Source organism: Cyprinodon tularosa, unplaced genomic scaffold (genome assembly GCF_016077235.1).
Source record: "Cyprinodon tularosa strain WSP-4 unplaced genomic scaffold, ASM1607723v1 ctg100, whole genome shotgun sequence".
In the NCBI taxonomy this organism is placed as follows: domain Eukaryota; kingdom Metazoa; phylum Chordata; class Actinopteri; order Cyprinodontiformes; family Cyprinodontidae; genus Cyprinodon; species Cyprinodon tularosa.
The window spans coordinates 579,580-681,828 of record NW_024037783.1 but is presented as its reverse complement, the minus strand read 5'-3'; the positions used below and the strand labels follow the sequence as shown (position 1 = coordinate 681,828).

At 38.1% G+C, this 102,249-nt stretch overlaps 5 protein-coding genes and 1 long non-coding RNA gene across 9 annotated transcripts; 5 read left to right on the top strand and 1 right to left on the bottom strand.

The window, feature by feature from the left end:
* Positions 1–2,171: 2,171 nt before the first annotated feature.
* On the top strand, positions 2,172–11,441 carry ero1a (endoplasmic reticulum oxidoreductase 1 alpha). The gene is made up of 15 exons (XM_038268837.1): positions 2,172–2,425; positions 3,961–4,080; positions 4,162–4,245; positions 4,707–4,748; positions 4,916–4,995; positions 5,175–5,248; positions 5,442–5,562; positions 6,653–6,714; positions 6,792–6,818; positions 6,895–6,987; positions 7,067–7,313; positions 8,914–8,983; positions 9,319–9,405; positions 10,524–10,660; positions 10,780–11,441. The coding sequence occupies exons 1-15, from the start codon at positions 2,351–2,353 to the stop codon at positions 10,841–10,843; spliced, it is 1,383 nt and encodes a 460-aa protein (XP_038124765.1). The 5' UTR covers positions 2,172–2,350; the 3' UTR covers positions 10,844–11,441.
* Positions 11,442–12,904: 1,463 nt separating this feature from the next.
* On the top strand, positions 12,905–49,686 carry pacsin3 (protein kinase C and casein kinase substrate in neurons 3). Of its 3 annotated transcripts, none has more exons than XM_038268712.1 (11): positions 12,905–13,303; positions 19,163–19,219; positions 30,815–30,915; positions 31,553–31,709; positions 31,897–32,132; positions 32,531–32,686; positions 36,540–36,715; positions 37,373–37,493; positions 39,528–39,670; positions 43,683–43,858; positions 47,672–49,686. In XM_038268712.1, exons 3-11 carry the CDS (start codon positions 30,862–30,864, stop codon positions 47,785–47,787), a joined length of 1,335 nt encoding a protein of 444 aa, XP_038124640.1. In that variant the 5' UTR covers positions 12,905–13,303; positions 19,163–19,219; positions 30,815–30,861; the 3' UTR covers positions 47,788–49,686. The 3 variants fall into 3 exon arrangements, with proteins under 3 accessions (XP_038124640.1, XP_038124569.1, XP_038124499.1); XM_038268641.1 differs by having other exon boundaries at positions 19,114–19,219; XM_038268571.1 differs by lacking the exon at positions 19,163–19,219 and having other exon boundaries at positions 12,906–13,303.
* Positions 49,687–53,016: 3,330 nt separating this feature from the next.
* On the bottom strand, positions 53,017–77,788 carry LOC119772068 (Golgi apparatus protein 1-like). 2 transcript variants are annotated; one of them, XM_038268389.1, is made up of 27 exons: positions 77,429–77,788; positions 71,063–71,092; positions 68,598–68,684; positions 68,298–68,513; positions 67,860–68,063; positions 67,657–67,728; positions 67,396–67,582; positions 66,332–66,549; positions 66,122–66,243; positions 65,416–65,517; positions 65,027–65,180; positions 64,883–64,900; positions 62,746–62,883; positions 62,442–62,528; positions 62,296–62,358; positions 62,105–62,218; positions 61,783–61,871; positions 61,331–61,448; positions 59,837–59,929; positions 59,615–59,752; positions 58,314–58,437; positions 57,812–57,954; positions 57,606–57,707; positions 55,612–55,719; positions 55,400–55,520; positions 55,182–55,288; positions 53,017–54,286 (listed from the first exon to the last, which is right to left on the bottom strand). In XM_038268389.1, exons 1-27 carry the CDS (start codon positions 77,744–77,746, stop codon positions 54,119–54,121), a joined length of 3,441 nt encoding a protein of 1,146 aa, XP_038124317.1. In that variant the 5' UTR covers positions 77,747–77,788; the 3' UTR covers positions 53,017–54,118. The 2 variants fall into 2 exon arrangements, with proteins under 2 accessions (XP_038124317.1, XP_038124392.1); XM_038268464.1 differs by lacking the exon at positions 64,883–64,900 and having other exon boundaries at positions 54,119–54,286; positions 77,429–77,746.
* Positions 77,789–84,476: 6,688 nt separating this feature from the next.
* On the top strand, positions 84,477–87,990 carry LOC119771992 (troponin I, fast skeletal muscle-like). Its single transcript, XM_038268268.1, has 6 exons — positions 84,477–84,598; positions 84,692–84,728; positions 86,208–86,336; positions 87,271–87,360; positions 87,521–87,697; positions 87,793–87,990. The coding sequence occupies exons 1-6, from the start codon at positions 84,591–84,593 to the stop codon at positions 87,877–87,879; spliced, it is 528 nt and encodes a 175-aa protein (XP_038124196.1). The 5' UTR covers positions 84,477–84,590; the 3' UTR covers positions 87,880–87,990.
* Positions 87,991–89,230: 1,240 nt separating this feature from the next.
* On the top strand, positions 89,231–95,662 carry aph1b (APH1B gamma secretase subunit). Its single transcript, XM_038268166.1, has 6 exons — positions 89,231–89,522; positions 92,818–92,988; positions 93,232–93,305; positions 93,454–93,576; positions 93,917–94,044; positions 94,612–95,662. The coding sequence occupies exons 1-6, from the start codon at positions 89,410–89,412 to the stop codon at positions 94,777–94,779; spliced, it is 777 nt and encodes a 258-aa protein (XP_038124094.1). The 5' UTR covers positions 89,231–89,409; the 3' UTR covers positions 94,780–95,662.
* A 3,012-nt stretch (positions 95,663–98,674) lies between these two features.
* LOC119798761 lies at positions 98,675–99,715 on the top strand. The gene is made up of 3 exons (XR_005282765.1): positions 98,675–98,856; positions 99,026–99,083; positions 99,576–99,715. It is a non-coding gene; the product is annotated as an uncharacterized LOC119798761 (long non-coding RNA).
* The last annotated feature ends 2,534 nt before the right edge of the window (positions 99,716–102,249 follow it).

The following is a 102,249-nucleotide window of genomic DNA, read 5'->3' as shown; positions in this document are numbered from 1 at the left end:
TTCTCTCCCGATTACATCAGTCAGTGCATCTGTGCCTCTTGACACAGGTTAATTTAGGTCAAGACGCATCCTATCTATAACATACTATCTTTGTGAAGCGGGATTTTTTGTGGTTACAGCGACCAAAACAAAGCTACAGAGAAGTTTCAGAGAAACAAGCTCAGGGCTCCCACTAATTCAACATAATGGTAAGTTTTATTTTCATGCTGTTTGTATTTGATTTTATGCCAGTCGTATCATTTTACTTGATCGTATTTACCCCTCCACACTTTAAAGGCTGGTCATTGAAAATATTGTCTAACATATAAGAAAGTACAACAACTTCGACAGGCTTTGAAAAGCCTCACTACCCAGTCAAGATGTGGGAGTTTGTAGGAGAGTCGCCGTCAGTTGGATAGAGTTTGGATAGATTCTAAGAATAGATTTGTTAGAAAAACAACCAATCTAGTTGGTTAAAACTATTTTGGTTAGATTAAACAATGTACTCATCAAAATCTGTGTTAAAATCAATGTTAGTGGCGTCATCTGTAAAACACCGTCCACAATTCCTGAGGTTGATGGTTAAAGACCCACTGTTCACCTCTGAAAGTTGTGATTATACTTAAGTATTGTGGCTGATGAGACTAATTTGTATTGGTCTGCCCTAGTAAAAGTATATATAGGATAAAAACACTACCAAATTAGACATGTCAGTTTTGCCAAAAGATTGGTTGAACACATAACTTCCAACCCAATTTAAACTAAAAACTGTAGAAAAACTATTATGTTTGAATAAAAATGACTAACACCTTTCATTGTTCTCATCATTGCCCAATTTTCACAAACTGTTTCACTGTGTGCTTGAGTTTATTTTCCTAAAATTTTAGAAAAAAAGTGCACCTTAACTGATTAATCTCTTCCAAGACATTTTACACTTCAAAAACTAATTACAAAATATTCATTATACACCAATCATAACAATTGCAAAAAAAATCACAAATTATATTAGAAACTGTAGTTCTGAACTACACCAGTAGGTGGTGACATGTTCACATGAGTGTTCATGAACTGTCAATGTCTCATGAGGCCTTATCTCACCATTACTAGTGCATTGCATCAGCTGCAAGAGTTATTCTATAACTTGGGCTGCATTGCCACCTTCAAATAAATTAATAGATAAAGAGTAGTTTGTTTTTTAGATTTTCTCCAATTTTACTGGATTTTATCTAGGTTTACAGTCAGAGGCGTAGCCAGAAAATTTTATAAGGGTGGCCAGGCAATAGCAAATTTACACTGAGGGGTGGCCGAAAGTAGATGGAACCTCAGGGTCAATCTACACTGTTCCAACAGGAAAATTAACAAACAAAACATCCATATTTTCTAAATAAAGACAAACTATGCTTTCTCACAGGCTTTGCTAACAAATAGGTGAATATATTCAAACATACGTGCTTTCTAGAAAAAAAGGTATAGTGGATAAAATACTTTCAGGTTTGAGTTCTGCGGCATCTTTTCCATTGTCATTACTTGCTTACTTTTATCAGTAATCATTCTGCATATAATTGATATTTACAGGTACTAATATCTACAAAAAAAAAATAATTTAGTAAGTTAAGACTCCTAGATGACATGCAGGGACGCATCATTTTCTCTTTACCCCATAAAACACTAAATCTATTTCTGCTTTTTATTCTGTACTTATTATCTTTAATGTTATTATATAGATGTGCGAACATGTGTGTTAACCACACTGTTTTTGTTGTCAAATAACTGTTAATATATGGAAAATTAAAAAGTTTTGATTATTCCACTTGAGATATTACTGTTGCCACCATCTATATTAGAGAGAAATAAAGGGTAGGGGTGGCCAATGATTTTCTAAGGGTGGCCGCTGGCGCCCCATCTAGCTCCGCCCCTGTTTACAGTGTATATAAAAAAATATATATAATAAAATAAATTAAATAAATAAAACTAAGGACGTTAGGCCTACATGAATGCTCCACCGCCCCGTTGTGGTTGATTTGAGGTACTACATTATGGAGATTAACTCAAATTGCCAAGACGCTTTAAATCACAAAATATGTCTTGTTTGAGGCAGGCAGACTGCGGATAGAGCAACAAATGTTATTTTTCTGAACAGTCGCAGAATAAAACACGTGGGAGTTTATGAGCCCGGCAGCCTGCCGTCACGTAGAGCACGTAGCGGATTGGAAATGAGGAAATATGAGGAAATGACAGCGCGTGAGATCATCGCCTCCCCACAGCTGCTGCTGCTGAACAACTCAAGCGTTTTCCTCATTTCCAACAAAACACACGAACCGAGAGGAGGCTTTAATTTAACTGCTCTAATAATAAAGTGAGAGAAGTCGTGATGGGGCGGGTGGTCTTCCTCCTCCTCCTCTTCCTCCAGGTTTTGGGATCTGCGCACAGCAGGTGTTTCTGTCAGGTAAGAGACCTATGCTTCAGTGTTGATCCTGTTTTTAACAGGTATGGGAAGATGCTTTCATCCTCCGACCGTTGTTGATGAATCTCTTTGGCCAACTGTGCGTAAAAACTTTATGAAAAGCTGTAAATAGAAAGCACGGAGCGGAGAGCTGTAGATAGCTGTCTAAATTAAACGTCAAAGCGGCGGAAATGAAATTAAGCTTAAAAAATAACCAAACAAACTTGAAAGTTAAATGAAGATAATACCCTGAATATTTATTATACATATCTTGTCTGAGCAGTTTCAGTCATTTAAAGCTAAGTGTTACTGATTTCCTTGTGTCCTTTTGGGTAATTATTAATTAAATTAATTAATTAATGAATGTCCTTTGTGTTTGCACTGTATAGTGCTACTTTCTGATACAATCATCCATTTTCTGTCAGGCTTATCCATGCTGGGGTCACGAAGGTTGCTGGTGTCTTTGCCTTACACCTCTGTTTATAGATGTTGGAGATCAGGCTGTTTTTCCAGTGTAGTCCTGTTTCTCTGACTGTGACTGGCTGGATGTGCTCTCTTCATCCTCTGATATGGAAGGTGGCTCAGAGCTCGTCTCCCTGGCTGTGTGTTTCCTGGACGGGCCGCTTTTTACAGCTGCTTTTTGTATCTCTGCTTCTGTCTCCTTGAACCCCAGCCGGCCTCAGCAGATGGGCGCTCACACTGAGCCTGGTTCTGCTGGAGGTTTCTTCCTGTTAAAAGGGAGTTTTTCCTCTCCACTGTCGCTACAAGCATGCTTAGGGTAAGGGATTGCATTTGAGTCAATGAGTCGATGCAATCAACTGGTTTTACTTAGATATAAAACTTTGAATAAATTTGACTGTATGATCTGTTGAACTGTAAAGTGCCTTCAGATGACGTGTTGTGAATTGTTGCTATATGAATAAACTGAATTGAATTGAAATTGCCTATCTCCAGCTGTCTATGGCCGATAGCCGTGAGTCAGGGTCGACCTTAGACAAGTCATCAGTCCATTGCAGGGCACCACAGAGACAAAAGGGACAAACAACCATTCAGGCACACACTCACAGATAAGGAGAATTTAGAGAAGCCAATTAACCTAACAGTCATGTTTTTGGACTGTGGGAGGAAGCCAGAATACCCGGCAAGAACCAACGCATGCTCAGAGAGAACATGCAAACTCCATGCAGATGGACCCCGGGCTGGGAATCAAACCCTTCTTGCTGCAATGCAGCAATGCCACCCACTTCCACTGTGCAGCCCCTGATAAAAACTTTACATTATTTTTATACAGAGATTGAAGTACATGATGGAAACAGAACAGCATTGTGCTGGCTTCATTTTTTATCCAAATCTACTTCTCAAATTAGACCTGTTTCTGGAGAACCTCAGGGTTTGGTGCCTGGGCCACTAGTAACAAAAGTGAAACAATTCAGAATAGTTTTCCTCTACATTCATCAGCGAAGGATGGTATAATTAAACCTCACTTTACTGCAAGTCTACAGATCATTCAGTAATCAAGCTCCCCTCCTCTTTCTCAGGTCACAGGTGAACTGGATGACTGTGCCTGCGACGTAGAGTCCATCGACAGTTTCAACAACGAGCAGCTTTTTCCCAAACTTCAAACTCTTCTGGAGTCTGACTACTTCAGGTTCTACAAAGTAATGCAAACAGTCGTGTCACACACAGATGCTTGGATTAATCAATCTTCATCTTAGAGTTCCTGGTGATTTGTCTTACAGGTGAACCTGAACAAGCCGTGTCCTTTCTGGGCGGCTGACAGTCACTGTGGTCTGAGAAACTGTGCTGTGAAGCCCTGCTCCCCTGTAAGTTTCCATCTCATCCCTCTCAACTGAGATCTCTAAATGATATGCAGTATTTCATGTTTTGCCTTTTCGTACAGATGTTGGAGTCATTTTATATCAGAATGATTCAAAACTGGATTTTGAATGATACGTAATTTTATTTAAGTATTTCAAACATCTGAACTGTCGGTCGCTCCTTTCATGTTAAAGGGAGCTCTGAATGAGTGGGATCTAAAAGCAAACTAATGTCAGTGATCTATTTTTGCATCAACTTTGTCCAGAAACGGTAGAGCAGAAAGACAAGCGTCTCGAACACACAACAGACAGAAACATGAAAGAAACAAACCATGATCCAATGGGTCTGAGTTTGAAAAAAGTATCAGTTCTATATTATAGATTATAGACCCACAGACCCAAACCCCATAGAAAGGTTAGAAGGGGGGAAAATAATTGAAGCTAATTAAATCTGTATCTGCTCCTAGAACGAGGTTCCTGAGGGACTCCGATCGTCTCCGCACAGCAAGGTGAGTCCGTCCAGAACACAGCTGGCTTCTGCAAACTTACTGACAACAATGCTTCGCTTCAGATTTTCAGTTGTTTTTGAAGTTATTTGCTTTTTTATATGATCATAAAAAATCATATATGTTCTTTCCCCCCCCCTTTCTATACGTCATTTTCCATGTGTTTTCAGTATTCTGCAGAGGCAAAAAAGGAGCAGCTGGATGAATGTGAGAAGGAGAAACATCTTGGAGCTGTAGATGTCTCTCTAAGGTGAACCTCTCAATATAGGCTTATTATGTTGTTGTTCTTGACATGTATTGAATAAAATAGCGATAGAAATCTGTCTTTTGTTAAAAGCTGTTTTTTTAACAACCTCTGTCAGCAACATATGGTACCTTTGTCTGGTTTGATGCTGCTGTGTGGAGCTAAACCTGTGCCTTTGCTTTTAGTGAGGAGACCCAAGAGGCTTTATTGGATTGGAGGAAACATGATGATGAGGCAGAGCGGTTCTGCGTGATTGATGGTATAAATCAATCTGTAAAACCTTCTATATAAATAAAATAACAGTTTTGTTTTTATTTTAAAGTATATCACATTACATCGTTCAAACAAATGTAAAAATTTGCTTATGTGACTCCCCTTATTTCTGTAAAAATGTTGCTAAAATGCCCAGACACATGCATTACCTATTGTGGCTAACGTGTTGCTGTTTGCAGATGAGGAGTCACCGGACTCCCAGTATGTGGATCTGCTGCTGAACCCGGAGCGCTACACGGGCTACAATGGCCCGGAGGCGTGGCAGATCTGGACTAGCATCTATGAGGAGAACTGCTTTAAGTAAGCCTCAACACAGATCACACACCTTCATACATACTTTGCTTTTATGTTTGATGTGATTAACTGTTTTTTATTATTATCAATATTTGGTCTTGACCTGAAATTGAAGGTCAATATACAGCATAAGATAAGCTCCAGCAAGTTCTAAACAGTAGAAAACCCTTTTTGGATCTATCAGCTCTATAGTGTGATTGATTATTCACGAGTGCAAAACATTTCGAATAGTTGCAGAATGTCAATATCGGTCAGTGTAGTGCTTAGAGCAATAATCTAAGAGCTCCATCTAAGCCTTTAGCATGTCAAATGTTAACGCTTGTTATATGACTGTTATTCAAATAATTACAAGTGTTGCTTGTATCTGAAGGCTAGGAGTAAAAAAACTATATGTCCGTACAAGTGGTTTTAGATTCCAGTATAATGTTTATTGGATCTGTTTTACCAAAGTAAAAATGCTTGGTGATAAAACACAATTTAATGTGCGCAGAAACCAAAACAGAAAATGCGTGGCTGAATTTTAAAGCATGGTAGTGGAGGTATGATAATCTGAACATTTGTCATTAAATCAACCATTAACTCCTTTGTAGACTAGAGTCAAATGTAAGGCCGTTTGTCCAACTGCTTTAGAGTATTCCAAACTGGATCGTGCAGAACAAAGGTCCCAGTGATCGAAGGATGCATTCAAAGTCCAGACCAGAAGCAATGATGCGAAGAGGAGTTGACCAGAATATCGCCATGGCGATTATAGACTGCTAGAAATTGGAGGGGAGATGCATTATTATTGCTGCAGAAGGTGGTTATTATGAGTTTCACCAGTTACTTCTCCATTTCGACCTGTTTTGTGCACCTCATGTTTATTTTTTTTGAACGCTCATTTAATTCTGATGCCTCATAGGATATATTGTGATGAGGTTTAATTCTGTTAAATTAAGCCTTCCATTTCAAAGATGTCCTGTGGTAAAATCTACATTTGGGGATTTTAACTGTGTGCAGCAGGAAAAAAAATGCTGTTTGTTTTTTCTGCTAAAAAATCAAGCAGAGTGGGATTAAATGGATATGATTTTACATCATTCTCTTTATGTCCTTGACACAGACCTTTTACCATTAAGCGGCCGCTAAATCCCAGCTCCTTTCAGAGCAGTTCAGGAATTGAAGGTAGGCTGTGCTTAATGCTCCATCCAGCCATCTTATTCTGCAGGGATGCATCTCTAACAATCTGATCTTGTTCACAGCTAGAACCTTCTACAGCTGGCTGGAAGGTAAATTAGCGGTTGATCTGCAGACATTTATGATGTTTTCCATTTTTCATGTTTCGTTGTTTGTTTCCTTTCTCAGGGCAGTGTGTGGAGAAGAGAGCTTTTTACCGTCTCATCTCTGGTCTGCACGCCAGCATCAGTGTGCATCTGAGTGCCCGCTACCTCCTGAATGGTGAGGCACTTTGAGTGTGGGATTAGACTTTTATGTTTGGGATGTTTTTAAGTTGCCCTCTGATCCTTTTTCCTTTCAGACAGCTGGTATGAGAGTAAGTGGGGACACAATGTGTCAGAGTTCAGGCAGCGCTTCGACTCTGATCTGACCGCTGGTGAGGGCCCCAAGAGGCTCCGCAACCTCTACTTCCTGTATCTGATAGAACTTCGAGCTTTGGCCAAAGTTCTCCCCTTCTTTAAGCAGCCGTCCTTCCGGCTGTATACGGGCCGACTAGGGGAAGACCAGAAACACAAAGAGCTGCTTCTTGACATCCTGCAGCTGGCCAGGTCAGTCTACAAACCCAATGAAAACTAACAACATGCTATTAGAGTTGGGTACTTTGATATTAAACTCTACTTTCTGGCTTTTTCACAATGTTTTTTCTTGTATAGAGAGAAAGATTTCTTCTCAGTTATGCCCTTAAATGTATTTGTTTTAAACTCCTGGTTTGTATATCTTCAGTATGTTCCTTTGTCACACATTCATAAACCCTCATTACTGGTCTATACTACGGGTCTTTAATTCTAGTCCTGGAGATTTGGTGTCCTGCACTTCTTAGACACCCGAATCAAATGAGTGAATTATCTCCTCATTATGCAGTTAAGTTCTCCAGCGTCCTGTTAATGACCTGAGCCTTCCTTCCCTGAGTAGAAACTCATAACTCTGAGTGGTCTTACTCTTCTCTCTGCACTATGTACAGTTTTCAGCTTCAGAACAGGTGAATACAATCAGATTAATAAGCTCTAATCTAGTTAACCCTAAGTTAAGAACAAGCATACAAGAAGTCCTCATCAATGGACAGAAGCCTGGAAGTGTGCATTTCACATTCATCCATTGAAACACTTTCACTATCAGAATTACAGACCAGGACTGAATGCAGGTCTAAGTGCAACACAGCAGACACCAAAACAACATGGCAATAAGAGGAGATGGAGTTAAAAAACATGTAAATTCCAGCTGTAAGCTATTATGTGTGACTTTAACCATCTGAAGTATCTAATAATTCTATTCAACATATGTAAATAATGTGTTTCTCAAAACAATTTAATGTTTGAGGCCATCTTCAAACTGCCAAAATTTCCTTCTCTACATATGATTGTAACATGAAAGTGCTTCAATATGTTTCTTTTTCAGTGCTTGCTAAAAATGTTAAAATTCTGCATCTTTATTTAAGCTAATTTTGGGAATATGTATTCCTCTGGATAAGTAACTGATCACAGTCTGATGATCCTCTCCAGACTGAGACGGCGTTGGAAAATTTGTGCTGTGATCTCAACAGGTTCTTGCAGAGATCACACCATTTCCTACACCTGCTTGTTCATATCTGTGCTAAAAATGAGGGAAAAACCAGTTAGTCCAAACAAACCTGCTACTTCTAAGTGCTACATTTAGTGAGGATTTTTGAAAAGACCAGTACTCTCCATTTAAAAAAATAAAAAAATAAAAATACTCATGCACAGCGCTCCTGAGAAGGAATGCCTATTGAATGCGTGTGAGAGCATGCAGGAGCCTACTGTATCTCTCCCTGTGCAAGCTCTGTTTGAAAGTTACTTTTTGCATCACTTATACAAGCTTACTTTCCAAAAGAAGATTTTCAATTTTCCACTACGTCAGACTCACCACCAGTAAGTGAAAATGGGCAGGTAAGGACAGCCTTACGTAAACATATCACCAGAATGATTGACAATTAGGAGGACCACTTATTTTGATGATCCACTTGGAAAAAAAACAAACATCCTCCACTATACCTTTAAGATTTGAGAGTCAAGCCATCTGAGGGTTTTAGTCCTCTCTGTTGACTGGGTAGAACATGTTTTCTATGCGTCCTTTTTGCAGTAATTATGTTGCTGTCTGAAACTGATTTTGCTCATCTCTGCTGTCTTCCAGATCTTTTCCGCTGCACTTTGATGAAACTTCCCTGTTTGCTGGAGATGAAAAAGAAGCTGCTAAACTGAAGGTTGTTATAAAGATTACAAAAAAATCACTTCTATATAAAATCTTTATTTCTTTAACTTATTTAAATTTTTTTTTTATACTTGGAAAATATCTGAACTTTAATTGGGGAAAGCTGTTGGAAGCCTGCAAACCTGAACAGCTAAAAAAATGACACGGTCTTGTTTTCTTCTTTTGCCCAGTAGAGGGCGCTCCTTTACAGCTTATTGTCATGTGTGGATAAAATACAGCAAACGTAATGCAATTGGCTTCAGTTAGTGCTGACTAGGTTTATTATTTCTTCTTTAAATGTTGGTGGAAATGTAATTATGTAACGTTTTTTTTCTCCTTTTTCATCAGGAGGATGTAAGACTGGCCTTTCGCAACATCTCAAAAATCATGGACTGTGTTGGCTGCTTTAAATGTCGGCTGTGGGGAAAACTACAGGTGTGCTTTATCCTGCTTTAACTGATCCGATCCTTAAGTTAATAATTATAAATACTAATAACATCATTCCATTCATTTCTAACATTGTCACTGTAACAATGAGTCACTTTTACATTTATCCTTTATACAGATAATTTTTGTGTTTGTGAAAACATAGATGTACGGCACATTGGATAATGATACAGCCACTGTGTTTTGTTTTTAATGGCTTGATGAGTGTTTGGGTGTGTCTTATAACTGGTTGGAAGGCTTCAACTGTACAAATGTTCAAAAGTGAATTACTGTTAACTTTAACTTGTTTGCCCTTCAATAGATGTTTGTTTTAACTTTAGAAACATAACGCAAACAGCCTTCAGGAAAGAAAATGTGCAATGTAAATGAATACTTTTGCTATTTTTTCCCCTCCCACTCTGGGTGTGCACACAGTAGACGGGTCACATGTCAGGGACTTGCACACAATTAATTTGTTCTTGGACGGTACACCAACAGGAAATTGGATAAGAGGTTGTTTTATTAAGATGGTTTCCTTATCGCTTCACTTAGGATTAATTACTGGGATAATATTTTCTGTTTGTATCAGTTTTTCGAACAGGTTACCTTTATGATTTATATGACTGTACTGATCTCTTTATCAATAGAGAGTCAATAGCATTGCCTAAATAAATCTTGTAGTAAGAGAGCGGTGTTCCCTGTGGCTAGATGAAAATTAATTCAAATATTAAGAAATCTTTGTCGAAGCAATAGGAATTAGATTTAACTACAACTTGTTAAATTTATGAGAAACCAGAGTGTGTTTTACTCAGTTTTTTTTTAAATCCCATCCACCCATGTAGCCCCTTTTATTTCCTTAAAGCTACAGTTGTGCTCAAGGATTTCCTTCTTTTCTTTTTTTCTTAAGCTTTATTTTTGTGTAATGTGGCATTTTATCACCTTCAATACAAGTTGGTTGAATTTTTGCTTTTTTACCATCAGTGCACAGTGATTTTATTTACAAACTGTTTTTAAATTATAATTTGTTTTTTCTTATGTGTGGGGGGGGGAAAAATCCCCTTTTAGCACGTTAAGCGATTTAGTATTATGTGCTTTTTAAATTGATTTTTTTCCCTTGTCCTGGCCAGACTCAGGGATTAGGAACAGCGCTGAAGATTCTGTTTTCAGAGCGACAGATTGAAGCGCTGCCCCATTCCAGAGGGCAACGACCCAGTTTCCAGCTCAGCCGGCAGGAGGTCATCTCCCTCCTCAACGCCTTTGGAAGGTGGGAATATGTAGCCTTCGTGATAAAATAACTCTCACTGCATTTATTAAGCATTCTGTGGTTTCTTAAACCAAAATAAACAGATTCCTTTCTTCTTTTCTTAATGTTTTTGTATTCAGAATTTCAACAAGCATTAAAGAGCTGAACACCTTCAGATCACTGACTGGCGAGGAGATGACATAGAGGCCTTTTTAGGGTTTGATCCACCAACTGCAAACTGGATGATCACTTTAAAACTGCTGTAATGAGACTGTTAGGAAAACTCATCTGTGATTGGCGGACATGTTTTTTTTCTTTATTTATGTTGGCTTTAAATTAAATAGATTTATATGACCTTTAAATGTCCATCATGTTGCTTAATGTGTGTGGGTAGTATAAAATTACTGTATTTGGATGACTTTTATGAATCTGAAAGGTGTAAATTATTTCTATAAAATGTAAGATTAAAATGTCTTCATATGAAGTCTGCAGTGGACTTCTGTCTAGTACTGCCTCTGTCCTGTGGATGGCGCTGTTTGTTTAAAAACTTGTCCTACCCAGTTCAAACCAAAGTCAATTTCATAATAGAAAAAATTCTTCTCTCTTTCTTCAAGTTGCTCTACATTTATGGCTTAAAGATGAGTTCAGCTCTTAATATTATTTCACATTTCTGGCAGGTTGCATTGTCCTTTGTTAACTTGTATGAGATTTTTTTTGTTAAACTGTTTACAAACAATAATGGGCTTCATGATAATTATGTTACTTTGGTTTTTTCCTGTTAATAAAGACAGATTTAAGTAGGGCTGCAACTAACTATTATTTTGCTAAATGATTTATTTGTTAATTTTTTTGTATGACTCTATTAAAAATCCAAGAATATTTTTTTTACAGAAATTAATCAGGTAAAACCAAAACTTTTCCATCTGAGGAGTTCTGGATGGAGCGTATCGAAGAACAAAATAGTTTTCTATAAGAAATGCAAAATATTGACATATCTTTTTACAATTTGGATTAATCCCTGCTCAAAATGCTCTAAATGTTTAGTTTCTATCCTCCAGTTAACAATTAATAAATTACTAAATTATTTGACGATTATTCCTAAAATTTATTAATTGTGATTAATCGGATTATTTGTTTTAGCTCTAATTTATTGTATTTTATCCCCATTATGAGATGGTTCATAACAATTTAAATATCAAAATGCAAACCTAGTGTGTATCTGCATGTCTACTCAGATTCTGGCTTTAACCCAGAGCAATAAAAGGCCTTAAGCAGAGTTTTATCGGGGGTCCCACTTCCAGCCAAGTAGGCTCCTAGGACACTTTAGGGGAATGATTGTCATCTTATGGAGCCCTAAGCAGCTTTAGGCAGGCTCTGTGCAATGTATCTGAGATATTAGGGGTTTAAGAGAAATTTTATATAAATTTAACTATGAAGAAAAAGATCACTGAAAGAAATGAGACTGAATGTTGGATTTTGCAAATGTAGAACTTATTTACAGAAATAAGTTCTACAGCAGCAAGACACTTGAGCTGGGATGCTCCCCCCCCCCCCCCCCCCCCCCCCCCCCCCCCCCCCTATTTTCTCCAAATACTGATTTCTCTCAATCCTTGATATGGCTCTATTTATGACACTTAAGTGGTATGTGCTATGAGTTTGTTATTTAGAGATGACTTGGAGATAAATAAATTGTATTAAGATCTGACGTGTAGGCTTCTCCAAATACATCTTTCTACCAAATTTCAATTCGTGTCTGTATAATTTGTCTTTGAAGGTGCACTGAAATAATATTTTTACAAAGTGTATTTATCAATATGGTACAGAAGAGGATTAGGGCAACTGAAAAAGTAAAAAAAGTACATTTTATTTTTAGTTTAATATGGGAAAAAACAGAATTCTAACGTTAATCTCAGAATTCTGACTTCTTCTTTTCTCAGAATTCTGACTTTTTCTCAGAAATCTGACGTTATCTCAGAATTCTGATTTTTTTTTCCTATATTAAGTTGAAATAAAAAATCAGTTAACTTTTTTATTTTTTCAGTGGCCCTAATCCTCTTCCATAATACAATGCTAAATAGAACATGGGATATATAACTAAATATCTGATTCGAGTAGACGTCAGATTATTTTACCCCCGATTAAAAGTTTATGAAAAAAATTTAAGTTTGGAGAAGCGATTTTTTTTCCTACGGTCGTTGAATGCAACACTAAGCCCTGCAGCCGACAGTGAGGGGTTAAGCCCTGTAATAGGATGAATGGATATTGTGGTGAGCAGCATCTGATTACAGACACGCCAGCAGGCTGCGGAGGGAGAAGACGCTTATCACTAAAGGGTGAAACATTTAATTCCCCTGTGCAGAAAAACAAACTTGTTCAGCTCGTTTATCTCCGCCTCCTGCGCAGGAAAACATTTTTGGCTTTTTTTTTCGACCGGAGCGAATAGGACGAGATAGTTCTTCGCTGTCAGAGGCTTTGAGTTCAGTATAAATGGCTGAAGGGGCCCACTTTCCTCTGAATAAAACCTGCAGGATGTCGCAGTTGGTGGAGGTGTGAGTAGAAAGACCAGCTGTTTGCTTTAGGAGGAATATCGTTTTTATTCAGCCGAACAAAAAGGATATTAAGGATTGAGAGTTTGGTTTGTTCCGTCTGCGCGGAGTTAAACAGGTAAGGCTGTTCACCTGGCTGCTGCTGCTGCTGTCTATAAAAACACTCACCTCCTCTATGCATCACATTCCTTACTCAGGGTCACCTTCTTATTTGTTTGTTTTTCTTTTCTTTTTTGTGGTAAAACAATGAATGCATCTATATTTACCAAAACCTTCAATGCAAACACATCCGAGGCTATGGAGGACCAATCCTGGAGGATAATTAAAAGAGATATATGTATATATTTACGTCTTACTGTATAATTTAAGTTCTACTTACATTTATTTGTTTTTTGTATTTTTGGGGGACGATTAATTTTATGCTTATTTATTTTTGGAGCATTTATTTATTTCTGTATTTAGTTTTAATTATGGCAGAATTGGTCCTCCATACAAGGTGACATTACATAAGACTAATGATCACAGCTCTTTTAAAGTTAGTGTTTTTTTTTTAATTGTTTTCTTTTCCTCCCCTGTAATTGACATGTTTTAATCACGTTATACTTTAGGTTGAATACATTTGTGCATCATCAACTAAGTTTTAAACCTGATTTTTTTTTTCTTTTATCAAAAAATACCCAACTCAAAATGTACAATATTTATATTTCGTAGGTTTCTCTATGAAGTATTGGTAATATAAGATATTACACAAAAATATATAGTGGGCTTAATACTTTTTAATACCTAAGTTTTTAAATTAGACGGATTGGGGGGGATGCACCCAAACTCCAATAGTAAAAAAAACACTCATTTATATAAATATTTCTATTTGGAGTACAGTTTCTGTATTTTCAGTATGTTCTCCATGAAGAATGCTTGGCATCTGCCAGAGAACACAAGGATTGGCAAATTCATCCTGGCACCCTGTGCTCTTCACAGATGAAAGAAGGTTCACACTGAGCACATGTGACTGAGGCTGGAGACAGTGGAGAGCAATATGCTGCCTGCAACATCCTTGAGTGTGACTAGTTTGGCAGTGGGTCAGTAATGGTCTGGGGTGGCATTTCTTTAGAGGGCCGCACAGCCCTCCATGTGCTTGGCAGAGGTAGCATGATGGCCATTAAGTACCAAGATTAGGTTCTCAGACCCCTTGTGAGAACATATGCTGTTGTGGGTGGCCCTGGGTTCCTCCTAATGCAGGACAATGCTCGACCTCATGTGGGTGGAGCAGTTTCTGCAAGAAGCTATGGACTGGCCCAACCATTTCCCAGACCTGAATCCAGCATGCCTAGGCATTGTAGGGAGATCATTCAGGCACATGGAGGCCACACACCATACTGAGCCTAATTTTTACCTGTTTTAAGGGCATTACATACAAGTTGGACCAACCTAGTGTTGTGACTCCAAATCCAGACCTGATCCATAAATTTGATTTCCGTTGATGATTTATTTGATTTTGTTGTCAGCACATTTTACTTTATACAGAAAACATTTCATTCATTCATTCCAGGATGTGTTTTTGAGAAGTGTATATAAACACTGCCATATTAATACCGTTGACAGTCTGTAGTTTTTGAAACGATGTAGTTTTTGAAATGATGCAAAATAATAAGAAATATGCAAGTTATGCGAAACAAATCTTGGGGTTGGCTATAAAAGAAATTTCCTGGAAACCATTTTTTTTTTGTCTGGTATCTCTCAGGTTTGTTTATTTCCCAAAAAAGTTTAGTTCCCTTTACCCTTACATTTAACAACCACCCTGTGATAACGCTACACAGCCTTTTTCAGCTTTGAACAGATGGAAAGATTTTTTTTTCTTTTTCCTGTAAAAATTCATTAAGATATATCATTTTTTGAGAACATATTCACTTTAATTGCTGCTGGTAGAAGAACATTTTTAGTAATCTCTTATCATAGCACCTAATTTTTGTTTTTTACATTACAGTTCAGGGATCGATGGTCGTCCCTGCAGCAGCGGCAGAAGTTGCCAAATCAGCTTTAGTGTGACAAGAAAAAAATCAATAATGTGATGTGTCTGTCGATGCACCAACGCTGCAAGTTGTGATTGATGCAATGCTCTGCTGACTGAAGGACACAGAGTTCTGCATATCTTGTATATTTTTAGACACAATAGCTTGGCTTAGCACAAGTTACCAAACAGACACCTAAACCCTTGTTTGCCAATAGATATCGATAGAACTTTCTTTATTAGAGCTCTCTATTCCTTGTTTTTCAGTTAGCAATTGAGACCTACAAGTATGTTACCAAGTGAAAGACAAGAATCTCCAACTGTGTGATTTCAAGTTTTATTTTAGGGTTGTTAATAGGAGCAAAGAGTCTCAGCTGACTGTCTAAAGATAAAAAGAATAGTCTCAAAATGACTGGAAGGCTTTTTTAAGCTGCAGATTTTTGTTTTATTTTTTAAAATCTCACAGTGGGATTTATTTATTAATGGTTGCCATTATTGTTCTTTCTCTTGCTTTGTGGAGTCCAACAGTTTCATTACTTTTTATGGTCAATGATGCAAAAAATCAAGCTAAATTTGAATTTAAACTGGACTTGGTGAAAGGCATAGTTTAGGGTCCTCAGTGTTTAGAAATACTTTGACTTTTAGGAAAACAGTTTTCCAGTGAAATCATGTTTTTATCTGGTTAATGCCTGAGTAAACAAAGCTGTAAACAAAGTTAATTCAGTTTTACCAAACTTGCATGAAGACTAGTTAACTTCTAATAGGAGGTTATTTGAAACTTGGGGCTTGTAGCCATAACACATGTAGGTTGATATCAAAGCTAAATGATATCCATTTCTGTCATGCTTTATCCCTGCAGGGGTCACGAGGGCTTCTGGTGTCCATCTCAAGCTGATATCACTGGGGGAAAAAAACCTTATAAGCATGTGTGTTGATGGGAGTGAATTAAAAGGAATCAATCTGCTTTAGTCGAAAACATCATGGAAATGAGCTAATCTTTATATATAGCTATATAAATATTCACTGTAAGAACAGTAGATGTTTATCTTCATGTGGCAAATTGCATTCTATGTAATCCTATAAAAAGTTTATTTTTTGTTTTTATCTTTTTGTTCTATTGGTTATAAAATTGAGATGTCGCTTGAAACATGGGGGGGGGAAATAAAAATAATATATACATGAATATGGTTGTGTACGTCTAACTCTATGCACTCCATTAAAAGTTGAGATCCCTTTATATATGAAAATAGATGCATGAGAACCTCCAACTATAAAGCAAAGATGTGTCCTGACTGACAGTGTAGGTTTTAGACCCTTTTTAGCAGTCAGAAGGAAAGGCGGGATCTATTTTGATTTCTGGCAGCGTCGACTCTGGTCAGCAGCATGTTGAGTTTATCTGAGCTGGCAGTTCTGCAGCCGGTGGGCAGCTGACAGTGAGGCGGTACTGGCCTACAGTGGTTGCATTGATGTGGTTCTGGTTGGAGATGAGCTATAGGACGACCCGCATGTGGAAAAACAAAACTGAGGGATGTTTTTTTTTTTTTTTTTTTTTTTTTTTTTTTTTTTAAGGACGCCACTGTTTTTCTTCATTTAGAGGATTTTCATTGGATTCACTGTTGGATCAACAGCTGCAGGCAGAGCAACCGACCTCAGCTGAGCCTCACTGATAAAAGTTAAACCTTATAAAAAGAGTTGTCCCTTAAAAAAAACTAATAATATGTGTGTATTTTTATGTTATTAAGGGAAGGAACATTTTATGTTTTTCCCATGGAAATGAAATTCCTTTTTAATTGTTGTTTTTTTGGTTGTATTTTCCCTGTTCTGTTTTTAATCCATTTATTAAGATGAACTTTGCAAGACAAATAGATCTTGTTAAAATCTACTTATGTATAATCTTATAACCAGTGGTCGAGTTTAAAAAAAAAAAGAGAGAAAGAAAGAAAGAAGGGGGATGGTGTTTTTTTGTTTTTTGTTGTAAGCATACATAGCCTAATTAATATAGTTCGTTAACCTAAAGCACTATGCATGGTATGGTTGCTACATGTCATGATAGGACACTTCTTTGAATTTACTTTGGAAGTTAATCTATTAAGGTTTGGAACAAAACCTCACAAAACATTGCAATTGAACGTGAATGCAGTATTTTTTTTTATTCAATTGATTAAATTGAAACAGCTGAAATAATTTTCAAAATCTGAAAAAAATCCGCTTACAAATTCAAATACATTCAAATTAGCCTGAATATGAAGTAAGCCTATATAAAATCTCATAATTTTACTCGCCTTTCAAATATTTAGTTAGCGTATTTATTTTATAAAATATTGTTTATCAGAAATCAGTATGGCTTCTATTGGCAAATTAAAGTAAATTGCTTAATTAAGATGCATTTTTCAAACCTTCGATTCTCTCCTCCGGGTTTCCTCCAATGCTCTTGGCCGCAGCTCCACTTGTCTCACCAGCATCGTCTAGATTCTGGCTTTCACCTAGCAAAACAGCAGTGGTTTACAGATTAATTTTTTGTTTGATTCACAACCAAAATGCTCATTTTGAATGTTCAGCAATGCCTATATACTCTAGACTAATTCTCGTGTATCATGACAACTTTAAAGACAGAAAAATGTTTATGCTTCAAACTAGTTTACCTAGTTTTGCATGGTATCGCTGTGTCCAGAGATTAGGACTTCTACAAAGCTTATAAATGTTCTGACTCTTGACTTCCATGAAGTGTTAGTTTTTGCCTTCTTAAAAATGAAGTCCCTCGTATCGTGTTTTCCTTGCCGCTTGGCCGTGATGCTGTTCAGAACACCTTAACCTGCAGTAACCTGCTCTGCTGGTTGCACCACTGAGGTCGAAAATGAAATGGCATGTGCCCTCTGGGCCGCTGTAATTTGGTCAGGCTACTCGTAAGCGCACAGCCTGATTATTGCCATTACTGTTAATATGTAATAGAAGTTTACACATTGAGTGATAAAATGTTACAGGGTATGATATGGGGTAATGGTCATTTAAGAAGGGGGATGTTTTTTAAGATAGTTTTATAAGAAGGGGAATGCCATCCCCTCTCATCCCCCCTCAAGTCGAGTACTGCTTTTAACTATTGACCTAATTCACTCTAATTCTAGTTTAATTATAAAGATACATTTCATTCTCTATTATAAAATGATTCCGGTAGACAAAGGAATCTCACCTGGAAAACTATCGATGAGAGGATGAACAAACTGTCCACAGTTTTAATAGCAGAGCTCCATTGATGGCTTATTTTGTGGAAGAGATACCTAAATAAAGAAGTGCTGAGCCAGAGATAGTTTTGAGATGGAAAAAAGGAAGAGAACAGTTAATGAAAGCAATAACAGAAAATGTTAAGATACATGGTAAGAATAGTTAGGTGAAAATCAGACTGAGGAAAGCTATTTGTCATGTCCTCCTGCTGCCCATTCTGTAGCAGCAGAACTACAGAGGTGGGTCTTCATCAAAAAGGACAGTTTAAGGCCTAGTCTAAGAGTTTTAAATCTAACAATATATAATCTATTGATTAATATTTCCATCAAGAATCTGCGGGAGTGTTTGTTTTTTCTTAAGTGTATTGATGGTGAATGCTGTAATAAAAACAGCTGATACTTTCTTTTTAAGACCTTCCTTGCTCCCTCTTCAGGTTTTTCTGTGATGGGCTGTAACAGAGGTGTGAGCTAACCGCTCTGACCACTACTGCAAAAGCTCTGCTGCTGTCTGGCTGCGTATTAAGCTTTCACTCCATGCTCCATGTGTGGTATTTGACTGGGACTCCCAGAATGTGCCACCCTCCAGCCAGCACCGACCCATAAAGCAGCAGCTCGTTGTGAGGGAGCCAGGGTGGTCTAATCTAACTGCTTGCTGCTGCTTTTGTCTAACAAACCTCTCCGTGTTTTCCTTCTGCTGTTGAGGACTCCTCCTCTCTCTGTCTGGACTGTTCTGCCTCTCAGGCCGCTGAAGAAACAAAGCTGTCTTCTGTCTGGACATCTGTCCATCTGTCTTCTTTTCTCTAAAAAGGTAAGTCCTTCTTCCCTTTGACCACTTGGCAAGATTGGATTAACTTTTGTATTCATGCTCTTCTTAAATTTTACAGGCGCATTCTTACTTACTTTCTTGGGACTGTGATTAGTAATTGACTTATGCATCATCCAGCTGATATTTCTCCATATATTAGCATTTATTTTCCCCTTGTATCGGTAAAAGCTGATGCGTGCACGTGATTTGTTAATGCTTCTTTTTTATTTAGTATGACACTTGTTTAACATTTGTTTTCATTTTGTATTTTATCATTTAATTAGAGGAAGAGAAACAAACATCAACTGGAGGCATCTGGTTGCTTTTCATAGGAACTGTAGTTAGGGTTATTGTCTTTGTGATGTACTGTATTCTGTTGGCAGCTCTTTAAAATATGCACAGAAGAATTTACCTCTGGTATCAGGCTGACAGCTGCACTGATAGGTTTCAAACAACTATCCTGCCTGTTCTCTGACTAACCTCTGCAGCAACATAATTAAAACCTGTTCTGGTGGTAATAGACGGGTATTTTCGGTTTAAAGCTATTTTACCTCTGATGTGACTCACCTGTTGAATTGCCAAGACACTGTTTAACAAACTGTGATGTTCCTGGCAGTAAGGTGTGTATCAGCTTAGTGTTGTTCAAAATCTAAGTTTTTTAAGTTATTTTCCCCTTGGATTGAAGGTGATCTGCCCAGTACCCAAGTGGGATGTCCATGTTTATGATAAATACAATTGCATTAATTGAGAGTTTATAATCACAAATTGAATTGAATTAATTTAAACCTCTAGTTGCTCTCTACAGGATGCTATGAGATTCTTTTGGTGCTGTAACTTGGAGTCAAAATACCATATTTTAATAGCGTAAGTTAAAAAGAAAAGTGGAAGATGTGCTCTTATTCCTTTTATCATAAATGAGAAGCAACTATTATCCCAGCTGATTGGCATATATATGTTAACCGATATGCCACAATGAATCACGCATACTTTTATTAATCATTTTGTAGTAGCAGAATATCAGGAAGATTGGACCAAATCGCCAAAGGACTATGGAGAGACGCTTTTTGAATCAAACCCAAAATGCTTCACTTAAGTTCTGCAATAAATGTTACAATCTTGCATGTTAAAGATTTTCTTAAAATCTGAGATAATATTTGACCTGTTGATGACAAAACGAATTCTTATAATTACTAAATGACAACAAAATGTGGTTATCCTAGCTGAACTGCAAAAGGATAGGTTTAGCTCTGATTTTACTTTTTAAAAAATAGTCTTATACTGTTTGTAAATAGGTGGACCTAAGAACTAGAATGATGAGCTCCTGCATTTCTTTATTTATTTATATATATATATATATATATATATATATATATATATATATATATATATATATATATATATATATATATATATATATATATATATATATATATATATATAATTTCCTTTGATTATTTTAAACACTTAGTCAGGCTATCTGCTCAAGTAGGAGACCAGGAATGATTTTGAAGCTATATCAGTTTGAGTGATCAGTGTTTCCTCAATATGCATGATGGTTTGAACTACTTTAGTGGGCATCATTTATGTTTTACAACCTCAAATATCTCTAAACTACAAAATTTGTTGTTTTTTTCCACTGTAAGACTTTCTTTCAGTGAGTGGCTTGCTATGAGCAGCAGCATGTGAGGGAGCCCAAGTCCTCTTAATGAATCAACTTTGTCAAAAAAACTAGGACTTTAAATTTATCTAGACTAGATGGTAAAGAGCTATTCTAGCCTGATTTATTTTGGGAGGAAAGAGTGATGACCTTCTTTTGAGTGTTTGACTTTAATCTTTCTTTAGTTAACCTTAGACATGACAGACTGAGGCAAAGCCTGACATTAGGTTTCAGTCTAACCATGATTTCTTTTTTCTTCATTCTTTGAACATTAAGCCTCTCATTTCACAAGCTCAACAGCTGGCTGGCAGTAACAATCTCCATCTGCTGTTTGCATTTCTAGATATTTTAAGCCTTCTGGCTATGCTGTATGTAAATACTGAACCTTTGCTGGAATGTGGTGCAGCTTAAAGTGAGGGGGTCTTGTGGTCCTTCACATGCTCCATGCGACGCAGAAAATGGCTCCGCCCATCTACAGGGAAACCATTCGTTTACTTTAATCAGATTAATGGTTGTGAGTTTACCATCTGAGCTTACAGTATAAGGTCTAGTCCAGCCTTTCTCTGTCACTTCCACCTCCTCCTCCTGCTCTTCACTGGCATGACCCAGTTTTCAATGAAGTAACAACAAAAATCTCCTACTGTAACAGATTTCTCTATCGCTCCCATCACCCACCTCTTTAGCCAGTTAGACTCAAGCCTGTCCAGATTGTGAGTGAGAATTATTTCTGATCCTCTTTGTTTTTCGGACTAGTGGTGGTTAGGTTTCACTTTAAGCAAACTGTTATTGTTCCATGCAATTGACATGGAAAGTACAGAATTATATTTCATTGCCATAGTTTCAGCCAATATTACCATATTTTTTCTGTGGAAGTATTTCATTTTGTTTTAGCCAGTATTGTACATCAGTTTGTGCAAAATCAAGTTGAAAAATATGCTATGCCTTAAATCCTGCTTTAAAGCTTTACCACCCGCACCTATTTTATTTGGTTTAAATGTGAGGATCACTCCTCTCCTTGTTCCTTTCATCTTTTAGTCTTTCATATCTTTGGCATTTCCATCCTGTTGTTATGCTTTTGGTTTTGGAACACAGACTGACCTGCAGATTTTAAACACATGCACAATAACAAGCCTAAAGGCAGACATATTGAGGAAACGGGAACACTAGATTGTGACAAAACAATCCAACAACCTGCATAACAGAAAAAAAGATTTATTAGTTTTATATTTAAAATTTATTCGCACCACTAAACAAACGGTTACTTCCTCTAATCAGCTATTAGTGATTTGAGGCATAGCGAGTATCATTACTTCTAAAAGTTGATACAAAAGGGCTCTTTTTGCAGCTAATCTGCATAGTAGGGCTGGGCGATAATTCAATAACGACATATATCGATCGATAGACGTGTGGCGCAATAGAAAAAAAGAGGGTCGATAAAAGTTTGATAAAAAAACGCAGTTTTCCTTCGTTCTCATTGTAGCCTATCATGTAGGTTTATGCTAGTCACTACTTCCTTCCAACCAATCGCAATCGCGGACCCAGGCCCGCCGTTACAAAGCGCCGCCCTCTCAAACCACAACACAGAGCACATGAAGATGTCGCAGCAAGGAGAGGTGGAGGAAATTGTTCCAAAGAAGGGTTTTTGTAATTTGGCAGTATTTCGGTTATGGCAAGTCGGACACAAAACAAACCACAATCATCTGTAAAATTTGTAGGGAACCAGTGAAAACGACGTCTAATAACACAACCAACTTGTTTTATCACCTCAGCCGCTCACACCCGCCGCAGTACGAGCTGTGTAGACCCCGGCGCGGCTCTGCATAATCCCCCGAGGAATATTCGGGAATTTCTGCCAAATCAAAGCAGGCGTCGCAGGCTAAATTGGGCTTCCTGGTTTGTGATAAATACAACAAAGCGTCCAAGCGGCACAAGGACATTACTCATGCTGTAACATGCTTCATAGCAAAGAATACGCTGCCGTCGTCTGCTGTTGAAAAACCTGGGTTCAAACAGCGGCTCGCCACTCTGGATCCACGATACGAAGTTCCGGACCGAAAGTTTTTCTCAAACACAGCGCTGTCAATATTTAATAACATAACTCAGGTCTCTTAAGTTATTTTTCTTTAAAACAATTCTGTTATGGCTAAAAAAGTTGGTTAAATAAATATTTAATTGGAAGTCTGTGTTTGTGTTCTTTATTAAAATTAAATCATTTAGCAATATAAAATGTCCAGGCAGAGCTGCACATAAAATATGGTTTCAGATCTTTTCAATAATTATCGATATCGATCAATATGTATTTTTTTTTATCGATAAGCTTTTTTTCTATATCGCCCAGCCCTACTGCACAGTTAGCAGGTATGGGGAAAAATTTGATTTGGCAATTATATAGGCTATATCGTGATTTTTGGCTGCTCGATATAATATCGACCTTTCAGTTCCTAATATCGATATTAAAAATACAAAACATTTTTATCTAAAACAGTGAGGGGAAATTGAGTTTTATGGCAATATATAGTGATATCAGAATACTGTGATAATATCGTATTGTGACCCAAGTATCATATTGTATCGCAACACCCAGCGGCGTAGGAAGCGGGGTCTCCCTAAAAAATAACCAGAATATATGTTTAGAGTAAAGATTGACTAGTGTTTACACAAGCACACAATTTCAAATCTGCTGAGCTTGCTGTGCAAGAAAATGTAAAATATACGTATAAAGAAATATAACAGGAAGTACTGCTAAAACAAACTAAATGTTAAATAATGTAGATATTGGTTTAAAAAAATTCTTCAGATTTGGAAATCTGGAAGGAATACATAATTCTGAAATTAATCAACAAATCTGGTAAAAAAAAAAAAATAAATAAAAAATAAAAGTTGCACTTTTTTACTTGAGGAATTTGTTGAATAACTTCATAATTATGAGTTTAACTAGTTGGAGGTAATGCTACATTTCTCTGCTTCCTGTCCTGCTCATAAAAGGTAAACATTATAAACCCACCATTAATTTTCTACACTATTTGGAAAACACAACACAAATGTAATATAACAAAAGTATGTTTAACAACAAACATGTTAGCATCAAGCCATAGCCATGTCTGTTTTAGAGACTAGCTCTCTTCTGCTCCTCCATTAATGAGGTGGACCCCACGGGCACGTAAAAAGTTGCCTAATTCTGTCATTTTCCACCAATGTGTCACTGGCTCTCTCAAACAACTCACATCTTTGTCAGTGAAGCTGAGTGCTCCACATCTCTGCCTTCATGGTGCCCATCTACATTAAGATCCAAAATTCTGAGAAAAAAAGTCAGAATTCTGAGAAAAAAAAGTCTTAATTCTGAAAATAAAAGCCAGGATTCTGACTTTTTTCCCGTATTAAACTGAAACAAAATGTAAAAATCACTTAACTTTTTTTTTTTTCCAGTGGCCCTAATCCTCTTCCGTAGTCTTGGGCTGATCACTCATCCAATATTTAACTGCTAACTTTCTCTAGACGTTTGCCACGCTAGCCAAAATGTTTTTTTTTATATATTTTTTTTATATCTCATTTCAGTACAATGCCACCACCAACTAAAAGGCTGAAACAGCAGTAGGACTTACTCAGATTTTTTTAAAAGAGAAACGTCAGTGTGAGTAACAGTCACCTAACACAACTTGTGTTGAAATTAGCCCGGTCTGGGCGTGCGTTTTACGAGGATTTTTTATTTTTTGCATGGTTTTGATTCGCCGAAATGGACAGATGTTATACCTGCCGCGCTCCTGATCGTTAGTTAACCACAGGGAGAATTAATTCTAATTCTTAGCAGCGGCGGCCGCATTGGTCGTGCAGCGGACTGCTGCACAACCACTAATTAACCAACTAATTAACTTCTGCACCTTTATTTCCTCAAACTGCTGGCTCCTCTTTTTACACTATAAACAGATTAACACAACATTGACAACTCTGTAGTTTTCTCTGTTCTGTACTGCAAATTGGAATTAAAGGCGCCATTTCTACCAAAGGTCTGGACAGACTGGCCACCTGTCTAGGGTGGACCCCGCACCAGCACCTCCCGACCCCACTAAGGGACAGGGTGTACAGAAAATGGAAGGATGGATGGATTTCTACCAAAGGTTGATAATGCGTTTTTGAACCAGATGCTTCAAAGCGCCCTGTCCATAATTCTTCAACACACTGTCAGCTCCCTCTGTCAGTCAACCTATATAAATTCATTTTTGACCATTATTGCAAGTTTGACAAAATAAAACATATCAAACTTTGCACTTGTGTGGCCTACTGAATTGTTTTGATTTTCTAGTGCGTATGCGGACACTAAATATGCCAAGGGCTGAAGCCCTTGAAAGACATCTCCCTTTGCTTAATAAAAGACTCCAGTCATTTTGTTTGGTGATATGCTCACATCTTATGAACAAATGCATTATGTTAATTTTAAATGCATTATTTTTACAAACACATTTATAAAGGAATAAAGTAAAAGATTAAATAGCCTTTTTTTTAAGTAGCGTACTTAAGATATGTTTCTGTTGAATATTTACGAATCTCAGATTTCCGACATGTGTCCCCCCCCAATTGTAAACATATTCCTACGCCCTTGGCAACACCCATTCAAATACTCACCCCTAGTGCCTGGTATGTCTATACTTTAAAGCTACAGTGTGTCATTTTCAGTAACAGCAGATTAGGAACAGACCAATGTTTTACTGAAGGATGCTTTGGAGATGAGCTTTTTGTTCAATCAAAATGAAAAATTGAGAAAATATTATTAAATGATAAAAGAGGTTTGTTGGTGCCTTTAAAAAAAATTGCCCTTTAGGACTGTTTCATAGACCTACCTCCAGCGCAGACACCCACCGACTGCTGCCTTCCCTCCCCTTTGCTCCTCTGATCCTTAGCGGACCTCCGTCCATCACCACCAGTTAGACTCTAGGGACTAGCCTCGGCCTGCCGCCATCTTTTCTTGTTCTGTCTTGCTGGCGGGCTTCTCTGATGCCCTCCTGTGTACCTTAAGATAAGCCACAGCCCCTCTCTTTTGCCTTCAGCGTTCTGTCTGCGCTGCTGACTTATCCAGTCTTCTGCCGTCTTGCTTCTATCCTACGTAGTTAGCCTCTATAACTAAAGCCCAGGTCAGCTGTAACCTCTCCCGGGTCTTCAGGACTCTGTTTACCAAGACGACTTCTCTGATCTACTGCTATGCTCCTGAACTCTCCTTTGCTAGTGCTAGCAAGCTACCGCCTCTATCGCTATGGTTCTTTGGCTAAAAATAATAACAAATAATAAATAATAATAATCATAATAAACATTTAAGGCAGAGTTTCATATAAGGATAAATAGAAGTAAAAGAAAGCACAAAGTAAAGGAACAACACTCCTTTACTTTCTCATAATTAACCTCATCAAGCTTATCAACTTTAAGGTGGGTAAGATTACTTTTAATTAATATCACATGGTCTGCATTTATGTTGAGATGTTTCTCCCATCTAACTTACCAGTTAGATCCTTAAGGCGGATGTTGTTTTTTCCCTGACAGCAGCAATCTGGCTATCAGAATCGGTGCAGGACAGGGGAAATATGCAGTTCCAACATGTCTTGACTTATGTGTTGTCTCAAAAGCGCATTGCTTCAAAAATAAATATGAGACCACACCTAAAGCTATAGTCTAAAATGAATTCCCTCATGCTTATTTGCTTTCCACACAGAGCGTTAGTTGAAGAGCGAGGCCACTGTTAGCCTGTTTATTTTTTGTTTTGATGAAATATGTTGATAAAACCTATTGGGGACATTCCTATTGCCCTGTTTCCTAAATGTTATGCTTTGCATTTGAATGTCTAAATTTTGACACTTTCTTTTTTTACTCATCTTGATCTTGACTTTTCAAGATATTTTAAGACAGCTGCTGTTAATAGACTTCACTTTTGGTTCCGATGGTACAAAAATGTTGGTCCAAACATCAGACCAGGGGAAGGGGAAATCTAAACTGATCACGGTGTCTATGTCACGGTCTGAAGTCTTGTATCTGTTGTTTGTTTGCTGTGGGTGATAGAAACAAGGTGGTTGAACCCAAGGACAGGATCAGTCAACGTCTGCTGGGTAAATATTTATTCCACAGGGATCCAACATCCAACCATCTGTTTAATAATGTGTAGCTGCTCCAGGGTGCACCATGCAATTGATAGAAAAATAAGCATATAGAGGTGCTTTAAATCAGATCTTGTTTTGGTGTGATTAGTTTTTCAAAGGCGTACAGAAGAAACAGTTTACTTAATGATCAAGTCTGCTTTGTCTCAATCAATACCTTCTGTAGTTGAGAAAGCTTTAGATAGAAGTGAGTGTCTTATCAATGTCTTCTAAGGTCATGTGGGCCCCAATAGAGGCTTTAGTTACGACAGAAGCTTTACATAAGAACTTTGTGTTTGTTTAAAGAAAAAAACAACTTTAAAGTAAAATTAGAATGCAAACAAATGTATTTTATAACTTTTTAAAAATATTTTTAAATGGAAAAAAAACATCTGTAAGATTTGCTAAACTTGCACATGGTGCAGCAGGCAGACATGTGGTTCACTACATGTCACTGTCGTTTTGATTGGCTTAAAGGATCCTATAGAACATGGACTTTGATTTCATGGCAATTGTGCACTGATGTGCAGAAACACTATTTTCTGCTTGTGGATATCCGACTAATGAGGTTCGTCTGTATGTTTTGGACCAAAGTGTATAATCCTTTTCTGCTGGCTGAAACTGGACAGTAACCGCTGAATGTGCACAAGCTCTCATCTTTTCTTGTCACTTTTATTTCAAACATGGTATTTATTTATAAAATAAACTGTGTTGTTAAACCAACTTATGAGGTAAAGATATATTTTATTTCCCAGAGATTATTATAAAAAGTTTTTTGGACCAAATTATTAGACCTACGAGCCTCTGCAATCTGGATGTTCAGCTTTGGTCTGTGTTGACTAAGCAGATAAGTTGTTCTCGTGGAAAAAAGATGGCATGCAAGACATACAAGTACATCTAAGAATTTGTTTTGTTGTTTAATTTATTTGCTAATTCTTAGAAAGTAAACTTCTGTGTTTTATACAGTAGTGGAATAAGTCCCACCATCTTTCATGACAAACAGATTGATAAAGGTGCTATTAACATTTACTTTTCACCACGTTTTGTTACAACCAAAGCAAAGTAATCCTTGGATAGAAGGCAAAATCTGTTAAATTTAGTTTGGAAGGCTATTTACACAGAAAGCATTCATTATTTGCTCAGGTAATGTAAATAGGTGGCAGTGTGTCATCAGTAATCTTGTCTGAGATGCAGATTTGGCATGAAACTAGAGTTATTACTACAATTCATAAACAACTTTTGCCTGAGTCCTTTCATAGAAAAGTATATTTTTTCTTTGAGATAAATCTACTGCAAGAAAGGCTTTACCTGTTCGTAAACCTCTAAGCAAAACTCACTTCTGCAAAAAGATCAATGGGAATAAATAAATGAAAAAACAGCCAAAGTATTAAAAAGCTCTTCTAGAAACCCGAAGAATTGGTGATAGATCGCTTGCAAAGATTAGAGTAGTTCTGATTTTTTTCGGTCCTGTCTTTCTTTTTTACTTTGATTTATTTTCAACATATAGAGAGATACCCTATGTTTGTAAAATAATGATTTGTAATGGCCTTCAGTGTCTGTGAATGAGTTTTAACCTCTGCAGCAGTAATTGGTGATCTATGGTGGATTCAGAATCTCATGTTCCAGCATGTCGAAGGGAGAGGTCTCTGCAGCTGATGGTATATTTGCCACCCTTCTGTGGAAAAACACCCATTTGGCTGTTAATTTGTTGCCTCCACAGTCTGTGAGAACGACTTCACATATCTGGGGCATTATGTTTGTCGCTTAAGCCCTTAGGATAACATATACGTCCCAGGTCTTTGCAGATACAGACACACATATGATTAAACTGTTAGACTTGATCCTTTTTGGTCACAGGTTCTTGCTTGCGCAGCTTCACTCTTTCTACCGCAGGCTGCTTTGTCTTGGCAAAGTGAAGGAAGAGCAACCTCGTTTATTTACACCCACTGGCACATTGTTCCCTGCAGATCCTCACCAAGGTTACCGTTCTACGCTGGGTCTAATTTAGCTGCTGGGGGAAAGGCAGCTATTGACAGTAAAAAAGGAAAAACTGTGAAACATCCAAGAACTTTTCTCAGCCTTGTCAAGTTGAGCCTTGCCAAACACCGTCATACCAAACATATTCACCTCAGACATGTAGCTTTAAGAGAAAAGCACCTAGGAACAGAAATATGGGCAGTTTGGTAGTTTTGGGATTAAGGAAACTGCTGCAGTTTTTTTTCTCTGTGCCAATGAAAACCAGCCAATTTACATGCTCAGAGAGGATTAAAGAAGGGACAGATGAAGATTTCATCTGTCAGCCTTGATAGTTGAACTTCTTCCTCCAAAAATAAAGGGACTTACTGAGGATTAAAATGAAATGAAAATGAACAAAAACACAAAAGGATAAGAATTTGACTTTTGAAGAATTTGAAGGGTTGTGTTTTCAGGAGGAGTTAAATTAGGATAAGTGTCAGTTTAAAGCACCATATCAGTTGTGTCATCGTATGATTATAGAAATGAGAGAGATTAGAAAGCATAAAAGCCCATTTCTGGTTGGATGTCTGCATAAAATCGGACACAACAAAAATGGTTCCCTGACTGTGTACGCAATATTACCTGCTGCTGGAAGCTCCCTGGTCTTTTATCTGATTTTTGATCAGTTCCTTACAAAGTATTTACACCCCTTGTCACATTACAAAATAAAAATGTCACTGGATTGTGTTTATTTTGTGTAACCAACCTTCTCAAAGTGGATGTTGTTTGCAAAATACAAGAATAAAAGATAAAATCTTAATCCATGGCATGCATTTAATTGACTTGATTACCCCTAAATTAAAAACCCTGCAAACAGCTTTGTTCCATATTATTGTAACTAGTGAAAGACTAGTAATTACAAATACAGATCAGGAATACATTTTTAAATAGGTTTTAACCAGGATTAAGCTATAAAACAATATCTCAAGCTCTAACCATCCAACAGAGCTCTGCTTGGTCCGTCATCGCAACATGGAAAGAGGACAGGTGGACTTCAGATATACCAAGATATGTAGACCCATCTGAATATACAGGTTTAGTAAGGAGAGCATTGATTGGTTGAGTATTTTTTAGATAAAAGATATTGAGAGCTGCTGTCGATGATCCAAAGAATTAATTGTGACTCCAGAGCTGCAGGCTGGAGACCCCTGGTGATGATTAAAATGCATCCATATGTTAAAATGGTCCTATGACATTTGAAAACTAAGTCATAGTAAAGAAAATAAAAAAGCTATATCTGAATTTAGAAAAGAAAACATGATATAAGATTCTGAGGTTTGAAGAGCTGCTGAGACTTGCCCTGTAGGAATCCAGCTGTTATGGTAGCTGATCGATTATTGAATGGGGGGAGGGGGTTGTATAGCAGCGCATGCAAGTTTTCCAGATTTTTTTTTTCCGTCACAAAAGATGTGATTTAGATTTTAATATTTCTTCACCTTTTTGTTTCTGGCTTTCATATAAATTCCCATAAAACACATAGAGTTTGGTGTATCAGAACAAGAGGAAACGGTCAGTTGCAAGGCGCTGTTTGGGGATGTTGGATCAGAACAGTTAGACAGAGAGAAGGCATTTGTAGTTGAACCTGATGTATGTTCACCTCTGAGTCTCTTGAGGACTTGAAGTTGTATTTTTTATGCAGCCCATTCCTTGGAACATGCTTTGTATAGATAAACTGTTTTTTTTCTTTTTTTTCTTGTACAGTTCAGTAATGACAGCTAGTCTCAGTGTGAATGTCTTTAATTTTTTTATATTTTAGTTAATCAGGTTTAACCTTTTAAGTCTAACTCTTTTTGTCCTTTCCTTGTGCAGTCTCGTGTGCAGCCGCCATCATTCTGTGCTGCAGGGCCGACCCCAACATGTCTTCCAATGGAGACGTTAGCATCCTTGACAGCTCTGACAGCTTCTGGGAGGTACAAATAAAGCTTTGCACAATATAATATTGCTTTGCTTAAATTTAGGGCTAAAGTCATGGAGTTTTATTGTATTTTTTCTTTTGTATCAGTTTTTGGGATGTTATAGAGATGACCTATTAAGGGATATTTCTAAGTACAGAATAGGGTGGAAACCATTCATCGTGATTAATCTATTATTGAAATAATCGTCATCTAATTTAGTAATCCATTAATCTTTCACTGGAGTATAGAGATTCTAAAGCATGCCATTAGCTGACAGTGAACCACGCAGTAATTATACCAAGATTGTAAAATAATGTATATTCATTTTGCATGTAAGATAAAAAAAAAACATTTTCATCTCTCAATATGCTCTATCCAGAACTCGAGTGTAAAAGGTTTAGTTTCACTGGTCCAGTTTCGTAAAAAATCTTCTTTAAGGAACCTTTTGCTATCCGATTCATAATCAATTCATCGAAGAAGAAAAAAATCGACAAATTAATCGATTTGCAAAATAATCGTTAGTCTCAGCCCTAGTCCAGAACCCTCGCAAATCCAGGGCTTTTAATACTGAGCTAAAGCCGGGATTTTTCCCTGTTTTTAAATCTGTGCTGTGCCACTTCCAAAAGCTCAACCCCAGTTTCTGTTCCTGCAGCCAGGTAACTATAAAAGGACTGTGAAGCGGATTGACGATGGCCACCGGCTGTGCAACGAGCTCGTCACCTGCTTCCACGAGAGGGCCAAGATCGAGAAGAGCTACGCTCTGCAGTTGAATGACTGGGCCAAGAGGTGGAGAGGAATTGTTGAAAAAGGTCAGTTATTTCAGTTGCAATTATGTATTATTTTTATATTGAAAGTCCAAACTAAGATCATAGGGTGATGCCACAACAATGATGCAACGAGATGTCAAAAAAAACTGGGGAACCTATTAAAAATGCCAGCAAGTTTTTAGGCTCAAAAAAGGTCAACTGTAAGTATTAACAGTTTTCCATCCAACAGGCCCTCAATATGGGACCCTGGAGAAGGCATGGCATGGCTTCATGCAGGCGGCCGACCGTCTCAGCGAACTGCACATGGAGCTCCGGGAGCGGCTGCAAGGGGAGGACAGTGAGAAGGTCCGCAACTGGCAGAAGGGTGCATTTCACAAGCAAATGATAGGAGGCTTCAGGGAGACAAAGGACGCAGATGACGGATTCAGGAAAGCTCAGAAACCCTGGGTCCGCAAGTTAAAAGAGGTGTGGAGATAGTCTAGTCATCCTTCGACGCTCTGTCTGTTCCATCTTTTTGTGTGTTCATCCCTCCAACAGTCCTCCTGTCTTTCTCCGTTTGACCTGACTTCCATCCGACTCTCCATTTATCAAATTTTTCCAAAGCCTATATTTAAGTTTAAAATAGAAACGATACATACTGTTTGTTTGTCCATTTCGTACTTAACCTCTAATACTTTCAACATTTACAAAAACAAAATCTATGGAAATTAGAGGCTAAAAAACACTTTGTGGAAAACATCCGGTCTCTGAAAAAATATAAAATACACAATCTTGGTTCTGCATCACTTTGAATAAGATTTGCATGAATCACGGTAGTTAATTTAAAACCTGTGTTTTTTTATTTTATATCTCCGTGCATAAAGGTTGAGTCCAGCAAGAAAAGCTACCATCAGGCCAAGAAGGAGGAGTGGACAGCCGTTACCAGGGAAACGCACGCTAAGGCTGACCCGTCCAAATCACAAGAGGAGGTGCGCAAATTCACGGTCCGAGTGGAGCGCTGCAGCCAGGAGGCTGAGAAGGTATGAAGCTAAAAAACATGCAGAAAGAGCTCATCTTGCTGCAGTCAGGGTGTGTCAGTTAGTCCAGTAAAACACACTGGCATGCGCCTCTGCCTTTAAAACATGACCGGGCTTGCATCTCTTCTGTTTCTGCGTGGGACAAAACCTCCTGCAGGGACCAAAAAGTAACAAAATCATGGAAATCTCAGTCTGAGTAAGATGACAGATCTGAAACGGGTTCTTTTATTCAGGGAGTGAGTTTTTAAACCTAGCAGTAAGAAGTGGTGCACAAACACAAGCATGTGGAGTTTCAGGCTACAGTTGTGAGCCGCCACACCTACAGGCAGGTAAATGAAACTTTAAAAACCACCCTGGTTGTTTGCATAACAACGGTTGCGGTTACTGACAGCATGAGGGGAATTGTCGATCCTTAACTGTTCCTTCTGAACCTGTAAAGACCTGAGGAATGTCTTTAAAGAAGCGCTTTAAAACCTGAGCTGTGGTGAAAACCAAGTCTCACTGAAGCAGGTGGATGTAACCAGTAACAGCTCCCTGATTGAACCACACTGTGGCTTTATTTGACAACCTTTATAAAGTGATACTAATGCAGTTAGTCTGGGAATAACAGGACAGTCAGACCACAAAGTGAGATGATGCATATTAGCGGTTGTATCTACTGTATATTTAATAAAATCACGAAAGGTATTATAACTTGTATTATATGCATTTTTTCAAATCTTATTTCATTTGAGAGTAACCATGATGATGTTTTAAACTAAAAAAGATCAAATGGAGCCTCTTAAATGGTGAAATGTTAGCCAGCCTCAGTCAGAAATACTATGTTTTTGTGGGTCAGATACTATTCAAATGTCATAGTTACAAGTTTAACTCCTTCCGGAACCCTCTCTATATGGGGCCAAAATGGTAGCTTTAATATTTGCAAATGTGTGTGGAGAGTTGTGTGTCTGTATCTCGATTTGTGTGTGTGCAGTGGGATTTGAAAATGTGTAAATAAATCTGTAAATGTGTGAGGAGATTTGTGTGTCTGTACAACAATCTGCAAATGTGTAAAACTACTTGTGTGTAATCCGTTTTGCAAATGTGTAAAGAATCCACAAATCACAGACACAAGACACAAGTGTCTCTGTGTGTGCTTACAGATTGATCTACACATTTGCAAGTCTCAGTACACATTTGCAGATCTGAATACAGATTTGTGGATTTTTTACACATTTGCAAGTCTCAGTACACATTTGCAGATCTGAATACAGATTTGTGGATTTTTTACACATTTGCAAATCTCAGTACACATTTGCAGATCTGAATACAGATTTGTGGATTTTTTACACATTTGCAAATCTCAGTACACATTTGCAGATCTGAATACAGATTTGTGGATTTTTTACACATTTGCAAAACGGATTACACACAAGTAGTTTTACACATTTGCAGATTGTTGTACAGACACACAAATCTCCTCACACATTTACAGATTTATTTACACATTTTCAAATCCCACTGCACACACACAAATCGAGATACAGACACACAACTCTCCACACACATTTGCAAATATTAAAGCTACCATTTTGGCCCCATATCTCTACTTCCATACTGTTTGCTAGCTGGCTGCCAAGTCTGCTAATTCAATTCATTTTATTCATATAGTGCCAACACATGTCATCTCAAGGCACTTTACAGTTCCTTAGATCATACAGTCAAATTGATTTAGAGTTTTCTATCTAAGGAAAACCACTTGATTGCATCCACTCATTCCCTCACTCTTAAGCATGCTTGTAGTTGGTTAGGATCCTATCTAGGATCTGGCAACACCAGAGCACTGTCTCATATGAATTCATCCTGCTATTCACATTGGTGTATATTCCTTTCTTGTCCATGTTTCCATGGAAACTAGAATTACAATATTTTAAGATTTTGGACCCATCAAAACTTGTAAAAGAATTGTCCTTAAGCTATATTATTTTAGTAAAATTATAGGGACATTACAGAGTTTGTGCAGTAGAGTTTTTAATGATACTGCCACCTGTGGCAAAAACACAGAACTGCAGCACCGTTCAGCTCACACTCATACCTGACAAGAATCTTTTTTTTTTGTTCCTTTTTTCCACCTTAACGTGGAGTTTTCATTGGTCTCTGAGCTGAGCTGAATGCCAGTTGCTTTAGTATCTACAAAATCCATCTTGAATATACCGTTTTGATTGTTTGCTAGGTTTGACGTATTTAAAGGAAAATTCCGGCTTTTAACACTTTTAGCCCATTTTCTGTAGTGTCCAGGATGAAATCGAATGATCGACACCAAAATGTTGACAATTGGTCCTGTCTCTGCTATTTGGCTGCTTCAGAATGGCTTCCATTGTGCATGTCCGATAATGTCCTTAAAACAACCTTAAACGTTCTTTTTTTAAAATATGCTACTCACCGGGTCGTCGGCGCTGTTCAATGACGTTCCAAAAAAAGTTTCGTGTAGAAAAACCGTTCCTGTCTTGTTTTATTTAGCATTTTGTAAATCCCAGAACTATTTTTTCCGATACATCACAACCGCTTATAAACTTCCGCTTCCCGTTCGAATCTGAAGCGTTGCACACTCCATACCACTAGTTGGCGACGGTATCCTCTACCGTCAAACTCAAAGTCCAATATGTCCTCCTCAAGAATCCACCTTTCAGATTCCATTTTCAGAGTTTTTTAAAGTGTTTAACAGAGATGTTAGCACCTCGACGTCGGAGTACACAGAGTGAAGCAGAAACACTTGGGCCTTGCGAAAAGACTACAACTAAGTGTAAACAGGCCCCATTTCCGTTTCCGGTGGCGGAGGGATATTGACTATTCCAACAGAACTCAATGGGATTTACAAAATGCTAAATAAAACACTACAGGAACGTTTTTTCTTTACGAAACTTTTTTTGGAATGTCATTGAACAGCGCTGACGACCCGGTGAGTAGCATATTTAAAAAAAAGAACGTTTAAGGTTGTTTTAAGGACATTATCGGACATGCACAATGGAAGCCATTCTGAAGCAGCCAGGGGGGGATTCTGCATGAGTCAAATAGCAGAGACTGGACCAATTGTCAACATTTTGGTGTCGATCATTCGATTTCATCCTGGACACTACAGAAAATGGGCAAAAAGTGTTAAAAACCGGAATTTTCCTTTAATATGGACACACTTGTGTGTTTCCTGGACTTTTACAGCTGCTTTTTGTATCTCTGCCTCTGTCTCATTGAACCCCAGTCAGCTTCTGCAGATGGCTGCTCACACTGAGCCTGGTTCTGCTGGAGGTTTCTTCCTGTTAAAAGGGAGTTTTTCCTCTCCACTGTCGCTACAAGGATGCTTAGTGTGAAGGATGGCATTCGAGTCAATGAGTCGGTAAAATCAACTGGTTTTCCTTAGATAGAAATTTTTAATCAGTTTGACCGTATGATCTGGTGAACTGTAAAGTGCCTTGAGATGACATGTTTTGTGAATTGTCGCTTTATAGATAAACTGAATAGAATTGAATTGAACTTGATGTCACAACTGCTGAACGTGCTGGAACTACTGACAAGATGTAAAATCAGGAAAATAGGCTTATAGATGCATCAGCGCTGAACTACCAAGGTGTCAGTCTGCTCATCAAATGATGTTTTAGTTGTAAAGAGTCGAATAAAAAAGCTATTTTGAATTTATTTTTCAGTAAAAACCAACACAGTGTCTCTTTAATACTTTTTTTCCCTACACCACTCTGTGCATTTATTCTTTCTGAAAGAATAACAGTTTTAATGGAAAGTAGTAGATGGCACCTTTACATTTTGATTGAATCAAACTTTGAATATGCAGAGATTAACTGCTTAGGTGTTTTTGCATGTTTGGTAGGCAAAGGAGCGCTACACCAAGGCCCTGGAGGAGCTGGACCGTTGCAACCCACGCTACATGGAGGACATGGAGCAGGTGTTTGACCTCACGCAGGAGGCAGAGCGCAAGAGGCTGTGCTTCTTTAAAGACGTCCTGCTGGACATCCACACACACCTAGACCTGTCCGCCAAAGAGAGGTAGAGCAGTTGTATGGAACCGATAAATGTATCTGCAGAGGAAAATGCTATGATATTAATATATGCATTGTCCCTGATGGAGTGAAGGCATCCAGAGTCTGATGCATGTGGAAACGTGTGTATGTACAGAGGGGTTAATGGAAAACCTGAGCTGTTGTCCATTAACTGTTGACCTCTGGGTTTATTTAAACAGGCTGATGTTACCATGGTAAAGTCCAAATCAACATATTGAACAAAATAACTTTAAAGTTGCCTCAATAATTTTTTTAACAAACAGTCTGATTGTGGTGCACTGAATTAAAACTGGTTTACAGGTCAACAATACCCATTTCCTTTTTATTTATTTTTTGATCATTTTAAATGTCTTAATTTCCCCTACAGGACAGATGTAGAGCTAATGAAGGGGATGAAATAACTTCACCTCAAAACAAAATCTTGTTTTTAATGTTTTTACACACCAACAACATGAGAACTCTCATATTTCATGCATGTAACTAATAAATCCCTTTTTGTAGAGCAATATTTGACTAATAATCACTTCGAGCTGTTCAGAGTGCGTCAGTTTGTTTGGTGCATCACCATGATGAAGCTAAAGGTTGCAAATGCTGTTCTATTTTTGATCAATTTACCAAGAGAAACTTTTTCATTAATTCACAGTTTTGTGAACCTGTACCGGGATCTGGGTGAGACCATCCGAGCAGCCAATGATGCTGAAGACCTACGATGGTGGAAGAATACCCACGGACCGGGGATGAGCATGAACTGGCCCCAGTTTGAGGTATGTAAACACTTGCACGCTCAGGACGTTGGGGAAATGTTTTATTCTCTGAAACGCTTCACAACCTCTGAACATTAACTCTCAGTTTGCAAACTGGTTGTAAAAGAAGAGACGGCTCTGGGTGGACTCCATCCAGAGTCTCCTGCTTGTATTTGTGCAACATGCTGAATATTAAACAGGTTTGCAGTGAATGCCTTGTTTTATAGCTGAGAGCAGTGAGTGGGGTCAGGAATGTCAAACACACAGACACACACTTTCTAGTCTTGCTATATGTAGTGAGGACCATGTTCTGATTCCCATTGTCTTTTAGTCTTTTTTAACCCTTTCTATCCCAACCCTGATAATAAACCTAACCACCATCATTGCATACGTAAATCTAACCAGGTCTCTTCAGCTCTGCAGACTGCTTCACAGATGATCAGGAAGATTATAGCATCAGGGTCTTAAATGGTTGACTCTCATTTACTTTGTATAAGATCACCTTGCTTGCAGAGTTTAAAGAGAACAGAAAAAGTCCTGTATGCTGGAGATTTCAGGTGGTAGTACCTTTAGGTGCCTAAATATAGTCTTTAGAAAAGCGAGATATCTCTATGTATGTGAGAATAATTTATTTTCCTCCTTCAGTGTTTGTTCCTGACTTGTAGGCAATGAAAGATAATTCCTTTCCCTTTTGGTTTAAGATGATTTGCAGATCTGGTTTTTGAAGCATAAGAGAGATGTAGTGACTTGGATTCCTGCCTTTCAGCCTCCGCACACCTCTGACTGTGGGCGTTTGGATAACATTGGTGTTTCATTTTGTAAAGCAAAAAGAAAAGCTAAAATGTTCGACTCCAAAACCCAGAAAAAACAAAAAACAAAACTAGGGTTATATTCTCTAAAATTTTTTGATTGTGTGGGGGCATCTTTAGAGTGAAAAGGTGGGAGCTACTCTGAGATCACTGTTAGTTAATAGGTTTAGTTTCTTTCCCCCTTACTGCCCTGCCAGAAATCAGAACGTTTCGAGCTACACCTCATACTTCTTGCATATTAACTGCAATCATAAAAAACTACAACCACATACTACCAGAATTTAAATGGAAAGAAGGCTTGGATTGCTAGTTTGCTCATTTAATTGTTGGTATTAAGTATAGAGTAGCTATATTTGGCAGCATTTTCATAGCTAACCACTAGGTGGCGTCAAAGTACCTTCAGTATGACTCTTTTAGGAGTTGAATTAGCATTGACAAACATTAATGGTACCTTGAGTACTTTCTGTTTGGAGCATTTAATGAAGGGTTTATCTTGTGTAAAGCCTGACCTCTGAGGCTTCTTTATTTCCCCTTTTTTCGTGTTTTTAGATATGCGAGTACCTTTGTCATTGTAGTGTTTTTGCTTGTTTCTTTTAACCATCCTCACGTTTTGTTCCACGGTTACAGTCAGTAGGAAAGTTGGCAGGGAGAGACCTGTCTCTGTCCTCAGAGGAATCTCCCAGCGTTCCCACAGTGCTGCTGACACGCAAACAAGAGGCCCTTTGTTAGCAACACACACACACTCGCTCTCTCCCACAGACTCGCTTACAGCCTTCCTATTAGATCCCTGTACGTCTTAAAGCTTTCTGTCAACTTTCTGTATCCCTCCTTTCAACATCACCTCGTCATCTGCTGATGATCGGGTTTTTATTGCCAAATGAGCTCTGCTGACTTTACATGTTTAGTCCATTATTCCTGTACCTGTGTGGACATTTAGTTCACAGCAAACGCCTCCTTTAGTTCCTTAGAGACAATAAAACCACCAGTAACTTCATCCAGAGCTGCCCTCCTTCTGTTGGTTGCACCCTGTTGTTGTTATAGTGGGCGTGCATGTTTGTTGTCTGGATGTTATCTGAGACCGAGATCTCTATTAAAATAGGACAAATGTACAAATGTAAAGTAGAATACCTTTAAAGAGAAATATTTAATTTTATAGCTTTTTATTATTCAGCATTTCTCTTAAGTTCTGGATTGACTGATGGAAAAAAAAAGTCATATTTTTTTTCTTTGTCGTGTTTGCATGCAGGAGTGGTCTCCTGATTCAAGCCGCACCATCAGCCGTAAGGAGCGAGGAGGAAACTCTGAGGAGAATGTGGTCACCCTCACCAACATAGTCTCATCGGGTGGAGGAGACGTCCCGCCCAGTCCCATCACCATGGATACGAGCAGGTAAATAATTACGCAACTAATAACCACAATTTACAAGGGGTGTTACATAATAACGGCATTAGTAACAGAGTTCTGTTTTCAGTTACTGAGTAATCTAATTCTTTTTCCTATATTGGTAACAGCGTTGTCTTAATTCCAATCTAATGTAGCACATTGCTGCACCTTGATGAGTCAAGTTGACTTTTCTGAAGCACCGCCTCCTACAATGAGGAAAGAAGGCGTTCTTCTTTCCTCATACACCGTGTCATTTTGTATACATGGTGTATACTAAACAAAATTTTATTTTGAACAGCATTCATGACATTTTCATTTCTTAAAGTGCAGCAGTGGTCATATGTAAACAGTGTGGGAGAAAAAAAACATGGTGTACAAAACGCATTGATTTGGAAGTTCAGAGCATTAAATATATATGATGCAATTATGCAGAGTTTTGGTTTGGTGTTGCATTGTGATGCAGAGTCTGTGATTTTGAGTTTTTAAAACAGTTTAGCAGTCTGATGGCTGTGCGGAAGAAGCTGTTTTGGAATCTGTGGATCTACATCAAAATGCTGCAAAGCCTCTTCACAGAGGGCAGTAAGGAGAAAAGTCCATAGTGGGGGTGTGAGGGGTCATTGGTAATGTTATGGGACAAGCAGCGCTTGGATGAAATGTCTTTTATGGATGAATAAGTAGCCCCAATGATCCCATATTCTGTTCTTACCACTCTTCTCACCTTCTTCCAGTCTGAGGCGCTATAGCCTCCACACCACACTGTGAGACAGCTGGTCAGAACGCTCTCTATGGTGCTTCCTTAGATGGTTGTGAGGATAGGTGGGCTCTCCTCATCCTCCCCAGGAAGTACATGCGCTTCTGTGCCCTTTTGACCAGTGAGGTGGTGTTTACATTCCAGGTGAGGTTGTCTGTGATGTGCACCCCTAGAAATTTGGTGCTGTTGACCACCTCTACAGCTGAGCTGTTGATGACCAGTGGAGCGTGGTTTGGCCGTTCTCCCTGAAGTCCAAGATGATCTCCTTCTTCTTCTCCACATTCAGGATCAGGCTGTTATCTTTGCACCAGTCCACCAGCTGCTTCACCTCCTCTCTGTAGTCCTGGTCATTGTCGTCTCTGATGAGGCCTACCACTATGGTGTCGTCTGCAAAATTCACAATGTGATTGGTGGTGAACCTGGGGACGCGGTCATGTGTCGTCATAGAGAAAAGCAGGTGGCTCAGGACGCAGACCTGAGGGAAGCCTGTGCTCAGGATGATGACATCAGAGGTGTTCTGTCCAACCCAGACTGACTGAGGTCTGTTGATGAGGAAGTCTAGCAGCCAGATTCAGAGGGCTGTATTGAAGACCAGCTTTTTCAGTTTGCCCATCAGATGATGGTGTTGAAAGCTGAACTGAAGTCCAGGAACAGCATCCACACGTGAGTGTTCTTCTCCACCAAGTGTGCCAGGCTCAGGTGGAGAGCAGCAGAGATGGCGTCCTCAGTGGAGCGGGTCGAATGTTGGCGGCAGACTGGAGACGTTCTTTAACCAGCCTTTCGAAGCACTTCATCATGATGGGAGTCAGTGTGACAGGCTGGTAATCATTGAGTGAGGTGACCTGAGGCTTTTTTGGGACCGGAATAACGGTGGCAGACTTGAAGCATGCTGGCACTATGGATTGGTCCAGCGAGGGGTTAAAAATGTCTGTGAATGACACCAGCCAGCTGACCCGAACACTCCTTAAAAACCCGCCCAGGTATGTTATCGAAGCCTATTCGAGGCACAGTGAGGTGATTGGCTGAGGGGACATAATGTAGGTGGGTGTTCAGCACGTGATGTTTGCTCACACTGAGGGGAGATGCGAGGCAATGGGGGAGAGATCTGCAGATTCAATGGCAGCGTTTCCAAAGGAAAGGCATTCTCTGAAGGCAAAGGTTAATCTTTCTATTTCAGGGAACAAAGGTTTTATATCCACATCTGTTGCAACCTTCTCTGATCTAATGCAGCACTGACGGACGGCTGGCTGCCTTTGTTTATCAATATATGGACTTCTGTTATTTATTTATTTTCCACAGATATACTGGAAGACGTTCCTGTTTTTTCTGTATTTTTTTTTCTGGAACTGTTTAACTTCACACAATTTTAATTCAGTTTAGTTAAGTTGCTTGAATATAATTAAACATAATTTGATCGTTGATATGAATATATTGCAGTTCAGTTTCTTGGTTGACCTTCCCTCCAGACTCACCTAAATGGTAGATTAGTAGAGACTGTTTTCAGACATGTATTCCCTTTTCATTAGTGATTTAACTTATTAATTAATATGAAACCATCTTTTTGATTATTAAACTCACGGTTGTATGAAAGTAACATAAAGTCATCTGAATAACTCAGTAACTTTTTCAGAGAAATAACTAGTTGCTTTTTTAGGTAATGTTGCCAACACTGTTTATTGTTTCCAGCCAGTATGGAATTTCTGTCTTTCGGGTTAATTCCATTTCAAGTTTCTGGTTTTGTCCAAGTTTGAAAATCTGTTTATCAAGTTGAAGAATTTGGAGATGACCAAAAACTTATATAAGCCTCAGATAGGAATTGCATCAATGCTTGGGTCACAGCCTAGCATCATCAGGGATAGAGGGCTAATGAGAGAAATGTATGTCTGGAGGATTGCTCATGTGGGGTCTATGACGACAAACGAAACAGCTTTACTCGTCATTAAAGATGAACTATTTATGTTGCACATCTGAAAAATACAATAAAATATTTCAGTTTTATAATTTGGATTATTGGGTGAGTTGGACGGCGCCCTTGCGCCCTCTACTAGCCAGCTGTCACTGGTACTAGCTCTGGATCCCACAAACTCTTGACTAAAAGCCTTTGAACATTGAATGAGATCAAAGGAGTTCCCTTTGATTTTTCCATCAGAATGTTCAGGAGGGTTATTGTGATATAAGCTAAGGTTTTGGAGTCCTCTGTCCACCATTTTAAAGGAGGATCATAGTGTTCATCAACAACAGACATATGTTAGCAGCAGTTTGCATGAAGCCTCTGCAGTGGGCTGCTTTGACTGGCACAGAGGACGGATGGCATAGAGGAACTGCTGATCTTGAAGAACTAGTGAGTCAGTGTGAGGTTGGATTGCATCCGGAAATAAACATTCTGTGTAAACAGCCTGTTGTAACTTGGCCAAATGGGGACTTTTTATAGAGTTTTCCACTTCATTTTAAGGAGTTCACCTTTCCTCTGAGGCATGCACAGATTTACATGTTCCACGTTTGATTTAAGAGTCGCCTGTGGTTGTTGTTTTTTGTGAAGCTTTAAAACAGCATGTTTCTGTGGGCTGTTTAGTCCAGACTGAACAGAAGACTACAATTATCTCTAAGCATCCTGTGGGTAAGTGAGTGAGTGAGGCAGCATAGTTCACTTCTGTTGGACCTGGTCGTCTCGCCTCCCTGTGGAGGTTTTTAATCCTGAACAAAACGGTCTCTAATGAGAAGCTGAAAACTAAGGTTTTATCCATGTGTTACTCATTCTGGAAAATGGTGCATCTTCCTTTTCTTTGTAAGGATTATAAATATGAGTTAAAGAATGTTAAGTAGATAAATGCAACTGGGATGGAGCTGTTTGGTTTTCTCAAAGTTTCATCTTAAAGACACTGTCTCTTCCAGGTGTGTTACTCTGGAGTTTTTGTGTGAGCTTTAAGCAAAATTGGGGGGAAAAAAAAACTTAAAATAAGGCAAACAGCAGAGGTTGTGTTCTACTCAACCTGCACAAGATTTTCTTGTGTATTAAAATGATCTTGATATATAGTTCCTCAGAAATTTCTCAAGAATGTCTTTTCTATGCAGTTTCAGAGCTACGTATCTAAAACTGTATTTTTATTTTTGCACATGAGATGCAAAGCTTTATTTAAGCCCAGCCAAGCTGTGTTATCTTCACCTTTAAATGTCTTGTTTTTAGCTTCAGAGCTCCAGGAAAGCTCAAGGTTCTCTGGATGACGGACCTACTTGTTTTTTTGTTTTTATTTTCATCTCGACATTTAGGATGAAAGATTATTCCTCAGACTGGTCAGATGAGGAGAGTCCGAAGAAGGTGCTAGCTGTGAACGGCGTGGGGGAGGCGGACGATAAGGAGGAGCAGGAACAGGTTGAGGGGGTGCCAGTGAGAGCGCTCTATGATTACACGGGCCAGGAGTCGGACGAGCTCAGCTTTAAAGCAGGTATTAACCCCAACTAATGCTTTTCACCCTCTAACCAGCATGTTTCAGAATAATTTATGCTAAGAAATCATATTTTAAATTTTTTTTTTGTGACCCTGTCCATAACCAGATGCACACTTCTCCCTTGGATGCCTTTCATAATGTTTTCATAGCTCATTTTGAACATTAGTGGTGATGCTTTAAATCAATCTGATGGGCTTAGTTGTTTTTTCTGAGTTACAGAAACATTCCAGCCGCTCGAACAGCGAGTGTGCAGGACGACTGTGCAGTTTTTGCTTCATTTCTAACACTTTTAAGTTGAAGCATAAACTAGCAAAGCTTTTTCTTGAAATGTGTTGCAGCAAGAAATGACCATATTCGGAAGAAAGGGAGGGAGTAACAAGTTAGCAATTCATCTTAACATTTCACTAATAATTAGTAATCAATTTAGATAAGCAAGGACGGACGGTTGGGGACACACACCACTGATGCCCCAAATTACATAAATGATGTCTTATAAAAGGACTTCAGATGAAAGCCATACATTTTTAAATGCAACAGTATAATTTACTTATGATGAACATTTTTTTAGTCATTTTAGTTTATGCTCCTTTTCATATAACAAAAAGCTTTATTAATTACCTTAATCAGTGTTTTCTGTTTGCACTAAAACATCAAACCTTAAATATTTTGCAAGCCTGAGCTCTAGACCAACAACTGTCCCAGGTATAATGCTACGTTCACACCGGATGCGCTGGTTTTAAAAAAAGCGCCTGCTGCTTGATTTTTTATGCTTGTCCACATTAAGGTCAGACGTGCCTCAAGAGCCTCTTTGACTCACCTGAAGCGTGTCCAGAAAAGTGTGCACAGATGCGTCTGCTTCTGGGTTCAATGGCACAAAGTGGCCTTGCTATATTTGCTGTGATCAGTAGGTAAAAAGTAGTTCTAATATATTTTAATGCAAGAAACTCAACCTCAAAACATAATCTTTGCAGTCATTTCATCAAGATTATGATTTTTCCATAAAATATTATTTTGCTTTTGGAGGCGTGCACACCCCCACATTCCAGCGGTGCACTGTAACTGAGAATCCCCAGCAGCAGCTGCCTCAGGCCGGGTCGCCTCTGGAGGGGTTTCTGCTACCGTTGGTGGTGGCTGGAAGTAGATGTTAGTTTTTTTCAGGTATGTGGTACAAACTGCAGGCACCACATTATATTTTGCCGGCAGGTTTCAACATTTTAAGTTAATTGAAGAGTTAATAAACTGCTTCAGGGGAGTGATGATAGCACTCTGCATCAGCAGTGCTGTTTCTGTATCCCTGCCAGCTTATAGATCTGATTGGTTGATGTGGTATGTCGAGCAGCAAAATTTATTTTTAAGCTCCATGATGCTCAGAAGCTTTATGAATCGCAGCTTTGGCTGCTCAGATGTGTCAAGATGCGCTGCTCCTGCTGCTCAAAACATGCTGCACGACTTTTGATGCGCCTTTATATGTTTCAGCCATTTATTTTGCATTTAAACCTGCTGCTTCTGCTGCCCAAATCACGTCTGGTGTGAACATAGCATTACAGTTCTGAAAGATTTGGTCTTTAACTGCTACAACAATCTGTGAATCATAGAGGGGTCGCGATCATTAGGTGTTCTTACAATAGGTGTAAGATTTGTATTCCTGGATTCGAAAATGCCAACTGAAGAAAAAAATCCCCATTTTTATTTAATGCTCTTGCAGACAAAGAAGCAAAGACGGTTTTTATAAATAGTCAAAACATTTTTTAGTATTTCTCTGTGACTAATAATTGCTTATATTGTTTTGTAACCATTTCATAAGAAAAGTTTGTTTTTTGAATCCTCCCAGCAGGTGTTTATAAATGCTGCTTGGATTGCATGTAAAACCAGTTTGTAGAGTTATTTTTTTTGTAAGTAGGAAATTATGTTTATTTTTGTGTAAAACATTATTAAACTAGAAAATCCCTCTGAGATTACAGACCTCTGCCATGCAGCTTTATTGCCCCCATATTGTGACTTCCACCTATAGCTAATATTTGATATGATTTTTTTGATCTAGAACAGGTGTCACCAACCTTTTTAAGGCTGAGAGCTACTTCATGAATCCTGGGCTACCAATACTGACCTTTGAACTGGAACAGTCAGCGTTCACCTAAACTTTATACATATTAACATATTTTTAGTGTTTCTTTTAATTGCTAATTTTGTTTTATATATTTTCATTTTGAAATATGTATAAATGCTTAAATACTTTTTATGGATAATATGATGAGATGCTCTGAAATCGTATTGATACTGTTGGTCTTTAATAACTTATAAAGGTAGCATACTTGTGAGTTGTGCTGTTTGCAGAAGAAGGCCCCCCATGTGGTGTTTGAGGGCCCGTTGGAACCCACGGATACAGCGTTGGTGACCCCTGATTTAGAAGTCATGACATTGTAAAAAGGAGTTTTTATCAGTAGCTGCTTATAAATCCTGCTTTAAACATTCTATACACATCCAGTTAACTGGGTTGATTACAAATACAGATCATTAGTAGGAATTGTTCAGTATTGTGAACAGCAATCTCAAATTCTGCATTTTTGTAACGAGCAGTTTAAATCTCAAGCTGGTGTTTATAAATCCTAATTGAATCAGATTTGTTTTCTTGTTTTCAATGAAACTCAGGTTTTACTTTTCCCTCAGATTGATGGAGAGCATTCCCACGCTATAACGGTCTGCTGAGGACCCTTTAAATAATATCATCTGGTGTATATCCAGTATTTTGGTGGTAAAATAGGTTCCTAAATGTTCTATCCTTGTTAAGTAGAGATTAGAAGGTGCAGATGCAAGTCAGCACAGTAAGAAACAACTACGGCTGTTTTTCTTGGCCTTGTTAAATCTGCAGCTGGGGTTTTCTACATCTACAATCAATCTGGATGCATATCGGCAGTTAGGTTTATAAATACAAACCAGATGTTGGAATTTAACGCTTTCTAAAAGTCCTTTGTATTGCACCATCTGGTGTTTATATATCCAGAATATATATAAATATATATAACCCCCCCAAAGAGGGGATTGCACTTTGACTGAAAGGGATGTTTTTTTTTTTATCTTAATATTCAGTTATGGAAAATCAAAGTGTCTCTTCGTAGAACCATGTAAGAACCAGGTCTACCACTAGGGGTGCTCCGTCAGAGTGGCTTTAAGTTTTCAGTGAAAACCTACGTCTTTGTTGAGAGGGGATTTTTTCTGTGATTCTGCTTTAAAAGGTCAAGCAATGCTTTTTTTATTGTAAAAGTAAAGAGCTTTCCACGTGTTGATATAAAACTGCCACTTAAAAAAAATATGTATTCCCTGGGTTCCTCCCTTAAAAGCATTTTTATGAGACTCTGAAAATGGAGGAAGTGCTGAGGTTTGCTTTGGAAACGGGTCCGGAAAATGTTTCAAAGAGAGAAACAAGGAGAATTGTAAAGAAGCTGTATTATAGTTGAGTTGCAAATATTAAATGTTTTTTTTTTTAACTTGTCAAAAAACAACAGAATTTCTCTGTGGGTTAAATCAGTTGTCTAAAGTTGAAGCAGTTGGCCTGTTTTTCTGTGTCTTGCCTTGTTAGTCTGTCCTCTGCTTTGGTCAGTGGAACAAAATCAATAGAACATAATGATACTGCATCTTATTAGTAACTGTTAAACCTGACTGACATAAGAGGAACTAACCTGTGCCTTTTTTGTTTTTGTCATAAACCATTTAGAACCAAATATTCTCTCTGTTCTGTATTTAGTCAGAGATCATCTCAGTAAATCTGTCTGGTGTGCACTAGTGTGCTTAACTTTCATCTCTATTCTTCAGGCGAGGAGCTGCTGAAGCTCGGAGAGGAGGACGAGCAGGGCTGGTGTAAAGGGCAGCTGAAGAGCGGCCAGGTTGGCCTTTATCCTGCCAACTATGTCCAGGCCATCACTTCCTGATGGCTCTAGCTGCTCAACTCGGCCAATTAGGAAGCTGCAGTCGGCCTGCCAGGAATCACTGAAAGCATTCAGTGACAGCCTGAGGATGTCTTTGCAAAGGAAGTGACTGTTTCAGGATACCCGTTGCAAGCCTGTCTTTACTGTCATTTGAGCAACACTTGACTCTTCGGTCGAACGAAAGAAAATCCTCCTTTTGAGATATTCAGTTAAACTCATTTGACAGAGGAGAGAACAGAACTACGCTGCCAGCAGTCATTCAGCACTACTAGGAAAAGCAGAAAGGCAATTTTTGCCGTATTTTCTAACTGGAAATATTTAACTCTGTACTTGGATACAAACAATCAACAGCAAGTAACGCACCATAAACTTGGCTTTTCTTTTCATTCTAGCCATTTGAACATTCTGCAAAATGTATACCAGGTTGGAATGAAAGCTCAGTCCAGCTCACATGGGGCTAGGACTTGCATAGCTTAGCATAGGAGCAGTCTAACTATGCTAAGCTCCTCTGTTTATTGCAACATCCAATTTGAGAAGCTTTAATTTGAAATGTAATCATTGCACATTTCAAACATGCCTATGTGAAAGTTTTTATCCTCATTTACCAGTATTACCTGGAGCCCCTAGTGGTCATCAGAGTAACTGCATGTTCAACATATTCCTCCTTTTTTTTTTGTCCCTGGATGATAATCTTTAAAGTGTTTTCTCACAAAAATGGTTCTGACTCAGTATTTCACCCTCAGTAAGTTGTAAAGAGAATGGCTTCAGTTGGAGGGAGAAAAAGTGAATTCCTGCAGACTAACTGGATGTAAAAGTAAAATATGACAAAGAGTTTTCTTGGAAATGTTATCTCTTATCCTTAAGTCTCCAAAATAGAAAAGTTCTGGTATCTGGTGAGGGCAAGATACTAATTATTAATAACTGGCCTACTGAACCCTGTTAAAGATATTCCTTTGAGATGAAAAGCCAAATTGCAGACTGTCAGTGCCTTAGATTAGAGGCTAGAAATGTGCCCCGCTGTTGGGAATCACATCCTACAAATACACAGCATGGCGCCTCTGTTTAAACGATCTATAATTTTCTGGAAATGTGCTGGCCTCCGTTCTGTTTGAATGAAGAACTACATCCCACATACCGACACCTCGGGCCATCACAAACCATTTTGGAAATGTGCACACCATCATAATTTGGCTGATTCCTTACAGCCTGCTGATGAACAGCGCCGCCCTACAGTTTGGCCAAAGAATTGCATCTGGACTCATTAAAGTGACCAACTCCACTGCTCTGCTGTTGAACAGAGACACCTGGTAGAGCTTAAATTGGACTTTGCAGTGAGCACCTGACTGGATTCTTTCCTCCCATTTCTTTAACGTGTTTGTTTTAAGTTAGTTGTTCTAGCTATTCTAGGTTTGGATGTGACTCTCTTTGTTTTTTTAAATGATAATAATAATATTAAGAGCGATTTGTTTATATTAGCTTCTGACAGTTTAAATTGTTTTTAAAAATGTTATTTTTTACAGTGTCAGTCGGTTTCCTTTTGACTCTTCCTCCATGGGGACAATTGTGACCAGTGAGAGAGGTTTCTTTTTAAAGTCTGGCTGTGAACACAACACATTGACCTCAGTCAGATAACACAAGTATAGATTTTTATTGTATACTCTTCTATTCTTTTTGCTTTAATTTTGGGGGGTTGTTTTTTTCCATGTTTAAATTGTTTTTCTGAGGAAAGCTTCCTCTGTCCTGCTGATCCAAGTACATCTAAAGCTAACCTGCATACATGTTTAAATTCTAATGAGAGATAAGAGAATGTGTGAGTTCCTGCTCGCTCTTTAAGTCTTTCCTACAGTGTAGCATGTACAGTATGTAAGATTGGAGAAATAAACCAAGCTTGCTGCAGTTGAAGATCTTTTCAGGCTGTTCTTCCTTTACTGAGGCGTGTTAAATTATTTCTTCTGATTTATCCGGCCATTTTCAGTCTGGTGTCTATCTCCAGCTGTCTACGGGCAATAGGCGGGGTTCACCCTGGACGTGTCGCCAGGGCAACACGGAGATACAACCACACACTCACACCTAAGGAGAATTTAGAGAAGTCAGTTAACCTGACAGTCATGTTCTTGGACTGTGGAAGGAGTACCCGGAAAGAACCCATGCATGCTCAGGGAGAACTCCATGCAGAAAGATCCCTGGCTGGGAATCGAACCAGGAACCCTGCTGCAAGGCAGCAGTGCCACCCACTGTGCCAATGAGCATCCCTTCTTCTGATTTAACTGATGACAAAATGCTGTCTAACAAATACCTTTTTCTTTTGGCCCTGAGTTATCCCAGGAAAAAACAAACTTCTCTTTTGAAGTAAAAAAAACAAAACAAACCGAACTGAATATGAGACGCCTTTCAAAACTATTCACACCCCGTTAACTTGTCACAGACGTCTATGTTTTTAAATTAGCTTGTACGTGACAGAAAATGAAGTGCAAAGTTTTAAGACGAAAATGATTTTGGAATCGAAACCATCAGGCAGTGATGTGTTTTACCTCTTTAACACTGATGCCACTAAAAAAAACCCAGAGCATCCAGTTGAATTAAAAATTTATTCAAAAGGGAGGTGACAGTTTGAGCTAATCTTGGTATGGTTTCATCTGTTGTGTTAAGGACTCAGAGGTTGGAAATCAGAGAACCAAAGTATTTTGTATTTTTTTTTTATTTATTATTTTTTTTTTTTACACCGGTCTTTTTGGGTCTGCAAAATTTGTTGATAAACAAAAAATAAGATGCCACATTTATTAAGATGAACTCTCATTTTCCTCCCACTTTTTATTCTTCAGAGTTGCATTATGTCCATACAGTCTCTGAGCCTTAGCCTCTGATCCTCTCCAGCCATATTCCCGGCGTGTGAATTAAAGGTTAGTCCCTTCTAATGGCAACATGTATTCAGGGGGTGGATGCCGGATGCAATCTGGTAATTGTGCTTCATGATATGGTGCAACTCTGGGATTAGATTTTAAAATGAATTTCCTAAGCTTTAAACATTTCACTAAGCTTTTACTTAATCCATCATGCAACCATACAAAGGTGATTATCAGTAATGTGTGATTGATAATTTTTTATTGAAAATGAAGATAAAAATAGTTGTCATATTTTTAATCAAGGAACCGAAGTGCGTTTCAAGAGTGTTTTTATTTTATTTTAATTTGACAGATGTAGCAGATAATTTTGAATACCACTGATTTACCTTTTCAGGTGTTCTTCCTGTTTGCTTTGCATGCAAACACAAAGGTGATGAACACAGGAAGGTGAGTCACCAGAGATCCATCTTTTGACAGATAGTTTCAATACCTTTTAATTAGTAATGACTCATTGAGTCATAATACAATGATAATTCTGTTGGCTATTTTTATCACTGTCTGACTGGAGGAACTGCACTAATGTTAGTTTTTCTGCTGGTGTCCCTCTGGCCTTTTCGATGAGCTGGCATTTTCTGCTATAGAACACTGTTTTGATGCCCCCTGTTGGAGAAAAGAGGATAAAAAAATAAATAAATCAATATATATAAATATAATTTAAGGGCATGTATATGTGCGTGTAAAAGTTTTGGGTTTGATTCCCTACCAGTGGTCTTAGAATTTGCATTTTCCAGCATGTGTCGTTTCTCTCCTCTCCAGGTTCTCCGGTTTCCTCCAACAGTCCAATATTAATGACCTGATCGGTTTAATGGCTTCTCTAAATTATGTGCGGGTATGGTGGTACGTCTCTGTGTTGTCTTGTAACAGACGGATGACCTGTCCGGGGTGTACCCTACCTCTCAACCATACCCCTTCCAGGGGTCTATGTATCAAGACAGAACTACTGATAGTGTCCCCAGTTTTAGAGGTTATTGCTGTAGACCATATAGGTGTGATACCACAACGTACAATTTACAATACCTTAGCAAGGACCTCAGAGAAGCAAATGTTACAGCTCACTTTGGGAGGGATTAATAAGAAAATCTGCACCATTTGACATCTACAAATTAGGAGTGGCTGAATGCCAGCAGATTTTTGCCCTAGGTCAGTCCAGAGCAACAGAGCAAAGCCCCAAGAACTCCACCTCAAAAGTATGGCTTTTCAGAGTTGAAAGATTAAGCTTTGCCCTTTGAATGTGGCAGCACACTATCTGAATAAATCGCAATACCTCTGGAGCAATAGTATTTGAATGGTAAGACTGGGGATGGAAAGTAAGCCAAGTATATCACTAGATATTTCTTATTTGGAACATATATTTACGATATTGGTATAAACAAGATAAAATCCTCAGTGGGACTACCAAAGATGCCCACAATTTTACCAATTTTATAAAACCCCACAATATAACATTTTAGAAGCATTTGCTTTAAAAGACAAAACATAAAACCTGGAACATTGGTCAGTGAAGAATGCACTTAACTGTGAATATGGAAAAATGTTAAAATATATTTTGTATATCCTTAGATGAGAGGTTTAGCCATGATGCACAGCTCCTTGTTTGCAGAAAACTAGAAATGCAGCAAAAAAAACTATGGCTGAATCCCAAACCGCCCCCAAAACGCTAACCCTCCATTTGCAAGTTAAAGAGAAGGGAACCGTGCAGTGGGTACACTGAGCTCCATTTTTATAAATATAAAATATATAAACTGTTTCTGTTTGACACTCTAGTGAGTCAATAGTCAACCCTTTTGTATATCCAGGCATTCTAGTCCAACAGGGGGCAATCGGACACCCAAAGCTCATCACAAACCAGGCCACCAACAGGGACAATGATCTCAAGTTCAGCAGCAAATCTACAGGAGAATAGATGAAGAAAATCAAGTTGTTTAATGGGCTAACAGGAATTGTTGATCTAAAAGATGTCTGCAAAAAAAAAAAAGATCTGAAGTAATGATGAAAGGGAGGCAAAATCCCTCTGATATGTGTCTGACAGGGAAAGTCTGTTTTACACTAAAGTTTGGAAACAGTGTTATGCTTTCCAAAACTAGGTTATAATCAGATTTTAAAACCTGATAGAGATCATACTCCGCAGTAAAACATGGTCCCTGTTAAACTAATTAGATCCTAGAGGACACAGTTAAACACAAAGAAGAAGAGGCCTAAAAATGAGCAGTGAGTAACCTCAGACATCAACAAAGAAACCTTTTTTCTGTTTCTTTTCAGAGCAGTGAAACCTATCTGGAAAATATTACTTTATAAGAATCTAATTATAGAAAATTATTTGAGACCAATATCTGAAAACTGCAGACATTTTTTTATTAAATTGACAACTTTAATCTGTACAGCAAAATCAGACATCACAATAATAAATCGGTTCTTCATATTACATGGCATATGAAAAAAAAACTGCACACCATTTAACTGTAATATATGTAATCTGTACAAGCTGAGAATGAAAGACAAAATCATAAAGCAATGGACAGGTAGCTTCCTCCTGGGGTTGTTTAACTGGCTGTTGGCTGAGAATACAGACCAGCATACATGCTACACATTCACTTCATTCCTCTGAGAAATTCATTTAAAAATATTAGCAATGAGAATTCGGATTTAAGCAACATTTAAGTCTGAAAATCAAAATCTTTTTTACATTTTCATTGACTTAGATTCTATGACTTAGAATGATTAGGAGCTAATTGAAAGGTCAAAATGATTTACATCATGGTGAATATTTGAAAACCTTCATCTAGCTTTTGGTTCAATCCTGCTTTTAATGACTCACTGAGAACCTTTCTCCTTTTAGAGCTTCCATTATTTTCATTGGCCAGAAGAAATATTTTCCCACTCGCTCAAAACAAAGTGCAACATCATCAGCAAATCAGTTCAACAATAAATTAGAGACGGTAAAAAAAAAAAAAAAAAGTGCAATGAAATTAGTGTCTATAGTAAATGAAATGGAGTCGCTCATGAAGGCCGGCTTGAAGTCATATAAGCAAACAGGTCGTTTCTATGGAGTTTCATGAGATGTGCTCAAAGTTTAACAGATAATTTGCCAAAAACCTTTTGAGAATTATGCAGCAGCTGTTAACAAAAAATAAGTTCGCAAGAAAAATACCAAAAATAAATCATCAGGACTGAAGAGTCCAGAAGTAGCAGTCCTTGGTCACAGCGACAGCGTTCATCTAGAAGTTTAAATATACTGAACGGAGGCGTCGTCTCCGACGATCCGTACTCCGAGTTCAAAGAAGTCCAAACGGAGGCCCAAGCATTTGGTTTTCTACAGAAGGAGGGGGTTCGGATGTGGTGTTGGCACTGTTAACGTCAGCTGTGTTACAGACCAGACAGCTGAGGGAGATGGAAGAGGAGGGGGCCAGCAGTCTGTTCTGAAGCTGAAGCGTTTACCGGTCCTTCAGCTCCCTCGTCACTCGCTTCGTGATCCGACCGCATAGCAGCCCCACCAGGAACAGGACACACACGCTCAGAGCGATCATGAGCAGGATGTAGTTCTTGGAGGGCGATGTCATCACTTGTATGGCAAGGTCTGAGAAGCCCTCTGCTGGCGCCACCTGCAGGTCATACAGGAAAACAGCAATGACTGAGAAAATATTTAATCAAGGAGTTGATGTTAAACATACAAGTCATGTTTAAAGCTTTATTAAAGATATAGTGGTGGATGTTCTTTTTCTGGGTGGATCATCAAATTAAATGGTCCTAATTGTCAATCATTCTGGTGATATGTTTATGCGAGGCCGTCCTACGTGCTCGTCCCCATTTTCACCCAACCCTACGCCGAGAAATACCTCCCCTCTCGCCCAGTGAATAAAACAGATGGAAATATGAACAAAAAGGGAACCTTTAAACATTATCTCACTATTTACATATCTCTTATCGTGGATTCCCTGAAATTGAGAGTTTTTGGTGGACAGATGCATTCGAATGAATATGATTCTTACTTGTATGGAGACAAGTTTTAGTTGATGTGCTACAGTCAGTGTCTGATGAATATATTCTCTGCTCAGTGATAGCCTTTCCCGCTTTTGCTATCAACACCATCCTAGATCTTTTCTGACAAAACATTAAGAATATGTTTCAAAGTTATTGTTTTGTCTCAGCAGATTATTACATCTGGCATAAAATTCTGCCCGTCTTCTTTTGATAACAGCGAAAGCATCTAGAAACATTTGTTTTAAAATCCTGCCACAGAATCCAGTTTGAATTCAAGTCTTTACTTTAACTAGGCCAATCTAACACATGAATATGCTTTTATCCTAAATGATTCCATTGCAGCTGTACCTGGAGGATGGACACCACCATAATTAAGAGTCTGTGCAACCTCTGTTTTTTTTTCCCCCCTCAGAATTGTCCAAATTAAGTTTAGTTCAATCAACTCTGACCAGCTTACCTGAGATTTGTGCCTCTTTTGATAATAACTGACTCATTTTGTTTATCCTGATGAGTTACCTTGGCAGCGTAGCTCCACATGTCTATGCGATCTTGCAGTCTTTTCTTGCACTCAGGTTGCAGACGGATCCTCTTGTCCTGCAGCGCCTCCATCAGACACGACATCTCTGCAGCAATCACAAGTTGATAGTCATGCTTCACTATTTCAGTTGCAAACTTCACAAAGATGGAGAGCAACAGGAAAAAAAACAAAAAAAAAAAAAAAGAAAATCACCCACGTCGTCCTCTGCCAGGCGTGATGGCGGCACAGTGGTGTTTGAGGTCCAGAGCGCAGGCTGTGTGGAGCACTGGGTCGACAAATATGTCCGCCTTACTCTCCTTTAGCATATTCAGCACCTCCTGTGAGTTAACAGAGACGAACAACCGTAGCGTAAGCTCATCCTGTTGATTTAGATGTGCCAACTCAACAGGTTTTGTTTCTAGGCTTAACCTTTTTGCAGGCTTCCTGTTTGATTTTTAAGAGGTTGCTTTTCAGGCACTCCTCCACCTGACCGGTTTGCTCCTGAGCTGCCGCCTCCTCTGCACATAATCTGGAGATCTGCAGAAAAGGAGAAGTGGACGATGATCCGTGTAAAATAATTAGAGGAAGTAAAAATAAACCTTTTTTAATTCAACTTTTACCTCTATTTTTAAGGAATTCGCTCTTTTTATAATAACGGATAAGGATTAGCCTTCAATCCAAGAAGGCTATCAGTGTCATAGGAGGAGAAAATGGCCCAAACCATCATAGATCCTCCACCATACTTAATAGTGTAAGTATATAAATAGGTGTATTTATAAATAAATAATTTAAATAATTCTCGTACTCGCACTCGTCGTCTCCCGCTTTATCCGGAACCGGGTCGCGGGGGCAGCAGACTAAGCAGAGACTCCCAGACTTCCCTCTCCGCAGACACCTCCTCCAGCTCTGCTGGGGGAAGCCCTAGGCGCTCCCAGGCCAGCCGAGAGACGTAGTCTCTCCAGGGTGTCCTGGGTCGTCCCCTGGGCCTCCTCCCAGTGGGACGTGCCTGGAACACCTCCCGAGGGAGGCGTCCAGGGGGCATCCGAAGAAGATGTCCGAGCCACCTCAACTGACTCCTCTCGATGTGGAGGAGAACCGGCTCTACACTGAGCCTCTCCGAATGACCGAGCTCCTCACCATATCTCTAAGGGAGAGCCCAGCCACCCTGCGGAAGAAGCTCATTTCAGCCGCTTGTATCCGGGATCTCGTTCTTTCGGTCATGATCCAGATTTCATGACCATAGGTGAGGGTAGGAACGTAGACCGAACGGTAAATTGAGAGCTTTGCCTTTTCGCTCAGCTCTCTCTTCACCACGACAGACCGGTGCAGCGTCCGCATTATTGCAGCAGCCGCACCGATCCGTCTATCGATCTCCCGCTCCATTCTTCCCTCACTCGTGAACAGGACCTCAAGATACTTGAACTCCTCCACTTGAGGCAGGGACTCTCCTCAAACCTGAAGGGGACAAGCCACCTTTTTCCGGTCGAGAACCACGGCCTCGGACTTGGAAGAGCTGATTCTCATCCCAGCCGCTTCACACTCGGCTGCGAACCGCCCCAGCGCACGCTGTAGGTCTTGGCAGGAGGGAGCCAGCAGAACTACGTCATCCGCAAAAAGCAGGGACGAGATCCGCTGGTCCCCGAACCAGACCCCCTCCGGTCCTTGGCTGCGCCTAGAAATCCTGTCCATAAAAGTTATGAACAGGACCGATGACAGAGGGCAGCCCTGGTGGAGTCCAACATGCACCGGGAACAGGTCCGACTTAACGCCGGCAATGCGAACCAGGCTCCTGCTCCGCTTGTACAGAGAACGAATGGCCCCTAATAAAGGGCCCCCGGCTCCATACTCCTGGAGCACCCCCCACAGGGCAGCACGGGGGACATGGTCGAATGCCTTCTCCAAGTCCACAAAACACATGTGGACTGGTTGGGCAAACTCCCATGAACCCTGAAGCACCCTGCAGAGGGTGTAGAGCTGGTCCACTGTTCCACGGCCAGGACGAAAACCACACTGCTCCTCCTGCAGGAACATTTATTTATTAAATAATTAAATAAATAATTTAAACGTGTATTTATGAGGCACCTTTTTACAGCCAAAACCTTGTTAGAGTATAAACATTAAAACACAAACACTGTTTGCAGCTGATATGCTACATTTTAACAAAAGCCACAGTTCAGCCTTTAGAAAACTTAATGTTTTAATGTTTTTTTATGGCATAAAACCGAAACTAGTTGTTGGCATGTAGGTGGTGTGTAATGTTTGCTTTGGAGGCTAAATTAAGATGAACTACATCGGTCTTATTTGAATGGCATGTTGTCTTGTCTTTCCCATTTTGAGATGTGGCTAAGAGAATTAGCCCTGTGTCTAATTATATGTGTATTCAGCCGACGTAGTTGACGGGCGATTTTACTTAATCCTTTAACCTCATCTGAGCAGTGCATCTGCAGCTGCGGGTCCAGTCTGTAGTCGAGTGCCGACTCTTGCAGAATCACTCTGATCTGGTCTTCACAATCTGAAGACAACCTCTGACACAAAACCCAGACAGAGATCAGACAATATAACAGTTAAACATCTATATCCATCCATTTTTAATTCACTCTAAAGGAGAGAATTGAAATACAACACAAACCTGGTCAGCGTATTTGAGTTTAAGGCAGGCGATGATCTGGCCCTCCAACTCGCTGTCCTCGCTGGCTTTGCTCAGGATGGACTGGCAGAACTTGGGGATGTCGGCTCGGCAGGCTTTCCGTAGCACCGGGTTCAGCCGGTAGTCTGGACAAGGAAGGACAGCAAGATCAAGAATATATCTTTTACAGTCATTGTAAAAATATGGAATTTCCAGGAGAAACCTGGTGCAGAATGCCCATATAAAATAGAGATACTCAGGGGGAAAAAAAAATCATCCTTATAGAGACATCATTAGAAAGAGATGATTGAAAATATAAAAGAATCTTAGATGAAAAATACGCCCATAGAAACAGCATTTCTAGAAAGTGCAGCCAGTGCAGTCTATGACATGAAATGGATCCTCCTCACTCATCATCATCATCATCATCGTCATCATGGTTGCTTTTGTGTGTTAAATGGAGAACAATGGAGATTGTGATTTTCAGGCGTTTCCTTGAGTTCACCTGTGTTCTGGGTGATCTGCCTCTTAGTGATCATCTGTTTACACTTGGGATCCATCAGCTCGCTGTTCTTGTTCTGCTTCAGGCACTGAAGAACGTTCCGGGCGTCTGCTTCAGTGCAAAAACGCTGGAGGGGGGATGGCATACCATTAAAAACAGAACTAAAACACCAACAGAGTCTTAGTACCAGGATCCCTCTGCTACATGTTTATTGTTTAATAAAGCCCAAAAACATGTTTTTAGGTTCACAGCTGGAATCTGGCAAACTGGGAAACAGGTTCAGGGGGTGTGAAAATTTTGTAATAAATTATTCATATACGACTAATAAAAAGCTATAATAACTAGAAGTTGCTAAGTAATGACTAGTGACTAACATGAGGTCTGACGTCCAAAGGATGACAGCAAGTTTTCTAGACTTCAAAAATTTCTAGACTTGTTTTAATTATCAAGCTGTAAATAAAATAAAGAATCTATTAAGAAATAAGTGAATGGCATCATTACTGGAGGTGTAAAAATAAATAAATAGAAAAAAGCTTTATTATGAAACAGCATTTGATACTGGTGTCACTAGTCTGTCCTGATAGGATTTAGTCTGCAATCCACATGAAGCAGCAGAATATTCCCATCAACATATCATTTGCCTCCATTTACAACTAAAGAGCTGGTTATACTCCCGCAGCAGTGTGTCGCAGTGAGCTTGATAAAGACATTTTTGATTTATGCTCAATATTGAAGCGTGGTCTGCTCTATACGCTGTGGGTCTAGATACGGCCATGGCGATGAGGAAGTGGGGGCGAGTTTAGTCCGACAACGGAGGGACATGACGGCGAAAAATAGTGGGGATCCAGGTGGAAAAAGCGTGTTCTCGTGCACCTCGATCGTCTAGCTGGTCAAACTTCACGAGTTGTTTTCCGCAATTTCGGTCATAAAAACAAAACAGGCCGTCCTCCTGTCTGCGATCAGCTACAATTTGGGAGAGGTGCAGCAGAGTGTCTGCGGAGGGGGCGGGGACGGCTTTTTGTTCACTGTGGCACCTATGCAGAGGACTTGGTTTCGAAGTATAAATCAGCCTTAAGGCTTTTGCGGTAAAAACAACATTCATCTCAATAAAAAATAAAAGATCACCTTTTTAGATTCTGACATGGTAACACTGGAGCTAAGATATCCTAAAGATGATGATTAGGATCGATATTTTCTGATTTGTATCAATGCAACTGGAGCGTTCATTATTTCATTTATATACATCTATGTGGATGGACGTATTGTTGCGCCCGTAATCTTTACTGGCCCCTTCATCTGCTCACCTTGATCATCTGCTTGCAGACTCTCATCAGCTGATAGTCCAGGTCCGGGTCGCTCATCTCCACCTCCTGCAGCTTGAAGATCCTCTGGTGGCAGCGCTGACTCAGCTGCTTCTTCTGCTCCTTCAGACACTCGATGATCTAAGGAGGAGCAGAAACGCATTGGCAGAAAGTTCTGACAGTAAAACAAGGTCAGAAAATGATAGAATGGTTGGGAAATGTTACCTGAGCATTTCCAAACGCCACATTGGGACACAGGCGACTGATGTCAGACTTGCAGGGCTCATACAACTCTGGTTCAAGGCGGATGTCTTCGGACTGAGTCAAAAGAAAGTTTCATATTTCATGAGATCTTTGTTAATTTTTTATTAAATATTAAAATCTCTTAACAAGCTGCACATTGACCATCTTCTTTCTGTAGGTGTGACCTCTACTCATGGTAGTTAATAGAAAAACTGGTTGATTTACACACCAGGCAGATTGCTACTAAACTTGGTCAAATTATTTTCAACAGGGTTGATGTTGGAGGTTTAGGAAGGCTACAATAGAGGCTGAATGTTAGCCGACAATATTTGTTCCAAAACTATTTGTCCTGCATATTTGGATCCTTATCTTGCTTTAAAACCAACCAAAGTAGCGACAACGCATGAAGTGGACCAAAACGGTGCCAATTGAGAGACAAACCTCTGCTTAAAAACAGACACATTCAAGTGATTTAAAGTTGCTCAACGTCTTCTGGAATAATATTTCATGGAAAATTAGATAGGAACACTAAGGTGGCAGCATCATGCTGAGGGGGGCTTTCCCTCCCAGAGGTGCTACAACCCCTGGAAAAAATTATCAAATCACCGGCCTCAGAGGATGTTCATGCAATTGTTTACTTTTGTAGAAAAAAACAAAAAAAAAACAGATCACTGTTTGGCTTTAAGAAATACTAAAAGAAATCAAGAAAAAAAAAAAAAGTGGTAGTCAGTAACGGTTACTTTTTTAGACCAAGTAGAGGGAAACAAATATGACATCACTCAATTCTTAGGAAAAAATTATGGAATAGTATATTATTTCACCAACTCTGGCTTTTATAACAGCTTGCAGTCTTTAGGGCATGGACTTAATGAGTGACAAATGGTACCCTTCATCAATCTGGCTCCAACTTTCTCTGATTGCTGTTGCGTCTACTTGGTCTAAAAAATAACCGTTACTGACTACCACATTTTTTTTTAAATATCTTTTAGTGTTAAAGCCAGAGAGTTGCCATTTGATATTACTTTAGTTTTGTGTCCTGTCTGTGATCTGCTTTTTTTTCTACAAAATTAAACAAATGAATGAACATCCACCAAGGCCAGTGATTCCAAAATGTTTTCCAGGGGTTGTAATACATTACATGAAAAAAAAAAAAAACCATAAAGAAAGAGAACTACCTTTTAAAATTTTCAAATTCGATTTAGGAGCTAGCAGGAGAAAACATGGACACGCTTAGTTGTTCCAACCCAAACATGATCCCAAATCAGTTTTACTGCTTAAAACAAGCTTAAACTGAACCCAAAATAATCGGCCATCCATACAGTTTATATGTGCATGTAATCTTTCTAATAAAAAAAGCTGAAAATCCAGAGATTGAAGCACAGACAGAAGCTCCTCTGAGAACAGTAACTCCTTTCCACTTGAATTCAAATGAGATGACAGCTGGTTGGTTTATTTTAATTGGTTTCTTTTGTTTACCATCTCCAACTCCTCCACCCGCAGCTGCTTGCGACATTTCAGAGACACTCGCTGCTCTCTGACCTCCTGCAGCGTGTCGTTCCTCACCGTGGTGCTGAGGCAAATAACAACGTCCACCCTGTGGGAAAACAGAGAGCCGTATTCCTTAGCAGACAGTTAGAGCAAATATCACATAAAACACATTATATTTTATGTGAGGTTTCATTATTAGCCACAATCACATTAGTGATTGTTATAATCTCCTAATACAGCAGTGTAGCATAGTTAGATTAAAAAAAGACCAAGGAAGGAGCATAAGGATAGGAGGGGGAAGCAGTGGGTCCACTATTCTCTTCCAACATCAAAATACATAAAAATACAGGAATGTTAATGCATGTTTTTTTGTTTTTCACTCCTTCGCCCAGTTCTGCTAAAACCTTGTGTTCCCTCATCCACCTGAATAAGTTCCTCACTTCTTTTTTATATTTGGACACAAGCGCAGAACATCCTCCTTGCAGGCCATCTTGAACTTGTAGGAGAAACGGAAATCCTTCATCTGGATCTAAAAATAAACCACAACAGAGAATTGGAAATAAGTTGCAGTCATTATAATGTCAGGCCGACTTGATGAACAAAATGTAGTAATTCACACTAGAATCTCTGACTCTGTTAATCTTTAAAACAGAAACATAAAAAATAAAAACAGAAATCTTAAAGTAAAAAGCAAAATTTTTTGTTTCTTTTTTTGAGTTGTGAAAATGCACTAAAAGTGGCATAAATAAGATGTAAACTGACCAGCTGGAAGTGTGTGACACCGACTGAACACTTATCGTTCATCTCCTTCTGATGTTTATTCTGAACCAAACACTCCATCAGGTCACCGGTATCAATCTGGTTATCAGCTACATCCTGCCCACAAAGAGCCATAAACATGGTTGAACACTAGAAGAATTATCAGCCGAGGTTTGCTGTGTGGCTGCGCTCACATGGCAGTGGGCCTGGATGATGGGCTCACAGGCTCTGATCAGCAGGGCGTCGATCTGGATGTCCTAACAAACAATAAACGGATACATCATTTCAGCTGCTGCTGTCACTTTAACACCTGAAGTAGGATTAACTACGATCAGCTGACCTCTGACTCCAGCTCTGTCAGGTTCCCGACAACTTCCCTACAGGTGGACACAAGGTCCTCCAAATGGTCCTGCAGACACTCCAGCTCCTAGACAAGAACAGAAACGTTTCCAAAGAAGCTTGATTTTAGAGTTTTATCTGCAGAGGCCAGAGGAGGGACCACAGTAAAAGCTACAGTTGTGCTGCCTGGTTCACAGTACTGCAGTGTGAACAATGTGGCAGCTCTACAGAATCTCTCACACTCGGAGTCTCGGTTAAAAGTTAACCTTTTTCCTCCAAAGGGCAAAGCTCACCACTGTGCTCACCTGTCCCGTATCCGGCTTATCGCTGCACCACTTGCCCAGGTCGGTCATGCAGCGCTTCTGCAGCTCTGGGTCTAACTTTACATCCAGCGCCCTCTGGTGGAGAATCCTCTGAACCTCAACTTTACAATCTCGAGACAACTGCAAACACACAAGAAGACTCCATCAGAGGAGACAAGTATCTGAGTTTCTTTAGAAGTCTTGCACAAGCCAAGAGCAGTCGTTTACAATCATGTTTGATACATGGCATGGTTATGAGCTAGAAGCCATCTTGAATGTTTTCCACTTGTAGTCATCCATTCTCTCTGTACAATAAAGGACCTTAAATACTCTGGAAATGTCCTCTACTCATTGGCAGACTTGGTCAGAACCAGTTACTCTCTAATGTTTATGCTGAGTTTTTTCCACCTTGGTGTTTTGTTAACCCTGAGCGAGCCCTTATCTTCCATAGGACAAACCTGCCAGAATCTGCTTTTATGGCTCATTATCAGTTATTTAATGAATCTGGATGCATATAATAGCAGCTGTTCTGCAACTAAGCCCCATAATAAAATAGTACATTTATTTAGGTTTAGGTCTAACCATGAGTTGTTGAAATTGAATATGTGCTGCATCTCATCATATGTTATATTCAGCTGATTTTCCAACCAGGAAAGGAAATAATTTCTTATTTCTATTATTTTCCAGAGAGTCAAAGGCGTTTAGTCTAATTTAAACTATTTAGATCTTGGAATTAATAAAGCGTTTCTGTCTTTTTATTAAAATGGGACAGAGTTTGTCTTCTCTTGATTTCACAATTTTTTGAAAGGCCAGCAGAGATCTTGAGGTATTTTTATGAATAAGATGAAATATCTAAAATGTACAGGTAAATGCTTACATCAGAGTAACCTCTTTACTTGTCGGTTAATGCAAAAAGAATAAAGCCTTTAGTGCAAGTATTAAGTTCGGGTTTAGGTTATAAAGAGAAAATTAATCAAAGTTTTTTTTTTTTTATTAATTCCTTTTTTTATTCTAATTAGTTGTATAAGACTGTTTACTTGCATGTTTTGCTGCATAATGAGAACATTTTACTGTGAAAAAGCATCAACTATAGAACAGATTTTGAATAGTTTCCAAAACAACATTCTTTTCATGTACTTTTGAAGTATCCTTAGGATACAAACAACTTTGAGTTTGAAAAATAAACCACTAATTTTCAGGTTATACATGTTTGCCTCTATTACTCATTTCCCACTGGCCAAGAAACCCGTTTAAACCCTGGAACAATTGGCTTTTAGTGGCGGTGGGAACAGGTCAAATGAAACGGCAAGAGACCCGTGTTAACATCGCCTCGGTAGCTTCTGATCCAACAAGCCCAAACAACTTTGCTTTGAAGCCGAGTAGGTGACCAGTTCTGTTTGAAGTAGCCCGACTTAAACGGATCAACCTTTGGAGAAGATGCTGAAGGAAATTCACACAGCAAGAAAATTTTTTAAATCGTTAATCTTTCTTAATTTGTGCACATTACTAATGAGACGGTTTACGCTAAATACATGTCAGATGACGGTGATTTGCACCACTCTGGGCATCAGGTTCCAGTTCTAAGTGGACAACAGCCATGTTGCGCAGGAAGTTAAGATCTCTTAGCTGCACAGTCGGTTCCTTTTTCTCCATGTTTTCTCTCCATCAAATTACCACCAAATCTTTGCAGATATTTTTAATGTGTTGCAAACAGCTCTGGGTTTTTGTAAATGTGATGCTCTCTTTATTTTGGTAATTCACTGAAGTTGCACAAATGCAAAATATAAAAGCCGTTTGCGAGGAGCACAGTGGATGGAGCAGTTCTTCCTTGCATGTTTTTTTATTTTTTATTTTAGGGATGTGCAACCCCCCTTTGCCCACTTTGAATGTAAACAACCCTCAGGAAATGTACAAAACAATTTGTATCCAATCAAATGAGAACCTGCAATACACAATAAATAAGAATTGTGTAATTTTACATAGCTAAAAATGTGAAGAAAAAAAATTACAATAAAATCAGAAAAAATCAGGATTGGCTGGTTCATTTAACAGTTTATTATTAAGCAGCAGATTAAATGATTATTTCAACCCTTCACCTGATTTAGAAGCGACCGGTTTCAGAGAAAGGCACAGCTCTTACCTGCCCATCTGAGTTTACCTGTTAAATTAAAAAACATTAGAGTTACACGCTCTGAACACAAGTTCTGATATCCTCACCCAAACATGCTGAGAAACAATAAAAGCCATTTCTTTCTAGATGTCAGACAAACTGATTTTTCTTTACCCGCCGTCCCTGTTCCTCTGTGCGGTAAGCGTGGCGGTACAAGCAAGAGAAAACGGCTCCCGGGGGCATCAACTCGCTCGTCTCGTTCCAACCGTGGGTGTGGCAGAGCCGAGCGGCGTCACCCTGACACTTCCTGTACAGGATTGGGTCCAGTCTGCAGGAGGAGCACAATTTAAAAGTAGAACTATTTCCTCCTTCCAGATGCTAAACAAGTTTGAACTATAACATGAATCAAGGTCTAAATGCTACGAGTGCTTTGGTTTGCCAAAGAGCTGTGTTCAAATCATTGAAAATGCAACAAATTCAATTGATTTAAATGGACAGATGATGTCCAGAACAAAGAGTTAGATCTTCATAAAAAAGCTGCCAACAACCAAAAGCACACTCACTTCCAGTCTCTGGATATAAAATACTGCAGCTCCAGCAGGCGATGCTCACAGTCCATCACCATCTTCTCTGTGTACAGGTGCTCCATCAGACAGGACAGGATCCTAAAAAACAGAAATCCATCAAATACTTACAGTATCTGTGTTTTTCTCCCCCACCCGTATAAGAAAAAGGACTCCTCCTTTCAGGTCTACACCACAGATGAACAAAGGTTAAAGCAGAATAGAACGATATCCTCAGAAAGTCCAAAGTATAGACGTAGGATCTCTGCATATTTCATTTTATTCCGCTGAAATATTACAGTAACTTAACAAATTCCTTCAAATTCCTTTTTTTCGTTTCTGCATATTTTATTTTTTTTCCCACTTGCATTGATTCTGTCTTATTTTCCTATATTTTAATCATGTAAAGCACTTTGCATCGTCTTCGTACTGAATTGTGCTATACAAATAAATTTGCCTGGCCTTGCAGATTTTATTAGGCTTAAGCAAACCAGTTATTCTGACGAACGCCACTGGATGTAAATGTTCTGAGGATTATATTACTGTGTTTACCTGATCTCAATAGACTCAATAGAATAGAATATGAGGAAAAGTTGGGATCAGATGGTTTGGGGTAAAAAATAATTTAACTTCTAGAATCCATTTTTCTGCATATGGTCATTTAAATCTGCATTTATTTATTTTCATTTTTAAATGAAGTGCTCACATTGGGTCTCCACTGCGGATGTGTTTACAGGCGGTCTGGATGACGGATTCACAGGCCTCGTTGAGCGCTCGATCAATCCGATAATCAGCTCCAGGGTCGGCAGACTGGATCAGAGTTTGCAGCTGCAGGAAAACAAAAAGTTAGAAAAGCTGATTTACAAACTAACAATGTAATTCTTCACAATAAGCGCAGGAAGTTCAGTGTTCTTACTGCGCTCTGGCAGATGCTGTCAACCGCACTGCTGTGGTCGCCTCGGCCAAGTCGCATCAGGCAGTGCAGCGTGCGGCCCTTGCGGTGCAAACCGGAGCACTGGGCCTCGATTTCCGTCCGGCAGTGAAGGACAATCTCTGGGCTTAAGGAAAAATCCTCCATCAGCATCCTCCGGAAGTCCAACATCTCCCCCTGGCACTCTCCACTGACGGGACGACCTGCAAATCACAAAGTGGAATTAAAGAGAGGTAATCCAAAATGTTCAGTGTCAGTCATCCTACAGCTCAGATGAGAAAGTTTCCCTTTTAAAGTAAACTTCTTAAGCTTATTAATAAAATCAGCAGGAGCTTAATACTGGAAGAAAATCTGCAGAACCCTTGAGATTGAGGCTGAGTTTCACCTTCCAGTAGGAATATGATTCTCACCAGAAAGCCAGAGCAACAATTGGAGGGGGGCGGTGGGGGCGTTTCTACTCCAGACATAAATCGAATCAAGAATCTGTGGCAACATTTGAATATTGTCACCTACAGATTGTCCTTGAGCTTAAACTGTTCTGGAGAGGAGAGCATTTAGAAAAAAATATTCTTCAGATGTGTAGAAATAAGCCAGATGACTTGGAGGAGTAACTGTAGAACAATGTGCTACAAAGTATTAATACAGATTAGGGTAATACAAGTGTATTGGACACATTATCTATGAACCTTTTAAAACCACCTTACTTGTGCTCCGAGAAGGTTTTAAGTAACCGGTTCGATCCCCACAGCCTGCACTCTGGGTCCCTGATCAAGACCCTTAACCCCCCGATTGCTCCCCAGGCGCCACACATTGGCAACCCACTGCTTCCCAAAGGGGATGGGTTAAGATGCAGGAGTGAATTTCTCCATTGTGAGATTCAGTTATTATTACTACTGTATCGCATCAAGTCTCAGCAGAATACATTTAAAAGTTTGTGACTGAAAGTTGAATAAATGTGAAAAAGTTTCAGTAATATGAATCTGAGGCATCGTAGAGGGTTTAAATCTGAAACTTGGTGGCGGTTTTATTTCCTGGTCTAATACGCTCACCTCGGTGCACGGCAGCCTCCAAGCACAGCAGCAGGTAGGACAGTCGAGCCTCCCGCGCTCGTGGCAGGCTGGTGTCCAGACTGCAGCGCTGCTTCCTCAGGTCCAGTTTGCAGGCTTTGGCCAAAGAGTAACTGACTCTGTAATCCTGAGAAATCAGCTTCTGTCGGGTTGTCAGCGCATCTCTGCACTGGTGATAGAAGGAGGGGGCATTTAATATGATGTAATTTATGCTATGTGGGTCAACAACTATTCAGTTTCTACCTTTTCAGACATGGCTTCCTCAAACTTATGGTTGAACAGACACTTGTAGACCTTGCCTTCTCCTGCCTGAACCTGTGCAAAAGTAGAAATTGAATAATTTAAAAATGTTTAACATTACCTTCTGCTTCTTGCATATGACAGCACAAGTGATTCAGTTTTATTGATTGCTCTGTTGTGCAGAAGGAAGAAAAAAATCTCCCTACGTTCTGGCAGAATCTCTCCCGGTCCTCTCGGCACGCGAAGTAAAGGTGCCTGTCGAGGTGAAAGTCATCAGATGACAGCTCCGCCACGCGAAGAATAGCTTTCTGACACTCCTCTTTGATTAGATGAACCCGGTCCTGCTGCTCCGCCTGCCTCACCAGCGCCTTCTCCAGACAGGAGATCACCTCACCCTGGGAGTGGACGTCCTGTGAGGAGATTTATGGCAGTGACCTCAATAAAGTGACCCCTAAAAGGGTTATTAATCATCTCTGACCAATGGGTCCTCCAGCTAAACGAACAGACTTATCGATAGCCTATCCTACTAAAGCTTTGAGATAAACTGAATTTTTTGCATTGAGAATTTCAGAAAAATTGGCTTATTTTGGAGATGTCTTACAGTTGTCTGCCTCTGCACTCCATCCAAACATACCAACCCACACCTTTTGTCCTACGTTGATGCTGCCGCAGCGCAAGTAATTTATATCCTCTCTGCATTTATCCATGAAGCCACAGATCAGTCTGTAGTCGCTGAAAATAATGCTGGTGATCTTGGTGATGTACTGGTTGCACTGATACTCGCTGATGTTGCCTCTATGATCCACGAGGCAGGACACCAGATAGCCTCGCCCTCGTTCCTCCTCGTTACACTCCTTTATCTGAAGGTGAAAAAGACAAAGGTGGTTTTAGCTCAACATATCAGGGCAGGAGAACCCATGAAGGTCAGTAAGATGCACCCTAACCTCTGCGATGGTGCTCCTGCACACCTCAGTAGCCACAGACTCAAACTTCGAATCAGTCGTCAGGTTCAATTTGTAATTCCATAGAAGCTGCAAAAGTTTAAAAAGACATAGCTAACAAAATGGAAAACAGATATTTTGATGACAAAACAGTTTGCCGTAAAACAGGCTCCAGAATGAGATACATGGGAACCAATATTTGTTAAATCAAAGCATCTAAAACTAATCTGCAGTCTGCAAAGCTTAGAAAAAAACTGACTCATCATCACAACAAGCACCAAATAGGAGACAATACAATAAACATTTTATTAACAAATCATATTACATTTTATAAACAAATTAAATAATCAACAACTATATTATTAAAATCATAAACTATTAGCATGGCTCATGAAATAAACCCTCAGACATGATTGGTTTACCTACACATCAGTTTAAGAGCTGACCTATCACCTTTGCAGTATACCATTACTTTAATGGGTTAGGCTGACTGGGAACAATGTGCTGCAACACAGGACAAAAAAAAAAAAAAAAAAAAAAAAAAAAAAAATATATATATATATATATATATATATATATATATATATATATATATATATATATATATATATATATATCAGATTTATCAAACTATTATCACATTTCAACCTCATTGCTACACTGGTTTATCAGTTATATTTCTTAGGATTACGTAAAGAAAATAATTAAGCAAAATAAAGCATTAATGCTGACTTAAGGAAACAAAAGAGGTCAGAAACCACGCAGAGGTTACCGCTTCCCTTCTGGACAGGTGAGGTAAATATTGCAAAGAGTTAGCTTTACTATGAGTGGTCCTGGCAAACTAGTTGGCAAACAGTACAGAACAGTAAGTGCACGCGAGAATGCTATTTATTTGTCGGGAGGAGTTAAGTGTTTAGCTTTCACGTTTAAAACAACACTAACACTGTAACTGCTAGATCCGTAACTTCCAGGTTACAGTCATGGAGATACGGTAAAACCAAGGCCACATCCAGCACTCTAGATTAGATCATCAGAGAACCCAAAAGATGCCTGATGCATTACTGAAAAATTTTCTCAAATGAAGCTAATATTTGGGCAGAGCTGTACACTGCGAGCATTTTACTCGCATTTGTGCCTAAAAAATTAATTGTTGCAAGTAGGAAAAAAATAGGACGTGCGATTACAGATTTCCCCTCTTTTGTTCGCAAGTGAACACAGTGTTGCCAACTCAGCAACTTTGTCCCTATTATTTAGTCACTTTTTTAAAAACAAAATCTAAGGACCATTTCCTGTCTTGTTGGAGCCTTTGGCAAAAACACATGCATCGATAGCTCTGAATTTAATGTCTTCAGTAAGTAGCGAGCGAGCGAGCCTAAACCTCATTCACCATGTGCCTCTGTAAACCATCTTAAAGTTGATTTGGATAACATAAAATGTTTTATTAAGATTATCTTGACTTTTAAATGCGTTTTCAACCACATTCTGTCTTGCTAATGTTGAATTACCTATAATATGCATATCATGTGAAGACCTCAAAAACAAGGATCAGCTGTGATTGGGACAGTCTGGCCTTCAGCATGCAGTCTTGCTCTCACATCAGGGTAACTGAGTTGTAACCCTGACAGCATGAGGAATGGAATCTTTGCAGTCTAAACGTTTTCTGTTTTAACATTATTTATTCTGATATGCATATTATTTATCAAAGGAAAACAGATATATATTTTTTTAGAAAATCCAAATCAATATGGCATCATTGTTATGACTGTTCTTACAGAAAAATTAATGCAACAGACACCATATAACAAAGGTTAAGGTAAAACCTGCATAAATTATTATTAAGAGGAAGTTAAGGGCTCTCCATTTTAATTTGAAAGTGAGATGTCAGCAAACAAGACATGCCTTCACCGTTTTGAGTTTTGATGATTTTTAGCGACACTGCTGACAAGGTTTTTAAATCAGTTTGAATCCAACTCCTCCCTTGGCTGGAGTTTGAGGACAACCTAATATTACAAAGGGAAGAACAGGGAGGTAATTTCGGTGTTTGTGACAAGAAACCCCCATTTGAAAAAAAGGACAGCTTAATAAAACAGTAATGATTAACTGGGTAGAGCGTAGAGCCATGTGAGGTCAAAACTTAGAGTTGTTTTAGTTTAGGGCTGAAACAATTAATTGGATTAATCAATTATTTAAATAATCATCAACTAATTGGCATCAATATGCTCTATCCAGAACTCCTTAGTTGCAGCCCTACTTTAGTTATAACTTTAAAAAATTACTCAAACATTTAAGATTTTACTAAATCATGCACTTTTTATAGTATTTATTTCCCAGTTTATAAAACATCACAAATATAAATATTTAAAGTCTTATTTGATCTGTGCTTCATATAACCAACAATATTCTATTTCACCTTGCATTTAACTATTTAGCATAAATCAAATACCTGCATATAAACGGAAAATACTCACATGGTTGCAGTCCGGTGCGAGATCAATTTCCTGGAGAAAAGACAGACAGAAGAATTTTCAGATAGATTCAAACACTTGGCCTGTAGCAAGCATTCACCGAGGTTGCTCTGAATTAGAGATAGACTTGCTAATACATTGAATACACCAAATTTAAATGCTGCACTCAGGACTTTATTGATAGTACAGATTAAGCTCCGAGTCATTTTTATCTAATAAGAGAAACAATTGTCTTTTGATATTGTCTACAAATTTGACTTCACTTTCAAAAACAGAAAATGAAAGCAAACTGTGCCAAAGGAAAGAAAATAAAAGCCCTCCTATGGTGGAACCAAACAAGTGAAGCAAATGTGACATTATTGGTGTGAATACCGCCTTAGTCATTAAGCTGGAGTTTCTTAGTGGAGAAAATCTGACCTGACACTGTATCCAGAGGCATCCTACCGAGCACACACACAACAATGAAAAACCTTTCATAGCATTAGGGCCCTGTTCTTTTTGTTGCTTCTTTTAAAACCAAGAGCTAAGTAGACCTAATGTGAATTTTGGAAAAGAGATAAAAAAGGAAGACAATTAGAGAAGCAGCTAATGTATTAAATGACCTGTGAAAATTCTAATTTTCCAGATTGAAACTAATTACAAAACGGAGAAGATGATCTCAATCAAGGTTATTCCACGTTGGGTTCTTTTTTTAATAATCATACTAATTTAAAGAAACTTTTTATTTATGCATTTCAACACAGAGCATTTAAAAAAAGTTACATACAAGTATAGATATAGTTCAAAATAAGAATAAAAATTTGAAAACCAGCTGCTAAAACTGAGTACAGACATGACAAAGTAGTGAACTGACCATAAGCAGCCCAGCCTTCTCTCATGCCGTCACTCAGTAGCCATGGCTAGACTGTGCAGCAGTGCCTTTAACTGTGCTGCTGAGTCTGCCCCCCACCCTGCTGAGGAGGCAGATTTATAGGAGCTATCGGCCTCATCAGGAGGCCACAGCTGAAGTCAAACCTCAGTAATCATCTCAGGATTGCTTAAGGCTGCTGTGTGTTTGTGTGCCACTGGGAAATATTACAAAGGCACAAATAAGGAAGACTCTGTTGGAAGAATTCCTTTCTTTTTTCTTAAAGAATAAATCAATACCATAAGGATGATATGTGACAGAAATCCCTTTCCTAGTTAACTGCACCAATAACCATGCAGCCATGTGTAGTGAAAATGGCCCCAAATCAAACATTTTCCTTGAAGATACTTTGGATTTGGGTTAAAAAAAAGTTCATTCGAGAATTTAAAAACTACATCTGATGCTTTTAATCACAACATTATTACTTAGGCTGCAAAGTGCTTTAAAATGTGCCCACTGTTCACACACACTTAGAAGGTGCTTTCTAGTTTATATCTGCACTGTGGTATAGTCCTCCTGGGAGAGGATAACTCTGACTCCAAAGTCATCCAGCAATGCCAAAAGAGACCATAAAAAACCCAAATATGCTACAGGCATAAATAAGCTTCTAAAATGTTATGATACAATCATAAAAGGATTGAAGGTTATGACTTGTTGTGAAGGATTAAAGGAGATGCCTCCCCTCGCTAAAAACAATACTGACCCAATGCAGAGGTACTTGGCCATACCGGTAATAGAAAACCCCTTCTTTAGAGAAAAGAAACCAAGCATAGACACCTCATACCAATGGTCAAGCACGGAGGTGCAGGTGGGATGATTCGGGCTTGTTTGGTAGAACCTGAGCTCCTCTGTTTATGAAAGTATTCTAGACTTCATCTGAGCACAGACAGGCATACAAATCATGCAAAAAGAAAAACGTATCGTTTTCAGGGATAAATTTACAAGCCACTGAATCATTTTCCGCACCAAAGGATTTCATTTCACAATACAGGTGCTGGTCATAAAATTAGAATATCATGAAAAAGTAGATTGATTTCAGTAATTCCATTTAAAAAGTGAAACTTGTATATTATATTCATACATTACATACAAACTCATATATTTCAGATGTTTATTTTGTTTAATTTTGATGATTACAAATGACAACAAATGAAAATCTCAAATTCATCATATCAGAAAATTAGAATATTGTGAAAAGGTTCAAAATTGATGGCCCCTGGCGCCACACTCTAATCAGCTAATTAACTCAAACCACCTGCAAAAGCCTTTAAATAGTCTTTCAGTCTAGTTCTATAGGCTACACAATCATGGGGAAGACTGCTGACTTGACAGTTGTCCAAAAGACGACCATCGACACCTTGCACAAGGAGGGCAAGACACAAAAGGTCATCGCTAAAGAGGCTGGCTGTTCACAGAGCTCAGTGTCCAAGCACATTAATAGAGAGGCGAAGGGAAGGAAAAGATGTGGTCGAAAAAAGTGTACAAGCAAGAGAGATAACCGCACCCTGGAGAGGATTGTGAAACAAAACCCCTTCAAAAATGTGGGGGAGATTCACAAAGAGTGGACTGCAGCTGGAGTGAGTGCTTCAAGAACCACCACACACAGACGTATGAAAGACATGGGTTTCTGCTGTCGCATTCCTTGTGTCAAGCCACTCTTGAACCACAGACAGCGTCAGAAGCGTCTTGCCTGGGCTAAAGAGAAACAGGACTGGACTGCTGGTGAGTGGTCCAAAGTCATGTTCTCTGATGAAAGTAAATTTTGCATTTCCTTTGGAAATCAAGGTCCCAGAGTCTGGAGGAAAAGAAGAGAGGCACTTCATCCACGTTGCTTGAAGTCCAGTGTAAAGTTTCCACAGTCAGTGATGGTTTGGGGTGCCATGTCATCTGCTGGTGTTGGTCCATTGTGTTTTCTGAGGTCCAGGGTCAACGCAGCCACATACCAGGAAGTTTTAGAGCACTTCATGCTTCCTGCAGCTGACCAACTTTTTGGAGATGCAGATTTCATTTTCCAACAGGACTTGGCACCTGCACACAGTGCCAAAGCTACCAGTACCTGGTTGAAGGACCATGGTATCCCTGTTCTTAATTGGCCAGCAAACTCTCCTGACCTTAACCCCATAGAAAATCTATGGGGTATTGTGAAGAAGAAGATGCAATACACCAGACCAAACAATTCAGAAGAGCTAAAAGCCACTATTAGAGCAACCTGGGCTATCATAACACCTGAGCAGTGCCACAGACTGATCGACTCCATGCCACGCCGCATTGCTGCAGTAATACAGGCCAAAGGAGGCCCAACTAAATACTGAGTGCTGTACATGCTCATACTTTTCATGTTCATACTTTTCAGTTGGCCAACATTTCTATAAATCCTTTGTTTTTATTGGTCTTCAGTAATATTCTAATTTTCTGATATGATGAATTTGAGATTTTCATTTGTTGTCATTTGTAATCATCAAAATTAAACAAAATAAACATCTGAAATATATGAGTTTGTATGTAATGTATGAATATAATATACAAGTTTCACTTTTTAAATGGAATTACTGAAATCAATCTACTTTTTCATGATATTCTAATTTTATGACCAGCACCTGTATATGTGTAATATCAATGGATCCTAGGGATCCCAAAAATATAAAATGACCCTGTAGAATCTGTCACTGTTTTTTTTAACAGCTTAAAACCAGAAAACCTTCTTTATGTCCAAATATATCAAATCTTGAAATAAAAGAAAAAGTTTCTATCAGGGGTTTAGAACAGAGAACTACTGCGCTGTTTGTTTCTCGGCTCTGGGAAACATTGAGGGAATGACCAATGCCCACGCTGCAGGCTGACAACTGATTTCCAATGAACTTAAATAGTGTCTAAGGCCAATCCAACAGATCAGCAGACCAGCAATTTGATTTTTAGGGATGTTGCAAGGAGCACGATCTGTAAAGGAAGAACCGCGGAAAAGGAGATGCAGAACAAAATTGTAGGTGATGCGACAAGCAAGTGATTTTATTAGAGAAGAAGTAGTGAATAGCCCTCAGGGGTCTCTGATAAACCAACCTAACATCTGTGGTTTGATTTCAGATTAGTTCAACTAAAACTTTTACAACTGAGGTGAAACCCTCTGACATTTGTATTGCATACAAAAACCTCAGCATGAAGATACTCCAGGGAATCCATAATATGGAAATCTGATCAAAAACAACAGAGGGTAGGAAGTAAATCATGAATAATCAGACATAGGGAAAGTAATGCATATAAAAGCTCATGTTCTCTACATGAAAAAGTCCCATAGTAGAGCTCCTGCTGTTTTTCTTAGCCAGGGGAAAAAAAAGTCGATGCAAAGCGTGTGACCTCTGATGCAGAAAGGAACCGTCACCATGTTTGATCAGCATCAGCTTACAAAGATAAGGGTGAAGCCATAATAAGCAAGGCAGTCCAAAGACATTTTTAATCATAAAGGGAGGAAGTAACAAAAAGCAGACATTGTTTGCTTTGACTTTGACCTGTAAGTCATTTAACAGCTGTCTGAATGCGCACACATCTGCTCACTTAAAACCTAACCAGGTCAATAATTACTTCAGAGGCAAACCCACTTTAGACAAGATATACGCAAAGGGCAAGCTGTTAAAAGCTTCAAATGATTAAGAGATATAATTTTAAGGCAAGAAATATAAACTAAACATGAAACAGGTTAAAAAGTTTAGCTTTGCAATTCTGCAGCTTTTTATAGATTTTCAATAAATAGAAATCAAGAGATTAATATAGAGCTAAAGCTAAACCGACACTGTCTTAAGGCTTTAAATAATGTCAATCTTCACCTATATTCCTGTTTCAGTCCAATTCAGCATCAGCATACTTTAAAGCAGGGGTCACCAACATGGTGCCCGTGGGCACCAAGGGGCCCTCAAGGACAACATGGGCATCTTTTGAAAACAGAACAATTCACCAGTGGACTAAATCTGAAATGTTTTTTTTTACTGAAGTTCTTATTTTGAAGCATTTATGAAGCATTTTATCATATCAATAAATTAGAACATTTGAGGATTTATATGGATTTCATAATGAGAATATCTAAAAGCAAATAAAAAATGTAAGGGAACCATAGGATTTTTTATTGAATTTATCTATGAAGTTCAGGTGAACACCAACTCCTCTGGTTCATAGGTTAGTATTGGTAGCCCGTCCTATGACTCAGTACCCATAAAGTAGCCCTCAGCCTTAAAAAAGTTGGTGACCCCTGCTTTAAAGAATGTGAATCAGGTAATCTCTCCAAATAAGTTAAGCATTTTTGGACAAAATATTGAGATATTCATAAAAAAATTGTACAAATTTCAGATTTCTTCACTTAATTATAAGTTACCTTTCCAGGGTCTAATACTTAGATTTTAAAAATTCTGCATTTTATCCAGAATAAATCTAAATGTCATCAAGCTGAAAGATATCTGTTTATTATTCATCTCTGTTTGTTCTAAGAAAAACAAAATACTTTTAGGATCAGAAAAGTCAAGCTCCATACTCATTGAAGGATAACCTGTAAATTCAAGGTAATTTGTTTTGGTTTTTGGTTTGTTTTTTGGCCAAAAAGGAATCTGTAATCTATATCCATACTATGGTAGTGATATGTTAACTCTTACAAAAAAAATAAGGGAATGTGGGGGTATTTATGCTTAAGAAATTTTGGATAATTTAAAAATGAAATAATTTATTTCCTAAAGATGTGTTGTATTTCAATCACGGCGTTTCCAATGCAATACCTATCAAAATATAAAATATTTTGCTAGGTAATATAAGATATGCCACTAGTATGGCATATCTTAACTGGAGTGTTTTATGTAAAATTTGATTAATATTATATTAAATATACATATATATAGGAATGTACATCAAAACTCCAGTTTTTTAATGTACATACATATATATACACATAGATATATGATTATAGTAGTTGTAAGAATAATTAATTATATTAATATTATGTAAATAATATCATATTAATAATGAGTATATTATATATATATATATATATAAAATCGTCAGTGACTTATTAAACTATTAAACATGAAGTAAAGCCATATAGAAAGTAAGCTGCAGTGTTATGCAGGTAATCCTGTTTTACAGATATTTTCTATTTATTTCTAAAGGGAAAAGGTAAATGTGAAAGTTTTCCCTCTGATAAGAATATTATATTTGAATATTTAGTTTTTAGCACCATAAGCTGTTCTTTATTATTCCAGGTGATGTTATCCTGAGCTGAATCTGATGTTTTTTGGTCCGCTGTGTTTATTTCCAGGCTGCGGTGGGAACCAGGTTGCGGTGGGTGTTGTGGTTACCTCTGCCTCGCTGTCACTCTGACAGCCGGCCGGCGTCTTTTTTAGCCACCGACCGCGGGAGGCGACACACCCAGCAGCTGCCACTTATCTCTACCATCACCTCCCGGTGTGAATCCCCCTCTGGTCGTTTACCTCTCTGCGGTCCTGTAAGCACTCCAGAACGGCCAGGTTGTTGCTCCAGGTCTGCTTAGGACACAAGCGGCTCAGGTCCTCCCGACAGGCCTCCTCCTCCGAAAGCTTCCAGCCGCTCGCCCTGCGCGGCTGAGAGGCCCCGGCGGCAGCGGCGACAGGTGCATCATTAGCCGGAGGATCGACGCCTCTGACGTCGTGCGCTTTTAGCAGGTCGGCAGGGCCGCTCGCCACTTTCAGGCCCAATGCGGTTAAAGAGCTCAGGAGACACAGATAGGACAGGAGCAAAAATAACGGCGGAGAGCGACTCTGAGCCGCCATCTTCACATAACTGTTAAGTTAGAGCTGATTAAGCAAGACTGCTTCGTTTCCGGTCAGGATGCTCACAACAAGAGCGAGAAGCATCCTGCTGCAGCCTACGGGAAGGCAGGGCTTGACATCAAGCCCCGCCCACATCAATGACAGCCATATTGGAAATTCTTCTTCTTCTTCTTTTCATTAATGGCGGATTGCAAGTAACTTTTAGGTGCATACCGCCACCTACTGTACACGAGTGTGTAGCAACATTTTCTCTACATTTATTAAATTCTATTTATTAATCTATGTTTCCTTCATTTCCTAATATTCCTTTAAGACTCACTTCTTTTCCTGTCCTTCCAACAATTCTTTTCAGATTTTCTCTTTCAGATTCATATGTTCTACAGTTCATTAATACATGTTCTACATTTTCTTTCTCTCCACATCCTTCACATTTATCATTACTTTTCTTCCCTATTAAATGTAAAGTGTCATTTAAATAGGTGTGTCCTACTCTTAATCTAGTCATAATTATTTCTTCCCTTCTGTTTCTCTCATCAATATTTCTAATTAGTACTGACTTTTGCACTTTATGTAATTTTCTCCCTTTCTTATCTTCTTTCCACCTTTTTTGCCATTCTTTTATTTCTTTCATTTTAATACATGATTTCCCTTCCCCTTTCCCGAAAGGAATTATCATCTTCATTGTCATTTCTAAAGCCCTTTTTGCTAATTTATCAGCTTTTTCATTTCCTTTAACCCCTTCGTGAGCTGGAACCCAGCAGAACCAGACATTAATGCCACCTCTATATAATCTAAATAAACTATGCATAATTTCTAATACTAACTCTTTCCTATTATTTCCTTCTCCCTGGATACTTTCTAACACTGCTTTAGAGTCTGTACATATCACCACCCTGTCTGGTCGAACCTCCTCTACCCACTGTAAGCTTAACTGCCATCCCATATTGGAAATGCTGACCGCTCTTGCCTTTAGGCGCTGGCAAGAGAAATGGCCAAAAAAATGTGTTATGTCACATGGTATGTCTGTCACGTGGTATGTCCTTTTTATTTTTAAATCTTTATTAAATTTTCAGATGTTAAAATAACATTAGTAACAAACAGTCTAAAATAAACAGCAATAAGGAATTATTATGAAGATGTAATTATCTATCCTCAAACCCTATGAAAAACAAATGTCATAAAATGTAAATTAAATTAGTAGTTTAGAGACAAATGTACATTACATTGAGTACACATTTATCTATCCAATAATTATCATACACGCACACTTATCCCTAGAGTGGTGTCGTTAGGGCTGGTGCAGTGGATTCTGGACAGATTCCTAGTCCATCGCAGATTAAGAAAAAATGTATCCATCAAATTTCTGACCCGCTTAATCCCTCATGGGGTCGCGGGGGTTGCTCGTGCCTATCTCCAGCGTTGATTAAGAAAAGCAATATAACCAAATACTTGCTGGTGCGGAAGTTCAAATAATAATATAATATCAGTAGACCATGCATGCACCACTTAAAAAGTTTACAGTAAGAGCAAACAAAGCCCCATGGATTGATGATGAGCTTAGACAGAGCATGGCACATAGAGACTCCCTGAAAAAAGAAGCCTGTGTTTTAGGCAAAGTGGCATTTCCTGTGAAATGGAAAGCTTATTGTAAAGAGAGAAATAAAGTGACTATGCTCAATAGAAAGAAAAAAAGGGATTATAGAAAGTCGATAGATCAAAAGAAAAATGATGGTAAACAACTGTGGAATACCTTGAATGAGTTAATGGGCAGAAGCAAAATTAAGACACCAGCATTTTTAGAAGTGAATGGACTTTTTTTTAACAAAAGGTAAAGATATTACAGACCATTTTGGTAAATATTATTATGATAAAATATATAAGTTAATGAATGACACAAAGTGTTACAGCAATCTGGGCACTTCATCTCAAATAATCAATGATTTGATTGTTAAGAATAAAAACTGTCATTTCACATTTAAATTGTTAAGCACAGATAAAGTTAAAAGTTTGCTTCTAAGTTTACATGAAAACAAACCATCAGGAATGGATGAGATTGATGGCAGATTACTGAAAATGGCTGCAAGTGTGATAGCTTCACCAGTCTGCCATTTGTTTAATCTAAACTTGACAGAAGGGGTCTTCCCTCAAATGTGGAAATCTGCTAAAATACTTCCTCTTTCAAAAACTACCAATGTTAGCCTCTCTGCAGTCAATAGTAGGCCCATTAGTATTCTGCCTATACTTAGTAAATTGCTGGAAAAGGTTGTTTTTGGACAGATTTCAACATATTTAAACTGTAACAAATTGATTTTTGAATCACAGCATGCATATAGGGAAAATCACTCGACATGTACAGCCCTTACAGAAATGACGGAGAATTGGTTGTCTAGCATAGACAAAAAACTGATAGTTGGTGCAGTGTTTTTGGATTTTAGTGCTGCATTTGATTTAGTGCATCATCAAATGTTACTTGAAAAGTTATCGGCATACAGATTTGGTGCCACACCTCTGAAATGGATACAAAACTATTTAACATCTAGATCACAATGTGTGTTTTTTAATGGAAGCTTCTCATCACCTCAACAAATGCAGTGTGGTGTACCACAGGGCAGTTGCCTAGGACCATTGCTTTTCTCAATTTTTATTAATGACATGCCATTTGTCCTAAAAAGGTGCAACATAACTCTTTATGCAGATGATTCTACACTTTACTTTGCAGCAAAAAAGATATCAGAGTTAAAAGAAACACTGCAGTTGGATTTGCAGGTGCTTCTTGCCTGGATTAATAAGAACAGACTAACCTTGAATGTTTCAAAGACAAAGTGTATGTTATTTAAAGCTAGGCATAAAAAATGTGATGATAAACTTGATATTGTGCTAAAGGATATGGACATAGAACAGGTTCAAGAGGTGAAACTACTTGGAGTAACATTTGATGAGCAGCTATCCTGGGAAAAACATATAGATATGGTGGTGAAAAATATGGGAAGAAATATGTCTTGTATTAAAAGATTTAGATCTTTCATGACCTCAGCCTCTAGAATTTTGGTGGTTAAATCGTTAGTGCTGTCTCACCTGGACTACTGCTCTGTGGTGTGGTCAGGTGCAGCTCAGAAACATCTGGCTAAATTACAAACCGCACAGAACAGAGCGGCCAGGCTGGCACTGGGACTGCGCTGTGTGGACTCAGAGCTCTGCTGAGCTGCATATGCGTCTGTCGTGGCTCAGAGTAGAGGAGAGACTAAAATGTAATGTTTTGTGTTTCCTGAGAAATATTATTGTTTGTGGAAAACCTTCTCTTTTGTTCAGTTTGTTACATTATGTGAGAAATGAGCACAATTATTCAACCAGGCAGGCAGCTTCTGGTCATTTGACTCGACCCATTCCGAGAACAGAAGCAGTGTGCAGGTCTGTGTTGTTCAGAGCTGTGACTCTGTGGAACAAACTGCCTCATAACATCTCGACTGCTACTACGAAAGGTGCATTTAAATCACTTTTAAAAAAACACTGTTGATAGCCTTAATATATGAATATTTGTGTAACATATTGTACTGTAATGTGATATAATTTGAAATGTATCGTGGTTCTTATGATGTGATCATTTGAAATGTTATGTGTATCTGTATAATTTTAAAGGGACCCCAGGAAGAGTAGCTGTCAAATTACTGACAGCTAATGGGGATCCAAATAAATAAACAATAAACAATAAACCCCAACAGGATTTATCCTGTAAAAGACTACCTAAAAAAGTTTAAACCTGATATTCCTGTGAACTGCACTTTTTGTGATCTTCTCCCAGAAACTGTAACACATTTGTTTTGGTTGTGTCCATACTCTAAGACGTTTTGGTTACACTTTTGCAACTATGTGAATTCAAATGTTATGAAAAATTTTCAGCTTCATTGGAAAAACATTTTATTTGGCTTTCAACTGCAAAGTAAAATGTTTCCCAAACCTTTCCTTATTAATCTTCTATTTTTGTTGGCCAAATTTCACTTGCATAAATTTAAATTTCAAAAAAAAAAAAAAAAACGGACTTTAAAGCTTATTTAATAGAAGTCAAACAATATTTTCATACAATTCATCTTTCTTCTCATCAGAAAGCTCAAAAAACCATAACAATCTGTTCCCAACTAGAAATTCTAGACAACTTAATGTTGTAAAAGATATATTTATTTGTATAATACATACACATATATATATGACACTCCCCAGCGCATAGGTTTGTATAATTGCTTGTTTTTTTTCTCCTAACTGTACTTGTTTATTGTGACATACCCCCTGGCATATTTATTTGTTTGTTTGTTTGTTTATATATTGTTGTGTGACTTTAAGTGAAATAAAAAAATAAAAAATAAAAAATAAAAAAAAATCAGTAGACCCCGCATTGGCTGTCGCGGCGCAGGAATTACGGCCGCCATATTGGGGCGGTCGACCTGCTACTCAAACATGCTGATTCAAGCTGAACACACTAATGATGCCTCAGCACTGTGCGGCGTGTTTTTGTTTAAATTTACAGACTATTTACGTCAGGGCTCGAGGGATAACTTTTCACAATTAAGATGAAAACATATCTTTACATATATCTTTATATATTCCCTGCCCTGTTACGTCAGCATTTCCAATATGGCTGTCCTTGATGTGGGCGGGGCTTGATGTCAAGCCCCGCCTTCCCGCAGGCTGCAGCGGGATGTACTTGACAAGAGCTGCCATCAGGTGCAACACTCACCATTTCCGGTCACCATCACCACTATTTATCACCATTAAATTCCCTGCCTTTATGTGTTTTACGGTTGAATGGATAATAATGATAGTTCCTTTTAATAATTTTTATTTTAAATCGAACTTTTAAATATCCCACCATTTTAATGAAAATGAGTAAGATTTTTCAATTTTGTAAAGTTCTAAGAGGACAATAAGTTTTCTGTTTCAGGGGTTATATTTTGAAGGAACATCTAATTAAAAGTTATCAAAATGTGTCAGAGGAAACCAGCCAAGATATAACAGAGATCAGGTTTTATCCTTGAATACAATGTTCAAGTACATCAAATTAGGACTTTAATCTGTTACAAACATTTAATGTGAAAACAAATAATACAGGAGTTTCATCAAACCATGCAGAGGAAGTGTTTAGATTTGGACAATATATTTGCAGATGCATTTGGTTTGTTATTAAATGATACATACATACAGTTAGATGGAACAATCATATAATCATATTTTATTGAATCATATATTTGACTGAAAAAAATCAGATAATCCAATTTTATATTATGAGGTTAACGTTAACAATAAAGGACTATAAAGTAAAAAGAACTACTGGGGAAAGTTCAAAATGTTTTATTTCCATTTATCTTGCAACCAAGAGAGAACAGTCTGTGAACATATTTAGTTGTGCTCATCTTCTCTCACCTCCCAGGTTGCTGCTAGAGCAGCTGCTCAACAAGAAAGAGGAAAACATTTCCTCCAAGTTTAGAAGTGACAGCTGCTCCAAACTACTTGGAGGCTTTTTGTGGTCATCTCACAGCCACCCTAAAGCTCTCACTCTCTGACATGGTTTTAATACAAATAATCTCTCCTTTTAATGACAGGTTTCTTTTCCAATCATTTTCCTTCCTTTCCTTTTCCTTCCTCTCTTTGTTCAGTGTTTTTTTTTATCAACCACTAAATTAAACATTCAAAATCAATTTTTATAACTTATGCCATTTATATAAATTTTATAGTAAACGTTTTAACTACTACAGACTGCTGTGAAGCATATCTGTTAAGATCTGAGCTGAACTAATGCTATACTAGCCAAATTTAATGTTTATTCATGTGGTCTGTAAATATAAAGAAAAAAATGCTGAATTTTTGCTTTTGTTCAGCTACAGTTGCATATAGTTGTCAGCTTCCCTTCCTCTTTGATTTTGATAGACTTTGAACAAAATGCCTTTCAGTGCAAGTATCAAACCACCCTCATTAATAACATGCAGACAAGCTTCATTATATTAAATTAAAATTATTAATCAGAAGATCTTAGTTTTCCTTTGGATTTTAGTTCATTTTTCACCCACTTTCAGTTCTGTTCTTACACCTGGCAGCCTTTCCTTCAATATATTTCTTAAAGTAAAAAAAAGTAAGATGTGTAAAACCTTAAAAAACAATGTCTAGCAGAGAAATTCCTCCAGAGACCTGATTAAAAGACCTGAGGGATGCAACTGTGATCACCTATGATGATATTCACCTAATGTAGAGATCTCTTTATTGTAGCTAAAATCCTGCTTTATCCATCAAAGTTTGTCACAGCTGCAGTTTTATTGTAGATTTACCAAGAAAGGGGAACAAGTTTTGTCTTTCTGACTGCCTGCTGGTAAATGTTTAAGATGGAATTACAAATTAGGTCTCAGCAAAGCTCCCTTTTACTGCTCATGTTCATTTTTTCCTTTGCCTGTTTTTGCTCCTGTTTTATACCCAAATGGCCTCTGTATCCATTCCATCTCCACTCTGTCAACTTCAGTCACTTTAAATCTGTTCGTTTCTCTCTATTGTTATGCCTTTTCAATTAGTTGTTGAACACCTTTTCCTCAAACTGTAGCCAAAGAAAACCAATAAACCAAATAAATTAAAGTAAATCTGTTAAGGCTCCACTGTTTTGGAGAGAAGCTTCCAGAAGGAAATTCCTGAAGCGTTTGTTTCAGGCTCAGCTGCTGCAGCCGACTCTTGGGCCTTGATTGCAGACAACTGCTCCTGCCTCATTTCAAACAAGCCCACCCCTTAACCTCAGCTTCTATAAAGAGACCAGACCTGTAGCAGATTCATTCATCTCTGTTTTCATCCAAGGGGGGAATTATTTGCTGAGAACATGGCTGAGTAAGTTACTGCTTATGGATTGTGTTTTCACTGATTTTCACTGATTAATTAAATCAATCAAATACTCCCTAATATTTGTATTTTCAATGGAAGGAAGAAGATGTCGCCAAGCCGCAAAAATCATCTCAAGGTATTTCGCAACAGTGGTGTTAATCTGCTTGATCTTTAGAGGTTTAATATGATTTTATTAAGAAAAATAAATTTTAATTGCTGGATATAGTCATTTATAATAGCTGCTACTTTTGTTTTTGTTTTTTTAACTAAATTACTTTTTAACTCTTTGCATAGGAAAAGTGCTTTAATGTATCCATTTTGGGTGGGGGGGGGGGGAGAACATGTTTCATATAATATACATTTAAGCTGCACTTTTGTACTATTTGCGCTTTACTCTGTCATGTTGCAATCTAGAAGTATTTGCTTTCTTACAGATTTTAAAGTAATTTAAATTATTTCTCAGTAGAATCTTTCAGATTATCAAAAGGCAAAAGATAATGGGCACATTTCAGAAGCAGCCTTTCTACAGTAGGTTTTCATTTATTCAGGGGTAAAAAGAAAAAGAAAACAGGTGTCCAACCACCCTGACAACATGATAAAATACAATTCGCCCAAAAAAAACAACTTCCAAAAATAGAGAAACCAAGGATTGGTGGTGAATCTTCCCATGGGAGGTAAGACCTAAATTTGTCCAGGAATGCATTAATTACTCACCCAGGAGGTCAAAGAACGATACATTTCTGACGTGATGCAGGCTTTAGTTGCCTTAGAGCAAATGATTCAACAGCGAAAACAAAACTGGACCAAATGCATCCTCAGAATAAAAGGCTGAAACCTCATGATAACTGAAAACAAAACAAATGGCTGCCTCAAATTTGCCATAAAAATAGAAAAATCATTTTCATAATCCCACTGACTTTTTTGAAAAAAAAAAAAATTCTGTATGTCTCAATATATCGGCAATAAAACTAAAAGCGTTTCAGGAAATTAGCATAATACTGACTGTCAAACATAGAGGTGGTAGTATAGTGGTTTGGGTTTGTTTTGTTGCTTCTGTGCTTGGAGGAGCTCTTAAGGCAACTATGAACTCTGATCTCTATGAAAAAAAAAAAAAATCTGAAGTCCAGCAGATGGTCCATTAATGGCATAGAAAAGGTGTTCAAGCTAGAAAGCTTTTCAGAGTGGTTGAATTAAAAACAAGTGGGTCAAAACAAGGGTCTAAATAAAAAGGTTGATCACAAAAACTAGTAATTGCTGCAAAGCATGCATCTTTATATTTGAAGGTCAAACACTTTTTAGAGAGACCAAACTGGTTTGGAAAGCTAAATTTTTTAATTAATCAATAATTATAAATATATTATTATAAAATCATTATTTCAAATGTATTTGTTTTATATACTAGAGGTAAAAGAATTAAGCTTAATTTCCCTTTGGGGTTAAAGTATTTTTTTAAATTAATACCTTTATTTGTTATTAGATTAGTTGAATTTGCTGAACATTATTCAGGATGACATGAAACTTAAAAGAGAATAAATCTAAATGAGGACAAAAATCTGTAGTAAATAAGTGCACCAGTTCAACAGTTCAAGCTGTCTGCTTCTACGTCTCTTCTCAGAGTTTGCTTCTCCAAATCGGTAAAGAAATGCTGGAGGAGGAAGCTCGGGAAGCCGAGGAGGAAAAAATGAAGTACATGATGGAGAACTGTCCCTCCCTCTGCATTCCACAATGCACACAGGAGATTCAGGTATTCACCCAAAAATCTGCAATCTTTAAATCTTTAAAATGTATCATTATCTGTACAGACTTTTAGAATCTCTGGGTTTTTCTTGGGACTTTGCTTTCTTATTTGAGGGTCAAAAAGGTAATTTAGATTGTAAAGCTGGCAGATCTGTGGTCTATGTTCAATTTTCTGCTGCAGCCAGAGACAATTTCTTCACTTTTCTTGAGGTAAATCCATAAAAAACACCTGAGGGACAACACATCTCCTAGATCCTGTGTCAGATCTTTGCTGTCATTTCTTAATGTTGTCAAGACTGTTTTAGGTACCTATCACTTCTTATTTTTTCTGTTATTTTAAATCACCTCCTATTTTCTAAGCACAAACTGCCCAGCATTTTATCATTCAATACAATGACCAGACCAGGGCTTAATAAGAAAGTAGCCAAAGTCCAAAGAAAAACATTTAGAGATTCTAAGAAACCCTGGGGAACAGCTGATAAAAAACAACATTAAACTGCTATAACAATACATTTAAAGAAATGCCAGATTGGAAACGGTACCACAAGAATGCAAGCAGACCTTCTCAGTTCTAAATCTGCATTATCACTGACACTGACATCTACATTTTTAACATGCTTTGACTGGCAAAAAAGGACTGTTTAAAATTGATGAAGAGGTCATAAACTGGTATACAAGCCTCAGAAATACCTACCTTACAACAGATCAATAAGCGCACTTAGAGTTCATAAATCTCGTACAAAGGCTATATGTTTCTCATTGATATCTTTTGTTATTGTTAAGAAACCTTTTTATTTATTTATCCAACAAAATCTTTATGTTCTGTTAGAAAATGCTAGAACATACTGGAAACTTGGAATGGCTTTGAAGCATGAATTATTCAGATAATTGATTTTCTGTAGTTTTTCACCACAAAGCTAACTGTAGCTCTCTACCTCCAGGAGCTGTGTCGACAACTTCACAAGCAAATCGATTTGGTGGATGAAGAACGATATGACATGGAGATGAAAGTCAAGAAAGCCAACAAAGAGGTTTGCTGTTTACTTAATAAATGTCCTGATTCTGCTTTTTTGACAAAGAAACAAAAGGTTCAAACTATAGTTCAGATCCCTGCTGGCGTTGAGAGGGCAACGTGGGTAGGTTGTAAGTTTTCAGCTAAGCACACACCTAAATGAGTTTTATTTGTGCCAGATCGATGATCTAAAGATGAAGGTCCAGGATCTTAATGGCAGGTTTAAGAAGCCCACTCTGAGGAGAGTGAGGATGTCAGCAGACGCAATGCTGGCTGCCCTGCTGGGCTCCAAACATAAAGTGTCCTTAGACCTGAGAGCCAACCTGAGGCAGGTGAAAAAGGAGGTGAAGGAGGAGGTGGGTGCAGCAGATGATCAACAATGATTTTTCTCTTTTTTTTCCCTTTGAGGTGATTTGTGTGAGTCATTCTGCTGTTTTTCGTTGTGTTTCAGGAGAAGCAGACAGGGGACTGGAGGAAGAACATTGAAGATAAAGCCGGGATGGATGGAAGGAAGAAAATGTTTGAGACAGAGGCTTAGATCAATTGAAGTTATTCTAAACTTGTCAACATAATTGAATGCATTTTTAATTTGAATTGTGTCTGCTGTTCCTTGATTTGCTAACTAAAGTAGTAAAAACAGCAAATTTTATATGTCCTGTGTCTTCTAAATGGAAAACTAGAAAGCAACAGGTGACACTATTCATGGAGAAACATGGGTTTTGTAGTTTTACATTTATTTAGACCAATACTTATTTTTGCCTCGAAGTACATCCAACATAATTTTATGAGTGACTAACTTCTTTATTTGCAGTTAACTTACATACAAAGCCAAAACATATTCCCACCTTTTACCATTTCCACATTTTGTTACAATACTGACCAGTATACTACAACCATTTTGTTTAAACTTTCTTTAAAAGAAATTCTGAAAACATCCAGAAAACCAATGTAAAATTCGCTTTGGACTTGGAAAATATGTGTAAACAGCAGAGCATCTAGATGGCTGCTTTGCAAAAATAAGTAAAGGGAGTAGAGCATCTTGTTGTCGTTCTTAGGTGAACAAGAACTCAACGATTATTTACATGGAGCTTCAATGTTTTCTTTGGAGATAAGAGAAGGTTGACCTTTGCTAATGCAGGCCTTCATGGTAGAGAGACCAAACAGACATGACAGCTTAACATTTAGCAAAAACACTTGGTTTAGAGATGATGAAACCTGCAGAGACAGAATTATCCGGACCTATAATACCAAAACAGAACCTTTTGGGCTGAATTCAAAGCATGATTTCAGCTGAAAAAGAAGCACTGATCATCTCCAGACTAATATCAAGCTTACAATCGAGCACGGTGGTGGTAGCACCATGCTGTGGGGATTTTTCTTTTTTCTGTATCAGGAGTAGGGAAACCATTCTCTATAAAGGGCATAGTGGAAGAAATCAAGCAAAGAGATACTTCAAGAGACAGCTCAGATAGGAGAATCTGTTGACGGGAAATATCTATCTCACAAACCTTGACTTTTTATAGAGCTACAGGTAGAAATACCATTTGAAGCAAAAACATGCAAATATATATTGACCAGCCAAATACTTTGCATAGTTTAGTACCGTAATCTAAATATAATCATGTTTGTGGAAATTTTATTTTCTTCATTTTGTCAACATAGATTTCATTGAAACACTGTAGGCTGCTGTGCTCAAAAATAAGCAGTGCTCAAAAATAAGATTTCTGTCATTTTTGCATAGTTCAAGAATATTTTTCTCTTGGTTTGTGTGTCAATGAATATTTATATTCCAATGTAGGCTTTAGGTTTGTATTTCAAATAGTTGTGTAGATATTCACATAGACATATATGCCTATGATTATTCATGTTACAAAAGTCTTCCGGTTCCTCACAAGTCACGTGAGACTAACGTCACGAGAATCCTGTGATACACTGAAGTGAAAATATGAAGGAGATGTAGTGATCAGAAGAGCCTGTTTAGTGGTAATAAAACAAAAACCTTTACTTTAACCGTTGACAAAACTGAACCAATTTAAGAGCCACTGGAGCCACCATTTAACGAAGCAACATGACGGCAGCGGTGTTTTTCGGCTGCACATTCATCGCCTTCGGCCCAGCCATCTCCCTGTTCCTGTTTACCATCGCCCGGGAGCCGCTGAGGGTCATTTTCCTCATAGCAGGGTGAGAAAATAGATTGTCTTAGGCTTGAACTGATGTCAGCTGATGTCCCTGTTGGAGAAATATTTCAAATAGATGGTTTCTGACAGTTATACGAAAGAAATACAATCTTTGTTAGCCGGCTAGCTCTTGTTAGCTGCTAATGGTAGCTTACGTTGAATTTTCCGTTAAACACAAATACACATTTTCTTCCATGTATTCTCCCATACTAGCATAAAACCTGCCACCAAGCGTCTGTTGTGATTATACTTAAATCTTGAAAGCAAGAACAAAATAGAAAACCCAGAACAAACACCAGGTATTTAGCAGGTACAAAACTAGCTATCAGTGTGTCCGAAATTGGAATCACGCCTCTCTCTGGTTTTCGTCAATGTTTATATGAGCTACTTTCACTGCATAAAAATAATCCGTGTGCTATTTCAATCATCAAGTTTCAATGTTTTCAATATATATATTTTTTCTGATTAAATGGAGTAAAATAAGTTGTTTAATCAGTAAATAATCCAGTTCTCCAGGCCCTCTAATGATCCATTCATTTCTATTAAATGTTTTGGATCAAATGTGAAACATGTAGGGCAGGGGTCACCAATTAAAAATCAGCAGGGTTCGAATAAAGAAAAATATTTTTAACTATAATCTGTTACTTTAAACGGAATTTGATGCAGAAATAAAATTAGGTTTTTATGCATTCATGTTATACATTGTATTTTTACATTTAAAAAAAATAAAAATAAAAAAATTAGAAAATGTTTTCCATATTAAAATCTAAAGTTTTTTTTTGAAGTAGAGAACAACAATCGTTCAATTTGGTAAATAGACAATTTCCTGTTTCAGATTTTGTATAAAACACCTGAACTGGCCGTTTGTTTGTTTTTTGTTTTTGTTTTTTATGGCTTAACTAGAGCAGTGGGCTTTAGGCTGCCCTGCAAGGCTTTAAACCTGGGTTTGAATGGCGACAAAGCCATTCTAAAGCACATATCAAGGTGCTCATTTTGAGCCTGGATAGATATTTATTTTTGATTTGGTCATAGTGGAGAAACTTGCTTAACAGCAACAGGTTGAGCTAAACATACTAAAAATGTCCAGGGTCATCTTTGAGCACACCGTTTCATATTTCACACTTTCTCTCACTTTTTCTCATCAGCGTTACCCATCGACCAGGTTGCCACAGGGTTTGCCTGCTAACTAAAAGTAGCTTGTGGCTACTGCCCTGATTGGCACAGCTCATTGGCTAATATGCATCACGTGTAGCCTGGTCCCCGAGGGCTTTACCGTACAAACAAGAGAAGCAGCGCACGTGAAGTTAGACACTGCCCTCTGACAACATGTGGTAATTTATAAATGTTTTAAGTCAGGTTGGGTCCGGAATAGCCAGAAGTTGGGTCTGGATCCAGATCGGATTCCACTAATCTGTGACCTCTGATGTAGAGCATCCGAGGACTGAATTTAGACACCAATAAGAAAAGTATGTTGTATGGATGTTAAACAACATGGATTAGATCTGTCCTGCTCCAGCACATCTGAAATAAGTAATTGGATAATCTGGTTAACACCATGAAGTGCTCACTCTTTAAAAAAAAATGGTTTGTAGAGGTAAAGAAAGGCCTAAAATGTGCAGGACGCTGAGTCTCAATTACTCAGGTTAAAAACCCTTTGTTTAAAATAATAATAAGTGAGTTATTATCTTAACAAATAGCATCACTGGCACAGTCAGAATACATAACCATGACGACAACAAAAAGGTCACGGGATTAAATATAATTCTGCTTTTTTTTCGACCAGCTGATTTCTATTGTGTTTTTATATTTTACTTCTGATGGTTCCTTTTGGCTTGCAGTCAGAATTTTCCCAAACTTGTCAAAGAATGACCGGCCAACTTCACTAAATGGTCGGACAGAGAAGCAGAAAAGACGAAGAGCAAGAGCCACGGCTCACTTATTAAATTTGTTGATACAAATCCTGTCTTGATTGTAGAGTAGCAAAATAAATACGGTAGACACGTTTACGGTTTGCTTGAAGCCCTGTGGGGTATATAGCAAATATCTGGGGAAAAATGTGAACTAATCAGATAAAACAAAAAATTAACTTACTGGTCTTATGAAAAAAACAACAACAACAAAACATTGATAGAAAACTGAAACTCTATATCACCCAGTAGTGAAGTATCGTAATGACAGTGTCATGCTGTGGAAGTCAGAGTTGATTTGAAGATGGACGGCTTTAAATTGAAGGCAAAAGTGTTTGGAGCGTTTGGAGTAGTCAAAAGAGTAAAACGTGATCTTCCAGGAGGACCACCGTAATGATAACACCATAGCTCCAATGGAGTGTTTTTGATCAAGTTCTGTTCATGTGTGAAGCCTAAATTAATCCATTAGTTTAACAGATCAGGCTCAGTCATCCAATGCAACTAAGCTTGATTTGTTTTTGAAAGAAAAATGAGCAGAAATTCTTTAAATCTGCTAAGGTGTTAGAAAAGTATGATTTGTGACAATGTCTGTGGGCCTGAAATGTTATTGTATAAGTTAGGGATGCAACTGAAGATTAATCTGCTAGTTGATTATTCTGCTTATTGTTTTTTTTTTTTTGATTAATAATCGGAGAGCAAAATATCCTTAAAGAAGATTTTTTACAGAATAAAACCGAGTGAAACTAAAACGTTTGCACTTGAGGAGTTTTGGAAAGAGCATACTGACGGACTAAGAAATTAGTTTTATTATTAAATGCCAAATTTTTATGTTTGTTTTTACAATTGGCATGATTACTGCTCTGAGTGGGTTGCTCTATAAGCTAAAGGCATGGTTTTTAAGTCTCTGTACTTCAGATAATGATTAATCAATTATTAAATTAGTTGATGATTATTTAAATAATGGATTAATTGTTTCAGCCCTGGTATCAGTGGTCTTTGCTTAGAGCCATTGCTGCTTGGAACTTATCACTTTGTAAGCTTTAGATATTGGAGATTTTCCTTTAATATTTCAGCATATAGAAGCCTCTGTACCATCCTCTAAGGGCAGGAGGATGTAATCTTATGTTTCACACTGTCATTTGCTATAAGCTTAGTTCCTTTAGGCTTTGGAATAAAATATACTGCAAATGGGATCCATACTTTTTAGCCAGCTGACGGTATGTTGGTAACTTCGACATTCTGCCTTGCTGCTTGAAATGGAAAACACTAGAAGTAAATGATCTTTTCCCAATAAAGTAAGAGTAGATATAACTGTTAACAGAATTGTTAAATGACAGACGTACTTTAACTTTTCTCAATGTCCATTTTTGTTTGCTTTTGTTTTCATTTTAGAGCCTTTTTTTGGCTGGTGTCGCTGCTGCTGGCCTCGCTGGTGTGGTTCATCTCGGTTCAGATCAGTAATAAAGAGAGCGCTTCGCAGCAGAAGGGCCTGCTCATCTTTGGCGTGGTGCTGTCGGTCCTGCTGCAGGAAACATTCCGCTTCGCCTACTACAAACTCCTCAAGTAAGCCGCTTCACTGTTGCTGATGTTGTTCACCGTTTCTGGTTTTCATTAAATAAAACTTTACACTTGATTCATTAGGAAAACTTGTCCATAGTTCTTATCATGTTTACAAACTTATTTATGAAATTTGTATCTCCTTTTTTTATTGTTAACGTCTAAGCAATCATTCATTGACATTTTTTCTCATTAGCTATCTCTTTATAGAACACAAAATGAGATAAAACATTTTTTTTACCTCTGCAGGAAAGCAAATGAAGGCCTCCTTGCTCTGAGTCAAGAGGAAACTATGCCAATCTCCATACGACAGCTTGCTTATGGTATGGATTAGCTTTTCCAAACATATTTATACACTTTTAGTTTTGGTTAAATTTTTAATTAAATATCTTAATATAATATAAAGCTGTTTGACATAGAAAAGTCTTGATTTCATCAGAGCTTTTCAAGTGTTATCATTGTCTGCCTCAGTGTCGGGCCTTGGCTTTGGCTTTATGAGCGGAGCGTTCTCTGTGGTCAACATACTCGCTGATTCTGTGGGACCGGGGACTGTGGGTATCCATGGTGACTCTCAACACTACTTCCTCTCCTCAGGTATTGGTTCCTAAATAAGCCTTTTTAAAATGTTTTTTATTTATTTATTTTTTTTGATACTGGTATTCCTGTACAATGCATTCAAATGCACATATTGAACTCTTACTTCATAAACGGAAGACAATAAAACCGTTCTTCACATTACAAACCTGTGTTCAAATGGAGACATTCAGGCTTTTTGTTTTGTTACAGAAACGTTTTAAATGAACTGTATCAAAAAATACCATTGTAAAAAAAAAATAAACAAAACTTCCATTTTTGATAAGCTAAAGATTTGGAGAAATACGATTTTGAAGTGTATTTCTTCAGATATTCATCTTTTTAAAATTCCTTACTTTAGCCTTCATGACGATGGCCATCATCTTGCTTCACATGTTCTGGGGTGTCGTCTTCTTCGATGGATGTGAGAAGCAGCGCTGGTTGGTTGTTGCTGCTGTGGTCGTCAGTCATCTTGTCGTTTCCTGCTTGGTGAGTGACTTTCTTCTGCCCAAAGGAAATAGACTAAGAGATATCCTCTCTATGATTACACCTTAAATAAGACTTGCTGTCAGCTATATTTACTAGGATTTGGTTTGTGCTTAGTCTTTTATATTTTTTGTATGGGGTGTACTATCAAAGTATTGGTGAGCTTTATTTGATCTTCGAAGCCTAAAACCGGCAAACTTTTGGCATTTTTAAACGACATCCAATCATTATTGTCAGTTGAGGGCTAGACAGCTTATCTTATTTGTTGTCTTTGCCTTTGTTATTTAATGCGATAAATTAAAATGTTACTTATAGCATAAAGTCATCTGACTAGAAGCTTAATATGTTCAGAAAGTCCAAAAAGAGAAAATTAAGTAATGAAGTTGGTAATTCTTTGTGCGTTTGAGATCATTTCATGCAAGAAACAATGACTAGATTCACATATAATTTTATAATTTTTGCTTTGTTTTGTAAACATCTGTTGGCAACATCTACGACTCTTAACTTTAAAAAAATGTTTACCTATTAAAGAACAATAATGTGATCATTTTTAAAATTTGTTCCCCGCAGACTTTCCAGAACCCACAGTACGTTTCCAGCCTGGTTCCCACCTACATCATAATGTTTCTGATGGGTGTTTGGGCGTTTTACACAGCTGGCGGCTCCCTCAGGAACCTCAAACTGTGCCTCACCTGCAAAGACAAAGACCTCCTGCTAGCCAACCACAGGGCTAGATAACGCTGCGAGCGGAGGAGTTTTCAGGACTCAATCCAAAGATCTCAACATTAACAAACACACGCTGAACCTACTTTTCACACGAGAGCTTATTTATCTTGTGTTGTCTTTTGAAATGTGTTTTTATTTATTTAAGAAACACAGGTTTCACTTAGTCGTGTCAGGTCAGTGTTTACTTTTTGCTGACTTTTCCTGCTGACACTAGAAAAAACTCTGACATCACATAGATTCTGCTGGAAGGAGTAACTCTCACAAACTGATCTGACAGATGTCTGAAAACCATCTAAAATTTTAGGGCTGCCCCTTGTGGAAAATCTGTATATAAGGCTACATTTCTAAAAAAAACATCATACTGTTTGGAAGCCTTTGAGCTTGAATGATCACATTGTGTTTTGACTTGATCATATCGGTTATACTAATCAAATTTTACTATCTTGAGATTGCTAATCTTCATCCTGCTCTCTTAGCTTACAGTTTAAATGGGAGAGATTTCGGTGCTGAAATGGTGTCATTTCAGAATAGCTGGGGGCTTATGAGCTATTTTTATCCTTATATTAACTTGTGTATCAAAGTGTTTCCTTGTTGATCTCTAAAAGTTCACATTCATCTGCTCTTTTTTGGTTAATTCTTTGAGTCTTTGTTAAATTCCTCACACTGAATGTTTTTTTCATTGCACCTGTTTTTATGTTGATTATCTTTGTGTACAGTTTGTAAAAAAACAAACAAAACAAAATGCTTAGCTGGACTGCAAATTGGATAGAAGTTGGGTAAACATGCAAGCTTTGCATGCTTAGTTGGTTTAAGTCCATGAAATAATGAAACTTGCACAGATGGAAAATCTGGTTGATACAGACCTGCAATAATAAATCGGTTTATGTTAAATCTTTTTTTCAGACTTTTTGAGACAGATTTTTATGATGATGTATTGAAAAACGAATGCATGTGTCAGGAGGCTCTTTGGGGCCGAAGAAGCAGCAGTAGCAGCCAACTGTCAGATGAGCATTGCATAGCAACACTGTTTTAACTCTAAACAAAATGATTTTACCTTGCTGCTAAAATTAAAACATTGGCCATCCGAGAACAAATGCAAAAGAAAAGCTGATATGACATCACATCAGTCCAATCAGGGAAGTATGGCAAGGTCTAGTTTGAACCTCCCGAGTAGCCATTACTCCAAGTACCTTGATTTAAGCTCTACTCTCCACATGCACAAATCACTTTTTTATTTAAGTTTACAGATGCAACCCCTACATTTAATACAAGTTTTAAACTCAATTTTAAAAGGGTCTTGTAAAATAAACATGTTTTAAAGTAGCTGCCATATTCGATCCAGTCAGCCTTTCCACATGTTCCAACTGTTGTTGGTACTGGAAATTTCCAACCTCTTTTACTTTCCAAGTGGGAATTAGAACGTTGTTGTAGCGTTAGCGTAGTTTATTCCAAAGTCAGAGTTTAAGTGTCATCTGCAACCGGAACACACTCTCAGTATGACCTGTGCACCTTAGACTAGGGCTCCCAACTGGGCAGATATCCATGCATTCCCAAGCCTCAAATATGGATGAAAATTTCAACTGTTGTCCAAGTAAGTCATAAAGAGAAAAGATCGTAAAGCTGGTGCGACAGGATGGTACCCGACTTCTTCATTTTGGCTTCTTCATCTTTGCAGCATGTAGTATTACTATATAGGACTTTATGTTTTTGTCAATGCTAAGGTTGTAACAGTACTTGTGGAGAAGAGGAGAACTGGAATGAGTTTACTTTACCCCAACTTCTCAAATCTGATCTTGGAGGATAATGTAATGTGCCAATAAACTGCAAGCTGAAACACAGGAAATGTGTATTTTATTTTAAAAAAGGGTTTGATATAGCCTTTTTCATATTTAAAACCCTTGCAATAAGTTTAAAGGGGAAAGACAGAAAAATCACGAACTGCATTTCATATTATTGTATAATAGGTGAAGCACAGATAAATAAAAAACAAACTTAGTTCCAATTCTGCTGCAATCCAGCAACATCTATAATGCTGAATCCAGTGAGGATGAGTGCCTCAGTTTCTAAGGAAAGCACATACAGTTTGGTGTTTTAACAAGGTCATCTTTTTCAGGTAGTGAGACCTTGTCTTAGAACTGCATCAAATCTTTATTCTGAAACAATGCTTAATGCAAAAGAACCAGATTGACTATCTTTCACACCTTAATCTAGAGGTTTCTGTTCCAGGAAAGAAAAGCCAATTTAAATCTTAACACAAGCTATTTCTGAATTTTTGTTCCTTTGCACACTGCAACTTGCATGTTTACCTGCTTTAACACGCTGGATTTAACTTGCAGAATGCTGAATTTGTTTTTAGATAAATCTATTCAAATCCGGTTAAAACAAGGACTTAGATGAAACATGCAGGTTTGATAAACTCTAAATTACAGGAAATTAATTAGAACCAAGTGCAAAATAGAGATGAATTTGGAAGAAAAATGGGTTGCAGTGATCCTTGGTAAATCAGACTTATCTACATAATCTAGATTGGTTTTATTACTGAAATATTAAAACAATCAATTGAGTTCAACATGTTTTTTGTCTGCTAATATGGGTTTACTATCTTCCCAACAATGCTTTTTATATTTTCTCTTGAAATGCAAACACACAATCAGACTTTAGTAAGTAGATGTTGAAGGTTGATGAAGGTACGAAATAAATCTATGTTTACAAGATTAAAAGGCAGAATACTTCTCAGTCTCTTTTTAATGTTGCCGCCAGATTTTCTCATTCCTCTCTGCACCCTGGCTGCTCTGCTCAGGTCCTTTTCATTTATGAAAGCAGACACCTCCTGGCTCGGCCACACAATGCCTGAGAGGTCTCTAAGGGCTTCAGTCAGTCAAAGGCCTTTTTACCCAGACAGGCAGACAGACTGACCGTCACAGGAAGTGTTTCCTCTGTCGAAATCCACACTTTCACATGCAAATTCAGGTCTTTGCCCCCGCTGACACTGGGGTCACGCTGGTAATATTATAAGCGTAACTTCTGAGGTTTCTGTTACCATTTAGATCTTAAAAGGGTCAAGTCAGATGGAACGTCATCAAACAAAAAAGGAAAGACAATAATGCTTGAAAATACGACATACCTAAACTTTGCCATATTGGTTGCACAGATTCTGGGTGGTTTGGGTTAGCAATTGTGTAAGAAACAGATAAAATAACAGATAAAAAAAAAATCCACGGCTTCCGAAAAATATATGTATTTAGCAGATAATTAATTTTATTATTTACCATAGTTTTTTTTTTTTTTGTTATTTCATTCACTTACCTTAGAAAAAGAGAAATTTAATTTGAAACATCTTTTATGTGTAAAAAAAATATATAGGGGCCAACAGTATTATTTACATTTTAAAAATACCTGACCCAAATGCAAAATTAGATGTTGAAATGTATCTGTCTGTCTGTTTTATTTCATAATTAACTTAAGCATTTAGACATATTTTTAATAAATGTCAAGAAAACTGAATATGTTATAGATCCGTGTAGTTTAATGATAAATGTTAAGGTTTTATTTACATTAATTTGTATGTGGTTTTATGGCACTATAGCCCCAGATACTTTATTCAACAATCAGATGAATTTCCAGTTGAATTATTGCATTAAGTGTTAATTAATTGACCACTAGGTGGCACTGCCTGTCATTCTAAGCACATAAAAAGAATAGCTGAGATAATTTTGAACTTTGTAAAGAGTTTATTAGTAAGGTTATAGAAACAAATAAACACATCGTATAATAAAGTGATATTTATGAACGCAGATGACATTTTCCATCAAGGTTGTTTGATAACTGCAGTTCAGACTTGGCCCCGCCCACGCGCGCATATATTATGTTAATGAGCAGGTGCAGCGGCTCTTGAGGCGCGCGGCGGGCCGCTCATGCAGGAGCCGATGGAGCGCCGCGTGGAGTCCAGTCGGAGGGTTTTTACCAGGTGATGCTGTCCAAACCCGACTGATCTACTTACCGGATCAATGGATCCCGATTTATTCCTACGCAGCTGGAAGAGGCTGTTTCATTCATTAATAACTGTGTGTGTGATCCTCATTTATCAAGGTGAGTCTCACCTGCAGCTGGAAGCAGCGACTGAAAAATATAGAAATTAAAATCTGTGAACTCAAGCCGCATCTCAGTATTTTTTTGAATATAAAATTATCTTTTAAAAACTATTTTTTCTTTTATTTATGCCTCGTAGTAGATAATGATGTTTTTTTTTCTATTTCAGCGCATCTTTCCAGGGGTAGTGAGGGAGTGAACGTTTCAAACTGGGATGTTTTAAATAAGTAAGTTATTCAATATAAAAAAATAAAAAATACTTGAAATCCCTTTTGATGTTGGTAAATTAAATACTTTTTATTGTGTATTAGGGGTTTTATTTACTAATCCTTTAACAGTGACAGTCTAACAGCTTTATGTCATATTTTAAAATGTAATTGTTGGAAAAAATTTATTTTCCTTTTTGTTTCTAGTGATATCTAAAAGAAAATATTAATACAGAAAATGTAGAATCTTGAAAGCGGAGAGTATAACTAACATTTTTTCACCATTTTATAATCCATTCATTGATTGAGCTGTTGGTTGAACAAAAACACCCACCCACATAAACCCCCTAAAATAACTTAAAACCCTGGCTAGTATTTGCTGTTTTTTTTGTTTTGTTTACTGCATGGAGGGGATGGTTCCACCACCATGGGTTGGTGGTGGGTTTCTGTTGTCTGAAGAAGGGGGATTCTTCAGCAGTAGGAACAAACCTCTCCTTGTTCTCTCTGTCCCAGCAGCGGGAGCAGCAGGATAAAGCATCAGAAATGGGACACCGCTTCCCATGGAGGGCAGGTAGGCTGCTGCATTGATCACTGATGCTGATGGAGTTTCTTGGAGCAGCAAACACACAGATCACAGAGAAATCAGGATTTCTCTCCTCTTTGGATCATTTCTGATAAGAATGTCGCTCTTCCCAATTTAGCTAAACATATTCTTTTAATACACTCAGCTAAGGTTAAGCAATATTTAGAGTTTAAACATACAAATATGATATCATTTTTTATTGTCAATATTTACAATAATATTAACATTTAAGTTCAACATTGAACATTGGCCTGCAGACATATTTCTTTTTCTGCATTTTGTTGATATATAAACCACACAAATTAGTACATTGACTTATTTGTTAATAACACCAATCAGTTTGAATTATCATGGAAAGTAAATGATCATATTTTTTTTTTTTACTTTTAAAATGGTAAAAATGTATGGTTGCATTTGTATTTTTTACACTAATACCCCTACAAAAGATCTTGTACAACTTGTAGCATTTAGAACTTAATTAGTAAAGTTCCCCTACATGTGATGTAACCTCAACTTAGATGCAACTCTTCAGTGAAGGCCTCTTAGGTTTGTTGCAGAACATTAGCAACAGCGATCAGCATCTAGAACTTGATGAAGTAAGCTCTATAAAATGAGTTAAAAAAGCATTTTAGAATTAAGATCAATTGAGGTAGAGAAAACATATAGCACTGTTCAACACATATTGAACATAAAGGATGGAAATGACAGGCCTTCCAAAATAAGGACGTCAACCTAGTCTGTCTGTTGAGGCAAAAAGAGAATAATGAGGGAAGGAACCAGGTTGGCAATTATGACTAGAGGGGATTCAGAGATCCAGAGTTCAGGTAGAAGAATCTGTTTACAGTATAACTGTTATTCTAAAAAAGTATATATATATAAAAAAAACAATCCACTGGACTTTATTTCCAGGTTTGAAGACGTTTCTCTTCCCATCCAGGAAGCTTTTTTTTTTTTTTTTTTACTATGACCTGGATGATTGAGAATCTTTACCAGTATAACTGTTAGTTGATTACCAAGTGCTACTGTATATATGTCTGATACTGATCAGTAATTATATGTATGATCATCATGGAAGAGGGACCAGATTCTGGCATGAAAAATTATAAGCAAAGGATTTTGGAGACCCTTGAGGTCCCTATATAGCCTTTCATTTGATAAAGTTTTAGAATTATATGTGATTTTAAATATTTATGCAACACTGTTGTTTTAATAGCCTCATTGGGCTGCAGCTAAGGTAAGATATGTTGACAAAAATACTAAACAACATTCATTTCCGGATTCTAAATGGGGTATGCTGCAATAATGATCATGGTAGTAGCACAATATTCTTGGGATGCTTTTTTTTTATCACTAAAGGTAGCAGAAACTAGAGTTGCTAAAGAAGATGGATGGAGCAAAAACTAATCATGGAGTAGATGTTCACTTAAAAAAAATTAAAAAAAAAGAATTTGGAGTGAGAATTGAATTATTTAATTTAAAGCATGACATCAGTGGAACAGAAACTTTTAACCCTTTTTTGAAAATGTTTTAGATGCAAACTTCAAAATGAAATTAAAAGGGGATTCTACAAATTGATTAAACTCAAAGTTAAATAATACAAATACACACAGTGCTTTTCTGATTTGTTATTTGTAAAACATTTACAGATCATACATTATTTTTCTTACACTTCAGTATCATGCACTACTTTCTCTTGATTAGCCAAAGAAATACTTTATCAGTGATGTATTAATAAGTTCATGACTGGTAAAGCACTGAGTCCTCTGCAGCCTTAAACAGAATTATATGAACCCAAAATAAGTTTATATTTTAGCTTTACCTTACTGGTACATTTAGTTATTTTTAAAAGTTTTTAATTACGATATAATTGGCTCAATTGTAGTTCAATTCTACCTTTATTTACAAGTCCAAGAAACAAGTCTCATTAATCAGTATTTTAAACCTACAGCTCTGAACCTTCATGTCGCTGGTGTTCAGTTAATGCTGCTTATTTAACAATAATTCATTCTGTGTAGTTCCTAATTCTTTTTGGTTCCTCACACTTAGAAAAGAGTATTTATACAATTTAAAGCCCCAGAGTTGTTTTTACTTCCTCTTTCTAAGACTTCCTATTATCACTGAAAATCCATTTAGAAAATAATTTGGTTTTAAGAAATAATCAAGTTTTTTTTCCTCTCATCTTTAAAACATTAAATTTACTAATCAGACCCCGCCTCGCCTGACCACACGTCACTGATTAATGTACAAAGTGTTTTTAATTGTAAAGACAGAATTAAATATTTTTATATATAATACTTGTGTTGGGCACTATAAAGGATTTTAAGAGTAAACATGTCATGATGCTGAAGTAGAGTTATTCCCCAGATACATTTGTTCCTTACCAGCTCACATGTTAACGTGTCCCAACAGGATTATTCAGTAGCTGCTCTGTTGTCTCTCTTTTCCTCCATCTGAGCCTTTATCTGGTCTCCCTTTTGTCTGGCATCCCCTCGGCACAAGGAGACATGAGAATCAAGTCCAAACTATGGGAGCTCATAAATGAAGAATACAACTAGTTGCAACTGCTTTCAAGTTAAAAGCAAATTTTTACTCATCACTACCATG

Excerpts from the sequence above, each read along its gene's own strand:
- pacsin3 (XM_038268712.1), top strand. The coding sequence starts at position 30,862 with ATGTCTTCCAATGGAGACGTTAGCATCCTTGACAGCTCTGACAGCTTC. Across the intron at positions 37,494-39,527 it reads TGAACTGGCCCCAGTTTGAG|GAGTGGTCTCCTGATTCAAG; the intron begins GTATGTAAACAC and ends GTTTGCATGCAG. Across the intron at positions 43,859-47,671 it reads CGAGCTCAGCTTTAAAGCAG|GCGAGGAGCTGCTGAAGCTC; the intron begins GTATTAACCCCA and ends TCTATTCTTCAG.
- LOC119771992 (XM_038268268.1), top strand. Across the intron at positions 84,729-86,207 it reads GCCGCAAAAATCATCTCAAG|AGTTTGCTTCTCCAAATCGG; the intron begins GTATTTCGCAAC and ends GTCTCTTCTCAG. Across the intron at positions 86,337-87,270 it reads AATGCACACAGGAGATTCAG|GAGCTGTGTCGACAACTTCA; the intron begins GTATTCACCCAA and ends CTCTACCTCCAG.
- ero1a (XM_038268837.1), top strand. The coding sequence starts at position 2,351 with ATGGGGCGGGTGGTCTTCCTCCTCCTCCTCTTCCTCCAGGTTTTGGGA. Across the intron at positions 5,563-6,652 it reads TATGAGGAGAACTGCTTTAA|ACCTTTTACCATTAAGCGGC; the intron begins GTAAGCCTCAAC and ends TCCTTGACACAG. Across the intron at positions 6,715-6,791 it reads GAGCAGTTCAGGAATTGAAG|CTAGAACCTTCTACAGCTGG; the intron begins GTAGGCTGTGCT and ends TCTTGTTCACAG.
- LOC119772068 (XM_038268389.1), bottom strand. The coding sequence starts at position 77,746 with ATGGCGGCTCAGAGTCGCTCTCCGCCGTTATTTTTGCTCCTGTCCTAT. Across the intron at positions 59,930-61,330 it reads GGGTGGAGGAGTTGGAGATG|TCCGAAGACATCCGCCTTGA; the intron begins GTAAACAAAAGA and ends CTTTTGACTCAG. Across the intron at positions 55,720-57,605 it reads AGATGCACTGCTCAGATGAG|ATCTCCAGATTATGTGCAGA; the intron begins GTTAAAGGATTA and ends CCTTTTCTGCAG.
- aph1b (XM_038268166.1), top strand. The coding sequence starts at position 89,410 with ATGACGGCAGCGGTGTTTTTCGGCTGCACATTCATCGCCTTCGGCCCA. Across the intron at positions 89,523-92,817 it reads GTCATTTTCCTCATAGCAGG|AGCCTTTTTTTGGCTGGTGT; the intron begins GTGAGAAAATAG and ends TTTTCATTTTAG. Across the intron at positions 94,045-94,611 it reads ATCTTGTCGTTTCCTGCTTG|ACTTTCCAGAACCCACAGTA; the intron begins GTGAGTGACTTT and ends TGTTCCCCGCAG.